The sequence below is a fragment of the Diceros bicornis genome, chromosome 4 (assembly GCF_020826845.1).
Source record: "Diceros bicornis minor isolate mBicDic1 chromosome 4, mDicBic1.mat.cur, whole genome shotgun sequence".
NCBI lineage: Eukaryota > Metazoa > Chordata > Mammalia > Perissodactyla > Rhinocerotidae > Diceros > Diceros bicornis.
Window position 1 is genome coordinate 45,807,953 of NC_080743.1, and position 144,179 is coordinate 45,952,131.

At 41.3% G+C, this 144,179-nt stretch overlaps 1 protein-coding gene across 10 annotated transcripts; it reads left to right on the top strand.

Moving 5' to 3' along the window:
• Positions 1-19,421: 19,421 nt before the first annotated feature.
• On the top strand, positions 19,422-80,382 carry LRIG2 (leucine rich repeats and immunoglobulin like domains 2). Of its 10 annotated transcripts, none has more exons than XM_058538817.1 (19): positions 19,792-19,843; positions 23,312-23,480; positions 27,565-27,720; positions 53,832-53,906; positions 54,068-54,202; positions 54,752-54,895; positions 55,020-55,163; positions 55,675-55,818; positions 56,024-56,167; positions 62,566-62,646; positions 63,340-63,411; positions 63,567-63,635; positions 64,652-64,815; positions 67,025-67,345; positions 68,609-68,890; positions 70,081-70,530; positions 71,168-71,317; positions 72,957-73,247; positions 75,277-80,382. In XM_058538817.1, the coding sequence occupies exons 4-19, from the start codon at positions 53,836-53,838 to the stop codon at positions 75,501-75,503; spliced, it is 2,889 nt and encodes a 962-aa protein (XP_058394800.1). In that variant the 5' UTR covers positions 19,792-19,843; positions 23,312-23,480; positions 27,565-27,720; positions 53,832-53,835; the 3' UTR covers positions 75,504-80,382. The 10 variants fall into 10 exon arrangements, with proteins under 10 accessions (XP_058394796.1, XP_058394803.1, XP_058394798.1 ...); XM_058538816.1 differs by lacking the exon at positions 27,565-27,720 and adding an exon at positions 51,987-52,052 and having other exon boundaries at positions 23,312-23,430; XM_058538813.1 differs by lacking the exons at positions 23,312-23,480; positions 27,565-27,720 and adding an exon at positions 51,987-52,052 and having other exon boundaries at positions 19,422-19,843.
• Positions 80,383-144,179: the final 63,797 nt, after the last annotated feature.

A 144,179-nucleotide genomic window follows, 5' to 3' on the forward strand; every position in this document is an offset into this window, starting at 1 on the left:
CCTATCTACCACATTTTATATACATTGTATTATACACGCAGAGATTACACTTAGTATATATCTGTAGGTATAAAATGGGGTGTGATCTAAATATGTGTTCACAAATTATACATTGTGCACTTAGCGTTTATATCTATATACACACACCCATATTTTACACACATATAAAATTTACGGATGTAGTATAAGGGAGAGAATATGAGAATACGAATTTAGAGTCCTACTTTTGACTAGCACTGTGACCTTCGGCGAATCACCTGAATTTGTTAGTCTCCTTTTTATCACCTCTAAAGTGGGGAGGTAATGCTTGTTTTTTCTAACTGCATGATTATCTGAGGATCAAATGAGATCCCAAACCTAGTAAAGAGTCTTGAACATACATTTTTTGCCAGCTAATGAGCTGTTCACATGAACTCTAGTAAATATATATGATTTGTTGGCATCACCTTTTACAGAGTAATGTTGCATCTCTGTGTATCCCAGTCGATGAGCCATAAACTCCTCCTCCCCCTGTTTTCTCATCTACTGACAAACCTTTGGAATTCTGTGTAATGTGCATGGGTCAGAGGTTGTGAATTTAGCAGAAGCAGGGGAAAGGACAGAAGGAAAGGGAAGGAGTGGGAGACACATTTTTACAATTTACATACCAGCATGTTTTTTTTACTACAAAACAAGTCCCTGTTGACGAGGATGGAAGGAAATGGACCCTTTTATACATTGCTGGTGGGAGTATAAATTGATATAAAATTATGGAGAGCTAGTTATCAAATTGAAGATCAACATATCAATCTCATTTTGTATTAGATAATAAAAAATAAAAAATGTAAGCTCAAATTTATACCAAGATTTAACAGAAAAAGGCATGAAAAGATAGACAACAAATAGTTAGCAGTGGCTATCGCTGGTGGGTGGGAATGTCTGAGAGGGGAAGCTTCACTTTTTACTTTATATTCTTCTGGATGGTTTGAACTTGCTACAAGCATTTATTATTTTTTTGCAGAAAACAAAAGAAGACCAGAGCAGAGGATAGCTCAATATGCACACATCCATTGTGCTCCTGTGTCCTTTGGCTTCACCCTGCAAGGCAGGCGCAGAGTCCCAGAAGGGTGCTGACCCCTGCCTGCCTGGCCCTCCTCGTGCTGTTTTGCAGTCCATTACCAGCTGCTTAAGCAGCAGGTTCCCGGTGGCTGGTCAGCTGGAACTGCTTTAGGAGGACAAACAGGAAGGACACAGCTGCCAGTGCAGATTACCCCACTGGCCTCATTGACAGGAAAAAGATTTAAATCTTAAAATGTTGAGCAAAATTTCATGCTACCAAAAACTCCCTCAAGCCTCTGCCTGGGGAGTGGGGTGAGCTGGATCTAGGTTGCCCTAAAGGAATCCTTGCAGTTGCCTGCATTACAAGCTTCCAGCCCCAGGTCCTGATGACTTGTCCTCCACACTTGGTTAGGGCTTGTGTTCCACAGGCGAAATCTCCTGACAATCCTGATCCCCTGTCAAATGGGAGCTTCCCCTATAGAAAAAGAAAACGTTTCACCATTCCTGCAGCTAGCCTTCCCTTAATCAAGATGTCTGCAGGGGCTCAGGGCAAAGAGAGATTAAGGGAGGTAATGAAATAAGGTAAGAACTCAGGTAGATGGATAGCAGATCCCTGCTCTGACTCTTCCTAGGTGTGTAGCATTAGGCAAATTACTTCGCCTCTCTGAGCCTAAATTTCCTCATCTGTAAAATAGGAAAAATAAACCTACTTGCCTTATAGGGTTGGAGGTGCTGCGACTTATAAAGGGCTTAGCACTCTGCCTGAAATAGAGGAACGCTCAGTAAGTGTGACATTTATTTATGCTTGGAACCTCGTTTCCTATCACACCCCACAATGGCAGTGGTTAAGAGTTTGGGCTCTGTAATTTATTGCAAGTGTGACTTTGGGCAAACCTCTTTGGGTCTCAGTTTTCTCATTGGCAAAATGAATATAAGGATTCCCATCTCATGTGGGTCTTGTGAAGATCAACTGAGATAATGCACATAAAGCAGTAAAGTGCTTGGGACATAAACATCAGGAAATGGGCCTGTTACAATTTGCTGATGAAAAATTAGCATGCTTCCTATAAAAAATAGGAGTTTTGTAAAACGATCTTCCTCATCTCTGGCTGCCCACTCCCCAAACACTCAGAAAGTGAGCCGCTGGTTCCAATCAGAAATCTACTGCTGAACTCCTGTTCTGTAGGATGTTCCTGCATTCATCCTCTTCCTTCTCACTCTTTCAGCTTCTCTTTCTCTCCTTGCCTAGGCCTCTCATTAGTCTAATTAATAAACTGTTGCTGTCATTTCAGTTCAGCCCCAGGAGCGGGGTCCCTTGGGGATGTGTGTTATGCTGGGGAAGTGAGGCGGTGGGAGAGCTGCAGGGACATCCTCATTTCCACAGGGGAGTGGAACAAGGAGGCAGGGTTGGCAGCAGATGGACCTCCGTGGGCCTGGTCTCTTGGGACATCATCAGGATAATTAGTGAGAATTTCATTATACAGAGTGAAAGTCTGGCTATTTGGCAGAGCACCATGGTCTCATTCAGGTTCTGGCCTGGAGATAATGACCAGCCGGAGGCCTCTGGCTCTCTTCTGTGCACTGGCCTTCAGCTCTCCCTTGGGCATGCACACACACACACACGCACACACACGCATGCAGGCACGCATGCAAGTTCCCTGGGCTTTTAGTCAACTAAAGACTAAAGTGGATACATTCCAGGCCTGGAAGGCTAGTAAACAGGGTGAAGCTGGAGGGCCCAGAAACGCACGACTGCTCCTGCTGATTGCTGAGAATATCCAAACCCTGAGGTTCCCAAGAGCCCGTTAAACTATCATAAGTGCCTCATCCAGAGTGAGAGCAGGTTCCCTCCCAATCTTGAAAGGATAAAGGAGCAGCCCTGGGGAACAGTCCAGCTAGCTGAAAATAAGAAAATGGGACTAACAAGTTAGCTCAGAAGCTCAAGCGGCCCGGGGACAAGTTGGTTTGTTGGGTACACAGTGGAGTCAGCATTTTCAACCCCCTCCCCCACACACCATCAGTATGTGCAACTGGAATTTATGCTGAGAATGGGGGAGGTGGTACGGGGTGGGGGCCCCCTGTGGCGAGGGAGCATGGTTTTATGGGAAGTCAACCCAGTTATTTCTTCAACCAGTTACATCATGTATACCTGTTCAGGCATATATTTAGGGAAAAAGGGGTTCATATCAAACGCATTCCACTGACACCTGGCTCCTGCCTGCTGCACTGTCAGCACTCCTATTCGCCACCTAGAATTATGAGCTTCTGTACTGGCCTCAGCCCAAGGTGAACGTGGAGAATGCCACATTTTCTTTCACCGTTTTGTCTCCTAATTCCCCACAACCACCAAAACATATGTGCTGTGTATAATAGGCTTTACAGTAGGTCTCTAAGTGTGGTCCATGGACCTGCTGCTTCAGCATCACCAGGGAAGGTGTTAGAAATGCAAATTCTCAAGTATCACCCTAGACCTACTGAATCAGAAACTGAGGCCCAGCCGAGCAATTTGTTAACAAGCGCTTCAAGTGATTGCAATACTTTCTGAAATTGGAGAACCATTGCTGTATGTCTAGGGATAACAAAAAAACCTACAATGTAGGGAAGGAGATTAAATTAAAACAGAATTGTAAATAGGACTGTTTACAAGTTACAGGAATATAAAAAGGGTCTTTCATGGAGTTTTGCTTCCCTCTCTGGAGGGCCATATGCAGTGGTTGATTTCTTCCCATATAAAGACAATCCAAGCATGTGCTCTCGCACACACACACCCACCCACCCACCCAAACCCATTCCCCACCTTTTATCCACAGAGGCCACAACATTCTTGAATTGGTGTTTATCATTCACATGAATATTTTACTACATAGTATTTTTTGCATATGTTTAACCTTGTGTATTTTAGACATACTATACATATCTATTGGCAGTTTGCTTTTTTCCCATGTGTCATTAAGTTTTGAGATTTATCTTCGGTGCTATTACACCTATTTTCTGGTTGATGGATGTTTAAGTTGCTTCCAATTTTCAGCTATTATAAACAATGCTGCAGTTAACACTCATGCACACATGTGCCCTTTTCACCAATGTATAGGAGTTTCTCTAGAATATATACCTAGGAATGGAATTACTGGATCGTAGTAACGAGCATCTTTAACTTTACTAGATCTTTGCAAGTTATTCTCCAAAGTGGTTATATTGATTTAAGCTGATACAAAAACAGGGTACAAGAGTTCCTGTTGCTCATTGCCAACATTTGGTACTGTTAGACTTTAATGTTTTTGTTAAATTTGCAAAGTTTTGGATGTGAATGGTATTTTTTTTGTAGTTTTATCTTGCATTTATCTGATTACTGTTAAAGTTGAACATTTTTTCTACGCTTATTTGGCCATTTGGTTTCTTCTGATTTCATGTTTATTTCCTTTGTTTTTCTATTGGGTTGTTTATCTTTTCTCTACTGATCTGAGGAATTTTTTACATACTCTGCATAGGTATTATGAATATCTTCTTTCAATCATGGTGGTATATTCACATTATTTATGGTGTTTTGTGGTGTAGATATTTTTCATTTTAATGTAGTTAAATTTATCAACATTTTCCCATCTAGTTGGTGCTCTTTGAGTCATGGTGACAAAATATTTCTGTGTTAGTGAAGACTGAGATGCTGTAACAAAGAAACTCCAAAATACAGTGGTTTAAAAAACAGAGACATTTATTTCTGTCACACAAAACAGAACTGAGATGAGCAGTCCCGATTGCTGAGGTGGCTTTGCTGTACATAGGCATTCCAGGACCCAGGTTAATGCCATCTTGTGGGTTTGGCCTCTTCTTGGGCATATCACCATCTTGTATAGTCAAAGCTGGGTCACTGCCATATTCAAATTCCAACCAAGGAAAGAGAAGGAGAGCCTGGAGGAGGCATACCTAATGTCAAGTCCCAGAGCTCAAGTGGCTCCCATCATTTCTGCTCACATCTGGTTGTGAGAATTTAATTTCATTACAAGACCCATCTGCAGGGGAGGCTGGGAAATGTGTCCAGCTACATCATGATTATTAAGGAAGAGTGGGAGAATGGATTTCATAGGCAAGGAGTAGTCTCTGTCACACCTTTTCTACCCTGAGGTCTTTATTTTATTAGGGTTTTTTTTCATTGTAGTGTGAGTTAGGGGTCTAATTTTATTTTTTCTTATGTTCTGGCATATTTATTGATTAATCCATCCATTTCTTATTGCTTTGCAATATGACCTGTGTCTTACATCAAGTTTCCTTGTGTGCATGACTCGATTTCTGGACTCTATTCTTTTCTGTTCTGTTTGACTATTTGTTTACCCCTATACCCCTTCTCCAGTTTCTTAATAACTAGAGTGTTATTATCAGTCTTATTATCTGGAAGAGTAAGTCCCTTGACTTAGTTTTTTTTTTATATATAAAATTAGTCTTGGCTCTTCTTGACCCTTTGCTCTTGTCTACAATTTTAGAATCAACGTGTCAAGTTTCATAAAATACTTTATTAGAATTGCACTGCACTTATGGATTCATTTTGGTGGACTTGTCATTCTTAACTTTTCTATTATAAAACATAACATACAGAAAGCTGTAAAAAAAAAATCTATATTTTGGTCGTAAGGCAAAACCCATGTAACCATCACCCAGGTCAAGAAACGGAACACTACTGGAGCTCCAGAAGTCCTCTGTATATTCCTTACCAAACACAATCGTTCTCCTCCCCTGCAGAGGTAACCACTCTCAACTTTTACAGGAATAATTTTCTTGCTTTTCTTTATAGCTTTACTGTCTGTGTATGCATCTCTAAATAAAATAGTTGTCCTTGTTGTTAAGCCTTGTATGAAAAGAATAATATAGTATGCACTCTTCTATAATTTAGATTTTGGCTCCACGTTATATTTGGGTTGCTTCCAGTGTCAGGCAATTATAATAATGCTACTATCAACATTTTGGTACATGTACCCAGGTGTATAAGCATGCCTATTGCTAAGGTATATATATAGAAGTAGAATTGCTGAGTCATGACATGTACATCTTCAGCTTTATTAGATAACATCGTGCTGTTTTCCAAAGTGGTTATGCTAATTCTCATTCCCACCAGCCTTTGATGAGACGCTTCATTGCTCTACTTTCTTACGAACACTTGGGATTTTATAATTTTTGTCAATTTGGTCAGGTTTTATAATTTTTGTCAATCTGATGTGTGTAGTGGTATTTCACTGTGGTTTTAATATTCCAGTTCCCTGACAAACAATGAGATTGAGGAATGTTTCAAGTGCTTTTTGGCTATTTATATATATATATATATTTATATATATATATATATAAATTGGCTATTTTTATATATATATATATAAATATATATATATATATATATTTTTTTTTTGAAGTGCGTGTTAAAATCTGTTGCCCATTTATCTTTTGGGTTGTTTGCCTTTATCTTATTGATTTGTAGAAATTCTTTGCAAAATGTGGATACTTTATTGGTTGTGTGTTGCAAATATCTTTTTTGGTGTCTTTGGTGAATAAAAATTTATTTTAGTGTATTCAAATTTATTGTTCTTTTCTTTTATGATTAATTATTTTTTTCCATTTTAAGATATTCTTTTCCACTCCAAAGTGAAAAAGGTAGTCTCTACTATTCTCTTCTAAAAGCATCATGGTTTTGCCTTTCATTTTTAGAAATTGAATAGTAGAGACTACTATTTCGTTTTTTCCCATATGATTATCTGATGATCTCAGCCCCATTTATTGAAGAGTCTATCCTTTCTCCACTGGGCTAAAGTTCCACCTGTGTCATAAATCAAATGTCCAATCAAGTCTCTGATATGTACCAAAAGTCGCTTTAACTTTTCCTGTGGCAGTACTACATTTTTAATTACTATAGCTTTAAAAGCTATCTTGATATCCGATAAAGCATGTTCTTTTAGATTTTTTTCTCCCAAGAGTGTGTTTGCTATTATTTTCCCCTTGCAACACCATGTACATTTAGGATTTTTATTGGGATTGCATGAAGCCTACAAATCAACCTGGGAGAATTGACATCTTTATAATAATGATTCTTTATAATAATAATTCTTTTAGTCTAAAAGCATAGTATAACTCTCCATCTACTTAGGTCTTTTTTTTGTGCTTTTCAATAATAAGTTTTATAATGTTCTCTGTATACTTTTTCTCTTGCACTTCTTTATTTAATCTAGGTAACTCTTAGTTTTATGCTAGGTATCTTTTATCCTAGGTATCTTTCAGTTTTTTTGCTATTGCCTATGCTATTTTTTAAAAAATTATATTTTATAATTGCTGATTTATTAGAATAATATTGATTTAGTATGTTGATCTTGTAGTCGCAATCTTGTTGAACCTTTTTACTAGTTCCAATAGTTTACTTGAAGATTCTTTTGGATTTTTTCTTCAGACAATCATATCCTGTGTGAGTAAAGGTAGTTTTGTTCTTCCTTTAAAATTGTTGTACCATTTAATATCTTTGCTTTCACTGGTTAGGACCTCTTGCTTTGCTAGTACAGTGTTGAACAGAAGCTGTAATAGGCATCCTTGTCTTGATTCTAATGTAAAATGAATTTTTTTTTTTTTGGCTATTTTTTTGTATGTGTGTGTGAGGAAGATTAGCCCTGAGCTAACATCCGTTGCCAACCCTCTTTTTGCTGAGGAAGATTGGTCCTGGGCTAACATCTGTGCCCATCTTCCTCCACTTTACATGGGACGCCGCCACAGCATGGCTTGATAAGTGGTGCGTAGGTCTGCACCTGAGACCTGAACCCGTGAACCCTAGGCCACTGAAGCGGAATAGGCGAACTTAACTGCTACGCCACTGGGCCTGTCCCTAAAATGAATATTTTTAATGTTTCACTATTAAGTTTGAAATTTGCTACAGGTTTTGGTAAATACCCTTTATCAGCTTAAAGAAGTTCATTGTATTCCAGGTTGGCAAAGAGTTTTTATAATGAGTATGTCTGAAATATTATGTTTTATACATATATATAATATATCTCATATGGTAGATATTTACATATATCTTATCTGGTATATTTTACCTATATTAGATATCATATATTACATATATATATTAAAGAAGAAAAACTATACTATTTCAGTATATGAAAAAATATACATGATATGTATTTTATATGATATATGTAATAAATATACATATACTATATGATAATGTAGTGAGTTGCTGGCAGTCTCTGATTTATCTATTAAAGAGATCATTCATACTGTTTGCTGTGTGGGTGGTTTTGAGGGGAACAAGATTGGAAAAAGTAGTTCAGTTAGGACGCTACTGCAGTGCTATAGGTGAGAAATGATTGTGGCTTGGGCTGGTGTGGTGGTAATGGAGATGGAAAGAAGCAGTCAATTTTAAGATATATTTTGGATTTGCTGATGGATTGGATGTGGAGTAGCAGTAGGGAGCAGATGGAGAATAAGGGGAAAGGAAAGACTCAAAGATGAGTTCCAGATTTCTGGTTTTAGAATTTTTTAAAAATTGTGGTAAAATATACATAACATAAAATTTACCATTTCAACCATTTTTATTTATTTATTTATTTGGTGAGGAAGATTGGCCCTGAGCTAACATCTGTTGCCATCTTCTTCTTTTTGCTTGAGGAAGGCTGTCCCTGAGCTAACATCTGTGTCAATTTTCATTTATCTTGTATGTGGGACACTGCCACAGCATGGCTCAATGAGCAGTGTGTAGGTCTGCGCCTAGGATCCAAACCTGGAAACCATCGGCCACCAAAGCGGAGTGCATGAACTTAACCACTCGCCATCGGGCTGGCGATGGGGTTCAACCATTTTCAACCAGTTCAGTGGTGTTAAGTACATTTACATTGTCGCACACCCATCACCACTACCCATCTCCAGAAATTTTTCATCATCCAAAACTGAGACTTGGTGTCTATTAAACAATAACTCTCCATTCCCTCCTACCTCTAGGCCTTGGCAACTACCATTCTATTTTCTGTCTCTATGAATTTGACTACTCTAGGTACCTCATGTAAGTGGAATTAACAATATTTGTCCTTTTGTGACTGGTTTATTTCACTTAGTATAATGTCTTCAAATTTCACCTATGTTGTAGCATGTGTCAGAATTCTCTTCCTTTTAAAGAGTGAATAATATTCCATTGTGTGTACCACATTTTCTTTATCCATTCATCTGTCGATGGACACTTGAGTTGATTTCACCTTTTGGTTATTGTGGATAATGTTGCTTTGAACATGGATGTGCAAAATTCCTCTTCAAGTCCTTGCTTTCAATTCTTTTGGGTATATAACCAGACGTGGAATTGCTGGATCATATGATAATTCTATGTTTAATTTTTTGAGGAAATGCCATACTATTTTCCACAGCAACTGCACCATTTTACATTCCCACCAGCAATGCACAAGAGTTCCAATTTCATGGGGCCGGGCTGGTGGCGTAGTGGTTAAGTGCTCGCACTCCACTGCAGCAGCCGGGGTTCGGATCCCAGGCACACACTGACACACTGCTTGTCAAGCCATGCTGTGGCGGTGTCCCATATAAAGTGGAGGAAGATGGGCATGGATGTTAGCCCTCCTCTTCCTCAGCAAAAAAAGAGGAGGACTGGTGACAGATGTTAGCTCAGGGCTAATCTTCCTCACAAAAAGAAAAAAAGAGTTCTAATTTCTCCACATCCTCACCAACTCTTGTTATTATTATTATTTTTTATAATAGCCATCCTGAAGGTGGTAAAGTGGTATCTCATTGTGGTTTTGATTTACATTTCTTTAATGATTAGGGATGTTGAGCATCTTTTCATGAGCTTATTGGCCATTGTATATCTTCCTTGGAGAAGTGTCTATACAAGTCCTTTCCCCATTTTTCAATTTGTTTGTTTTTTTATTATTGAGTTGTAGGAGTTCTTTATATATTCTGGATATTAATCCCTTATCAGATGTATGATTTGTAAATATTTTCTCCCATTCCATGGGTTGCTTTTTCACTTTGTTGATAGTGTCCTTTGGTACACAAAAGTTGTTCATTTTGATGAAGTCCAATTTATCTATTTTTTTGGCTTTAGATTTTGCTTCGATGAATAGTAATCATTATTATTGTTCCTTCTTTGCTCTTGTGGGAAAAGAAGATGGAGGAAGGAAGAGATGGAAGGAGACAAAAGGTATTCTAAATAGAATTAGGCTTATTCAATACAGAAGTAGTGAAGTTAACAAATAATTTCTTCAATAACAAATATTCATTTAGTATCTCTTATATTCCAGACACTGCACTTAGCACCAAGGATATAAATTGAGAATGGAGATTTTTTACTTAGTCTGGGCAGACAATCAGAAAATAGTATTTTCAACACAATGGGATGGCATGGAAGTGATATATATATGAATGCCATAAACTGTGGTTGTAGAGTTGAAGTGGAAGCCACTAAATGCCTGGAAGAGTCAGAGAAATCATTATAAAGGAAGAACCTAGAAGGAGAGTAGGAAACGCCTAGCCATAGAAGGTGGAGAAGGGCAACCAGTAGAAGGAAGAGCATGTACAAATAAGTATAGACATGCATGGCCCAATTTATGAAAAACAAATAATTTCCTGTGGCTGGAATATGGAGAAAATGAAGAGATGTGGGAAATGTGGGAGGTACTTAGGTGGGGGCCTGATTGTGGAGTCTTAAATGGTGAGACAAAGAATTTGGAATTTGATATTATAGGCAATGGGGAGTCATTAGCTAAAAAAATTTTTTTTCTATTTTCCAAAATAATCCACGTTCATTATAAAACATTGGGGAGGGCCGGCCCCCTGGCTTAGTGCTTAAATGCGCGTGCTCTGCTGCTGGCAGCCCGGGTTCGGATCCCGGGCGCGCACCGACGCACCGCTTCTCTGGCCATGCTGAGGCCGCGTCCCACATACAGCAACTAGAAGGATGTGCAGCTATGACATACAACTATCTACTGGGGCTTTGGGGGAAAAAATAATAAATAAATAAAAATAGAACATTGGGGAAAACACAAATAATAAAATAAAAACCACTGGAACATCAAATATTTTTATGTAGAGAGAAGATAACAACATACCACTATCAGGATGCTTTGGAAAAATAGTTCTAGTGACACTGGAGGAGGGGAGAGACTGGAGGACAGGAGATGAGTTCAGAGGTTATTGCATTAATACCCGTGAGAGATGAAGGTCTGAACAAAGACAGTAGCAGTGGGGACGGAGAAGTGGGAAAAGATCTGATACATTCTTGAGTGGAAATCAACAGAGCTTAGCGATTGATTAGATGTAGGCAGAAAGAAATATGAGAAAGCATGGGTGACCCTGAGATTTCTAGTTTAGGAGAATGGAGTTGACAAGATTAGTTAGCTATGATGTAGCAAAGAGTAAAGTCCTGAGATAATGGGATATGGGGTAGCTAAATTTTAAGGGGATGCTGTTATACAAAGGTCTGGAACAAGGGATCCAAAGTAAGCAGTTTTCTTGAGGAGTCTGGAGCTGGAATAGTCTCTGTTTATGGGTTACACTGAACTCTAAAAACTCTGCCAAGGTACTTTGGCACCCAAGGATTAATTAGACAATTCTAGGGCAATGAATATAAAAACTGTCTGTTCCATTGTTGATGAGAAATGGATCACTAAACTCTTGATTAAAAACATGTATTTGCTATATCTAGTTAGATATATGGGGGCTTATTCTATAATTCTCTTTATTGCTATGTATATTGACATTTTTCATGATAAAAAAGTCTTAAAAGAAAAAATTTTAGATACCTTTATCAAGTAGAATGTAAGATAATCTCATTATCTATTCATTTATCAAATATTTATTGAGTGTCTGTTATGTGCCAGGTGCTGTGCTAGCCCCTGTGAGGAATACAAAGATGTATAAGTGCATATAAGTGCTATCAGAATGGTAAAAAAATAATGTGCAGAAGGAATTAAGAGCTGGAATGACCTGCTCCACTTATTGGAGAGGACACAGGGTAGAGAGCATGAATTTCTGATGGGCCCATTGGAAACTCTAAAACTATAATGCAGAGAGATACATACTAAATGTCCCCCCCCCATTTTTGTGGGGCTCCTACTATGCCCAGTTTCTAAGCATGCTCAATAGCCAGGGAAGGGAAGCTAAGAGTAAGTTTTACTCTGCTGTCTTGGCTTTAAAAGTTTGGTTTAGATTGGAGAATTGTATATGGCCTTGATCCCAAGAAATGTTTCATTATAAAAAAAATGGTAGAAGAATTCTAAAAGCATAATTGTGACTCCAAACCTGTCATGGAAAGATTGATTTCAGTTACTTTCTAGGACAACTCTTTGACCTAAGCATTATCAGTTTTAACCTGCTCAGGTGTTTAATTTATAAAAGTTAGAAAACCCAGATGACATGATTTTATATATAGAAAACCCTAAAGAATCCACCAGGAAACTTTTAGAAGTAATAAATGAATATGGTAAAGTTGCAGGATACAAAATCAACATACAAAAATGAGTTGCATTTCTATCCACTAACAATGAAAGAGAAAGCAGAAAGAGAAATTAAGAATACAATCCCATTTACAATTGCAACAAAAAGAATAAAATACCTAGGAATAAACTTAACTAGAGGTGAAAGATCTGTACACCGAAAACTATAAAACATTGCTGAAAGAAACTGAAGAAGACACAAAGAAATGGAAAGATATTCTGTGCTCTTGGATTGGAAGAATTAACATAGTTAACATGTCCATACTTCCTAAAGCAATCTATAGATTCATGCAATCCCTATCAAATTTACAACATTTTTCACAGAAATAGAACAAAGAATTCTAAAATTTATATGGAACAACAAAAGACCCCAAATAGCTAAAGGAATCCTGAGAAAAAAGAACAAAGCTGGAGGTATCACACTCCCTGATTTCAAAATATACTACAAAGCTATAGTAACCAAAACAGCATGGTACTGGCACAAAAACAGACACACAGATCAATGGAATAGAATCGAAAACCCAGAAATAAGCCCATACATCTATGGACAGCTAATCTTTGACAAAGGAGTCAAGAACATACAATGGAGAAAAGAAAGTCACTTCAACAAATGGTGTTGGGAAAACTGGATAGCCACATGCAAAAAAGTGAAAGTAGACCCTTACCTTACACCATACACAAAAATTAACTCCAAATGGATTAAAGACTTGAATGTAAGACCTGAAACTATGAAACTTCTAGAAGAAAACATAGGCAGTACACTCTTCGACATCCGTCTTAGCAACGTATTTTCAAGCACCATGTCTGACCAGTCAAGAGAAACAATAGAAAAAATAAACAAATGGGACTACATCAAACTAAAAAGCTTCTGCACAGCAAAGGAAACCATCAACAAAACAAAAAGACAACCTAACAATTTGGAGAAGATATTTGCAAACCATACATCTGATAAGGGGTTAATCTCCAAAATATATAAAGAACTCATGCATCTCAACAACAAAAAAACTAACAACCCAATTAAAAAATGGGCAAAAGACCTGAACAGACATTTCTCCAAAGAAGATATACAGATGGCCAATAGACACATGAAAAGATGTTCAAAATCATTAACTATCAGGGAAATGCAAATCAAAACTACAATAAGATACCACCTCACGCCCATCAGAATGGCTATAATTAATGAGACAGGAAACAACAAGTGTTGGAGAGGATGTGGAGAGAAGGAAACTCTCATACACTGCTGGTGGGAGTGCAAACTGGTGCAGTCACTATGGAAAACAGTACGGAGATTCCTCAAAAAATCAAGGATAGAACTACCATACGATCCAGCTATTCCACTGCTGGGTATTTATTCAAAGAACTTGAAAACATCAATGTGTAAAGAGACATGCACCCCTGTGTTCATTGCAGCGTTATTCACAATAGCGAAGACTTGGAAGCAACCTAAGCGCCCATCAAGGGACAAATGGATAAAGCTGTGGTATATATACACAATGGAATACTACTCAGCCATAAGAAACGATGAAATCCAGCCATTTGTGACAAATGGATGGACATTGAGGGTATTATGCAAAGTGAAATAAGTCAGAGGGAGAAGGTCAAATACCGTATGATTTCCTTCATTAAGTAGTAGATAATAACAACAATAAACAAACACATAGAGACAGAGATTGGATTGGTGGTTACCAGAGGGGAAGGGGGTAGGGAGAAGGGTGAAAGGGATAATTCGGTACATGTGTGTGGTGATGGGTTGTAATTAGTATTTGGGTGGCGAACATGATGTAATCTATGCAGAAATAGAAGTATAATGATGTACACCTGAAATTTATACACTGTTATAAACCAATGTTTCTGCAATAAACAAAAAATTAAAAAAAAAAAATAGAAAACGCACAATAATGCCAGCCTTCCTCTGCCTCTGGATAACTTAGTTTAACTTCTCTAAGCTTGTTTCCTCATCAGCAATAACTATCTTGCCAATTTCACAGTCATTGAGGGACCAAACAAGGTAACAGATGCAAATGCTCTTTGAAAAGTATTAAAGAACCACATGTAAGTGACTCATCACTATTATTCTTGGAAAAATTGACTATAGTGGAGTCATTTTAAAATGGAGTCAGAGCTGCCTTTACAGAGAAACTACCTTGGTGTCTTGAAACTTGGACTGGGCCAAACCTTTGGACTGGGCTAAAGAAGCAATTTTTTTATAAGCAATTGTTTGAGAAGTCAGCAGGAGAATGAACATCTTGATCACAAAGACAGAGGATATGGACTTTCTGAAGATAGAATCAATAGTCAATCAATGTTTAGCCAAGACTAGCTCTCTGCCTCCAAATCCAATTAAAATTCTTTGTAATATAACCTCCATTCTTTGCCTTTAAAAACCCCAGACTTTTATTCTCTAGTGGGACACTATTTGGGTTGCTACCCAAATCTGTGTGCCCCGAATTGCAATTCTTTGATCCTATTTTGGCTCTTTATTTTTAGGTTAACACACATGATGTCAGAGGTGGGATCCGAAGCAATCTCACCTTTGTGGACTGGCGCCCCCTAGAACCAGATGCAGTACCTACATAAGCCATCTTGGGCTCACAGTTTCCATGGATCTCCGAACTTTCCAATTGTGAGCCCTCTCAGGTTCTGACCTCCTTCCACTTGGTTGAGGTCAATGCCTTTTTTTTGGGATCCAGGGTGACTGCCCAGGAGTTGATTGTCTCAGTGCCAGCATGGTGGCCATTGCTGCAGAAGGTAACTCTCTCAGCAGTTTTCCTTGGTTGGTGAGTGCTCTAACCAAATTAAGGGATTTCCTTGTTGTTATTCTTGTTTGTGTGCTTTTCTTTACAATGGGACTTTCATTTTCTAAAGTTTCCCGAGAGAAATTCCTCCCTCTGGAACTCCAGCTGTTTTTATGTTTAAAAATTATGGCCTTTCCTCTTGTACATTTCTATCTCAGTGGATCAATAACACCAAAGATGATTTAAAATTACAGTGGCCACTTTGGGACGCTTTTGAGCTTCCAAAACTTGTCTTTTTGTGCACTAGATTTGAGAGCCGTGGACCAGACAAATGGAATGCAATCTTTAACTTCTAAAGAATCAAGTGCACCACCTTCCAGCACACCTGGCTAAAAACTATGATCCCAAAAGCTATAAGTATTTATAAAGAACAGCAAAACCTTACTAAGCTTGTTTCATGTCCTGAGAGCTTGGCTTGGTAACTGTCAGGTTCTGGGCCCAAAATATAGTAGGACAGAAATGTGGGTTGCACCCCATTTGTGGCCAGATATTGCTGGCAGAAATGGAGGTTAGACTCCCTTTGTGGCTAGGGTCCTACCAAACTGCTGCCAGCCCTCAGGGAAACAGCAAAGGCTCTTAGAAGGAACATTCCAATTAGATAAGATCATTTAAGAAGTGCACTTAAAAGCAGAGGCTTCAAAATTCCAAAATAGCCTTATTGAAAGTTTCGTTGCAAAAAGCTAATGAAAAATTAAGATATAAGAGGTATCTAAAAGAAAAGACCATACAAAAGTCTCAGTTAATGGCTTTACAGATACCCCATATCTACCTTTCAAGGAGGGCTGTATGAGCCCCTTCCAGAGTTAATAAGACTCTGAGAGATTTTCTGGTAAACTGCTATTATATTCCTTCAAACAGCCAAGGGGAAACTAAAATTAAAAATTAATGGAGTTGTTTAATACTGCCAGAAATATTTACTGTTCGGCCTGAGTAAAACCTGAGAAGATATTTGAAAGGATTTAGTAACTTATGATCAGAAATTTGGCCAAATTGGAAGCTGATATTCAGAGCCTGATGTGAGTTTTTTTTCTAGGCTTTCTTCCCTAAGCTAAAATAAAACTATGTACCCAGAGGGAAAGAAATAAATTAAGGATAATGTAATTGGATGGGTATGTCAGTCCTTTGATAAGCAGCTAACCTCCTCTATTTATCTCAAGAAGCTTGTATCCTCTCTGAGAACTGTTATCCAGACCATCCCTGATTCCTAAGACTGAAGGGAAAAAAAGAGGGAAAGAAGCTTTTGGAGATGTAGACTGCTATGGAAGCACTCTTGCCCAAAAATCTAAGGAAAATTTTAAAACAGAGGCTATAAGATCTGTGCATCTGTCTGTGTGTTTATGTGTGGGTCTACATATCTATGTTATAAATATGTGATATTTCTCTACGTCTGGATGGTATTATCAAGACTAGTTTATAAGTGAGCTTGATTTAATTGGCTTGAAAACAAACAAGCGCGATATAAATTGAGTATACTCTCAAAAGAAATATAACAGAAACTAACCCAAATGTTTTTCAAGTTAACGTGATATAGAATAACCTTTGGTATATAAAAACTTATTTGGGGCCAGCCCCATGGCGTAGTGGTTAAGTGCACGTGCTCTGCTGCTGGTGGCCCAGGTTTGGATCCTGGGTGTGCACCGAGGCACCGCTTGTCAGGCCATGCTATGGTGGCGTCCCTTATAAAGTGGAGGAAGATAGGCACACATGTTAGCCCAGGGCTAGTTTTCCTCAGCAAAAAGAGGAAGATTGGCATGGATGTTAGCTCAGGACTGATCTTCCTCATAAAAAAAAAAAAGCTTATTGTTGTTGGTTTGATTGAAATAGGCATGTCCTCAGAGGTATCAGCATTGGATATGATGCAGACATGCAGCCTTTATTCTACCTGGGTTTATTAGTCAAATAATCTCCTGTTATCTCTGTTACAAAATTTGTCAGCCATAAAAATAATAACTTAGAATGATAGCTGATTTTGTCTAACGTCTCAAGAAGTTTTTGTAGGTAATATAAACATAATTATTGGGAACAAATGAACTAAATAGATGTAAGATAAAAGGTTTTCAGGTGAATTTTTTTATGTCTTACGGTGTATGTACTTAAAAATAACTTCAAAACCTTTTGGTAACTTGAAACCTTGGAGTTTTGCTAAATTAAGTAAAATTATAAAAATGTAGAGTATCTAGGTCATTTCCAAATAAGATAAAATATTAGACATTCCAAATGGAACACCTCTGGTGAAGTAAAAACTGAACTAGACAAAAGCTGAGCCCAGGCTGAATGGTTAAATGCTGTGCCCACTGGCACCCCATGGTTCTTTGATCTCTTTAGCTAGCTACCCTTAGGAATGCCCTCCTGTTTCAGATCTATTCTTTAATTTGGATTTAGCATTTTGTTTATTATTATAGTAATTTTCACTGTTGTAAAACTGTCCCTTCTGCATAGCTTGATGTTATAAAAACACCGGTCGGATAATGGTTGCTCAGTGCTTTGAAATGATTGCTAAGGCTTACGAGCCCTTACCTGAGAAACTTCAAGGAACTACAGACAGTGATTGCCCTTAAAGGAACTTGATGGTAAGCCTTTGCTCTGGCACTGTTGTTGCTCAAATGTGGCCTAAGGCTCCTAATGAAACCACTTTTCCTCCTATGGGACATGACATACCAGGAACGAGCCTGTCTGGTGATGAAGGATCAACAATGCTTTGATGGCTGATCAGCAGTGCTTTCCAATAGCTGATTAGCAATGCTTTCAAATGGTTGATCAGTGATTCTTTCAAAGAAAGATCTTGACCAAAAGGGGAAAATGTCAAAACTGACTACAGTGGGTCATTTTAAAATGGATTTGGAGCTGCCTTTCCAGAGAAACTACCTTGGTGCTTGAAGCTTGGACTGGCCCAAACCTTTGGACTGGCCCAAATGGCAACTGTTTCACAAGCAATTGTTTGAGAAGTCAGCAGGAGAACCGACATCCTGATCACAAAGACTTTCACAAAGAAATATGGACTTTCTGAAGGTAGAATCAATAATCAATGGTTAGCCAAGACTAGCTTTCTGCCTCTAACTCCAATTAAAATTCTTTGTAATACAACCTCCCTTCTTTGCTTTAAAAAACCCCTGACTTGCACTCCCTAGTGGGACACTATTTGGGTTGCTACCCAAATCAGTGTACCCTGAATTGCAATTCTGTGATCCCAATATAAATGCCTTGCTGCCTCTCATTTTGGCTCTTTATTTTTAGGTTAACATTCTCAAAGTCTTATAATAATCTTGGATATAATACATGGCTGAGTGAGCATAAGCTGGCCAGACTTCACCTTTCCTAGTAGGTTTTCCATAGCCTCTGCTTCAGGATAAATAAAAAATTTCTTCACATCCTGCCTTCACTTTGTTGACTGTTCAACACTCTCTTTATCTACACGTCCCGCTTGCCTTTCTGAGAGTATGTATCTGGAACAGCATTCTGCAAAACAGAGGAAAGAGTATTTTTCTTAGAGACATCCCTTGCAGGTGCAGTCCCATTAACATTTATTGAACTCCAAGCTAGAAGAGAAGCTAGAGGTACACAAATGAATAAACAGGGCCTTGGTCTTCGTGAGCTTAGGGGCCCATCAATTGATAGTAATGGACATTTCCTGTCAGGAGAGTGAGATCTGCTGCCCATCTGTAGGACAGCACAGCTGCACACAAGCAGGAGGGGGCAGAGGAAGGCACAGCTCGGCTCTGGAGACCAACTGGTCCAGATGGAATCTCCTGCGCCCCATTCGCATCTGCTACTCGGAAGGCAGCCCTTGCCATTCCCTTTTCTTGGAGCCCAGGGAAGACAAAAGACCCTTTCCTACCACTATAGTAGATATACCCCAAGTCAGGACATCGGACTCTGCAGCGCTACGACCCCTACTCCCTCTTAAGGAGCCACGGCGCCCTCCAGCGGAGGAACAACGGAGAAACCCCAGAAAGACGCCCCGAAAGCGCAGTACACCTTCAAGTCTTTCTCCTTAAGAGGAGCTCGCTCTCTCCGGCCCCGCCCCCTCACGGAGTCCCGCCCCCGACGCGATCTTTCCTCTGTCACCGATTGGTTGGTTCCTGTGCGTGGAGACGTTGCGTTGCGGGGCGGGGCGGAGGAGCGTTTTCCGTGGGGCCTCAGCCTTGTGTCCCCGGCCGCCGCCCCCGCTGCCGCGGGGTACCCGCCCCTCGCCTGCCTTTAGAGGGTATAGGCGACAGCCCGGGCTTCAGGTGGTCGTACAGACGGGAAACGTTTCTCCGGAGCCGCGTTTTCCAGCTGGCGGCTCTTCTCTGCCGGGTCCAGGTCGGGGAGGAAAATGGCGCCGGCGCCCCGAGGCGTCCGGGAGGAGCCGCTGCTGGAGTGTCGGTCGGGACCGCTTTCCCGGCTCCTGTTTCTCGCCCAGGCGGTCCTTTTCCTGCTGCCGGCCGCCCGGGCAGGACTCTGCCCCGCGCTCTGCTCCTGCCGCATCCCTCTGCTGGACTGCAGTCGTAGGAAACTGCCTGCGCCGAGCTGGAGGGCGCTGTCGAGCCCGCTGCCCCCCGACGCCGCCAGCCTGTGAGTAGAGTTGCCGGGCGGGGGGACCGAAGGAAAGGGGAGCTCCTCCTCCAAGGGGAACCAGAGGGAGACAGGCCTGGTCGGAGGGCGCAGTCTAGAGCCTGAGTTCTGAAGGAAAATGACATTACGATGTTGTGAACTTTTGGGGTGGGGGTGGGGATGGTGGAAGCTTGAAAAGACTGGTGTTAAGCTTTTGGAGATTTGTGTGAAGACCAGGGTTAAGATTTTTGGGAGTCTGTGATTCGTGGGCTGAGGAGGAGTTGGGTTGGGGATATTGTTAAGGACTTACTGATACTGGGCAGCGGCATTGACTCTGGATGGTTGGGGCTCCTTGCCCACTTTGCGCTGTATCATGCAGTGTGTACCTCAGCTTGCATGGTCCCGGGCACGTGATTTTATAAGCAGGCTCGTCAAAGACATACGAACTGCCTTTTGTCCCCAGTTCGCATTTTGGCTCTTTTTGTGCTGCAGTTTGGTAGTTAACAAGGGTAAAACGTGTTAGGAGCTGCGGTGTTAGGAGATCTAGTACTATCGCGAACAAATGTCTTTATAAGTAGCATTCTTGATCTCATTTAAGATTCACTGTAAAGAAGAGAAGGAATATTCTTTCCAAAGTCACGTGATGCTTTAATAGTTTTCGCTGCATTTCTTTGTGGCAAAGAACCTAAAAATCAGTCCTCTTTGTTTATGTATGAGAAGCAAGTACAGTGATTGGATGAGTAATTCTGGAGACTCCACTGCTGAGTGCTCATCTTGACAGGCCTGTGTTAGACAGTGGCACCTGGAGAGCTCATTAGTCTGAGTCAGCGTGGTGGCATTAGGAGCAACAGTAGGTATTATGTGCTGCAGTTGTGGGGCTTCTTAACCACCGTCATACAGTTATTTCTCTGCTGCTAACTGAGCAATGCATTTATTAATTGATAGATTTCTAATACAGTTGTCACAAAAAAGAATAGCTTGAGGTGCAATTAAAGTATGAGGGGCTATTTGAATTTTCATTGGAAATAGAAGGTCTCTCTGCTGCAGAGGTCTAAGTATTTATACATTTGCAAATAGGTTAGTATAGGAAAGAAAGCTATCTCATAAATTCATTGAGAAAGTTAAGGTAACTTAACCAAATGTTGTAGTAGCTTAGGTCTGTAATCCAATAAGATGCTTCCTGTTGTTTTATGATAGTGACACCTGTAGCTCATTCTGGTTCTGTTGACATAAATAAAATTTAAAAATTCATATCAATGTGCAGCATAGTCTAAATTAGACCTACTACAGCATCTTTCTTATTATGCAACAAGTGCCTTTTTCTGAGAAATTTTCTTGGAACAGCTACCTGATTAAGACAGAGTATATCTGGTGCAGGTTTAAAAACAACACAGCTTCTCATTTAGCTGTAATTGAAGTAAATGTGGCCTACTTTTTAAGGTCCCCTGTTGGTAGGTAAACAGTAATTAGAAATAGTTTTATGTAAGATATATTTATTTTGTGTCTAGGTTTGATTTTTGTTTAATCAAGACAAATTGCCAAAAGCCAAATGACATTCAAAAATTTTAAATGTCCTATAATAAAATTGACATTTTCAGTTGAGGTAAAATGCCTTGGAGACCAATTCTGTTGTAGAAATTTAATTGGATAGAAGTCTTACATTAGCAGAATAACTCTTAGACTTTTAAAAGGTGGGATTGTGCTGTTTTGAATTGAGAAATCTAACATTCGTCAGCAGTAGCCTTCAGCTGTAAAACCACTAGATACACATGGGTTTCTTTATGCAGTTTTGAATTTTTAAAACACATGCAATGTTTTAAATATATTAGCAATTCAAACTCGGGTGCTTAAACTTGTGGCCATTATCAAAAAGATTGTAGACAAAATTTATTAATCCTGGGTTTGAAATGTGTATATCTGCCCGTGGTTCCTGGCACAGAGCTCCTGGAACTCTTCTAATTTCCTAAGTGATAAGAGCACTAGGAACATCTTTTGTTCTAATATTTGGTCTTTACTCTGATTTCTGACACAGAGCTTCTAAATCTCTTGGAATTTCCTGGGTGATGAGAGTCTTTTGATCTAAAGAGGTGACTCTTGGTGGTCTCCTGGATATCTTCAGGATGGGGGCTGGTCACCAGCAAGAACAAGCCATGATTAGAAGTTGGATCTTTCAGCCCCACCCCCCCCATCCTCTTAGAAGGAGAGAGGGGCTGGAGATTGAGTTAACAATTGATTGTGCCTGTGTGAAGAAGCCTCCATAAAAATCCCAAAAGTTTGAGTTTGGAGAGCTTCTGGGTTGGTGAACACATCTATGCACTGGGAGGGTGGGGCACCCCAACTCTGCGGGGGTGGAAGCTCCTGCACTGGACCCTTCCGGGTCTCGCCCTATATATCTCTTCATCTGGCTGTTCATCTGTGTCCTTTATCATATCTTCTATTATGTAATAAACCAGTAAACGTAAGTAAGTGTTTCCCTGAGTTCTGTGAGCTATAGCAAGTGATTAAATCTGAGGGGATTGTGGGAACCTCTGATCTGTAGCCAAGTCGGACAGAAGTTGTGGGTAACAGGGAGACCTACTACTTAGGATTGGTGTCTGAAGTGGGTGGCAGTCTTGAGGGACTGAGCCCTCAACTTGTGGGGTCTGCACTAACTCCAGGTAGTGTCAGAATTGAATTGAATTATAGGACACCCAGCTGGTGTTGGAGAATTGGTTGGTGTGGGGAAAAAAACACACACACACATCTGGTGTCAGAAATACGTGTTTGAGTAAAGGAAGAAACAAGTGACAAAAATTCTTTGCTTTACTAAACTTTAGCCAGGCTCCTGAACCTTCTCCTAGGCACATTTGTGCACATCCTTGTAAAGTGCACTTGTAGCAAGAAGCCTGCTAAGTCAGTTTAGCAAGAAGTCCCCACCTTTGATATCTGATCAGATTCTTCCTCTTCCACCATCCCCCAGGTGATGTCTGATCACCCTGGCCTATCTTCAGCAAGAATCCTGTTAGATCTGTTTAGTCAGAACCCCCTTAACCCCTGATGTTTCCTCTTTAATGCATTTTTTTTTTTAAGATTTTATTTATTTGTTTTTCCCCCAGTGCCCCAGTAGATAGTTGTATGTCATAGCTGCACATCCTTCTAGTTGCCGTATGTGGGACGCGGCCTCGGCATGGCCGGAGAAGCGGTGCGTTGGTGCGCGCCCGGGATCTGAACCCGGGCCGCCACCAGCGGAGCGCGCGCACTTAACTGCTAAGCCACGGGGCCGGCCCTGATGTTTCCTCTTAATAATTTTCCATCCACTGACCTCATCCTGCTCCTTAGCTATAAATTCCCACTTAGCCATGAAGTATGCAGAGTTGAGCCCTATCTTTTTCTCCCAGTGCAAAATTTCATCTCAGTGGTCCCTATACCTATTGAGATAGGCCTCCCCGCTCAAAGTCTTCCTTACCATGCTTTCACAAGTATCATTGAATATTTTTTTCCTTTTAACAGTTATGGTGCCACAACTTGGATAGGATCAGATTCATCATTGGACCCCCGGACCTCTCACCCAGGACCCTACCTTTGAAGCCTTTATCTTCACTCCTGACTGATTGATCGGGGATCCATTGGTGAGTCCGACTCCTGAACCATTGCTCCGGACAAACGTCCGTGGAAGCTGGTAAGGACAGATTTTGCTTCTTAAGAGTCTGAGTGTACTCCAGAAGATGGGATAGAGTCCCAGATAAACACAGGCTGGGTTAGAGTCCCAAGTTTCTCTGTTTGTAAGAAGCTCAATTAGAGTCCCAGGCAAGCAGCAGTTTGTAAAAAGCTAGGATAGAGTCCTAGGCTTCTTTGTTTGAAAGGTACCTACTGGGCTGGAAGTCTCTTCTTCCTGCCTCTTTTTTTTTGCTTATTCCTTGACTCCTTGCACCGGAAGTCTTTTTTCCCGGCTCTCTGTGACATTTCTCAGTTTTCTCTATTAGATCCTGCTTCTCCCATGGGAATTTATTTGACTCAAAACCCCCTTCTTTTTTTTTTTTTATAATTTTATTTATTTATTTATTTTTCCCCCAAAGCCCCAGTAGGTAGTTATATGTCATAGCTGCACATCCTTCTAGTTGCTGTATGTGGGACGCGACCTCGGCATGGCCGGAGAAGCAGTGCATTGGTGCACGCCCGGGGTCCGAACCCGGGTCGCCAGCAACAGAGCACGAGCACCCAGCCACTAAGCCACGGGGCCGGCCCTCAAAACCCCCTTCTTGAACCCCTGCTGACTATATTCTCCACCAACTGTGTCTACCTCCATTCTTGTTGGCATGATTTTGCTGAGAATAATGTGGAATTTCTTTGGCCTCTTTGGCAAACTTGAGGTTTCCCCAGACTGGCTCCTCTCAGACTTCTCCCTTCTCATTGCTTCTGATTCTCCTTCCTCCTCTTACCACCTTCAGTCTTCCCTCCAGTTCCCTCGAATCATTTGATATGTCCCCCTCCAAACCTCTTCCTCCTCCATCCATCTGTCCACCCCTGCCACACCTTTTTCCACCCCAGTCTCTATAGTCACTTGAACTTTGGGCTCCCTGCCCTCCATTGGGGGCTGTCAAGGGACTTAGGGATCCCTAAAATGAATGACTTGAGGCTAAAAAGGGAAAAGCCTAATTGGAAATGGGCTGGATATTTTGGCCAGTTGGATGGGCTTTGGAGACGTCAGATATGTATTAGATGTCACCTTGCTCACTCACCTAAAATTTGGTCCACAGCCTCCATAAGATTACATATCATGGCAAGGGAAGGTCTTGAAGGTGGTCTTTACAAAATTCGTAAATAGGTAACCCTAACTTGTCCCATTTGCCAGAAACAATTTGCATAAAAATATAAAGTGGAGAGAAGACAAGAGCTAATTATTTTATATAAACCACTGAGTTTATATTACTATGTTTTATTAACTCATGGCTAAAATTTTAGAATGAAAACCGTAAGATCTGTATTTGTGTCTATCTGTACGTTTATGTATGTCAATATATGTGTATGTTATAGATGTGCGATATTTTTCTACCACTGGATGTTATTACCAAGTCAATTTATAAAATTCCTTAAAGGAGTCCTGTTCAAATTGGCTTAGAGACAAATGAGCACTTATGTAAATTAAGTATTCCTGAAACTCTCAGAAATAGAGAAATTAACCCAATGTTTTAAGTCCACATGATCTGGGATAATTTTTTGTAAATCTAATTTGAAAATTGTTGGTAAAATAAAAACAGGCCTGTCTTTCGAGTTGTCAGCATTAAATATGTAGTGCAGGCATATACAGGCATACCTCAGAGATATTGCAGGTTCGGTTCCAGATCACCGCAATAAAGCAAGTCACATGAATTTTTTGGTTTCCCGTTGCATATAAAAGTTATGTTAATGTTATATTGTAGTTTCTTAAGTGTGCATTAGAATTATGTCTAAAAAATGTATATACCTTAATTAAAAAATGCTTTATTGCTAAAGAATGCTAACCATTATCTGAGCTTTCAGCGAGTCATAATCTTTTTGCTGGTGGAGGATCTTGCCTCGATGTTGATGGCTGCTGACTGATCAGCGTGGTGATTGCTGAAGGCTGGGGTGGCTGTGGCAATTTCTGAAAATAAGACAGCAATGAAGTTTGCCACATTTTACCCGCAGTAGAACTTCTTTCAGAATTGGAGTCAGTCCTCTCAAACCCTGCTGCTGCTTTATCAACTAAGTTTATGTAATATTCTAAATCCTTTGTTGTTGTTTAAACAATTTTAACAGCATTTTCCCCACCAGGAGTAGACTCCATCTCAAGAAACCACTTTCTTTGCTCATCCATAAGAAGCAACTCCTCATCTGTTCAAGTTTTATCATGAGATTGCAGCAATTCAGTCACATCTTCAGGCCCCACTTCTAATTCTAGTTCTCTTGCTGTTTCCACCACATCTGCAGTTACTTCCTCCATGGGAGTTTTGAACCCCTCAAAGTCATCCATGAAGGTTGGAACCAACTTCTTCCAAACTCCTGTTATGTTGATGTTTTGACCCTTCACGTGAATCACAAATGTTCTTAATGGTATCTAGAATGGTTAATCATTTCAAGAAGGTTTTAAATTTACTTTACCCAGATCCCTTAGAGGAATCACTTTCCATGGTAGCTGTAGCCTTATGAAATGTATTTCTTTTTTTTTTTTCTGAGGAAGATCAGCCCTGAGCTAACATCCATGCCAATCCTCCTCTTTTTTTGCTGAGGAAGACTAGCCCTGGGCTAACATCCGTGCCCATCTTCCTCCACTTTATATGGAATGCCACCACAGCATGGCATGACAAGCAGTGCATCGGTGCGTGCCTGGGATCCGAACCTGGGCCGCCAGCAGCAGAGCGCGTGCACTTAACCGCTACACCAGGGAGCTGGCCCCCAAAATGTATTTCTTTAATAATAAGACTTGAGAGTGGAAATTACTCCTTGATCCATGGGCTGCAGAATGGATGTCATGTTAGTGGGCATGAAAATAGCATTAATCTCGTGCATCTCCTTCGAGCTCATGGGTGACCAGGTGCGTTGTCAGTGAGCAGTAATATTTTGAAAGGAATCTTTTTTTCTGAGCAGTAGGTCTCAACAGTGGGATTAAAATATTCAGTAAACCATGTTGGAAACAGATGTGCTGTCATCCAGGCTTTGTTATTCCGTTTATAGAGCACAGGCAGAGTAGAGTTAGCATAATTCTTAAGGGCCCTAGGATTTCTGGAATGAGAAATGAGCATTGGCTCCAACGTAAAGTCACCAGCTGCGTTAGCCCCTAATAAGAGAGTCAGCCTGTCCTTTGAAGCTTGGAAGCCAAGCATTGACTTCTCCTCTGTAGCTGTGAAAGTCCTAGATGGCGTCTTCTTCCATTATAAGGTCGTTTCATCTATGTTGACAATATGTTGTTTAGTGTAGCCACCTTCATTAATTATCTTAGCTAGATCTTCTGGGTAACTTGCTGTGGCTTCTGCATCAGCACTTTCTGCTTCACCTTGTACTTACATTATGTTATGGAGATGGCTTCTTTCTTTAAACCTCATGAACCAACCTCTGTTAGTTTCAGACTTTTCTTCTGCAGCTTCCTTACCTCTCTCAGCCTTCATAGAATCGGAGAGAGTTAGGGCCTTGCTCTGGATTAGGCTTAGGCTTAAGGGAATGTTGTGGCTGGTTTGGTCTTCTATCCAGACCACTAAAACTTTCTCCATATCACCAATAAGGTAATATTATTGGTGTGTTCACTGGAGTAATACTTTTAATTTCCTTCAAGAACTTTTCCTTTGCATTCACAGCTTGGCTAACTGTTTGGCACAAGAGGCCTAGCTTTCGGCCTGTCTTGGCTTTCCACATACCTTCCTCACTAAACTTAATCATTTCTAGCTTTTGATTTAAAGTGAGAGATGTGTGACTCTTCCTTTTACTTGAACACTTAGAGGCCATTGTAGGGTTATTAATTGGCCTAATTTCAATATTGTGTCTCAGGGAATAGGGAGGCCCAAAGAAAGGTAGAGAGACGGGGGAATGCGGGTCAGTGGAGCAATCAGAACACACACAACATTTATGGATTAAGTTTGCTGTCTTGTATGGGGGTAGTTCATGGTGCCCCAAAACAATTATAATAGTAACATCAAAGATCACTGATCACAGATTACCATAACAATCTGCGATAATAATGAAAATAATAATAATGTTCTTGAAATGATAATTATGAAATAATAATAATGAAATAGTTTGAAATATTGTAGGAATTACCAAAATGTGACACAGAGACAAGAAGTGAGCAAATGCTGTAGGAAAAATGGTGTCGATAGACTTGCTCAATGAGGGTTTGCCACAAACCATCAATTTGTAAAAAATGTGATATCTGCGAAGCACAATGAAGTGAAGCACAATAAAAGGAGGTATGCCTGTAATTTTTTTCTACCCAGATTTACTAGTCAAACAACCTTATTTTATCTCTCTTTTAGATGTTTAAGATTATAAAACTATGAATACAAACTAAGATATATATATAATTATATATGTATAATAAAAATGAATTGCTTGATGTATGTCAAGTGTGGCAGTAAACAAAGCGGGGATGGGGAACATGTATTTAACCTTTTTAGGTTTTTGCTTTTGTGATGCTTGCCTAACGTGTGGTTTTTTTTGTTTGTTTGTTTTCTTTTTTTGTGAGGAAGATCAGCCCTGAGCTAACATCCATGCCAATCCTCCTCTTTTTGCTGAGGAAGACTGGCCCTGGGCTAACATCTGTGCCATCTTCCTACACTTTATATAGGATGCTGCCACAGCATGGCCTGACAAGCGGTGCATCTGTGCGCACCTGGGATCCGAACCCAGGCCACCAGCAGCGGAGCTCATGCACTTAACAGCTACGCCAGGGAGCTGGCCCCCTATAACGTGTGTTTTCTAAAAATAATAGGGAAATAACTTGAAGTAATGGCTAGCTTTGCTTGGTCTAATGTCTGCCTAAAATAAGAATCTAGGTCATTTCTTTTTTTTTTTTTTTTTTCTATTTTTTTTTTCCCCCTCAAAGCCCCAGTAGATAGTTGTACAGCCTTCTAGTTGCTGTATGTGGGACGCGGCCTCATCGTGGCCGGAGAAGCGGTGCGTCGGTGCCCGCCGGGATCCGAACCCGGGCCGCCAGCAGCGGAGCGCGCGCACTTAACCGCTAAGCCACGGGGCCGGCCCTAGGTCATTTCTAAGTAAAATAAAATACTGAAACATTCGTTACTGAACCTAAGTTTAAGTTGATATGTTTTTAGCATCTTGTTTTTGTATGGTATAGAGAAGCTAAAGATTCTTGGATCTGTTAGTAAACATGTCCTTTGCCACATTGAGAAATTGTACTATGAGGAATCACGTGCATCCAGCAATTGTGAAATTGTACAGACAGTCCCCGACCTACAGTGGTTTGACTTATGATTTTTTGACTTTATGTTGGTGTAAAAGTGATACAAATTCAGTAGAAACCACACTTTAAATTTTGAATTTTGATCTTTTCCTGGGCTAGCGACATGTAGTACTATGCTCTTGTGATGCTGGGCAGTGGCAGCCACAGCGGTAGTGAGCCACAGCTCCCAGTCAGCCATGAGATCAAGAAGGCAAACAACCAATACACTTACAACCATTCTGTACCCACACAACCATTCTGTTTTTCACTTTCAGTACAGTATACAATAAATTACATGAGATATTCAACACTTTATTATAAAATAGGCTTTGTGTTAGATGATTTTTGCCCAACTGCAGGCTAATGTAAGTGTTCTGAGCACATTCAAGGTAGGCTAGGCTAAGCTATGATGTTCAGTAGGTAGCACTTTTGACATACTGTATTTTCTTTTTTTTAATTTTATTTATTTATTTTTCCCCCAAAGCCCCATTAGATAGTTGTATGTCATAGCTGCACATCCTTCTAGTTGCTATATGTGGGGCGCGGCCTCAGCATGGTCAGACAAGCGGTGCGACGGTGCGCGCCTGGAATCCGAACCCGGGCCACCAGCAGCAGAGCGTGAGCACCTAACCGCTAAGCCACGGGGCCGGCCCTGACATACTGTATTTTCAACTGATGTTGGGTTTATTGAGATGTAACCAGATCGTAAGTTGAGGAAGATCTGTGTTCATAAATTTACTAATCTACTACAGAATACTGATATATGACAGACCACAATTGTTTACTTCCTAGTTTTCTCTGTAAAAGAAAGGTTATTAGTGGTTAAATTATAATCAGCATACGTAAATGAAACTATTAAAAACTGTAAGAATGAACAGCTTTGAATGCTAAGTATGCAAGGTATGAAGGATGTGTTTTTGTTCAGAGAAAAAAAGGAATCTTATTCTAAGGTAGACTTACTGGTTGTTCCAGAATGAGAAAGAGGAAAAATATAGGACAAAAAACTGAATAGATATAGAAAAACAGTTGTAGAAGGTTTGCAGAAAAGGAATTTTATGTGTGATCAAGTTGCTAAGATTGAATGGATTTATTTGTAAGTTGAAAAAACTGAACTTTAGTATTAAAAGTGTACTAATACAAAACATGAATGCCAAAGTTTTCTTGGATTATTTGTCTGCTCTTATTAAGAAATTATAAAAAGGTTTTTCTTTACCTATTAAGTAATCTGCCTGGGAAAACAAAGATTATGTGTCTTATCAAAATAATTTCCTGTGTTTCATGTTGTCTTTATCAGGTCTTTGATTATTTCAGAAAAGCTGAGTCTTCTCAATATTAGAAGTGCTAAGATTTGTTTTACAACTATGTAACTTTCTATATTTGCCTTTGAAATCTTTTAATTGTCAGTTTGTGTAAATGGATAGCTAAATGTTGTTTCACGGTGACCTGTGATCTTATTTAGTCAAGTGTTTAAATCTTCTGACATTTTTTTTTTTTTAAAGATTTTATTTATTTATTTTTTTCCCCCCAAAGCCCCAGTAGATAGTTGTATGTCATAGCTACACATCCTTCTAGTTGCTGTATGTGGGACGCGGCCTCAGCATGGCCGGAGAAGCCGTGCGTCGGTGCATGCCTGGAATCGGAACCTGGGCCGCCAACAGTGGAGCGCATGCACTTAACTGCTAAGCCACGGGGCCGGCCCTCTTTTGACATTTTGACAACTTCTCCAAATCAGATTCTAAATGGAATCTTTTTGACTACAAACTGACTTTGAGATATTCCAGAGGGTCCCTGGAAAATCTCAAAGGATTTGTCTCTCACCTTGTAAAAGAGAGATGTTAAACTAGTTAGGTTTATTTGGTATGTTAAATTACATGGGCAGCATTGTCAAATAAGAAATGATGACAAACCTTCTAAGGCTATATGTGTATGGATATATGTTACTAATATAGGTATTCCAGAAATGTATGAAGTTCATAGGAATTTGTCACTACTGTTGTTGTCCGGTTATTATGTTAAAATATTGTATGCCACAGAAATAACTAATTTTCTTTATCAAATAGACTCTCATCAGAACTTTACCCATGGCCGTTGTTAAGTCTTTGTCATTGACAGACAAGTTGTTTTACTCTCATTCTTCTCTGAAAGCATTTACAATCAGCTACAGGCAAGAATGTTCCATGATGGCATCAGTCACATAACTTTAACTATACCGGTGGACTGAGGAAAAATTTCCAGACTTAATGAAGAAGCTGATGGATTCATAAAACTGTTAACCCGAGATCAATCAAAACAACTAATTTTTATTTTGCTGGGAAAGATTTGCCCTCAGCTGACATCTGTTGCCAGTCTTGCTCTCTCTTTTTTTCTTCCCCTAAGCCCCAGTATATAGTTGTATATTCTAGTTGTAGATCCTTCTAGTTTTTCTATGTGAGTTGCTGCCACAGCATGGCTACTGACAGACGAGTGGTGTGGTTCTGCACCTGGGAATCGAACCTGGGTCGCTGAAGTGGAGTGCGCCAAACTTTTTAACCACAAGGCCATCTGGGCTGGCTCCGAACAAGAACTAATTACATGGGACTGAATGAATTGATGAGGATGATTATAATTTTTTTATGATTCTTTGAAACATTGCTGGTTCTTGAATGTTTTGTTTTCCAGATTTGAAGAACCCTTTTTGCTTTTCTCTTAAGCTCTCTATAGCTTAGAATAGTCTGGTAGATTATACCTTTGTGAACAAAGATGAAACAATTACTTTTTCTCCCTACCTGATCTTTCCAGAATTTGGAAACTCTTAGTACTTTTATTTTCATGACAATATAGTTATTTGCATAAGTTCAATAAGAACCTGTTTTTGTAACAGGATACAATTGGAAACATTGGTTATATTACCAAGGCTTTGTCTGGAATGTTATATTTGAGAATGATGTGCATAGAATCTGGTTTAAAGGACTAAGGTTGACTTCATGGAGCCGATGCTCTTGGAAAAGCTGGCCTGGTACCTGGCTTACAGGGTTTCTCAGCCTTATAGGTAAGTAAGGAAGGTCATTTCCTGGCAGGCCCGAGAACCTCAGGATATCTTGAGGACCTCAAGAAGAGAGGAATTCACTTGAATCTATGGGTATAGGAGGTGAAGTCTGGTGGCTAGTTCCTGGATTGGTTTCCTAGCTTCAAGAGGCTTTTAAAAGTCTAGTCTGAGATTACTTGTGAAAAGTTCTAGCAAAGCAAACTCAAAAAGAGCCTATATGGTCAGTCACGATTCTTGCTGCACTTATGTAAATAATCAGGACAAATATAATGAGACCAGAATTATTTTGTAAATAAGAATCAGAAAGTTGACCATAGAGAGAAATTTTTTTGTTTCAACGCAAAACTGTAGTGCACCCTTTTGGCTTTTGTCTTGCACATTTTGCTAGTCTTTATCACATTCTCAATTTTAGTTTCCTCTAATATCTGGCTATAACTCTCCAAACTAATGTTTCCAATTTTTTCCCCACACTTCTGACTTGGCACTGAGAACTAAAACTGCCTTTTTCCTGAAACCCTGCAAGCTGAAGTTAGATGACTTGATATAAACTTAAAAAAAAAATTACTACAGCAAATCATGTATGGCAACCTTTGTGCCTTCTGCTTTATGAACCACTCATAGAGTTCACCAGAACATCCAGTGCCATCATCAGAGACATTCAAACTGCAAACCAGGAAAATTCTTCAGATGCCACTGCCATCCTCACTCTGCCATCTAAAGATGCTTCAAGCTCAAGTCTAAAAATCTCAACTGGCTGCCCTCTGGACTGAGAAACTGGGTTTCTAACTATTAATTTTTGTTTTTCTTCTATTTTCATAGAAAATCCCTCATTAAATGCCTGACTACTGACACTATCGAGCAAATATCCTCTAACACCAAGCCCCAACAGAAGGTTCACTTAGTCCTTAATGAATAAGAAGAATGTCTCTTCTTTCCTTGAACAACACTGGGGACTGACAAAGATTCTTTGCTCCACCAAATTTTAGTCAGACTCCTGAACCTTCTTCCTAGGCCCATCTGTATACTTCCTTGAAAATGCAGGTTTATTAACAATCCTGCTAAGTCTTTTTTTTTTTAGCAAGAAGCCCCCACCCTCAATATCTGATCACCCTTGATATCTGATCGATTCCTCATCCTCCACCATTCCCTAGGTGATGTCTGATCACCCTGGCCTTTCTTCAGCAAGAATCCAGTTAGGTTTGTTTAGCCAGACTGTGACAAAAGTCACTGTTAAGTCTGTTTACCTGAGAACCCCCCTTACCCCTGTTGTTTCCTCTTAGTAGTTTTCCATTCACTCACCTTGGCTGACCACCCTGCTCCTTAACTATAAATTACCACTTACCCATGTAGCATTCGGAGTTGAGCCCGATGTCTTTCCCCCACTGCAAAATTTCGTCGCACTGGCCCCATCCCTGTGGAGATAACCTGCACCACCTTGAATAAAGTCTTGACTGTGTTTAAACAAGTGTCATTGAATTTTTTTTTTTTTTTTTTTTAACACAGGGAGTTTTTCTTAGATATTTGGTGTCATAGAGGTGAGATTTGCTAGAATGGCCCTGGCTCAGGGAAACATGTGGTGTGGGAAGAGAAAAGATAAAAGGGCAGAACCTTTGATTCCTGGGTGGCCACATGGTCACCTGTTACCACAGGAGCAGCAGTTGTGCTGCTCTCAGTTACCAAAGGTAAAAGTTACCAATGGAATTTAGAGATGGTTTGGTTTGGTTCAGTGCTTTGGTTCACTGGATGCATAAGGAAATGGAAACTAATAAGAAAGATGTGAAATGTTCAGTCCTTTGGTTATTGTTATCTGTAATAGCTAAAATGAAATTAAAAGAGAGTGCTGAGTTGGACCTTGATGCTAGCAGGCTCAGATTTCAGTGAGTCAGCTTAGGCCGCTAGCCTCAAACCTGCCCCCCAAGGGAAAAATTATGCAAGGACGACAGAAAGTACCTCTAAGACCTGGTCACCAAGAACGTAGTTGGTGTAGGGCAGGGCAAAACCAAGAAGCTGTGGAAACCAAGGAGTATAGTGAAGGAGTTGTTTCATTTTTTGGATCAGTAACATCGGCTTCCTGAAGAACTGTTACTAAAATGGGCTGTGAGAGTAACTAATTTAGGAGCAGTATCTGGTTTTAAATGCTGCAGTGGGGAAGAGCATGTTTGGGTTGATGCAAGATCCACAGCTCACCATGGAACAATCACAGATGGCTATATGTGATCCAGACACAAAGAAGGTTATTCCTGAGGGAACAGTCAGCCTGGTGGACTAGGTAAAAGTCACTGTAAAGTCTGTTTACCTGAGAAAGGGGACTGTGCACCTCTCCCTATGAATGCCAGGTGGAACACTCCTGATGAAGCAATGATGTGTTTCCTATGTAAGCCCTGGTTAATGGTGGATATTCACCTACTGAATATTGCTGTTACCCAGTTCATGGTAAATGCTGTGGTTAAGGGGGACTTTTACATGAACACTCCGTATGACCTTACTGCTGCAAAACCAAGGAGACAATTGGGAAAGCCTTCTATATTTGCTATCCCAATTTCCCCTCCTGAATTTTACAAACGCTAATAAAAACATGAGGTTAATTAACGAGAGAGTGAGGAAAGGCAAAGGAGAGGGTCAAGGGACTGGTCTTAACAAGGTGGAAATTTTTAAATGGTTATTAAGAAATAAGGTATGAATAAAACATATTACGAGGAGCAAAGAAAAGGAAGAATCACAGGACTTGACCCAGCATAATGGAAACCTTTAGATGGTTATTAAGAAATGGGATGGGGGCCGGCCCGGTGGTGCAAGTGGTGAGATGTGCGCTCCCCGCTGCGGCGGCCTGGGGTTCGCTGGTTCAGATCCTGGTTGCGCACTGACGCACTGCTTGTTGAGCCATGCTGTGGCGGCGTCCCGTGTAAAGTGGAGGAAGATGGGCATGGATGTTGGCCCAGGGCCAGTCTTCCTCAGCAAAAAAAGAGGAGGATTGGCAGAGGTTAGCTCAGGGCAGATCTTCCTCTCTCACACACAAAAAAAGTGGGATGAATAAAACAGACATTGATGGGATTAAAACAAAGGTGGTAATTCAGCACTACCCAAGGTTGGGCTGGCCAAAGGGACCTCCTTCTGGTCCCCCAACATTAAAGGGCCCCAAACAAGTCCCTTCTATTTACCCCAGTATGGAGAAATTTAAAAATCTGAAGGCAGAGAGCCAGCCTTCATGGCTTAGTGGTTAAAGTTTGGTGCGGCCCAGGTTTGGTTCCTGGGCAGGGAACCGCACCGCTTATCTGTCAGTAGCCGTGCTGTGGCGGCAGCTCATGTAGAAGAACTAGAAGGACCTACAACTAGAATATATGGCTGTGTACTGGGACTTTGGGGAGGGGGTAAGAAAAAAAAAAAGAGGAAGACTGGCAACAGATGTTAGCTCAAGGTGAATCTTTCCCAGCAAAAAAAAAAAAAACATCTGAAGGCACAGATTACAGTGAGAAATCCCTTGGGGCATTGGTTAAGCAGATTAAATGAGATAAAGACTGACAAAAGGGCCAGGGTCCCTTGGCTCAACCCCTAGGGAGGACCCAAAGCCTTTTGCACAAGAGCCGGTAAAATGGTCAGGAGGTGAACAGAAGTTCCCAGGACTCCTTGATGTGGGAGCCCTTTGCACTGTGGTACCAAAACCCATTGGTGAAGCCCTGATGCAATTGAGAGAACATAAAAATATAACGTTTGATAGGATCATGAAAGTTGGAATATTTCAACAGGCTTTATGTAAAGAGGTGTGTCTCCTTTACCTGCATGTTTTATGGGAATGGATGTTGTATCTGGCTGAGGAGCAATTCCCCTACCTAGTATTGTAAAACTAAAACCTGTTAATAAAGTATTAGTGGAGGCTATAGTTAGGAATGTAAGGTAAAAGTTTGTAGGAGAATTGGTACGTTTGAACAGGCTTTTACCTAACTGTATTATGGAGATGCACGTTTTATCTGACTGGGGAATGTTTCCTCTACCTAGTATAAAACAGAAGGCATGTGAATCCACCCTTCAAGCAATATTAATTGGATTTGCTAAAAGGGAACCAGTAAAATTGCCCAAGCCCACACAGTGTAGAATAGAAGTTGGAGTGCTGGTATGGACAAATTCTCTGTGATAGCCCTATGTGTACCGTGGTCTGGGCCTTAAGGCAAAAGCCAGCAACTACTACCAGGACTTTGGACTAGAGAATTTCCATTTGAAGGGCAGTTATTGTCTTGCTGTTGGACCTTAATTGAAACTGCCCCTATGACTAAGTCATAAAATAATCTTGAAACCTGAAATACTCGTGATGTCTTGTGTAATGTCAGATAAACACTCAAATGGGGAGGGCAGTGCCCAGAAGAGTTCCATAATAAAATGGAAATGGTTTGTACAGCATCATGCTGCCTGGAGGAGTGCAAGGAGGAGAAACTGGAGCAGGGAGCCTCTTTTCCTCTAGGACTGACTCTAGAGCTCTGTGAGGAGCTGCTGGTTTCTCTTGTCACTTGGGCAGGGTCCTGTGTACAGCTCTTAACAGACCAACAAAGAGCTGCTTGGTTTGTGGGTGGCACTTCCAAGGTGAACGGACAGCATCCTGTTTGGAAGGCCTGTACTCTGACTGATGAATATAAAGACAAATTAGCTTGGTGGGCTGAGTTGCATGCTGTTTTCTTAGCAATGATGGAAGAATTGAACAGTGGTATAAGTCCCTACGTTTGGGCTTTTACTGACTCATAAGCACTGGCCAATGGCCTGGCCATATGGTCAGGCAAAAGAGCAGTGGAAACCTCACCTATTAAAGGGATGCCCGGGGCCGGCCCCGTGGCTTAGTGGTTAAGTGCGCACGCTCTGCTGCTGGCGACCTGGGTTCGGATCCCGGGCGCACACCAATGCGCCACTTCTCCCGCCATGCTGAGGCCGAGTCCCACATACAGCAACTAGAAGGATGTGCAACTATGACATACAACTATTTACTGGTGCTTTGGGGGAAAAAATAAATAAATAAAATTTAAAAAAATTTAAAGGGATGCCCGTATGGGGCACCGTACTATGGAAATCACTGTGGGAATTTGAGGGGTGCATTAAAGTAGGACAGGTCAATGCCCATCAGAAGAACCCCCTTCCAAGTTTGGAAGGTGATTGGAATCAACAAACAAATATCCTGATGTGCTCTTTTGTGGTGGCCACCTGGGTCCGTGAAATGAGTGGATACAGGGGCACTGCAGCAATGCAGAGATGGGCTAAATCTGGACCTATTCCTTTTGCAACCTCTGAGGCACAAAGTGCCAGTAAGACTGTTCTGTCTGCAAGCAAAAGAGATAGAGACTGCAGATGACTTTCTGGCACATTCCCTGGTGGGAAGGCCCTGAGCAAAAGAGACAGAGACTGCAGATGGCTTTGTGGCACATTCGCTGGTGGGAAGGCCCTGAGCATAGCTGGCAAGTGAGACTGATGCTTGTAGCCCTGGGGGGCTGCAAATGGGTCCTGACAGGGATAAACACTGACTCTGGACCGAGCTTTGCTTATTTGATGGTAGATGCAAATGCTTGGAGTGCTATAGAAGAACTGGAACAGAAGATAATTGTATCAGTTTGGATGGCTGACGATCATTTCTTCAGACCAAGGAATACACTTGACAACCCATAATGTCCAAAATGGGCATAGAGATATCTTCCTCAGAGTACTAGTTTGATAGAGAACTGGAATGGGCAAGTAAAACATTGGTTGTCTAAAATGGGGGGAGTGATAAAGACGTGAAGGACTGGCTTACATACTTTAATGAGAGTGTGCTCACACTCAGCATGAGTTGGGGCTAAAGGAATGGCCCTACTAGACAGAGGCCTCTTTTTCTGGTGGATCTGGGGAAGAGGGGATGGGGAAGGATGCTGGAATGACTGTGCAGTTCTTATCAGGGGGAGGTGTATGCTGGTATAATGACTATACTTTTTTACTCATATCACCTCAGCTTTTTTTCCCTACTTGATACAGTGGTCATATGACCAGGGCTGCAAATACAAGTGTCAGAAACAAGCATGATTCCTAAGCAAGAAACTGTAATATATTTTTAAACTTTGGGCCAGAATTCCTAAGGGCATGAAGGGGTGGATTGTGCCTTCACCCCATCTGGCAAAATTGAAGTTAACAATGAATGCCGCTATATTGCCTGGTGGTAAAAATAACCTAGTAGTTCTGCACCTATGTAATCTTACCGTAACTGAACAGAGTGTCAGACTGAAGGTGAGGTACTTGCTATATTAGTATTGCTGTTTGCAGTCTAGACCAGCACAGTGGCCAAACCTGATGTCCCTTCCAAAGGTAGAAGAGTTTGGGTATAAATGGAGAGAAGGAGCAATAGTAGCTGAGGATAAAGGAATGAATAAGTGGGTTGTATAATGAGGGAAATCCAATATTAACACCCCAAAAGAGGCTCAGAGTAAGAGATGATACCATCTCTTAACTCAGTTATACCAGATGACTGAAAAGGTGAAACTGTGTGTTTGCTTAGACCAGTCCAGCTTTTGGAACCTGACAGGATTGAATGGAAGCCTGCAAACCTGAGTGGCCTTGTCCTGGAAGGCATTTTTCATATCAGATGATGATGTACTGGACTTATTACTAATGACCGAATGGAGATTCTAATAATGTGCCAGTATCTTTTGAGTTGTGTATCATTTTGCTGTAAGGGGTCTGTGGCCAGAGACCAAGGAGGTGGGCTGTGAAATAATAGAAAATATATATATTGGACTCTGCCCCTGGTTCCTGGCACAGAGCTCCTGGAACCCTACTTATTTCCTAAGTGATAAGAGCACTAGGACTGGGCCGGCCCCGTGGCCGTTAAGTGTGCGCGCTCCGCTGCTGGCAGCCCGGGTTTGGATCCCGGGTGCGCACTGACGCACCACTTCACCGGCTATGCTGAGGCCGCGTCCCACATACAGCAACTAGAAGGATGTGCAACTGTGACATACAACTGTCTACTGGGGCTTTGGGGGCGGGGAGAAGAAGACTAGGAGCTCTTTTGTTCTAATATTTGGTCTTTACTCTGATTTCTGACACAGAGCTTCTAAATCGCTTTGAATTTTCTGGGTGATAGGAGTGTCTTTTGATCTAAAGAGGCGACTGACTCTTGGTGGTCGCCTGGATAGCTTCAGGATGGGGGCTGGTGACCAGAAAGCACAAGCCGTTATTAGAAGTTGGATCTTTCAGCCCCCCCCCATCCTCCTGGAAGGGGAGAGGGGCTGGAGATTGAGTTAACAATTGATTGTGCCTGTGTGAAGAAGCCTCTATAAAAATCCCGAAAGTTTGAGTTTGGAGAGCTTCTGGGTTGGTGAACACATCTATGCACTGGGGGGTGGGGCACCCCAACTCTGCGGGGGTGGAAGCTCCTGCACTGGACCCTTCCAGGTCTCACCCTATATATCTCTTCATCTGGCTGTTCATCTGTGTCCTTTATCATATCTTTTATTATATAATAAACCAGTAAATGTAAGTAAGTATTTCCCTGAGTTCTGTGAGCTATGGCAAGTGATTAAATCCGAGGAGGGGGTAGTGGGAACCTCTGATCTGTAGCCAAGTCGGACAGAAGTTGTGGGTAACAGGGAGATCTACTACTTAGGATTGGTGTCTGAAGTGGGGGGGCAGTCTTGAGGGACTGAACCCTCAACTTGTGGGGTCTGCACTAACTCCAGGTAGTGTCAGAATTGAATTGAATTGTAGGACACTCAGCTGGTGTTGGAGAACTGGTTGGTGTGGGGAAAAAACGCACACATCTAGTGTCAGGAGTATTGTGTGTGTGAGTCAAGATAGAAACAGAATTTTCCATGGACAGCAACCTATTTAGATAGTGTCTTGGTGCTTTTTTATATCTGAAACTCTTTCAAATTTTATTTGATTGTTCAAAACTTGACTGGATCCTCCATGGGTGCAGAGCTCTGTATATCCCATTGTTCTGATTTTACACTAACACACACACAGACACACAGATGCAGAAGAATTGGAGGACCAGATATATTAGTCAACTTCTTGTTTTGCTAAGTAAGGGCATTAGAACCTCTCTCCTCCAATTATTTGTTGGCATGGTCATTTCATGATATCACCAAAAGATTAGGAATACATAATTTTAGAGTTAAGGACAATACTGTAGATTAATAAATTTAGCTTTATGGAAAACTTGTAACCTTGTCCTTATGATTTTCATTTTGTGCTGGTGAAAACTTCATCATGGATCAATATTTGGGAACCACTGCTGGACTAGATTAATTGGATTTCATGTATAGTTACTTTAGTTTCTTAGTTCCTGCTGTTCTCATTATATAGTAAATGTTTAAGATTTGTTTGCATTTGTTCCTTTAGAATAGTTGTGAACAGATTAGTTCTTTGACATACAAAGAGGACATTAACTTCTACTGAATAACTCTAAATTTCCAAATTTACACCTGATTTGAGCCTCAGCCTCTTTTAGCTGTTGTTCTGTATAAGCAATGTTTTCACTGTTGGTTAATAGGTAGAGTCAGCCTTGACCCCTTCATAGGTCCTGAGCTCACTACCAGTAAATTGTGTGATGTCAAGCAAAAACTGAATAGCTTTGCCTATACTTCAAATTTTCTTCCTAAAGGGGCAGTTTGTAGTATCCTTGCTTTCTATATTTGTAGTGATACTGATCAGGATTGAGATACTCTTTGGAAAACATTCTTAGGTTTTAGAAGGGTGATATGGTAGGGGTGTTGATTTCAGGGCCTTTTAAATTCATTCCAGATGTTTGTTTTTCTGAAAATGAACTCTCTCAACCTGCTATTGCATGTAGAGGATAAAGACTGTGAAGAAAATTGTGAGAGGGAGAAGCATAATTTTGACATAACTTGTTGCTTTTCAGTCAGATAATCCAGCTGGAATATGAAATGAATCTACTTTAATTGCTTTAAACCACAAGGTGGTGAACTGAAAATGAGTCCTTTTAAAAAAGGTACAGGTTAGATTTCCTTTCTGCTAAGGTCCCTCATATTTACCTCAGTTATTGCTATCTGCTTTATTTTCCACTTCTCCTTCCATCTTATGTCCATGATATATTCATGATACTTCTTACAGAGAAGTGAGATTGGCTATGGGCTGAGCATACAGTGGGTTTAGAAACCCGGTTTACTCTGTGATCAAACCCAGGTAGGATTTCCCTCTCTTGGCCTCTAGGCCTCCATAGGCAGGAATCTAGAGGAAACTCTGCTTGCTCTGGATATCACCCTCTTCCAAGTCTCCACTCCAGCATGGTAAAGAACTGTGCTTGTTCCTGGAAAGATTCCCCACCCCTTTCTTCCCCCGAACCCTCATCCTCACCACCAACCAGTATCTGCCATGAGACCATCAGCAGGAGTCTCATTATGCCCTTTATTCTTGTTTATACAGCCTCTTCAAGAAGCTCAGGACTTTCATGTTGTCTCTCCTCTCCCAGAGACAACTCCGACCCCCTTCTTGGCTTTATTTTTGTCATTAGCAGGCATCATCTTCTGACATATTTTACTTTGTCTTCTTTTCAGTAGAATGTAAATACCATGAGGGCATGGATTTTTGTGTTTTTTTTTCTTTTTTAACAACTTTTTTTTTTTAATTTTTATTTATTTATTTTTCCCCCAAAGCCCCAGTAGATAGTTGTATGTCATAGCTGCACATCCTTCTAGTTGCTGCATGTGGGACGCGGCCTCAGCACGGCCGGAGAAGCAGTGCGTCCGTGCGCGCCCGGGATCCGGACCCGGGCCGCCAGCAGCGGAGCGCGTGCACTTAACTGCTAAGCCACAGGGCCGGCCCTGTCTGTTTGTTGCTGTAGATGAACAGTGACCAGCAGTAGGCACTCAGAAATATTTGTTGAATGAGTGCGTTAAATAATTGAATTAAAGAAAGTGTGTGGCTATGCCTTTTGAGGGAGATCGGGAGAAACTCGCAAAGAAATTAAAGCAATACTTTCTCATTTGCTTCTCTAGTCTTTTAAGTATCTTTTTAGATGATTTCTTTTCAACGTATCTCATTCTCCATAGCAAACATTGTGAATGAATTGGGGCATTATCTTAACTAATTATTTGCATTTAAGATCATCTTTAAAAAAAAAAGAAAAGAAAAATTCTAAATATAGGCACCGTAAGTTACTACTAACTCTAGCTCCCATCTCACTCTGTCTGTGATGTTTTGTCTAATTGCACCAAAATTCAGAAAAACTTTTGCATGTACAAATAATCTTTCATTTATTCTGATTATCTTTGTTTTTATAGGGCTTTGCCGCATCTATTAGATATTTACTGAATAATAATGAATAATCAGTTGCACGTGGAATGTCATGGCTTGCAGCTATCGTTTGAGGAGTTTTTAATAGTATACAACTTCATTGTAACCTGTACACCAGCCACTCATTTCTAAAGTTGAGATATTTCAAAGGCAGGGTTGCATAGCCTATCTTTCAAGGCTCTAGCAGAAACACCAGTTTTATTCTTTAAAAGAAACAGACCTCTGGTAAATCCCTAAAGCACATTTGGGAGGAAGGGGACTATGCTGCTATCGTGTTCCCAGAATCCGATATACGTTGGTGTTGGCTTGCATACTCCTGTTATAATGAGCTGTTTCACTTTCAACAATCATTTCAAAGCATATACAATATGCTTTTTTTTTCATTGCATTAAGGATTTTAGCGTATTTCATCTTCTTTATCCTGAGCTATCTGGGGAAGTGGTAAACCGAAGATGTGAACCCATGAAACCTTTTGTAGTAATCTTCAAGACATTTTTGTTAGTTCAGAAGATACCTAAACAAGGAAGCCTATAATGAGAGAGCCTTGAGAAATCGGATCTAATACATATCTGATACAGATCACTTAGGGCTGGTTGTTAACACAAGTCTACCCTGAATTATCTTGATATTTTAAATTGAGTCTGGCATAATTTACCAATTTAAACTCCTTTTGGCACTGTAAGAGTGCCTGTCTTATCACACTTTCTCTAGTATTGATTATCATGATTTAGATTCTTTTTTGCTAATTTGGTAGGGGAAAAAATCGTATCATTGTTTTAATTGCTTTTCTTTGCACAGTGTTTGATTCTCTTAATATTAACATTGTCTCCACTGCTTCACTTTCCCTGAATGGCATTTAATTTTAGATGTCAGAACCACTTGGAAAGGAGAGATAGTGTGCTCAGTAGATCCCTACGGATTTCTACCTTCAATTTGTGCCCGTGCCCGTTTTGATAAGACCTTGCTGGGCATGGGAACAGTGGTTAAGGGATTAGGAAAGACAAACAAGGCTACTACTGGAAAGAGGTCAAGAAACCTGGGGTCATTAACCTTGCCACCCAAACCCAAATCCTGACTGTCCTCCCCAGTGAAATACCTAGCCAAGAATCTACTAGTATGTTTTGTTGCATTTATCTACGAATTCATTTTTAAAGTCTTATTTTAGGAAACATACATAAAGAAATTATAAAAGGGCCCATTAATGAGCATATATGCTCTTCAAAAAAATCAAGCAAAACAGAAATGTATTAAATAGAAATAAAAGCATCCCTTCCTCTACCCTTTCTATCCCACCCTCCTGTGTTGCAAATAGTTAGCTTATTTTATAGGAATTTTGTCTTGGTAGTAAATATGATTTAGTGGCATTTTGGTGTCAATAAGGCTTTAGTTTAAAGTGGTCCTATAAACTCCAAGAGGCATCATAGAGACAAAAACATCTGTTTTGTTCACTACTGCTTAGTGCAGTGCCTGGCATGTAGTGGGTGTCAAATCTTTGTTGACAGGCAGGTTTATTGTAAGGCGAGAAAAGGAAGAGAATTGAAAGAATTTTGACAGAGCATCCTCTGGCCATCAGGGTTTGTGGTATTAGATTTCTAGACTAGTCCAACGGTTCTCAGTACTGGCTACACATTAGTACTTGGAGAGCTTTTACTAAATACCAATGCTTGTGCCTCACCCCCCTGTGATTCTGATTTGATTGGTCTGGGGTGAGACCTTAGCATCAGTATTTCAAAAACTTCCCTGGTGATGCTGATGTGCAGCAGTGGTACGGAACCACTGAACCAGACACAGTTGTTGCTTATTGAATGTTAATTGAGGGAGATCTGTGCTTTGCTTAATTCTTGAAAGTCCTTTATGCTTTGGTGGACACTTTTATTTTTATAGAGATTATTGTCCTAATTATGTTTCATTATGTTAAAAATTTTTTCATTTCCTTATATACAACATAATAGTTAGCACATGCGTAATCAAAGAGTTACTTGTATATTAAGATAATCATTTGGCTTCCTGATGCTAGAAGATACATTTCCCTCATCTTAGGTCCATGACATTTTATAAGGTACACTTTATTTTTTAAAGGTCATTCAGTTGTAATGGAACACTGGCATTTAAGTAATAGAGAAAGCATATCATACTAAGAGCTTAATAAAGATGTTTTAAAACAATATATGAGTGCATTCTTATGCCATATTTTCTACATCAAAGTAAATGACTCAACTTGTTTATTCTGTATTATTCCAGTCATCAAAAATGTTAAGATGTTCAACTGATGCAAATAAAAAGTAGAAGCAATTTAAGTAATTATATCCCATCCAAATTATAAATTTCATGTTTGGGACAAAAACTAGAGGAACAGAATAGTTAATGCAAGCTTTACTTTGCTGTTAACCTATTTTTTTGTGTGTGTTCTTTACCTTTCCTTCCCTTGTCCTTCCTCAACACCGCACCCCCCCCCCAAAAAAAGAGACTGTTTATGTTACTTGTAACAAACTTAACTGCCAGAATAACTATCATAATAACTAGTGGTGATTAGCAGTTTTAAAGGTAAACCACAAACAGTGCAACATTAGTGAAGTGTGGTGTAAATAAATTTTAACTAAATGCTTTTTAATTTTGAGTTTCTCTTACACGTTTTTATTTTTTATATATATATTTCAAAATCACTATAACATCTTGCTGATGTATTCAGAATCTTGGCAGGTTGCAGCAGCAAAAGCATAGCCAGTCCTGAGTATAAGTATGCTTATTTGAGGAGATATTAGACTTGGTGCCAGGTTAAACTACGTGGGTATTAGGGAATACCCACGATTGCATTAATAATGGGAAACCCAACTAATGCTTGGCTTTGATTGGACCTTCCTTCTCTGCCAATAATGTAAGTGATAAGACAACTTGTTTTAATATCCATTCACCCCTAAAAATCTTTAGAATAACTTAATAATTATAATAAAATATAAACAGTCTAATACAAAGATGTGAACCCAGTTGATACACAGAAAATGCTCACTAATGATTATGAAAAATGTCATATTTTTCTGTGTATTTTCGTGTATAAGCAATAGCCTTTGTTCTCCTGTTGCTGAATTATTATTTTATTCTAAATGGAAAAAAAAGATATATTAAAAACATGAGATTAATATGCCATAGTTTTGTATTGCTTGCTAAAAATTCAACTCTGTTCACTGGCTCGAAATTTGAAGTCCAGACACTAGGTTCTAAAATGGAATTTACTATTTTATAAATCAGTCCAAAAACAGTGTAGGACGTTTGCGTTTGCCACTATTTTTCTGGGGTACATTACTGATTAGGAATATAAGAGAAATCTAGTTATTAGGTTTTTGTTTTTCCCTTGTCTAGGGTTACAATTAACCTGGTTTGGTCAACGGATGGCGTTATTCTGAAAACATTCTGTAGGAAGAATTCTAATCTCTTAGAAAAGTAACAGAATTAAAATTTTATTCCCAGTCACATTCTAGGTTAAAGATAGATTTTATATGTGAGTTTATTTATTTATTTATTTATTTTTGTGAGAAAGATTAGCCCTGAGCTAACATCCGTTGCCAATCCTCCTCTTTTTGCTGAGGAAGACTGGCCGTGGGCTAACATCCATGCCCATCTTCCTCTACTTTATGTGGGACACTGCCACAGCATGGCTTGACAAGTGGTGCGTTGGTCCGTGCCTGAGATCTGAACCTGCGAACCCCGGGCTGCTGAAGCGGAGCACGAGAACTTGACCGCTACGCCACCAGGCCGGCCCCTATGTGAGTTTATTTTTAAAGAACGCTTTCCCATGGTAAACTATTAGAACAGGACAGAAGCATATAAAGTGGAAAAGTAACAAGTTCCTTTGTCCCACTTAGGGAAAACCCACTGTTAACTGTTTCTTGGGCATACTACTTGAAATTTTACACATCTATCTTTTTCCTTTTCTTTAAAACACACACACAAAGCCATACTATGAACTATGTATAAATATTTATGCTATTCTTTTTATTGGCTGCAGAGATTTCCATTGTATGAAACTTTCATAAGTTATTTAACTGATCCCATTTTAATAAACATTTAGATTTCTTTTTATTTTATGATTTTGCTATTACAGTAACTTCCTGGTAGATATCTCTTCATAATAATGAGAATATATATGTAGAATAGATTCTTAGAAGTGTCACTGGGTTATTCTAAAATATCAAATCTTGTGATATAGGTATGTACCTCAATAATTTGACCAAATCTTTGGTGGGCTGCCTTGTTATTGGCATCTTTCTCATGAAATTGGAATTCAGAAACAATATTTAGTTTACTACTTTAGTAAGTTAATGTAAGGGAGTATTTCCAATTAATTCAAGTTTTACCTTGGGAAGTGGATTATGCTTGCATGTACAATCAACTGTCATAAATACTCAAAGACTCAGATTCTGAGATAAATACTCAGAAAAGGTAATAGTGCTGGACCATTATCCTATTTCAAATCCAGGATTATGTAATAACCTACTGTTTACACACTGACTTGTGTGCTGAGCATTTTATTTATATTCTTTTAATCTTCCGAGCAATCCAGTGAGATTGGTACTAGTCTTCTCATTTAACTGTAGAGGAGATTGACATTTTGAGAGGTTAAATGACTTGCCCAAGGTCCTAGAACTTGGCATTTAAAAACTCTATTCTTTTTTTTTTTTGTGAGGAGATCAGCCCTGTGCTAACATCTGCCAATCCTCCTTTTTTTTTGCCGAGGAAGACTGGCCCTGGGCTAACATCCGTGCCCATCTTCCTCCACTTTATATGGGACGCCACCACAACCTGGCTTGCCAGGCAGTGCATCGGTGCGTGCCTGGGACCCGAACCGGCGAACCCCGTGCCACTGGAGCGGAGTGTGCGCACTTAGCCGCTTGCGCCACCAGGCTGGCCCCCTAAAAACTCTATTCTTAAATGGAACTGTAGAATTCATATTTCCTTGTTGTTGTAGTCCTCTAGTGAAGCAATATTTTCAATGATTAAGAACCCAAGGAAAGATAATAGAAGAAAATAAAATATGCCTCTTATTCTTTTTTTTTTTTTTTTAGATTTTATTTATTTATTTTCCCCCCAGGACCCCAGTAGATAGTTGTATGTCATAGCTGCACATCCTTCTAGTTGCTGTATGTGGGACGCTGCCTCAGCATGGCCGGAGAAGCGGTGCGTCGGTGCTCGCCTGGGATCCGAACCGGGACCGCCAGCAGCGGAGCGCACGCACTTAACCGCTAAGCCACGGGGCTGGCCCCATGCCTCTTATTCTTGAGATGGATGCTCCCATCTTCCTACCACCTCCAACTTTTTGGATTCATATAAAAAGTGTTGTACAGTGTATTACGAATAAATAGTGCAAATGAAGGATAGAAAATTTACTTTGGAATAGCATTATGCTTCATGCTGTAATAAAATCTTATTTATCCTAAAGATATTTACCCAATATCTGCAGCCATCTCTAGTTCAACCAAAAAGCAAAAATGCCTCTAGGAAGCATTTATTCATAAAGGAGCCTCTCAGACTCACACTCAGATCTCATTTACTCCTATTTCAGACAGTTCTAACAGACACTGGGGTTTCCTGGCCTATGACAGTTGATTAGAAGCAACAAATTAGAAAAATGGCAGGTGACACTTTTATAGACAGGAAGGCTGACAGTTCCAAGAAGGGATAGCTTTTGGTGTAAAGCTGTTAGTGGTAAAGGAAAAGCAAACCTAAAAGCAGACAGAATTTTAAAAGTTGTTTTGGAATCCTTGTGTTTAGTATACTTCAAGAGTACTCAAGATCATCAGCATGTTAAATCACAGTACTGTAATTGATCATAATGGTAATTCTGAGTATTATTTTTCAAAGTTGGGCTGGTGCCATGGCTTGGCGGTTAAGTGCGCACGCTCTGCTGCTGGTGGCCCGGGTTTGGATCCCGGGCACACACCGACGCACCGCTTCTCCGGCCATGCTGAGGCCGCGTCCCACGTACGGCAGCTAGAAGGATGTGCAGCTATGACGTACAACTGTCTACTGGGGCTTTGGGGGAAAAAATAAATAAATAAAAGTAAATTATGCTAGATATACAGGAATTTCCATTCATAAAAGAAATGGCAATTTATGCTGGATAAATATGGGAAGCGTTGTCATACCCAAACTATTGGATATAGTGTGTTCTTATCTTTTAATTTTTGCAAAGGGCCCCTTTATCAGAGGTTTTGATATTGTTGGAATTCACCGTTTGGCCTATCAGTGCTGCAAATTCTCAAACACAAGATTGACAGTGTCTCAAAAGTGTATTTATGTGACCGGGTAGAAGAAAACCCCTGCATCTCTGTTGCTGCCGGACTTCTTTGCAGTTAGCTTGCAGAACTTGATTCTCCTCCTCAAACTGTTGTGATTGCTCTGTACATCCTATAAATTATTTACACCCTGATGGTACTAAACGACTACATTAATGGCACCTCTAGCTCCACGTGATATCAAGAACTTTAATAATTCATCATTTATTACAGCTACATCCCTGTAGATTAGCATGAGTGGGAGTTAGTTTACAGTACTGAGATAAGGCCTCTCTGAGACCTTTACTCTCTAGTCATCATATCTGTAAATTCTCAGATATTAGTGGTGGTAAAAAATAAAGGAAAGATTATTGACTGTTAGAAAGCTAGGCTCTTTAGGTTATGTTTATCAAGCATTATATTACTTCAAGTTTTTAAGTACATTTTAGGGATATTTCAAGGGGAAAATCTTTGAAAGACAGTTCTCTATTTCAGGACTCTTGCTTTATAAAAAACCAGACAAACTAGCATTAGCTTATGCAAAGTAAATGGAATTAATGATTGGCCACTGGGAAGAATTGTGAGAGACTTTACTTTAAAAAATTATCCAATTCTTAATCTAAGAGTTTTACACCCGATATTTGAAGTTGTCAAATTTCAGTCTTCAGCCTTTTTGAAGTACTTTAAAAAAAGAAATAGGAAAGGCATGCTAATGGAGAGCAAAAGTGTGTCTGTGCACTCCCATATGCACATGTAATATGATTAAATTCCAAAGTGAAATTTAGGTGTAAAAGAAAGTTAATTTACACATTTCCAGTGAAGGGGAATAGTAGAGTTGATGTTGAATTTATGTTTACAGATTTGGAGTGACTCCACCTCTGAGTACTATAAGTGTTGCTTTCAAAAAAGACAAAGATTACTAAAGTTGACAGTGTTTGTAACCCTAGCACTTAACACAGTGCCTGACACATGGTTCAGTAAACGTTTATTGCATGAATACCTGATGATCAAGTCACTCCATATAATTCTAGTTAGACACATGGTATTTTGATAACTTAAACAGCTATTCTGATTTATACTAGTTGCTTTCTATGATAATACTGCTTTGGGAGTGTATTTCAGTTCACTGCTAGTGTTTTTTAATCCCATTCAATGTGAATTTGTGGCAGAAGGGTCCAGAGAGCCTCATTATATAGAGTTCTGGTCTATGAGGCATATGTTCTTAAGGCAGGATTATCCTGTAGAGAGGCTCCAAAGTCTTTCAGGTATTCTTTGGGTTTCATCAGAAAGCCGTAGAAGTTCTTCAGAGATACAGAGAAAATTACTCTTTCCAATAGACATACTGGATAGTTTTCACTGATGCTGAATACAAAGTGGTTTATAACATGTAAATTGAGTTTAATTTGCTTGCTTTAGACTTCTGTAATAGTAGTTTTCCTTAAAACTGATTATCTGGTTATCATTGACATCTATGAGAGAACTATAGGGGATGAGTACAGTCAGGAGTTACACTGCCAGGGAGATTAGGGCGTGGAAAGGTATTACAAGCACTGTTATGATGAACATGAAAGCCCTCAGTCTGAAAGCCCTCAATCTGTAAAGGGAAAAAAAAATTAAATTTCAGCAAGCATGAGATGTAGAATTAAATCATACTATGCTGGGCTGCTACACAGATGATATTAGCTCTCTATTTGCCAGACCAGCCACCTTGGGGCAGAATATGGAATGTCAAACTTAAATTAGAACAGCTGAATTTCTCCTTCAGGTGAAACTCCGCAATAAATAAACAAACATCTTTTTACTTGTAGGAAATTCTGTGTTTGTTGTTGAGTAGCAAGTGTGAATTGGACGAAAGTATCTGAATACAAGACTTCTGTGTGAAGCAAATTCATATTTTTATCTCTTACATTTCCCAACACACCCCTTCATCATGAGTATCCTTGAGTTGATACCTGGTGCCAGATATCTTAGAATAAACGTTTTAGAACTGTTGTGGAAAAGTGATGGATTAATCTAGCTTTAGTTACGTTTTGGTGTAAATTAAGCTCCTAAATGAAGGTCGCTAGGTTTTACAGATGGACAGACCTGAATCTGACTGAGAACAAATTGTTCTTCTGTGATAGAGACATCGTTCAAACCTGCATGTATCTGTCAACTGCCTGTGGTGGCACAATGAGATAAAGTGATCTGTAATGTTGCTCTAGTGTGTCCCTATTGCTAGCCATATTGTAATTTATAATACATCTCTTGGGCAGACAGCTTGTATGGGCTGGATTCCACTTCAGCCTTGTAAAGATGCCAGGAAGCATCAAGGTGAATTGTTTAAGCCTATTTAAATATTTAGACTCATGACTAATTTCAGTGAAATCTCTGCTAAATCTAATAAACTACTTGCTAGAAATGAGATGGAATTTCAAGTTTGTGGCTTCCTCACTTATTAGCTGTGTGACATTGGATTGACAAATTATTAATTTCTCTGTTTCTGTATCAGGAAAGTGAGGATTGTAAAAGTATTCTCCTCATAAGGTTGTTGCGTGGATTTAGGTAGTTAATAGTATAAAGTGCATAGAAGAGTGCCTGGCATTTAATAAATGTTAGCTGCCACCACTGCCATCATCACTATAATTTGGAATGTGATGAATTTCCCTTCCCTGAAGCTAGATTGCTTTTTTTAGGAAGACCACATCCCTATCAAGGATGTGGTCAACTCGAATTCTAATATAGAAGTTCACTATCTTGACTTGTGAAATCTGTCTTCAAGTTTATCTACAGCTAAAGTATAATATAGGATATTACAATATTATATAATATGTATTATGTAAAGTGGATATTACTTTATATTTTATTACTTTAAAAAGTGTATATTTCTTTTAAAAATATATGAAGTATAATACATTATAATAAAATATAATCACTAAAAGGGATGAAGAAACTCTTTATAATACCGCTATGGAATGATCTATAAGATGTATTGTTAAGTGAAAAAAGCAAGGGGCAAAATAATGTGTAAATTTTTCTATCATTTCTGTAAAAATTTGCTAGACATGCATAAAATATCTGGCACACTGCACAAATAATGGTATATTTTTATTTGTTGCCACTGGGGAGAGAAATTGGATGGCTGGAGACAAGGATAGGAGACTTAGTATTGTATGTCCTTTTATACTTTTTGATTATTGAACTGTGTGAATGCATTTTATACTTTTTGATTATTGAACTATGTGAATGCATTCCCTAGTTAGTAAAAAGAACCTATAAAAATGAAAAAGTAAAATAGCTGTTTTGAAATCTAGATAAATTTTTATTCATCCTTTATAAACATTTCTTCTTTTTGTCTATACTACTCAAATTCACATTTGATAGGACTTCTAGTATTCTTATGTTAGTATTTTTTTTTTTTTTTGTGAGGAAGATCAGCCCTGAGCTAACATCTGCCAATCCTCCTCTTTTTGCTGAGGAAGACTGGCCCTGGGGTAACATCTGTGCCCATCTTCCTCCACTTTATGTGGGATGCTGCCACAGCATGGCTTGACAAGCGGTGCGTCGGTGCGCGCCCGGGATCCCAGCCGGCGAACCCCGGGCCACCGCAGCGGAGCGCACACCCTTAACCAGTTGCGCCACCGGACTGGCCCCTTATGTCAGTATTCTTATGTTTAGTATTCTTATGTTTTTTTCTTTACGTCCTCTTTCCAACACTAAGAATGATCTTTTGTCCTCTATTAGGGATTTGAGTCATAATCGGTTGTCTAACTGGAACGTCAGCTTGGAATCTCAAACATTACAAGAAGTGTAAGTTATTTTTATTTATTTAAATTTACACTAAATTCCTTGGGGTGATTTGATGAGTTATGAATTAGAGGATGTTCAGTCTAGAAATGTTGTCAAAAAATTGGAGGGAAAAAATTTTTAATTAAAAGACATTGTTTATAAATGTAGACTGTTGTCTTTGGCTTTGTTACTGTCACAGACTCTTTGAATATTGTGCCATTGGGTTGGTGATTTCAAGTTGCGAACTGTGTAGAAATACTATTCTACTTCCTTGGGACCAAAAGTAAAGATTTTTCCCCTCTTCAGAGTAAATATGTTTTGTTTGTTTTTTGCCAAACTTTCAGCCAGTGAAACTCTGCTGTGTAAACTTCTTTTATGTCTTGACTTGAGATGGAAGCATCATGTAGATTTATATGAAATACACTATTTTTGGTATCATCTGGAATGTGGTGGTTAATATAATTCAATTTTTCACCTCACTAAAGTTCTTCCTTTAATGCTGAGATGCATTATTATGTATTTTTTGGAGAGAATTTTCTAAAATATTATTATCAGTTATTGCATTGTGATGTTCCCGGAATCATAGCTGTCGAGGTATATAGGCCTGTTTGCCTCTACGGTAAACACCCCCAGAACCCTCAGATTTATTTTTCTTTTTAATTTCTTGCTGACAGAAGTAACTTCTTTGTGCTCTCTTTGTCTCTACATTCTCTCCTTTCCTGTCCCAAATTGGCTGCTTCTGATCTGCTGTGGACTGAATAAACAATTGACAAGCTTATTAGCTGAAAGAGTAGGCACTGAGGAAAGGCCCGAAAATGCTTCAGTGGGAAGTGCATGAGCTTTGTTCCATGGACTTTGTAACTTTGATTGGTTTCTTGGAGGCCTTTTACTTCTAGTTTCTTTTTCTGTATTCTAGATTGTTGAGATTGTTCAGTGATTGAAAACTAGGTTAATGAAATGTGATTGTATTAGATTTGCTACTAAACATTTGAGACAATCTGTTTAAAAAGCTGCTAGAATCAGATGGTGACATGTCATGTCATCTGTAAAATTAATCTTAGGTTTCATCTCTGGGTGGACAAGTTAATTTCATCTGTGGTCTCAAGCAACCCTTCCTGACTTTGAATAGCTTTAAAAAATGTGTGTGCGCGTGCATGCATGCACACGTTTTTAAAATTTATGTAATTAATTATTTATTATAAATAAATATGCATATAATAAGAGATATGGATAGGTTAATTATTCCTTCTTTGTTTAAGAAGGACTCAAATTAGCTGTCATAGATGTAACTCTTCAAAGAACCTTTTGCTGGGATTAAAAATATTTAATGTGCAAAATATTTCCCAACCTTTCTAATTTTGATAACAATTGTAGATTTACACCATGGAAAAACATTTCTTATTAAAATCTCTGATTTCTGGGCTGGCCCTGTGGCTTAGCGGTTAAGTGCACGTGCTCCGCTGCTGGCGACCCGGGTTCAGATCCCGGGCGCGCACCAACGCACTGCTTCTCCGGCCATGCTGAGGCTGCATCCCACATACAGCAACTAGAAGGATGTGCAGCTATGACATACAACTATCTACTGGGGCTTAGGGGGAAAATAAATAAATAAATAAAATTATAAAAAAAAAAAAAATCTCTGATTTCTCAGTATAATGCATTTAGTCTAACTCATTCTGAATCATAGGCTTTTTTCAAATTTGACACCTATCCTAAAGAATATGTGCTAGCCAGAAACCAGAACTCAAGAGGTAACATTTCCCTCACTAAACTTTTACATCTGTTTTTCTCCCTGCCTAGGAAAATGAATTATAATGAGCTGACAGAAATCCCATATTTTGGAGAATCAACCTCTAATATTACTGTACTCTCATTGTAAGTAAATGAGATTTCAGATCTGTTACTTAAATTATAAATAGTACACTGTTTTTTTGTTTTTGTTGTAGGTACACTTATTGTTGATATTAATTATTTAACATCCTTGTGGGCTGGGGTAGATCACTGGCAATAGCTTCAATATAATTTTTGTTTTGTAGAGTCCATAATATAATCCCAGAAATAAATGCAGAGGCATTCCAGTTTTACTCTGCTCTCGAGAGTTTAGATCTCAGTTCAAATATAATATCAGAAATCAAGACATCTTCATTTCCTCGAATGCAGCTTAAATACCTGTAAGTAAAATAGAGTTTAAACTAGATTTACTTTAAAGTGCATGTTTATTATTCATTGACACTTCTCAGAAATGTCTGTTATTTATTGTGATTTTGATATGCTTATGTGAAACAAGCCTAGGGTCAGTTTTTTGGGTTGTTGTTGTTTTTCTCCCCTTAAAGAAAGAGTGCACTATTATCAGAAAATATTGTTAAGTATCCAGGGTAACTTCTGAAATTTAATTCTCGATTGTTTTTTTACTAACGGTTTTGTAAAAGGTAAATAGGATTGATTTGTTAAACAGCAGCTTACCCTTTATGATGATGATAACTAGCACCTGCTAGTGTTTTTACAGTTTACAAAGCATATTTGCACATAGCGTTTCAACCAAATGAAGTAGACATTATCCTTATTTTGTAGTTGAAGAAACAGAGCAGTTAAATGATTGTAAAGTTGTATACAGTTGCTCAGTGGTAGAGCTGGGGCCTATTAGTAGACTTTGGTCAGCTTTCTGGTGGTAGAATTTTCTGTTTTGCTCAAATTTTTTTTTATTACCTTGTTCATTTTAGGAATTTGAGTAATAATAGGATAACCATCTTGGAGGCTGGTTGCTTCGATAATTTATCGAGTTCCTTATTAGTAGTAAAGTTAAACCGGAACAGAATTAGCATGATTCCACCCAAGATCTTCAAGCTACCTCACCTCCAGTTCTTGTGAGTAACTAAATAGACAGATTATAAGAAGATCGTTTTTTCTTATAGTATCTTTTTCTATTTAATTATTGTTAGAGCAAATCAGCAAACCAATTTTCTGAGTGTAAAACTATTTTTGTTAAAGGGAACTTAAAAGAAACAGGATTAAAGTTGTGGAAGGTCTAACATTCCAAGGGCTTGACTCCTTAAGATCTTTGAAAATGCAGCGGAATGGAATTAGCAAACTTAAGGACGGAGCTTTTTTTGGCTTGGATAATATGGAAGAATTGTAAGTACTATGAACTAGAATTGGGGATTGTTGGGAAAGGAATCTGACTGGATCTTTTCAGTGCCAAACTGCTAGGATAGTTGCTTAATTATACCAAGGTACATTAGGTCTTTCTCCCTTCTCTGATGTGGAATAAGTGTACACAAAGCTCTTTTAGCTTTGTTATCTAACTGGTATTTTTATCATCATTCTTACAAACATTTTATTTAGAAAGTTAATATTCCCTTGATGTTTTGGCTGATGAAAATTATCAGAATTTGTCTAGAACAGGCATACTATACCTGTTGGTGTGTTGATTTTATAGATCTGATATTTTAGAAAGTCTTACCTCCTTCTAGCAATAAATCGTAAGTAAGATATAAATATTTATTGAATAGAATTTGTTGGCTGATTTGGGTTGAACAAAGGTATATGCCTCTCTGAGCTAGACTTAATAAAGATTTTTGGAATCTTCTTATTGCAGTGCCATGTTCTGAAACATATTTTCTCTTTTCTTGCTCTAATTCTGCAGAGATCTCGAGCATAATAACCTTACAGAAGTGAACAAGGGGTGGTTGTATGGCTTGCGAATGTTAGAACAGCTCTATGTGAGCCAGAATGCTGTTGAAAGAATCAGCCCTGATGCATGGGAGTTCTGCCAAAGACTATCTGAACTGTAAGTGTTGGATGGCATTTCAGTGGAGGCTGTGAGACTAAAGCAGATTGGGATAAATCATTCCCATGGCCAGTAATGAGATCTTATATCCCTCTTTACTAGAAGTTTATCGAAAGCTCTAAATTTATCATGTAAGTAGAATAAGAGTATGACATCTGAACTAAAATACAATGAATTCCTTACCTTCCATGTTTTCTATTTTCAGTGATTTGTCTTATAACCAGTTGACCCGCCTGGATGAATCTGCTTTTGTGGGTCTGAGCTTACTGGAGAGATTGAATTTAGGGGACAACAGAGTCACTCACATTGCTGATGGTGTATTTAGGTTTCTTTCCAATCTTCAGACACTGTAAGTACATTTGTCCTTTATTTTTTTGCTAATTTTTTTAGAGTAGTAAAACAAATAATAAAACAACTAATCAATCTGCAAATTTATGTATGTTAATATTTTGCAGTTCTTTTATTCTGTGCCTCAGGACAAGACAGCTTTGTCTGTCTCTATCCCCAAACATATATCTTATTTATCTCTAGCTAGTTCAGTTTGTACTTAAATTCTGAGTTAATCAACCAAACAATAAAGCATCTCTTATTGTGCCAGTTCCTGTTGAATAAAACACAGTTGCTAGTGTTAAGAATGCACATTTTCTTGTTCCTCTGACCTTGAACTACCAGTATGGTAGCAGCACTACTTTTCATTCAAAAGGATGCAGGATGTATAGAGGCAGCAGCTCTAGCAGGAGACCTGTTCACTGTTATTAATTTGCTGCATGACTTTGGACAGAAACACTAACATTTATTAATGATCTGATATGTGCCAGCTGTTTTCAGAATACTGGGATATTACTGCCTTTTTCCATATCAGGAGGCTGAGGTTCAGAGAAATTAAAATGATTTGTTTAAAGTTACATAGCTTGGGGCCGGCCCCGTGGCTTAGCGGTTAAGTGCGCGCGCTCTGCTGCTGGCGGCCTGGGTTCAGATCCCGGGCGCGCACCAACACACCGCTTCTCTGGCCATGCTGAGGCCGCGTCCCACATACCGCAACTAGAAGGATGTGCAGCTATGACTTACAACTATCTACTGGGGCTTTGGAGGAAGAAAAATAAATAAAATTAAAAAAAAAAAAAGTTACATAGCTTGACTATTAACAAACTTAAAAAGGAGATATTAACAACAACACAATAATAGTAGGGGATCTTAATATCCCACTTACACCAATGGATAGATCATCCAGATAAAAAGTCAGTAAAGAAACAGTGGACTTAAATGAAAAACTGGACGAGATAGACCTAGTAGACATATACAGAGCACTCCATCCAAAAACAGCTGATTACACATTCTTCTCAAGTCGCATGGAACATTCTCAAGAATAGGCCATATGTTGGGAAACAAAGCAAGCCTCAATAAGTTTAAGAAGATTGAAATCATAACAAGCATCTTTTCAGACCATAATGCTATGAAACTGGAAATCAACTATGAGAAAAAAACTAGGAGAGTGACAGAGATTTGGACATTAAACAACATGCTACTGAACAACCAATGGATCATTGATGAAATTAAAGGAGAAATAAAAAAATATCTGGAAACAAACGAAAATGAAAATATGCCATACCAGATCATATGGGATGCAGCAAAAGCGGTCCTGAGAGGGAAACTCATAGTGATACAAGCCCACCTTAACAAACAAGAAAAAGCCCAAATAAGCAACCTTAAATAACACCTAACAGAACTAGAAAAAGAAGAACAAACAAAGCCCAAAGTCAGCAGAAGGAGAGAAATAATAAAAATCAGAGCAGAAATAAATGAAATTGAGACCAAAAAAAACAGTAGAAAGGATTAAGGAAACAAAGAGTTGGTTCTTTGAGAAGATAAACAAAATTGACAAACCCTTAGCCAGACTTACTAAGAAAAAAGAGAAAAGGCTCAAATGAATAAAATTAGAAATGAAAGTGGAGAAATTACAGTGGCTACCATGGAAATACAAAAGATTGTAAGAGAATACTATGAGAAATTATATGCCAACAAATTGGACAATCTAGAAGAAATGGATAAATTCTTAGACTCATACAACCTCCCAAAACTGAACCAAGAAGAACTGGAGAATCTGAATAGACCAATTACAAGTAAAGAGATTGAAATAGTAATCAAAAATCTCCCAAAAAAATAAAAGTCCAGGACCAGATGGCTTCTGCGGTGAATTTTACCAAACATTCAAAGAAGATTTAATACCCGTCCTTCTCAAACTATTCCAAAAAATAGAGGAGGATGGAACACTTCCTAACTCATTCTACAAGGCCAACATTGCCCTGATACCAAAGCCAGACAAAGACAATACAAAGAAGGAGAATTACAGGCTGATATTGCTGATGAACATAGATGCAAAAATCCTCAGCAAAATATTGGCAAACTGAATACAGCAATACATTAAAAAGATCATACACCATGACCAAGTGGGATTTATACCAGGGATGCAGGGATGGTTCAACATCCGCAAATCAATCAACGTGATACGCCACATCAACAAAACAAAGAATAAAAACCGCATGGTCATCTCAATAGATGCAGAGGAGGCATTTGACAAGATACAACACCAATTTATGATAAAAACTCTCAACAAAATGGGTATAGAAGGCAAGTACCTCAACATAATAAAGGCTGTTTATGGCAAACCCACAGCCAATGTCATACGCAACAGGGAAAGGCTGAAAGCCATTTCTCTGAGAACAGGAACGAGACAAGGCTGCCCACTCTCACCACTCTTATTCAACATAGTACTGGAGGTTTTGGCCAGAGCAATTAGGCAAGAAAAAGTAATAAAAGGAATCCAAATAGGCAATGAAGAAGCTAATTTGGGATCCAAATTGGAAAGGAAGAAGTGAAACTCCCACTATTTGCAGATGACATGATTTAACATATAGAAAACCCTAAAGAATCCATTGGAAAACTATTAGAAATAATCGACAACTATAGCAAAGTTGCAGGGTACAAAATCAATCTACAAAAGTCAGTTGCATTTCTCTATGCTAATAACGAGCTAACAGAAAGAGAGCTCAAAAAGATAATACCATTTACAATTGCATCAAAAAGAATAAAATATCTAGGAATAAATCTTACCAAGGAGGTGCAAGACCTATACAATGAAAACTACAAGACATTATTGAAAGAAATCGATGATGACATAAAGAAATGGAAAGACATCCCATGCACATGGATTGGAAGAATAAACATGGTTAAAATGTCTGTATTACCCAAAGCAATCTCTAGATTCAACGCAATCCCAATCAGAATCCCAATGACATTCTTCACAGAAACAGGAAAAAGAATACTAAAATTCATATGGGGCAACAAAAGACCCCAAATAGCTAAAGCAATCCTAAGAAAAAAGAACAGAGCTGGAGGCATCACAATCCCTGACTTCAAAACATACTGCAAAGCAACAGTAATCAAAACAGCATGGTACTGGTACAAAAACAGACACACAGATCAATGGAACAGAATTGAAAGCCCAGAAATAAAACTACACATACACGGACAGCTAATTTTTGACAAAGGAGCTAAGAACATACAATGGAGAAAGGAAAGTCTCTTCAGTAAATGGTGTTGGGAAGACTAGGCAGCCACATGCAAAAGAATGAAGGTGGACCATCTGCTATCGCCATTCACAAAAATTAACTCAAAATAGATCAGAGACCTGAAACTATAAAACTTACGGAAGAAAATATAGGCAACACACTATTTGTATTTGTCATAAAGGAATCTTCGGATGCCATGCCTACCCACACTAGGGAAACTAAAGAAAAGATAAGCAAGTGGGACTTTATCAGATTAAAGAGCTTCTACAAGACAAATGAAACAAGAATCAAAATGAACAGACAGCCCACCAGCTGGGAGAAAATATGTGCAAAACATATATCTGACAACGGGTTAATCTCCATAATATATAAAGAACTCATACAACTGAACAACAAGAAAACAACCCGGTCAAAAAATGGGCAGAGGAAATGAACAGGCACTTCTCCAAAGAAGATATACGGATGGCCAATAGGCACATGAAAAGATCTTCAACGTCACTAATCATCAGGGAAATGCAAATCAAAACAACACTAAGATATCACCTCATGCCCGTTAGAATGGCTATAATCACCAAGACAAATAACAACAAATGTTGGGGAGGATGTGGAGAAACAGGAACCCTCATACACAGCTGGTGGGAATGCAAACTGGTGCAGCCTCTATGGAAAACAGTATGGAGATTCCTCAAAGAATTAAAAATAGAAATACCCTATGATCCAGCTATCCCACTACTGGGAATCTATCCAACGAACCTGAAATCAACAATCCAAAGAGGCTTATGCACCCCTATGTTCATTGCAGCGTTATTCACTATATTCAAGAAGTGGAAGCAACCCAAGTGTCCCTCGACTGATGATTGGATCAAGAAGATGTGGTATATATATATACAATGGAATACTACTCAGCCATAAACAAGACAAAATCGTCCCATTTGCAACAACATGGATGGACCTGGAGGGTATTATGTTAAGTGAAGTAAGCCAGAAAGAGAAAGACAAACACCGTATGATCTCACTCATATGTGGAATGTAAACCAGCACATGGATAGAGAAAACTGTAGTGTGGTTACCAGGGGCAGTGGGAGTAATGGGTGGGCACAAGGGGTGAAGGGAGACATGTATATGGTGATGGACTAACAAAAATGTACAACCCAAAATTTCACAATGTTATAAACTATTAAAACATCAATTAAAAAAAAGGTAAAAAATAAAAAAATAAAGTTACATAGCTTGTAAATGTCTGGGCCAGGATTAGAACCGAGGTCTGTTTGATACTAAGGCTCATGTGCTTTTTACCATACTGACAGATGAACAAAATCACTTAGCCTTTCCTGGGTGTCGTTTTCTTTGTCTCTTTGTCCAGTGAAGGGTAGATGTAGGATTAGATGGTTGCCAAAGGCAATTTCAACCTTAAAATTCTGTGGTTCTGTAAGTTGAGTGTTTTACCATTTATGATCATGAAATATAATTGAATGAAGAGGTATTTTAATGAAATATAATAATCTCAAACATAGAGCAGAATAAGAGAAAAAGAGTGGTTAGTAGAATTTGTAGATGGTTAAGGTTCCTGAATAGGGGAATTTCTGGTCATCAGGTTCAGAGTTGGTAAATGATCTCAGAAAAGAGGTGGGCTCCCAACTTTGGGACCTAACCATCGGTGAGAAAGAAAGCGCGATAGTTTTTTGAAGGTGTGTTCACAAATGTGTATTTGATTTTTTTTTTTTTTTAACTTAATGAAGTAGTCTTCCTTCAGATTTGGCCTTAAAAATTGAAAGTGATTTCCTTTTTCTTTTTTCTCTTATCAGAGGTGAAATTAGATCAGTGCAAACTCAGGAACTTACATCAGATGCAGCTGCAGCCTTTTGGCAAGTCAAGGGATGGCAAACAGGTTCTTTCAGTTTACCACTGATTATCACGTTTAATATTGAAGTTTAGGAAAGTATTGCAGTAGTAAGTGATCGTCTACCGCCACAAAGATAGTTAAGCAAGAATTAGGATCAGATCTGAGAAATTCTGGCTTTAGCCCAATGCTCTTGCCAGAGTAGATACACTTCTTACTCACTTTGGTGGGCGAGTTCTGTTTATGTTGTGCTGTGGGAGAGGGGGAAGTCCTGAAGAGTTGAGCCATCAGTTGTTTCCATGTTTATTCCTTAGTAAAATAAAATGAGTTTTATTAGCTTTTTACTTCAAGTAAAGGTATAGCTGAATGGGAAGAGTGATCTCCTATCTCCTTACTGTTATTTCTTTTTTTTTAATGATAGGCTATATTTAAAATAATTACATACTAAAAGATGTCTACAAAATGATGGGAACTTGGCTATAAAATTTTAACACAAGCAATATTAGGGCATAATAATACCTTATCTAAATGAATATGTTTAAAATTTTTTTTTATTGAGGCAACATTGGTTTATAACATTATATAAATTTCACTTGTACATCATTATGTTTCGACTTCTGTGTAGACTACATTGTGTTCACCACTGAAAGTCTAGTTGCTGTTCATCACGGTACAATTGTGCCCTTTTACCCCTTTCACCCTCCCCGACCCCTAATTGGTGTTTCTTATGTCAGGACATGGTGTGGTGCAGTTGCATTTCCTGTGAGAATGGAACGGTGGATTTTAAAAGATCCATACTTTTCCTTTTAAAGAAAACAGAATGATCGCTCTAGCACATAGATATATTATTTTTGCTTCCCAGGGGGCATGTTTAATTGCTGTCGAGCTGTGAAGCTCTGTATTGACATTACTCTTTGTCAGCCATTTTAGATTTAAGAGCCTAGGGGAAGGCTTGGGTCACCCAGAAATCCCATTAGGCTGAAATCAGATTTGTAAGCCATATCCCCTGCATCTTGAAATCCTCTTGTTTTTTTTTTAGGACGCTGACTATAATTTTTAATATGCTAACACAATTAGGGGCTATTAGCTAGGAAGATTAATACTCTTAACAGGTTTCTTAATTTATCAGGGCCAGCTTAATTCTTAGCTCATGAGAATCCATTCTTACGTGCTTATTGCAGATATTCTTTAAAAAGGAGAGTTGTTTTCACATAAATAACTGTTAAAATAAGGATCAAAATTAGCATGTGCACCTTCACATTGTCATGCCAAGATGATGCCCAGGATGTAATGGTCATGTTGACTATCATAACCTGTCTTTCTCTGACGTTTTTGTAGAAACTTAAGAAACAATGAAATTTCATGGGCCATAGAAGATGCTAGTGAAGTCTTTGCTGGACTCACAAGACTCACTAAATTGTATGTATTTATAGTATTTATGTATGTCTACATAGTTATATTTTCAAGAACCGATTATAAATGTGATTGAATTATGTCCATTTGCTATGGCTAGCAAGTCTGAGCCTTCTGACTCATCCACTAAAGGAAGAAGCTTTGTTGTTTATTAAGTTGTTTGTTTTTTGCAGTTTTTTAAGTTTCTTTTTTGTGGTGGGACACTTTCTGTTGAAAGAACATTCCTATTGGCACTTACAGAGAAATTATTTATGGAACTAGAATTTCTACTCAAGTAAAAGAAGTACACTGAGAAACCAGAGTTGAACCAGTAATCTGTCTAATCCTATGAGATTTATGAGTAATTTATTTAGCAAGAGAGGATTGTCTCTAGTAAGATTTTAGATCTTCTCCCATGAGAATTTCTACAAATCTTCACACTTATCTGAGTTTCTTTGACCTGATGACTTTTTGCTGAGAAGGGAGAAACTGTGAATATAATCCAATTTCTCACGTGAAAACTGCCAGTGTATCACTGAGCTCCAACATCTTAATAGAAGCCTTCATTCTCTACTGTGCATTGGTTAATAATAAATGTTTGCAACTTTCTTAAAAATGCATGTTAAGCTTATTTTCACCTTTTGTAGGTAAATGTTTAATTTCATGAATTTAATTTTATTTAGTGGAGAGCTTTGTTAGAAAGGTCTGTTTGTATTTCAGAATCTTACAAGGAAATCAGATTAAGTCAATTACAAAGAAAGCATTCATTGGTCTTGAATCCCTTGAGCATCTGTAAGTATTTTGCATCCATTTTGCTCAGTATATAAATAATCTTTGCTATTAGCAAAGGTTTTCATGACCATTTAAAGTGTTTATATAACTTAATTGTAGACATGGTGACTGGTAATGTTTCATTTCTCTTCATGTTTCATTTCTCTTCATTTCAGAGATTTGAACAGCAATGCTATAATGTCTATCCAAGAAAATGCTTTTTCTCAGACTCGCTTGAAAGAACTGTACGTAACTTTGTCTTTCTTGTCACCAATTAGATTATTATTCATGCTTGTTGTACTGTGATGAATATGACCCAAATGTTTCCAAAAGCATACAGTTCATTTAAGGGGTCACTAAAAGAAAACACTGATTTTTCAGATATGTTTTATAAGCCTATTATAGAGCACAAATAATTTTTCAGTGGTTCTAAGTTTAAGTTGCAGTACACATTACCACATGGCTGAAGTGTTTTCATTCTTGATGAAATAATTTGGAAATAATTATATCCTCTTCACAACAAAGATGTGTCTGCTCCATTATATGTAGTAAGCTTTTCTGGGAAAAGTTTAAACCTCAAAAATTTAAAGGAAAGTACAGTGAACATCCATGTACCCTTTACCTAGATTCCCTAATTGTTAACTTTTTGCAAAATTTGTTATCTGTTTTTCTCCCTCCCTCCGTCCGTCCTTTCTTTCCTCCCTCTCTCTCTGTCTCTGCCTCTCTCCACACACACATATACAAACACACACACATTATTATTTTGCTTAGCCATTTGAACGTAAATTGCAGACATCATGACACTTCTCCCCTAAATATCTCAACGTGTATTTCCTAAGAACAAGGACATTTTCCTGCGTAACCACAACACTATTATCATACCCAATGAAATTAACATTGATCAAATAATATTATCTAATATGTAGCCCATACTCAAAGTTCCCCAGTGTCAAAAAATGTCGTTGGCAGATTTTTTTTTCCAATCAAGAATCACACTTGCATTTGGTTGTAATGGCTCTCTTTAGTCTCCTTTAAAATAGGGCCCTGGTGCTTGTTACCCTCATCCGTTTTTTTAGTGTCTTGCATGACACTGACATATTTGAGGAATTGACACTGACAGTCTGAATTTGTTTTCTCGTGGTTAGATTCAGGTTAAACATTTTTTGGCAAGAAAAATGCATAGGTGTGTAGCAAGCTTTTAATGCTGAAGAAACTTAGAATGAAAAGTGAAGGGTCCTTCTTTTCCTTTTTGTTGCTGCAGGATTCTGAACACAAGCAGTTTGCTCTGTGACTGCCATTTGAAGTGGTTGCTTCAATGGCTGGTTGATAATAACTTTCAACATTCTGTGAATGTAAGCTGTGCACACCCTGAATGGCTAGCAGGGCAAAGCATCCTGAATGTGCATCTGAAAGATTTTGTCTGTGGTTTGTATTTTTGTTTTAAAATTTTGTATATTACACAGTTACTATCTTAACAAGAAAATTCAAAAAAAAAAAAAAAAATTAAACCAGAATGCTTTCCCACTAGCATATCTATTTCTGCTTCTCTCTGTTTTTCTCCAGCATTTTTATATTGTTGTAATTGTAGGTTAAATTTTGTATTCTTTGACTTAATATATCATAAGCAATTTTTTTTCTCTGTGTGTTCTTAAATGATTATTTTTAATGTCAGTATAATAACATCTTTATGAATGTAGGCCTTTCTCTTTTAGGGGGTATTGTTCACCTTAGAATAAATATCCAGTAGTAAGATTCCTGAATCAAAAAGTATGAATTTTTTTTTACATGAATTCATTCAGAAGTATGAATTTTTTTTTTAGTAGGTCTTGAAAAGTGCTACCAGATATTTTCTAAAAAGATAGCACTAGTTTATGTTGTCACCAGCAGTGTATGAATGTACCAATTTCATGTGGTTTCTATTTTTGATGCAGTTTCTTAAAGTGGCAGGGGTTTGGAGTTTTTTGGAGGGAGAAGGGGACAAACATAGACAAGTTGTCTTGATTCTAGCATTTACTTATAATTTCAAGTATACGTCTATATAGTTCTTTCTCAACTTGGAAATTTTTCCTTTATACTTAAAATTCCTTTAAAGTAGGATAACTGATTCTTAGCTTTACACAGTGGAACTTTTAGATCAGTGGGTCTGTGTTGTGTATCACTGGTATCTCTGGTTATTTAGATAGCCATATATTGCCAGATCTGTTTCCACAGTCTACTTAAAGTTGCTTAGGACACTTGGAAGTTCAGGCTCACAAAATACTTGTACTGTTTTTACACATTTTAGAGAAGAAAACAAAGAATCTAACAACACTTAAATTCTGCTTACATTGCCACCGATTCCATTCTGACTTTACTTAGTTTTAAATGTAAACATACTATATATTTTATCCTCTTTTTTCACTTATCACTTGTATGGCACAGGGAAATATTATCCAGTGAAGATACTGGTTAAGAATTCATATACTTGGGGCCGGCCCGGTGGGGAAGTAGTTAAGTTCACATGCTCTGCTTCGGTGGCCTGGGGTTTGCGGGTTCGGATCCCCAGCGTGGACCTACATACCACTCATCAAGCCATGCTGTGGCAGTGTCGCACATACAAAATAGAGGAAGAAGGGCACAGATGTTAATTCAGGGCCAATCTTCCTCAGCAAAAAGAGGAAAATTGAGGGGCTGGCCCAGTGGCGCAGTGGTTAAGTGCGCGCGCTCCGCTTCGGCGGCCCAGGGTTTACAGGTTCGGATCCCGGATGCACTGCTTGTCGAGCCATGCTGTGGCGGCGTCCCATATAAAGTCGAGGAAGAATCTTCCTCAGGAAAAAGGAGGAGGATTGGCAACAGATGTTAGCTCTGGGCTGATCTTCCTCACAAAAAAAAAAAAATCTAGAAAAAAGAGGAGGATTGGCAACAAATGTTAGCTCAGGGCCAGTCTTCCTGAAAAAAAAAAAAAAAGAATTAATATACCTACTTCTCTGAATCAGTCCAATAATATATTATTTATAAATCTGTAATTTATGAGCCAATCCTAAGCCAATCTTTAGTTAGACGTTTGACATGTTTGGAATTTTTCACTATTTTAGGTGAAAGTTATGTGCATACAAAGTACTTTCAAATAATATGTTTTATTAATAGGTAGTCCCTATAAAATATAGTAAGTTCATAATCCCCATTTTCTATATTGGCACAGAAAGGATGATGGGTATTATATACACGTTTCTATATGTAACACACACACACACACACACGGACACACGGACACACACGGGTAGAACTTGTCTTGATTCTGATATAGGTTTCTCTTTCTTCCCAGTAGCTGGTAATGCTTCAGAAGTGCGTTCTAAGAGCCAGTGACAGTAAAGGATAGTGGAAAGAGTGTTAAACCATGAAGGGTGAAAACTTGGGTTCCAGTCCAGGTTCAGCAGCTGACTTAGATGTCTTTGAGCAAGTCATTTGACCTTCTGGGCCTCATTTTCCTCAACTTTAAACAAGGGAGTTAGATTCTAGCTCTGTAGACTCTATCAATCATAATATGCCGTTTTGTAAACAGAAAACACAATTTTACATGATTTTTTTAAAAATTGAATCTATAGAAGCAAAAATAAGTAACTGACTTTGCTCTTGCCCCATTTTTTCCCCTTAGATGATTTTCTCAAGCCACAGATAAGAAGACATCCTGAAACCACAGTTGCTCTAAGAGGCATGAATGTGACTCTGACGTGCACTGCAGTGAGCAGCAGTGATTCACCCATGTCTACTGTATGGCGCAAAGACAGTGAAATCTTGTATGATGCTGATATTGAGAATTTTGTTCGATATCAGCAGCAAGCTGGAGAAGCTCTGGAATATACTAGTGTCTTACATCTTTTCAATGTGAATTTCACAGATGAAGGAAAATATCAGTGCATTGTTAGTAATCACTTTGGTTCTAATTATTCTCATAAAGCCAAACTGATTGTGAATGGTAAGGAATTATGCTTCCTGACAGTTTTGTAGTTATAAGGATTTTTCACATTCAATTTTTGAACCACTTGACCAAGAAAATTAGGCTAAACCTGATGTTTGAGGGAGGATCTTACTATTTTGTCTTTAAGAAGGTGATAATATATTGATTGGATTGCCAGTTAGCCCGCTTACTGTCTCTATAATTGGTCTTTGGTCGAGGGGTAAAAGTGAATTCCATGGCTCCAGGAGATAAGCTACTTGCACTGTTGTTTATGCTTTTTGAAATAATTCTTTTGAAATTCTTCATTTTCTTTCCAGAACCATAATTCTGTTTTGAAAACTATGAAATTTATTCCTGACACTGTTCATAGGGCCTTCCAGTAACTGGGAGTTCTTAGGACATTTCTGGGTCCAGTGATCATTGTTATCTTGTTTTTTTTTTTTTTTAATTTAATTAATTTATTTATTTTCCCCCAAGGCCCCAATAGATAGTTGTATGTCATAGCTGCACATCCTTCTAGTTGCTGTATGTGGGACGCGGCCTCAGCTTGGCTGGACAAGCGGTGCGTCAGTGCGTGCCCGGGATCCGAACCCGGGCTGCCAGCAGCGGAGCGCGCTCACTTAACCGCTAAGCCACGGGCCCGGCCCATGTTATCTTCTAAATGTAGTCACACAGAATCATTTTTGAAATTAATGCTCTTCTTCACTGTCGCTGTAAAAAAAAAAAACTTCTTCAAAACAGCTTGATTTATCACGTGTCAGATTGAATAACTACACCATTTTAGGCTTTGTGCAGCTGAGAGATGTACTTGTATCTTATTTCTGTGTTGTTTTATGAGGTTTTTGAAGGCATAAATTTTTTTTATCATGCAGTTGCCGTGACAGCTTTGTAGATGTTAGTTTGGGAAGCACCGTTTAGTCTCTTAAGTGAGGGAGTCATAGTAAATAACAGGTTCTAAAATATGGAGTTCAGAAAGGTTTGTGGGTTTCTGCTTTCTCTGTCCCCATCAGGGAGATCAGGTAGGTGTGTTATGCCATCCTAGAAGACTTAGTCATCACTGTACTCCAAATACTTTGAGGTTCTGGGAGAAAAGATGGCCTCTGAAGTTGTATTGACTATCAATCCAGAGAGCATATCTTCTCAAAGAAATAGAGCATTACAACAGTTGGTATTTTGCCTAACAGATTCTCCTATGTATGTATGTGTGTGTGTGTGTGTGTATATATATGTATATATTTTTTTCCCCCACCCACTTTTTCTTGGTTATCTTTCTTGGAACAGAGATGCCATCTTTTCTGAAAACTCCAATGGATCTAACTATTCGCACTGGTGCCATGGCCAGATTAGAATGTGCTGCAGAGGGGCACCCTGCACCTCAGATTTCCTGGCAGAAGGATGGTGGTACTGACTTCCCTGCAGCTCGAGAAAGACGCATGCATGTCATGCCCGAGGATGATGTATTCTTCATTGCAAATGTGAAAATAGAAGACATGGGAATCTATAGCTGCATGGCACAAAATATAGCAGGAGGCCTCTCAGCAAATGCCTCCCTAACAGTGTTAGGTACGTTTACTGCTCTATGGGAGCCTTTTTATTAGGGATCTACTCTTGGTCTTACTGGCAAGAAAAGTCTAAGTTTGAGATTTCAGTTGTGATCCTTATATCTTTGTCACCTTATTTTGCCAATTTATATGGGCTTATATCAGCCTTGGATATTAGTGGATAAGATAACTGAAATCTGGGGAAATACTGGGGGCAGAATTAGAGATCTTTATTGCATGAATTGAAAATTCAAATCCCTTTATCACTTTATTCTGACATGTCTCCCTCTGTAAGGTTTCTGCTTCATATATTTGCTTTTTCTGCTATTCACTAGTGAGTTTGCAGCTGTTTTATACTGCTTCACATACTGTTTCACAGAGAACTTGAAACAATTTAACTATTTTTCCCCATAGTTCATTTAAAAAAAAAAAAATTCAGTACAAAAAATGACCTGTCTTCTGGTTAGATTTCCTGTTTCTCTTCTAGCGTGCTCATCTTAATCCTCTGCTCTGGTAAAATGTCTTTTCTCTAAGGATTTCTCCTGACAAGGCTGTATTTTTCTTATGAGAATACTTTTCTTCATGGAACTCAAATCCAAGGCAAATTCTGCTTTCTAGTTCTCTGTTCTAGATGTTATGGTTTTTTAAAAGTTTGTTGATTTGTGTTATTTACTTGTGTAATCAGAAAAATAAGTTTAATGTTTTAAGAATTTAAGATGTACAGAAAATTAGAAAAAAAGGAGGGAAAGTCACTCAAACACTATGAAAGATTTTGGCATATTCTGGACGTTTTTTACACTCATTTTTATGTAGTTATATATACCTACTTTTTTCTACTTAATGCTGTATCAGAAGGGTTATCCTGTCATTGTCTTCATAAAATGTCATGTAACTGTACTATAATTTACTTAATCATTTTCCTGCTAGATTTTTAGATTATTTTTCCTTTATTTTATGAAATTACAACTAATTTCATAATAACCATCTTCGTGTATAAATCTTTGAACTGCTTGCTTAGGATAGCTTGTCCAAGGTGGAATTACTGAGATAAGATTTAGATTTTTTGAGGCTTTTGCTTTTCTAAAACATTAACTTCTAATCCTCCCATGAGTATATGAAAGAGCTTATTCCATCATAACCTCATTAGTCTAATTAGGTAGGATTTAAGGAATAAAATTGCTTAATATGATTTTTTATACATCTTTCTGTTAGAGACACCCTCATTCATTAGACCCCTGGAGGACAAGACAGTAAGCCGAGGTGAAACTGCAGTGTTACAATGCATAGCTGGAGGGAGTCCTGCCCCTCGCCTCAATTGGACCAAAGATGATGGACCACTGCTGGTGACAGAACGACATTTCTTTGCTGCAGCCAACCAGCTTCTCATTATTGTAGATGCTGGGCTAGAAGATGCTGGGAAATATACCTGCATTATGTCTAACACCCTTGGAACAGAACGTGGTCACATTTACCTAAATGTCATTTCATCTCCCAATTGTGACTCTTCCCAGAGTAGCATTGGGCATGAAGATGATGGCTGGACAACAGTTGGCATTGTCATCATTGTTGTGGTCTGTTGTGTTGTGGGCACCTCTTTGATCTGGGTCATTGTTATTTACCACATGAGAAGGAAAAATGAAGATTATAGTATCACAAACACAGGTGAGTGGTACCCAGTTAACACCTGTGGCTTGTACTTGAGTCAGGACTGTAGTATAGGATTTATTGTAAGATATAAAAAACTAAGGAACTTTGATATGTGTGAACATTATGTGTGGTAGAAGGAAGAGTTTTTCTGTTAAAATGTCCTACTCCCTTGATAAAATGGAACCTCTCTGATGAATAATTTTAAGAGTTTGTAGACCCTCCCCCAAAACTTTGCTCTTATAAACACATTACAGGTGCACCTTTTTTCATTAATGCCTAAGGCTCATTTCCATCATAATTTCCCTATAGGCAAGAGTGGAGCCATAATGAGTGAGATCAGTCTTTCACGCCCCTCACCCTGAAATCCTGCGAGAGAAGAGGTCCAGCCAGATAGATTGTGAAAGTGTGCCTATGGATAAGATTTCAGACTTCAGGTTTTGCTTCTTTGGGTAATATTTTTTAAATGAAGCTTTGAGAAGAATTCTGGTGAGAAATAATTTTAGGGGAAAATTCTGAGAGCCGTTGAGTTCCTAGGTACATAACATTTTCCTGGCCAATAGTATGCAAGTGGAACACGTTTGCAAAATAGTCTTCTGAATGTTGGCTTAAATTACCTAATTTTATTTGAGAGTTATAGATGTCTCTTTTACAGAGGAGCTTAATCTGCCTGCAGACATTCCCAGCTACTTGTCATCCCAAGGAACACTGTCTGAGCCACAGGAAGGCTACAGCAACTCGGAGGCAGGCAGTCATCAGCAACTTATGCCTCCTGCCAACGGATATTTACACAAAGGCGTTGATGGTAATGACTCTTGTATATGCTCACAATTTCAGCCTACCCTATTGAGTTTATTTTTCAGTGTATAGTTTTCCCCATTAACCTGAAGCAGTATTTTAAGATACTCAGTGAAAAATTTGGCCCCCTGCAAAATAGGATGAAAATTGGCCAAAGTCTTAATAGAAATGAAAATCGTCTGTCAGAAAGGAGAAACACATCCTTAAACAAGGGATTGGAGTACATAGCAGAGGCTCCCAAACAAAAATATTCTTATACGAAGGAGATGCCCAGAAACTTTTTTCAGGTGTTTTTTATCCTTTTCAGGCATGAATACCCTTCAGACCATATCCAGGGGAGGTTTGTTTCTCCTGCTGACAGGTAGATATTCACTAAAGTTTAAAGGGCAATGATGATTCTCAGCATATATTGGAGAACATCAGAGAGATATAAAATGTTCCCTAATTAAAGGAACCCTACTTCTCAACACTACTTCTCTTCCCTACTCCATCCTTCCCACAGGGAGTGACAGAACACAGGGAGGTAAATTAAGGCATAGAAGAATTGGATTTGATTCCTAGTTCCTCTTCCAGCTGTGTGACCATGAACAAGTTACTTAAGATCTGAGCTTTAATTTCCTCATTTTTAAAACAAAGAAACAGTACTTTATAAAGCACTCCTCTCATGATTCTCATAGATCCTTTCAAAAAAATCTTTGTAGTACATCAAGTACCATACAAAGGAATCTCTACAGAGATTTTTTTAGGCTGAGTGTCAAGAGAACTTCTCTATTTAGTTGATAAATTGGATTTTATTTTGCCTTTCCATGGAAAAGAGGGTATTTGTGACTTTTTAAAGAATACTCAAAAGCCTCTATTCTTAGAAATTTGTGGGAAATAACGGTGCTTTCTGGGTTAAACTAAGTTACTTCTAGGTCTTTTCCAGTTCTAACATTATTTTGCTTGATCATAAATAACTCGCTCACTCTATTTCTCACGCTTTTTCCTCTCTTTCAGTTTTCAAAGTACATAACAGTCCAGGGAGCTCATTATTAAACCTTTCCTTCTGCCAAACACACATTTGTCAGACAGGACTCTTGACCACCAGAGGCTTTCTCTAGGGGTACTTTTAGTAACTGATGTTGCTTAACCTCTTGACGCTGGAAAGTAATATGGGCTTTTGTGAAGTGAAGTCATCATAACTCCTTGTTCTCTGCTTGTTTACTTAAGCCAAACATGTGTCTTATAGCATAGTGCCAGCCTTATCTTGGCTCCCTTGATTTGAGCATGACCTTATCCAGGTTGGACAGAGATGGTTTAATGTAGTGTTCAAGAGCGTGGGCTCTGGAGCCATTGTCTGGGCGTGAGATCAAATTTCAGCTCTCCACTCTGGCAGTATATCATTGGACAAGTTATCTAACTCCTCTGTGTTGTAGTTAGTTACCCTGTCTGTAAAATGGGGATAATAATAGTACCTACTGCATAGGGATATTGTGAGGATTAAATTAGTTCATTCGCAGAAAGACTTTGAAACTTCACCTGATTTATAAAGTGTTGAGTAAATGCCAGCTATGATGATAATGATGACAGCTGTTGAAGAAAACATGATTGGCAAAGCTGATTCCTTAGCTGAAGGATGTTCGGGTTCTTTCCCATGTTGTCATTAGGTAGCACTGGTACCCGGGTTATCTGCTCAGATTGTTATGACAACGCCAACATCTACTCCAGGACCCGAGAATACTGTCCGTACACGTATATTGCTGAGGAGGATGTTCTAGATCAGACACTGTCCAGCCTCATGGTTCAGATGCCAAAAGAGACATATTTGACATATTCTCCCCAAGATGCCACTACCCTGGAAAGCCTGGTATCGTCAGCAGATGGAGAGATGTCTGCCTTTCCCACCAACCATGAGAGGCTAAATGAGAAGAAACTTTCCTCCACACAGATGAGCAATGGTAAAGGGCACAGCGTTTCTTGTTTGTTTTGTTTTCACTTTTACGTATTTGGTTTTTCCTTCTGTCATATAGATAACACTCTCATTTGGTGGGAGGCAAACCAAAAGGTATGATGGAGTAATTATCTACCGTAAACTGGTATAAACTAGAGCCAGAGATTTTTAGAGATTAGAGTTACAAAGAAGTCTGTATCTGTAGAATGAAAACGGCTATTGTGGGAGTAACAAGATCACACTTCTAAAAATTCAAAAGCCATATAGAAGAAGCTTTTAAAAAGTTTCATATAGGTGTTAACAATTTTTCCTCCCATCTTTATTTAAATAATGGAGATTCGAAATGCTAAGAATGTAATTTGGGCATAATTTGGTAAAGGCTTTTACTAAGAAGGTTTAAATACTGAGTGTCAGTATCACTTGGCAGGTGTTTGCTCTCGTCTATGAGGTGTTAAAATCAGGGCCTTAAGTGGGAAAGCATTTTTGGTATAGTGTCCTCTGTCCCACATGACCCAGGAAAAGAAATACATGTTTATATTGTGCAGATGAGGCATTTGACAGCAACTAGGTCAGTAAAACAAAACAAAGCAAAACTTTCTGGACCATGAAGGGCACTGCTGAGCATGTTTTCCTGTCCATCCAGGCTTTTCATCAGCTGTCACCCTCCTGTCAGCCTGAAATGGAAGAGGGCTGGAAATAGGGTGGGAATGAAATAGGGTGGGGATGAGAACCGCAGGTTTACGGAGGAAGATAGTGTATAGCGGTCTTCCAGGGGTGGCTCTGGCAGGAGTAAATGATCTGACGTGGGACTTTTAAGATGTGCTCTGTTGTTCTTAATTAAGAGACCAACTTTAAAGATTTCTAAGGAGGGTACAGGTCACGGAAAAGTATACTGCTGTTGTCTCTTGTCTTTACATTCAGTGTCCATGAAAGAAATGCATCAACACTAAATCCATTTTCCCATGTCCTAGGAGGGTTACACATACAAAAAGACTTTAAGTAGAACCAAAAATGCAGTGCATCTTTTTCCTAACCTTGAAGATATCTTAATTGTTAATCTGGTCTGTAAGTAAGGAAATCAGTAAATGAGAGCTTTTTGGTGCATTGCTCATCCTTACCTAGAGTGCTCTAGCTGCTTGCTACTCAAAGTGTGGTTGATCAGCATCAGTATTACCTAGGAGCTTGTTAGAAATGCAGGTCATGGGTCCCACTCCAAACCTAGTCAACCAGAGTCTATATTTTAGCAAGATCCCCAGGTTGTTTGTATGCGTATTAAAGCTTGAGAAACCCTGCTCTAGCTTACTTTTCACGTGGGTTTTATTTTTATTTCTGAGTGTTTGTTTCCAGAATGGTTGGTTAGCTTTTTCTAAAATACATCCTCATGAAGTTAATATAACTTTCAGTAAAGGATCTTTGGGGAAAGAGCTCACCACTGCAGTAAATAAGGGAATGAGAAATGCATATTTGTGAAACCAAAGTAGAGATAATCTGATTTAAAAATAGTCACTACTTTTGCTTATTATTTTGTTCTTAGAATTATTGGCATGCTGGAAGCTGGAGAAGAATGATTATTTTTAAAACAATTTTTTAAACATAAGCATTTAATTGTTTAAAAATGTATTGGCTGCACTGAATTAATGATTTTTATCTATGTATCATGCAACTTTCATTACAATATGGATACTACTAAGTCTCTTTTAGACTTTTTCCCTGTGTCTAAACAGTTATTTTTAAATTTTTTTAGCAGCAGAACCACTAATAGGTGAAAATATATGATATATAACATGGTTTCAGTAAATAATTGGTTAAGTTTGTTGAGTAGAAGGGTTTGAAAGACCATGGTTCTAGTTTTTATTTTGTTTTCTTTTTTTGCTTGTTGCTAAGAGGATGGCAAGTATACATTTGATCTCAGCATCCTTATTCAGGAATATTGAACATCTTTATTTCTTTGAGGATTTGGGTAAAAGAAAATTGAGTTTTAGAAAATTAATTGTGAACTTCCATTTGTCACTGATAATCTTGTCTTTCATTCTCAGAAACATTGCAGCGGTCTCTGTGGAACATAAGCAAAGAATTAGGCCTGCCTCATGCTCCCTTTTCCCAGCAGCCAGTCCTTGAGTCACCACAACTCCATCGAAATGAAGGCCTGTCAGAGAGTGATCCAGACTGTTCTGCTTCCCCCATGCCCTGTCATCAGTTACATGACCATGCTTTTGATTTTAGTAGGACTCGGAACATTCAAGATGGTAGTGAGGGCACATGAAACTCACTCTAGGATAAAATCTGGGCAAGAACTCTAATTAATTAATTTTATATTTACTACCTCAGAGTTCAGAAGAAATCCCCAAGTCAGCATGTGCTTTAGTCTTTGTCTGCAATTACATCTGACCACACCAGGGTGGGCCCGACATTTGTTTGGGCTTATACCTGATGAAGAAGGGGTAACGGCTGACAGAAATGAGTACATCTAATAAAAAATGTGCCGCACGGGCTGAGGAAGATACAGGACAGACGCGCTTCCTGATGGTTCCACGGGATGTGCCCAGGTGTGCGTTGCTTAATAGTAGGAGTCTGATTGTCTCAACCCGCAGAATGATCCTGAGAAAACATCACTGTTCTGTTTCCTCCAAGGAACAAAAATAACTTGGGAGCCCTCTGGGAAGTATGCCTGGGATTCTTCACTGGTTTTAAGCGTATAGTTGAGACTGGGGCTTTGATATTCAAGGTCTTCAGCAGGAATCCGTGGCTTGACCAACTGTTACCAGGTCAAGGGGTTTTGTATTCTTGCGAATCTTTTTTTTTTTTTTTGGTTCCTGTCGGCCAGGCATCTCATTGTAAATGTATGTGGATTTATAAGTAATTTTTGTATTCATTGACCATATGTGTTGGCTGCAATGTAAATATTTTTGATATGCCAAAATTATATATATTATCCGGTTATAATACTGACAGCAGCTTCTCAAACCACAGACAGCTTTTGTATAACTTGGTTTAGTGAGATCTAAAGACTTTGTTTAAAGTTTTAAAAACATATTTGTTAAGTATATGTATAGAGAGGCAGGGTACCTACTGATTGCATACACACAAACACAATCTTGGTGTAATTAACCACTTTCTTCATACCTGAAGGTTCATACATCTAATCATTTGCCATCTGTTTACAAGTGCCAGCTGATACTACCTTTCTAGCATTAAAAGGCTCTTTCAAAAGAGTAGCAGTCTAGTCATAGCCATATGCAAATAGATAGAGGAAAACTTATTTTGGAAATGTCTTTCAGCAAAGTACTTACTTAACGAGGAAACCAAAGACTGTGTCTTTTCTGTGTTTGTTTTTTTAATATCTCTTCTACCAATGCACAGTGTATCTTAAGAAGGGAAGAATGCTTTTGTGAGTGGAAGAACATGCAGAGATTCTTTTACTATAAAGCTTTGGAGTGGTCCTTGTCTTGTACAAGTGATTATTTAAGCCAAAAAGTTTTCTCGAATTTCTGATAGCAAAAAGCTTTGGGTAAACAAAGGACTTAACACTCTAATGGAATGTAGTGGACTAAAGTTCATTCTTTGTGCTTTTGGATTTCCTTACACAGGCTTTCACATTCTATCCTCTAAATCTAGTAATTACTAGTTAGTTACTAGATAACTTCCATCACTTAAATGAAAATATCTATTTCTAAGTCATTGTGCATTTCATGGGTTCTAAACCCACATAATTTCTCAGCTTTTTGCCAGGAAGTTTAGCTGAATTTCACACTAGTTTTCAATCCTAAATTTTCTCCCATAGGCAGCAGCACTTCTTTGGCTGTTTTGTACCACCATGCGTTTTCTCTTTTTCCTTTTTAAACTGTTAGCCTCTCTTCATTTTCACTTTGAAATTCTTAAATATCACTATTTTCCTATCCCTTCAATTTGTGATTTCTCTTCTTACTTACTAGACTGTAGTATGATTTGTACTGGACTGACTTAGAATCAAGGGACCTGATTTAGTTCCTAGCTCTGCTGCTTACTAGTTGTGTAATCAAGGGCAAATCCTTTTACGTCTCAGCCAGATTTTCTCATTTATGGAATGAGGGCGTTTTACTGGATGCTTTAAAGCCGTTTCCAGCTATAACATTCTATGAATCTGTGATCCCTCCAGGAACCAAAGAGGATTATGCTATTCTAATAAAAAGCTGCTTTCATGAAATGTTTGTTAGAATAGAACAAGAATGATGCTGCTTGCTCTGATTTGAGCCAGATTTATTTCCTCTAGCAGGAGTAGTGGTATAAGAAATATGAGAAGAAATATTCTGCTGAACAGTTATCAGTAAATGTAAAGAATCTTGACTTGATTGAAAATCACCCGTTGTTCTCTAGAACAGCAGGTCTGAGTGGTAGTGTTACAGCACATCAGAGTGTCAGAATCAGTTGAGAGGTTTGCCACAGCTAATTTGTAACGTTTGTGACTCACCTTTCTAATGTGACTCACCTTTCTAATGTAGTCAAGGTTATCCCTATAATTACAGTACTCTCATTCAAATTCTGATAAACTTTCTTGAATGAAAAGGGGAGAGTTAGAGCTAGGCTGTAAGTGAGAGTCTGCTGTAGTGTGTGAGAGACAAAAAACAAAAAAAATGTGAACCAGTGCCCTGGAAAACTTACAGTGTATGAGGGCTGCCTCTGTGCTGCAGCAGTGGTCCTTCTACTGCCAGTGGTGTCCAAGTCTGGTCTCCTGAATGGCTAGGTTCTCCATTACGTCAGCTCAGATGGTTGAGACACCCTCCCAGATATTGCTAGCTTGTCTGAATAACAAAAAAACTAGCCTAAAAAACTAGTCAGGAATTTAAATGTGAATAGCTTACCCCTGGTCTTAAAAATGTAATAATAAATTTAACAAATTCTAATCTTAGGAGAAGGAATTCCTGAAACTTTTCATTATTGCCTATGTTTTTGACCAAGCAGTGATTTAACCCTCTCCTGTAAGCAGGATTGGTAGCTCATCAGTATTTCTTCCCAACAGTATAATGTCTGCCTACTGCCAGTTTAATCAGGGATGTTGCAAAGCAAGGCAAACTAAAATGCTGAGAGAAATACTCTCTGCCCCCCCTCCCCACCCAGTTATCATTTCATATCATTAGGTATACATAAACCCTCTTAGTTTTGTTGTGCCCCTCTTAGACTGCTTCTTCCAGTCTACCTGGAAGAATAAATAGCATTTTCCTTAAACTCCAAGCCTTACCCGCACAGGTCTACCCTTGAGCCATTGGCTTTCTGTCACTCTACAGCTTCTAAAGTGCTTTCCCTAGTATGCAGGTTACTCTGTAGAAGAGGAAAGATCAGAAACCCAGCCCAATGTGCAGTTCCCTCTAATGTGCCATCTCAGAATGCTATCAATGTGTATTTTTCTGTGAGGTAACTTTCATGTTTAAAAATAATTGCCTTTACGTTGCGCATTGGGAGGATGTAAAAGGAACATTAAGATGTCGAGCAACTTAGAATCTGTTATCCATTTTCCTAAAAAAAGGGAGATATGATAAAACTCTTTAATTACTTAAAGAGTTACATATGAAATAAGGATTAAATTCACTCTGTTTATTCTAGAGGTCAGGGATCATATCAGTAGGGCAGAAGTTACAGGGAGATACAGTGTGTACTTGCTAATAATTCTATATAAGCTAACTCTAACAGATTTGTCTGACAATTGGAATAATCAGCTTTCCATGGGAAAAATAAATGCAGAAACTAATCATGTGTCAATAGCATTGAAGAAATTTCTGCATTGAGGTGGAATATGGGCAAGATGACTTTAAGGTCTCTTTCAGTTTTATCATTGGAAATCTCCAGAAGCAGTCTGACAGAAAACTTTGTCCTTCAGAATCCTTTACATATAGTAAGTGTAGAGCACTTCAGAACTTTTTTTTTAGTTAAAGAATTTTGATCTTTGGTTGACAGAAGGGGCCTGATCTGTGTTAATGTCCGAAAACATGAGACTCTGGGCTTATTCTTCTGAGGAAATCTGTAACTAGTTACTGACACAAACGGCATTAACATAATAAAAATTTTAAAAGCCTATAGTGTATTATAACCCTCCCTTTTACTCTTTGATTAATTTTTATTCCTGTTTCTTCTTGTCAGTGGGACTCTATTTGGAATGGGGATGGGTTTGTGATGTTCAGTTTTATATCCAATATTTTACCCAAATGTTTTATGGCCTTTTCTAATCATTTTAATATCCACAGAAATGCCAGAAGGGTAATGGAGCAACAGAGAGGTAAATTTGCTGTCATTTTATGCTACATCTTGCTTTTTTAATTTTGCTTCTTGATGCAGATGACTGAGGTAATTGTGAAATAGTTGGACCTTAGGAGGCTGAGCTAACGTTTTTTGGCAACCTGTAAGTAAGCTTTTATTTTTCTGCTACACGGTGTCTTTCCCAGGTCAGTTTCGCAGATGTTTTTACCTCCTGCTTCTTCTAACTTAGAACTTTTTTGTTTGGAGTAGTACAGTCTAAACCAACATCAGTTAGCTTTAATTTTCTTTCTTTATATTTTGAACAACTGCCTGGTTTGTTGACAAAATAACAGATTCTGAATTAAGAGATATATCACAAGCTGCTCTTAACGAAACGCCTGAAAGCCCACGAATCATTGTGAGTAGTAAGGTGTGTGTGTGTGTGTGTGTGTGTGTGTAAGAGTGATATTTGGACTTGCTCCCTCAAGGCTGTGTGTCGAGTGTTTCTTAGCAGTCCTAAGAACCACCACCGATGGGTGGGGTGAAGGTGAAGAAATAGCTCAGTGTGAGCCTGGTTTTCAGTTTTTATCAGCTGTAACGGTCTTGAAAAAGAAATTGATCATCAGGTGTCAAGTGCCCTTGGAATATCTCTTGGCTGCTTAAAGTGGCCCTTGATTCCTAGAGAGACTCTGTCTACCCTCTTATTTCCCCTCTGTTCTCCCTTTTTTCCCCTATCAGAGGATGTCTGCCTGAGCAGCCCTGGTACTAGATGTACCTAAAGAGAGTTATCAGCCAAGTTGTTGTTCAGTGTGGCCCTTTCCTAGTATCTATTTATATTTTCTCACACATGAGAATGTATATTTTATAAAGCATGTGTTTGTCCTACTTGTTTGTCTGCTGTAATATGTCTTCAATAAAGATAAAATACATTATGATTTTCTGGTCTTGCCTGAAGTATAGGAGTGAAATGGTGCATTTTTTAAGATTGTGGTCCTTTTGAGAGGGTCTCCAAATAGCTGTACAAGTTAAAATGGGGAAGAGTTGCCCTTCTCTAGTTCTTACCGTGTTGAAGAGTCACATTCTGCTTTGAGCCTGCCACTGGCCACTTCCTGCAGCTGCGAGCTGCTCAAGGGCCAGCACTGTGTGCTCTCCTGCTTCCTCCCTCATGATGTCCTGGCTGGATGGAAACAAATATACTTAATAGTTCATTAGAGAATGAGTGCTTTCTGCACAGGGAAGAATTTGAAGGCAGCATTTTCTAATTGGTAAATCTTTGATTAACAGAATATTTGAAGAATCAGTATTCTGGTCAGCTTCCTCACTGCACCATGTTGGGGGCTATTTCCTCTCTGAGGGTCAGCTCTTTGAAGGCTGGGCTCACAATACTGACCCCGATGTGTGCTTCTGCTGCACTTTATTCTTTATGAGGCACTTGATTCTTTAGGAGATGATGTTCCACAGACGTCATCTCATTTGAATCTCACAATGCTCTTCAGATGTAGATTGGGCAGGTAATTTTAATCTCCACTTTTTGTAGTTGAGGAAACTGGCTGGGTGAGATTATCACTAATACAATGTCAAAAAGCTTTAGGCAATAAAGGCAGGATTTGAATCCAGATTTTCTGACTGATTCAGGATTTTCCCCACTGTGTTACCTTCCATTCTGAATAGCGTATTCTGTCTCTAGTCTTGGTAAATGTTGCAATGAAAAGTCCTCCAGACATTGATTACTTCTAATATGGCGAAAGTTTGGACTGGAATGTACACTGGAAGCTGATTTTTACTATGTTCCTGATAGGAAAACAGACTGTCATTTTCTTCTCATAAGGTAAAATGCAGAAAAAGGCCATGGTTTTATTGTATTTTTTTGTTTTGGCATGGGGCGTGCTGGGGCCCAAGTAGTAGTACCCTGATGAGTTATGAGAAATATTTGTTCACACTTAGAGAGAGATTTAGAAGCTTATAACCTAGTGCTTAAGCTATCTGTGCTGCAGGACTAGTTGCTTGGGACCAATATTTTTGTAAGATACAATAAGAATGAGTTTCTGGAAAAATGAAAAGACATGAAACATAAGCATACGATTTTTATTATAGATTTAGCAGATATAAAATTACTCTGTCAGACTGCTGTTAAAGTTTCTAAATACTTATTCTTGATTTCTGTATTTGTCATGGACCAGAAGCAAATTTTGCAGATTGGCGCAGATCTGCAGACCAACTTTCAGAGTAGCACTGCTGTAACCATGTAATAATGGTTGTATGTCATGATGGGGATTGGTCTTACTCGTTTCTGGAGGTTCCTTTTAATCTTGCTGGTTTGGAGTGGTGGAAGCTGAGAAGTGGGCTTCTGTCTAGAGACCTCCCTGACTAGAAGCAACAGTTTTCAGCTTAGCCACCTCCTCCTTCACTAAAGCTCCTCACTTGCTGGGTCGAGTCCTTTGTAGCATGCTGCTTGTTTTGCAGTCCTGCTGTCTTTCTGGCCAGTGTTCTTGAGATGGGCTGCCTTTGACTTGTTTTAAGGGGCATTCTGTCATGCGATAGGCTAAAGGAAGAGGAAGTACATGGATCATTATACTGGGAGGGAGATGGGGCCTGATGTGGACTTGTGGGTAATTGTTATAGTAAGGTTCCTTGGGGGATGTTTCATCCACCACCTTTGCTGCTGTCTTTGTTCAGCCAATCAAGAAATGTTTCTTGAAATCACTAGGACAGAAATTTGTCACTTTGTCTATTTAGTTCACAGACCATTGCTAAGGCTAGTTGCCAAAGCCCTTGGACAAAAAGGCAAATAGGAAGCATTAATCACAATTACTACTAGGAAGAAATAATGCAGTAATAGCCAGTACATTCTGCTTACCCCTTCCAGATACTGTTAAGCACTTCACATACTTAGAATTTTATCCTTAAAATAATCCCTTTGAGGGAGATATTCTTATTCCCATTTTATATATAATGAAACCAAGAGGTTAAGCACCTCACTCTGTTGCATAATTAGCAAGCAATAGATCCAGGAGGTGAAATTATGCTTTATGATTCCAAAGCACAAGTTCTTTCCCTATGCCAAAGAAAGGAAAAATGTGAGCCTTGATCAAGCCCGTACTTCGTCATTTAGTCTTTGTTATAGGCTGAATTGTGTCCCCTCAAAATAGGCTGAATTTTGTTCATATGTTGACACTCTAACCTACAGTACCTCAGAATGTGACTGCATTTGGAGATAAGGTCTTTAAAGAGGTTGATTAAGTTAAAATGAGATCATTTGGGTGGGCCCTAATCCAGTCTGACTGGTGTTCTTATAAGAGGAAATTTAGACACCAGATGTGTGGCACAGAGGAAAGACCATGTGAGGACACAGTGACAAGGTGGCCATCTGCAAGCCAAGGAGAGAGGCGTCAGGAGAAACCAAAGCTGCTGACACCTTGATCTTGGACTTCTATCCTCCAGAACTGTGGAAAAATAAACTTATGCTGTTTAAGCCACCCAGTGTGTGGTATTTTGTTATGGCAGCCTCGAGCAAACTATTACAGTTTTCCAATAATCCAGCCAGGTTGGTAGAATTCTCTTATAACTCAGGCTATGTGATTTGCCTAAGGTCACATGCTTCAAAGCCTGTGCTCTTTCCAGCGAGCTATACTATCCTCTGACCCCAGTCAATGCATTATATAAAGCCCTGTAGAGAAACTGGAAATGAAAGTGATGAACATACTGGCTGGCATGCTTGCAGTTCTGACACTCTGCACATCCCCAGCCTCACAGAAGTTCAAACAGAAGGCCACTGCAGCCCTGAATGATGCTTGCCAGAATGCAAGAAACCGACATGTGTTTATGGCATAAATGATTGTAAGTTGAGTGCATCTGGAAACAAAGAAGTGAGGTAGTTGAAGCATTCAAGAGTCAGTGCTTTTAAGCTCTTATTTTATTCTTTTCTCCCAAGGAGGAACCAGGTTTTTAAATCAATAAGTAGAATCCCATATGTGGAATGACTGGCTGCTCTTGAGTTATATGCTAGATCAAGTAGTTTAATTTTGTGTTCTTTTTAAATGCTTCATCAAAGCCAATGTGAATTCTTCTGTTTCAGAAACAGTAGGCATGTGGTTAAGGTCAGCAGTGATAGAGGTTACCTTGAATTATTTATTCTTCTGGGCAGGCTCCAGAGATAAGTGCATGAATATATGTTCCATGCCAGAAACAGCTAATGCAGAGAAGGAATAGAGTTGTCATCAAACTGAAGTACTGCTGCTTCCTAGGCCCTGTTCTTTATACATACAACCTGGGGGTGTGTCAGGGACCACACAGATATGCTCTTACTGAAAAGGAACTTAAGATTAAAGTGTGTAATGTTGAGAACTTTTGACTTTTGGAGAAGCACAAAAGCACAATAAATTGCAGATTTTGGGAAAAAGCAATGCATCATGCTGGCAGAAGTTTTGCCTCCTGGGCCCCACTCCTCCACGAGCTCCAGCTTTCTCTCACACTTTTTCTAGACCTTAGTCACCTGTTCCACCTACCAAATGTGTACCGTTTCCTGAAGGTCCCTTGAGCATGAAAGATGAATATCCTGGGAGGTAAGAAGTTTGAAAACTACCCGCATGTCTTCCCCTGTTGAAAATCTTGGTGTCTTTTCCTTTGGGCAGCCCTAATTTGAAGAAGGTGTGTTCATTACCTTTCTCACTCCAGGAGAGGGATTTTGTAAAGAGAAATTTCAATTTACAGAGATGATTGGTTCATTTTGCCCAGAAGTCCTTTCTTGTGTCTAGTTTAAGTTCTAGCTGATGCAAGACTTGTTAGTGAAATGGTCGCTGAGGGTGGTGGAAGAATTGAAGAAGGGCGGAGAATTTCTTCTGTAGCTCTTGAAGGCAGGGTGTGGCTTTTAGAATACCTTTGGTTTAAAAAACAAACCTGTTCTCGATTTTATTTCTGTCTCCACTAAACCTTCCAGTCCTGAATGTTTCCTTCTTATTGTTCTTCCTACTCTCCCCCCACCCCCTAAAGAGTTTGGACAGAAGAAGCAAGAAACTAAACTCCCAAGTCCCTGTTCTGCCAACTATGGTGGAAGTCCCCTCTTTCAGCTAGGCAGGGGCTGTAGTTTTCTGCAGAGACACCTGGCTGGTGTATGAGGATTCCCTGTGGTCAGCCAAAATTTAATTTGAGTTTCCCTGGGTTTAACCATTTACCGTATGGTTTTTAAACGTCAGTGGTTTGGAGCACTGCCTTGGATGTACAACAGAGCTGGACTCCAATCCTCCCTCTACCTCTTATGGGTTGTGGGAGCTTAAGCCAGTCCTTAGGTGCTTTGTGCCTCATTCTCCTTGTCTGTAAAATGGAAATAATCATGTCTACCTTCTGTGGTTGTTGAGAAGATTCGACTAGCTAATGCATATAAAGTATGTACTAAGCACGTGTCTAGCACAGAACTCAATACATTTTGGCTGCTATTAGCTATTGTTATGGGCACTCAGAATGGAGAATTTCTCTTTCCCTTCTTTTCCCTTCCCTATCTGGAACAGCTCAAGATGGGGAATGTCAGCAGTTTCCCCAGAGTCATTTCACGGGTAGCCCTGGAGATTTGGGTTCCTAGCTGGATTTTATTTAGAAACAAGATAAAATCTGAAACTGTGATTCAATGAAAAGTGTCTTCAGCTTGGAGTCAGTTGGACTGGGATTCTGACCAGCTCTGCCACTCACTGACCGTGTTATTTTGGGAAGTCACTTGACTGCTGGGTCTTGATGTCAACTGCCAAGAGAGCATTTGGACTGTCATCAGATGCTCTCAGAGGCCCCTTCCAGCTCTAATACTGTGGTTTTTCCAGGCACAGAGAGCCATCCTCACCACAGTCCCCGTTGCGTTTGTTTCTTCCCATTGTTTAATTCTTAACTTGCCCAGGAGGGAACTCACTTTATCAGAAGAATAATAATTACAAACACTTGTGTGGGATTTTACAGGAGACAAAGAGCCTGTCTGGCTTAAATGAAAGGAATGAAGTGGGGAAACAAAGTCAGGAGAAATCTATTTGTTTAATTGAGAAGCTTTGAGCCTCCCAGAAAGTGGATTGTGTGAACTGACCTCCAGTGAGCATTATTCCTGAATGAGGGACATCCTTGGTCCACAAATTCCACCTTACAGTATAGTCCTAATGATTGTGTAAGAGTTCTTGCAACAATCTGTGGCATACTGAATTGCTTCTCAGAATATTCTCTTCAGTACTTAGTATGTCGGCTTCATGTCAAGAGAGATGGTGGCATTAGGAAAACTGGAACCAGAATACTTGAGTTCAAATCTTGGCTACTTCGCTTACAGGAAAATTACTCAATTTCTTTTAGCCTCTGTTTCATTTTCTGCAAGACAGCAATGATGATAATACTCATCTCAAGATCTCACGTCAAGATTGTTGTGAGCACCAAGTGGAATTGTTTCTACTGGGGAGCAGCAAACACTTCAGTTATAGTAAATCTAACTTATTTGGGAGTATGGGTAAAGGAAATGGCAACTTCACTTCCTCTGGGCCCTTTGGCTAATCAGTGGGCAGCATTTTATCCCTGAGGAACAGCTGTAGCTTTTTAATAGAGTCAAATGTTCCAGTTTTCCCAAGGCTCCTCAGGGTTTACCCTAAAGGGAGCCTCTTGTTTGAATTGTTCTTAGTCTGAAGAGGGAGCAGCAGCAGCTGGCAGGCAAAGACGTGTTGTCTCTGTGGGCATTCCCTGGATACTGCACACAGCTGTGCCCCCAAGCAGCCGGAACTGGGACGCTTTGATGGACAGTGGGAGCTTGCATATTTTATGTATCTTGTTTTCCAATTATACTCAATAAGCCTAGTAGTAGGAACCTAAATTGCTGGCCTGGCAAAGGAATGAACACAAAAACCTAAAATAAGAGGATTTTTTAAAAAAACTTCTTGCTCAGTTTGGGAGCTTGGCTTACTTTTCTTGATACTCTGCTACCATCTGGCTTGGATTTTCTTCAGGCAAAAATAACTCCATGCTGATTTTGAACTATTGGCTTATCTTTGATGCCTTTGTAGACTCATCCAGCTACTTCTGAATAAATGGCCTATGATATATATGTGTTCATGCTCAGTGTAGGGCAGCTGATTCCAGAAATGTAAGCAGAATCAGCAAACTCGCCAAAAGGAGGCCTTATCCACTGAGAAACCGTTTTCCCCAGTTAACCAATCTGAACTTTGGAGTAGAAGAGAAGCAGATGGGTCAGGGTCTGGGCTGCAGGGCAAACTGGAGGATTTTCTTGGCGTGTTTGCTTTTCAGACCTAGATTTTTAGATTATGTGAGAAACAGTGACATTCTCACACTGGTCCCCAGCCCTGGAGGAAATCCTGTTCCAGTGAGAAGCTGAGATATTTCAGTCCTTGAATATCTCATCAGCAAATGACCGGGGGACTAGTCAAGAGACTGATGGGGTCCTCTTAAGGGTCCTCTGCCATTTTCTTGCCTTTTAGTCCTTTGAACGTGTCTTACTCTCATTTCCCTCTGCCAAGGCAAATTGTAAAACAAGCCTACATGTTTGTTTGAGCTGCAACTTGCCTCTAGGTGGCGCTTCAGTACAGAGAATGGCCATGGCTGGTGTCATCTCCGGCCACCATTTCTCAAGGATATCATTATATAAGGGGATTCATGGAAATTGGGCTTCTCAGACTGCACAGTAGAGGGAAGACCTGGCCTTTGTCACTGTTCAAGCTGGGACCTGAAGAGGTCGGGTGGCACGGGGCTGCAAAAGCACCCAGGCCCAAGCAACATAGAAGGTTTAGTTTCCTGACAGGACAGAGCCCAGAACAGCTTGGTCAGGGCAGCCAGATTTGGACTTGGCCTGCTGGGAGAGTGAGCCCAGGGCTTCAGGCTTTGTCGCCTCGTATCCGGGAGGCCTTGCCCGGCCCCACAGCCCCAGATCCAGCACTCAGCTTGGCCAGCTGCCTGCCCAAGGTCTCCAGACATGGCCGACAGCTCCTAGGTTTAAATCCTCCTCCTCCTCCTTCCCACACACCTCAGTCTCACCTTCTGCTATTTACAAAGCACTTTCCTCTGTGTGATCTCATTTGCTGCTTGCAAACTCCCAGGGAGGAGGAACGGGGTGGGGCCCTCCCTTCCTCTCTGGAACACTAGGAGGACACAGTGCATCATAAAGATCTCATTCCTGGTCTGTGTCTGCCAGCAAATAGGGAGTTCGTTGGGGGCAACTATTGAATTCAACTTACTGGTTTTAGGGCTTAGCACAGTGCTTGGCATTAAAGAGGTGCTCAAAATTATATACTGAATGAGTAAGTATGTACAGATGAAAAAAATCAAGGCACAGTAGCTGGTAGAGTCCAGTCTAGAAGTTAGGGCTTCAGGCTCCTAGGACCAGCGACATTGCTGCACTAGGTACTAATTACCTAGTGTCGTTTTCCAGTCAAAAATACAACTTGCTCAGACATAAAGGGACCCAGGCAGATCTGTCTGCACATCTGGCACTCAAGAACATGAAAACTGTACACTGGGGCTGTTTGCTGTCTGTTTTCTGTCAGGGGGACACTAGGAGATGTGGCTGGTTCTGGGGGAGTGGCTGGACTTTATGAAGCCTGCTTCAAGAGTGTGGGGGGATGGCACTGTCAAACCCCTTCTATCTTTAACTGACAGAATACCTTGGGGCAAAAAGCTCCGTCCAGTTATTATCCAACCCACCCCACTCCAATCCATGAGTTAGCACTTTCTTTGTTGTTTAAATGTACATATTTCGGGTAGCTTACAACTCTGCAATGAGACTGCATAGGTTCAAATCCCAGTTCCACCACTTCCTAGCTGCTGGCCATGGGCAAGTCATTTAACCTCTTTGTGCCTCTACTTCTCGTCTTTTGAATGATGATAATAAAAGTATTTAATTCATAGCATTATTGTGAGGATTTAGGGAGTTAACATACACAGAACAATTAGAACAGTCTCCAGCAATAAGTAAAGGCCAGGAAGTGTCTGTTGATCTATCTTTATAGTATTCTGGATTTGAGGACTGGTTTGTGTTCACCCTATGGGGGCTTTTCATGATTTTGTAGCATTCCATGGAATTCCAGTATTCTAGCTGCCAGGCTTTCAATTTTTTTCCACTCTTTTGAGGTCTAAAGAAGAGAGGAAGCAACTTGAAATGCATTTTTCTGCTGATCGGAGCAGTGGCATTATCTTTGTTTAATATACAGCCTCCCCTGGTGGCTCCTGTCAGAGTTTAAGGGCTTTCTTTTCTACAGCAGTGCTCTTGGCATAACACATGGTTGGTGTTTAATAAATGCTTTATGGCAGGAAGGGAGGAAGGAAGATACTGTACAGAGGATAATATTAGTACAGGATAGTTTATACAGACAGGGTCCCTATGGAATTCACACTTGCCCCTAAGACCCACTGACTAAGCATGAAAATCACCAAGGAAATGTGATCAGCTTGGAGGAGAAGGAGGGGAAGGAGGAGAGAGAAGAAACTGGAGCAGCCTGTTATCTGACTGAAAATATCAGTCTTTCCATTGCATATTGTTCCATCAGCTCAGGCCAAGTTGAAAACCTTGCCGCTACTTGGGGACATTGAAGGCATCTCCAATTGCTGTCTGCCCCAGAGAGTCATCTTTCTAAGGGTAGTTTGTCATTTGTTTTGTAGCCTTTCGGGTGCTCTTCTTTATGCCTAGAGACCAGTCAGCTCACTAGACACTTCTGCGCATTTTGGCAGGAGAAAAAGATGGGAGGTGGACAATCCTCCAGGACAGTTGTTAGTAGAAGCTTTTCTGACCTTGGCAGTCTTATTCCAATTCTTCTGCCAAATTAGACTTTTAATAGATCCTCATGCATAACCCAGATTCTCCAGCCTGAAAGACTTGGAGTAGATAGAATGCAACTAGAGCCTACTCTTGTTTAAGGTTCCATAAGGGAATTGAAATTGAAACTCAACAGAGCTTTTCTAGTAAACACATTAGCTATTTAATCAACTAGGTCATTGATGGTGAGGAGGACTGTCTTAACTGGCATGCCAACTCTGCTTGATGGATAATACCTGCCTGGAGAATTGTGTTAAGAAGGATTCTGAATCTGCATCATCACATCTGGGGTTTAGGAGCAAGTGCTGTGATCAACCAACAATGTCACAGATGCAGAGGAACGGGGAGTAACCCCAGAAGACGTAGATATTTACCTGCTTGAGTTGCTAATGAGAAGAGGAGGCTATTTATTTGGAAGTTGGGAAAACAAAGATGGTTGAATGGTCAACTATACTCATTTAGGTAAATCAAGACGGACCTTGGGGAAAATGTGGTACCAGCCCAGGAAGGAAAGCAAAGAGGGATAAGGGTGGGGGCAGAGTAATGTTCTGGTTCCATGTCTCTGTAGAACCTTGACAGTATTCAAAAACAGTCAGATGGAGAGAGAGCAGGCGTGACAACCTTAGATGGTTGTTCTGAGTTGGAGTTAAGACCTGGGCAGATCCCAGAATAGAGAGTCAAGCCATTGGCAAGTAGATGGAAAAGCATAGTGTTTCCCAAACTAAGTTCCATGAATCACTTAGTATCCATGAGATGATATAGGTATTTTGCCATTAAAAATAGGCAGTTGTGGGAAGGGAGATTGCCATGGTATTCAAGTTTGGGAAACTGTCAAAATAGTCAAGAAAGTTAACTGTAGCCTAAGGTGGCTCTTGGCCAAAGGGGTTATGGAAGAGAAATGTAATAAGCTATGAAAGCAAAAATGTAGGTTGATTCAAGCTCTGAAAGGCCTTGAATGACAGGCTGAGTTAGGTTTTGATTGGCAGCCATGGAGGATTGTGGGCTGGAGATGTAGTGCAATTAGAGCTGGGGTTAGGAACATAACTGTTGATACCATGAAGAAAAGATTGAAGAGAGGAGAGACTGGAGGGCAGAAGATTAGTCAGGAAGCTGTTATACAGTCCAAATAAGAGGTATTAACAGCCTAAACAAGGGCATTAGCAATGGGAATGGAAAGAAAGAGTCCAAGTCAAGAGCCATCTTGCTGGTAGTGTTGTCGGGACCAGGCACTCAAGTTCATGAAGGGTTGTGTTGATGGGCATTGACCAGCCCTTCTCCACAACCCTAAGAACAAAGCCTGCAGAAGGGGAGGTAGATTGCTGAGATGGAGTGTTTGATTAGACAGAAAGTATAACTTCCTTCCTCCCGGGACGATTAAACCCTGCCAGAGCACTGGGGGCACTAGCATTGCTTTTCTGGAGCTCTCTCACAGGCAGTGGCGCCTGCCCTTGGACTGCTAAGGCGCAGGACAACTCCAAGCCCCGGTCTGCTCCATGAGTCTGTAATTAATCTTAGCATGTGAATATTGGAGGGGGCCGTAGAGCTCATCTAGTCAGTAGCTTTCAAACCTGACTGAACTTCAGGATCGTCCAAGGAGCTCAGTAAAATGCAGGTTCTCAGTCTCTGTTTCCAGAAACTTAGATTCCATTGGCAGAGCCTGGGAACCTGCATTTTATGATGTCCTGAAGTGATTCTGATGTATAATCAAGTAGGAATGATTTAGTCAAATTTAGGACTGTTTTAGTCCCATCACTTCATTTAATAGGTGAGTAAACTGAGGCCCAGACTGGAGCAAGAGCTTGCCCAAGGTCACGCTGACAAGCGTACAATTAGTGGCAGGACTGGGACTAGTACCCCATACTTAGGGGTCCTGCGATATACCATGAACTAATACTTGGTCCCATTGCGTGGCACCAGGTTGAGAGTTATACAGTGATTAAAAGGCTCAGAAGCCTTTTCCTATCACCGCCCCTCCCCCACCCCCCACACACACTGTGATCCCCTCCAGGAGATGTGTTGCTTGAGTCTAGGATGTGCACAGAAGAATGCTGAGGGCAAAAATCATAACAATAATAGCAACTAACATTGACTGTGTGCCAGGCATTGCTCTAAGCAGTTTACATGTAGAACTCTTTTAATGCTCACAATAACCCCATGAGGTCACTATATCCCCATTTTACAGAAGAGGAAACTGAGGCACAGTGAGGTTAAGAGGGCAAGAAGCTGCTTTCACCCATGTCATGTTCAGGGGACCGTTTGCCTTTGGCTTGGGGCCCTCTGAGCCTCCACTTCCTTTATTCCACACACTTGGAGCTGGCTCCTTTCCCTCCCTACTCCCCCTGAGGAAGCCATTCAGAACTGAGCACTGACGGAGTTTGGCTCCAGCGTTGCCCCCAGTGCCAAGCTCCGCTATGGGCCTCCCTTTTCTGAGAGGCTGCAGCCAGAAAGCCGAGCCGTCAGGACTGTTTAGACACCTGGCAGCCTGTGCTGGCGACCAGCCCTGCAGTCAGCCTGGAGGGGCCTGTAGGTCAGCCAGGCAAGCAGGGGAGAGAAGCTGCTTCTGCCAGCTCCAAATTGCTGCTAGAGGGGTGGGCATTTTCAGGGAATTCATTCTTTGGTGATGGGCGGGGGGGCCACATTCTTGGCCAGAGCAGAGGCTTAAAGTTGTGTGTGGTGCTTTAAATAAGCTTTCATTGCAGCTAAGACACCTGTTACATCACCTCAGAACTGCTGTTGCAACTTTGTCTAATTCTGTTACTCAAGGCCCTTGTGTTAGGACTCACTTGACAAAAGTTCCTCTTGGGTTTAGTGAACAAAGTTGATCTCTCTCTCGGTGGTCTTGGCAGTGAGTTCTCTTCGCTGTGTTTTTATTTTTGCAGTGGCTACTAGGAAGCTCAGGATTCTGTTGGTTGCTTAAGTGAACACTTCATTTGACTTTGAGTTCTCGATAAAATTAACTTACCCCTCTCTAGTTTTTCCTCCAGTTTTAGTGGTTATTAATCTCTGAATCAATTTTAATTTGCCATGTTTCTAACTGCAATATATGAGAGTGTCAGTTTCATTGCCCTCTTATCTGCTAATTTGACATTTTTAATAACTTATTTTTGGTTGCTATTTAAATTTTTATATCTTTGTTGAGCATTTTTTTAAAATAATTTTATTTATTTATTTTTTTCCCCCAAAGCCCCAGTAGAGAGTTGTATGTCATAGCTGCACATCCTTCTAGTTGCTGTATGTGGGACATGGCCTCAGCATGGCCTGAGAAGCAGTGTGTTGGTGCGCGCCCGGGATCCGAACCCAGGCCTCCAGCAGCAGAGCACGCACACTTAACCGCTAAGCCAAGGGACCGGCCCCTCTTTGTTGAGCATTTTTACACGTTATTTTCTCCTATAAACTTTTGTTCTCATGTTCTATCCTCATTAATCTAGGTGGTATTAGCGCTTTACTTAATGATCTGTATGAGTTCTTTAAATATTAAAATTGTTTATCCTTGCGTTGTAAAACAATTTTTTTAATTGCCCATTAATGTGTGTGCTTTTATGTTAAGCTGCCTCAAATAGTTTACCAGAAATAAGCAGGGCAGAAAATGAATGAATAAATTAAATTTCTTGTTTCTATACTACAATGAGTATTTATGAGGCAGTTTTTTTGACCATCCACTTTATCTGCATTTGGTTTCTGTGATAAGAGCAATAGTTAGCATTTATTGAGTGATTATTAAGTGCTAGGCACTGTTCTTTACACATGTTAACTTATTTTGTAACAATCTTATGAGGTAGTTATTATTATCCCCATTTTACAGATAGGAAAACTGAGGCACAGATGAAATAATCTGCTGTGTTCACACAGCTAGCAAATGGTAGAGCCAGCAAATGTACACCAGTGATTCTTAACAATGGATGATTTTACCTCCCAGGGGACATAGGAAATGTCTGGAGACATTTTTGGTTGTTACAGCTGGGGAGCTGCTCACTATTATGTAGTGAGTAGAGGCCAGGGATGCTGCTAAACATCCCACATTGCACAGGGCAACCCCCACAACAAAGAATGGTCTGGCCCAAATGTCAACAGTGCCAAGGTTGAGAAACCCTGTGTAGACCAACCATTATATCATCTCCTTAGGCGTCCCAAGAGTTCTTTTGCCTGGTTCTCGGTCCTTGATCTGCCTGTACAACTGAAAATGCCTCGGAATGGGGTGGGCAACTGTGCACACTCCACATGAGGGAGCACAGGCACTCCAGAGGACACACCCTGGTGCTCCGGTAGCCTGAACAGTAGACACCTCAGGGGGAAAGATTGCTGAAGGCAGGAGGCCAAAAGCAGGAAGCTTTCATGTCCATTGTTATTGCAGGTCCAAAGAGGGGCAGGGGCTGCGGAAGGAGCTTGTGGGCTTCTTACATCAGAGAAGAGTGTTCCAGCCCATGGCAAGAACCAGCCAGAAAGCCCCAGGTTACTGAAGCCCCAGACAGAGCACTTCATGTGCCCCCGCACACCTGCTCCTCCCTCCTGCTCATGGCTCCCCATCCCCCCCTTCCCAGGCACTAACCTCACATCCTGCCTGGTCCAGGTCTATGAGAGCAGGTCTCTCTTATTCCCGTCATCTCATTTATTTTCTTTTTTTATTTTAATTTTTCCCCCTTTTTTCTGTCCAAAGCCCCAGTAGATAGTTGTATGTCATAGTTGCACATCCTTCTAGTTGCTGTATGTGGGCCGCCGCCTCAGCATGGCCCGACAAGCGGTGCGTCCGTGCACGCCCGGATCCGAACCTGGGCTGCCAGCAGCAGAGCGCGCGCACTTAACTGCTAAGCCACGGGGCCAGCCCCCCTCCATCTCATTTAGATACTGACCCAGCTGCCATTGGATGCTCTCTGGGGTGGGATGAGTCCTGTTTCCATTGAATCCTAGCACCTAGTACACTGCAGACCCCTCACACGGAAACCTCAGTTGCAGTCTCCTAGAGCACGCCGCTGGAAGAATGCTCCTAATCTTGGCAGCTAGGGCATCGCTTTTGGAAGGTAGTGCTGCTGTGGAGAGAATGCTGCACAAGGAATTGGCAGGCCTAGGCTGGTGGATTTGTGTTCTCAGGAGCCCTGCATGGGGCTCAGTGCAGGCCTGAGTTACATTTGTCTCCTCCAAGGTGCCTGGCACCGGGCTTTGTATGGAGCTGGCTGTCGATGGTTATTTGTTGAGTGGAATAAATGCATCACTGCTGTGCTCTGCTTTCCTATCTGGACGGATCGAAACCACCTCTACTGATGGACCCAAGTGGCAGCCACAGCAGCCTGCTCCACGGCAAAGGATGCAGGATACATGTCAATCCATGTAGGGTACGTGGCTGAGAAGCTTACCAGCCTCTTCCTGCCTGCTGTGCAGGCGCCTGGACACAGTGGTGAATCTTGCCCCCTGCCTGCGGGCTTGTCTCAGCCCACACCGTTCCACTTCCCAACCACACACCCTGGGCTAGAGGCTCTTCTCGGTGAGGGGCTGTTAGCGAATTAAACTGAGACTTATTAGGGGCCTACTCTGTGCCAAATACTGGGCCAAGTGTTGGAGACATAGCAAGAATAAGAAAGACATGGTCCCTGACTAGTGGGGAATAGAGATTTTGAATTAGTAATATAAGTGGGATGTGTGTAATGAAAGAAGCAGCACAAGGGAGTCTGTTACTGTTTATTATTGGTATATAGAAATGCTAGACATTCAGTGGATATAATTTTCATCTTAGAAGCCTTATTTGTCTCCCATTCCTCAGTGCTGATCCTGCCCATAGGCGAAGGTGGCAGTTATGTGCATGGCCTAATTTGATGGCAACTGCGAATGCATCCACCCTAAAATGTCTGGCTCCACGGCCTATTATGATATAGTTAAAAGAGTAGGGGAATTTTGAAAAGTCTGGTTTTGAATCCTGTCTCTGCCTCTTCTGGTATGTTAGTTAATGTGTCTGAGACGATCTCCCCCTCTGTAAGATTAGAATAACAATAAGCGTCCCCAGCGTCCCAGGAAGTGCCCCTTGAGTTACTAAATGAGTCAGCCTTGGGACAGCCCTCCTCTTCTGTCAGACCAGAAATCCCCACAACCAGAGCGAGGTTAGGCCACAGGTCACTGCCATGTCTCAAGAAACAATGATTAATAGTCCACATTAGTTGAGGGAGGAGCAAAGGCAGGGCGTTGTCCCCCATCCGATGGGCTAGTTTGAGACGAGCCTTGGAGACCCCTAGGCCAGGGTTCCCAAATGGTAGAAATAGGATTGGTGACATGAGGAGTGGATGAGCATTTCTAATTTTACTATCTATCATTGATTTTAATAAGTTTTGGGAAAATAAAACCAGCACAGCAAACCCATGATTTTATGAATATTTTTGTTTAGAATGATGCTAAATTTTTTTTTAAATTTTTTGTTTATTGCAGTAACATTGGTTTACAACATTGTAAAAATTTCAGGTGTACATCACTACAGCTCCACTTCTGCACAGATTACATCATGTTCACCACCAAAACACCAACTACAACCCATCACCACACACATGTACCGAACCATCCCCTTCACCCCCCCCCGCCTCCCCCCAGGAAACCACCAATCCAATCTCTGTCTCTATGTGTTTGTCTATTGTTGTTATTATCTACTACTTAATGAAGGAAATCATACGGTATTTGACCTTCTCCTTCTGACTTATTTCACTTTGCATTATACCCTCAATGTCCATCCATGTTGTCACAAATGGCTGGATTTCATCGTTTCTTATGGCTGAGTAGTATTCCATTGTGTATATATACCACAGCTTCTTTATCCATTCGTCCCTTGATGGGCACTTAGGTTGCTTCCAAGTCTTGGCTATTGTGAATAACGCTGCAATGAACACAGGGGTGCATGTACCTTTACAAATTGGTGTTTTCAAGTTCTTTGGATAAATACCCAACAGTGGAATAGCTGGATCATATGGTAGTTCTAACCTTGATTTTTTGAGGAATCTCCATACAGTTTTCCATAGTGGCTGCACCAGTTTGCACTCCCACCAGCAGTGTATGAGAGTTCCCTTCTCTCCACATCCTCTCCAACACATGTTGTTTCCTGTCTTGTTAATTATAGCCATTCTGACGGGCGTCAGGTGATATCTCATTGTAGTTTTGATTTGCATTTCCCTGATATGTGATTTTGAACATCTTTTCATGTGTCTGTTGGCCATCTGTATATCTTCTTTGGAGAAATGTCTGTTCAGGTCTTTTGCCCATTTTTTAATTGGGTTGGTAGTTTTTTTGTTGTTGAGATGCATGAGTTCTTTATATATTTTGGAGATTAAGCCCTTATCAGATGTATGGTTTGCAAATATCTTCTCCCAATTGTTAGGTTGTCTTTTCGTTTTGTTGATGGTTTCCTTTGCTGTGCAGAAGCTTTTTAGTTTGATGTAGTCCCGTTTGTTTATTTTTTCTGTTGTTTCTCTTGCCCGGTCAGACATGGTGTTTGAAAAGATGTTGCTAAGACCGATGTCGAAGAGTGTACTGCCTATGTTTTCTTCTAGAAGTTTCACAGTTTCAGGTCTTACATTCAAGTCTTTAATCCATTTGGAGTTAATTTTTGTGTATGGTGTGAGGTAAGGGTCTACTTTCATTTTTTTGCATGTGGCTATCCAGTTTTCCCAACACCATTTGTTGAAGAGACTTTCTTTTCCCCATTGTATATTCTTGGATCCTTTGTCAAAGATTAGCTGTCCATAGATGTGTGGGTTTATTTCTGGGCTTTCGATTCTATTCCATTGATCTGTGTGTCTGTTTTTGTGCCAGTACCATGCTGTTTTGGTTACTATAGCTTTGTAGTATATTTTGAAATCAGGGAGTGTGATACCTCCAGCTTTGTTCTTTTTTCTCAGGATTCCTTTAGCTATTCGGGGTCTTTTATTGTTCCATATAAATTTTAGGATTCTTTGTTCTATTTCTGTGAAAAATGTTGTTGGAACTTTGATAGGGATTGCATTGAATCTATAGATGGCCTTAGGAAGTATGGACATCTTAACTATGTTAATTCTTCCAATCCAAGAGCACGGAATATCTTTCCATTTCTTTGTGTCTTCTTCAATTTCTTTCAGAAATGTTTTATAGTTTTCGGTGTACAGATCTTTCACCTCTTTGGTTAAGTTTATTCCTAGGTATTTTATTCTTTTTGTTGCAATTGCAAATGGGATGGTATTCTTAATTTCTCTTTCTGCTACTTCATTGTTAGTGTACAGAAATGCAACTGATTTTTGTATGTTGATTTTGTATCCTGCAACTTTACCATATTCGTTTATTACTTCTAAAAGTTTTCTGGTGGATTCTTTAGGGTTTTCTATATATAAAATCATGTCATCTGCAAATAGTGACAGTTTCACTTCTTCCTTTCCAATTTGGATCCCTTTTATTTCTTTCTCTTGCCTGATTGCTCTGTCTAGGACTTCCAGTACTATGTTAACTAGGAGTGGTGACAGTGGGCATCCTTGTCTGGTTCCTGTTCTTAGAGGGATAGCTTTCAGTTTTTCACCATTGAGGATGATATTAGCTGTGGGTTTCTCATATATGGTCTTTATTATGTTGAGGTACTTTCCTTCTATACCCATTTTATTCAGAGTTTTTATCATAAATGGATGCTGTATCTTGTCAAATGCTTTCTCTGCATCTATTGAGATGATCATGTGATTTTTATTCTTCATTTTATTAATGTGGTGTATTACGTTGATTGATTTGTGAATGTTAAACCATCCCTGCATACCTGGAATAAATCCCACTTGATCATGGTGTATAATCTTTTTAATGTATTGTTGTATGCGATTTGCTAGTATTTTGTTGAGGATTTTTGCATCAATGTTCATCAGTGATATTGGCCTGTAATTTTCTTTTTTTGTGTTGTCCTTGTCTGGTTTTGGTATCAGGGTAATGTCAGCTTCGTAGAATGAGTTAGGGAGCTTCCCCCCCTCCTCAATTTTTTGGAAGAGTTTGAGAAGGATAGGTATTAAGTCTTCTTTGAATGTTTGGTAGACTTCACCAGGGAAGCTGTCTGGTCCTGGACTTTTATTTTTGGGGAGGTTTGTGATTACTGTTTCGATCTCCTTACTGGTGATTGGTCTATTCAAATTCTCTACTACTTCTTGATCCAGTTTTGGAAGGTTGTATGATTCTAAGAATTTATCCATTTCTTCCAGATTGTCGAATTGGTTGGCATAGAGCTTTTCATAGTATTCTCTTATAATCTTTTGTATTTCTGAGGTATCTGTTGTAACCTCTCCTCTTTCATTTCTGATTTTACTTATTTGTGCCTTCTCTCTTTTTTCCTTGGTGAGTCTAGCTAAAGGTTTGTCAATTTTGTTGACCTTTTCAAAGAACCAGCTCTTGGTTTTATTAATTTTTTCTATTGTTTTTTTAGTCTCTATTTCATTTATTTCTGCTCTGATTTTTATTATTTCCCTTCTTCTACTGATTTTGGGCTTTGTTTGTTGTTCTTTTTCTAGTTCCTTTAGGTGCATTGTTAGATTGTTTATTTGAGATTTTTCTTGTTTGTTGAGATAGGCCTGTATTGCTAGAAACTTCCCTCTTAGAACCGCTTTTGCTGTATCCCATAAATTCTGGCATGTAGTATTTTCATTTTCATTTGTCTCCAGGTATTTTTTGATTTCTTCTTTAATTTCTTCGTTAACTCAGTCGTTGTTCAGTAGCATTTTGTTTAATCTCCAAGTATTTGTGGTTTTTCTGATTTTCTTCCTATAGTTGATTTCTAGTTTCATACCGTTGTGGTCAGAAAAGATGGTTGGTATTATTTCAATCTTCTTAAATTTATGGAGACTTGTTTTGTGGCCTAATATGTGATCAATCCTGGAGAATGTTCCATGTGCATTTGAAAAGAATGTGTATTCTTCGGTTTTTGGATGGAATGCTCTGTATATATCTACTAGGTCCATCTGTTCTAGTGTGTTGTTTAAGGCCAATGTTTCCTTATTGATCTTCTGTTTGGATGATCTATCCGTTGGTGTAAGTGGAGTGTTAAAGTCCCCTACTATTATTGTGTTACTGTCTATTTCTGTTTTTATGTCTGTTAGTAATTGCTTTATATATTTAGGTGCACCTACATTGGGTGCGTAGATATTTACAAGTGTTATATCCTCTTGTTGGATTGTTCCCTTGATCATTATGTAATGCCCTTCTTTGTCTCTTTTTACAGTTTTTGTTTTAAAGTCTGTTTTGTCTGGTAGGAGTACTGCTACCCCAGCTTTCTTTTCATTGCCATTTGCATGGAGTATCTTTTTCCATCCCTTCACTTTCAGTTTGTGAGTGTCTTGAGTTCTGAAGTGTGTCTCTTGTATGCAGCATATATATGGGTCTTGTTTTTTTATCCAGTCAGCCACCCTATGCCTTTTAATTGGAGCATTTATTCCATTGACGTTTAAAGTAGCTATTGATAAGTATGTACTTACTGCCATTTTTTAACTTTTTTTTTTTTCCTCAGTGTTTTAGTAGTCCTTCTCTGTTCCTTACTTCTTCTATACAGAATTGATGGTCACTTTAGTTTGACCTCTGTCTGAAAGCTGTACTCTTTAACTCCCCTCCTCCCTCCTTTTATGTTTTTGATATCCTATCTAACCTCTTTTTTGTGCATTTGTATCCATTACCCTCTTATCATGGAAATAGATAATGTTTCCTATTTGTGGTCTTCTCTTTTCCCCTTAAATCAGTCCCTTTAACATTTCTTGTAGCACTGGTTTCTTGGTGACAAACTCCTTTAATTTTTGCTTATCTGGGAAATTTTTGATCTCTCCTTCCATTTTGAATGATAACCTTGCTGGGTAGAGTATTCTTGGCTGTAAGTTTTTTCCTTTTAGCACTTTAAATGTATCGTGCCATTCTCTTCTAGCCTGTAAGGTTTCTGCTGAGAAGTCAGCTGATAGCCTTATGGGGTTTCCTTTGTATGTAACTTGACATTCTCTTTCGGCTTTTAGGATTCTCTCTTTATCTTTAATTCTGGACATTTAGATTATGATGTGTCTTGGTGTGGGCCTCTTTAGGTTTATCTTGTTTGGGGCTCTCTGTGCTTCCTGTACCTGGATGTCTGTTTCCTTCCTTAGGTTAGGGAAGTTTTCAGCTATTATTTCTTGAAATAGATTCTCTGCCCCCTTGTCTCGCTCTACTCCTTCTGGAACACCTATAACACGGATGTTAGTGTGCTTGATGTTGTCCCAGAGGTCCCTTAGACTGTCCTCACTCTTTTTAATTCTTTTCTCTTTTACCTGTTCACCTTGGGTAATTTCTTCTAGTCTTTCGTCCAGCTCACAGATCTGTTCTTCTGTATCCTCTACTCTGCTTTTGAGTCCCTCTAATGCATGTTTCATTTCCAGTATTGTATTCTTCATTTCTGATTGGTTCTTTTTTATATCTTCCATTTCTTTGTTGACATTCTCACTGAGTTCATCTATTCTTCTCCCCAGATCAGTGAGCATCCTTAACCCTCTTAGTTTGAACTCTCTGTCAGGTAGGTTGCTCATTTCTGTTTCACTTAGTTCCTTTTCTGGGGTTTTGTCCTGTTCCCTTACTTGGAATGTATTCTTTTGCCTCCTCATTTTGCCTCTTTCCCTGTGCTTGTGTCTATGTATTAGGTAGGTCAGCTACGTCTCCTGTTCTTGGATAGGTGACCTTATGTAAGTGATGCCTTAGGAGGCTTCCAGTGTGCTTCCCTCAGTTCTCAATGTTCCAGGGGTGACCCCTATGTGGGCTACGTGTGTCCTTCTGTTGTGGTGTGTTTGCTCTCCCTGTAGGCACCCAGGGAGGCTGAGTTATGCTCCTGGCCAGCTGTTGTAATGCTCAGCTGCTTGTAGTTGTTGTGGGCCCTTCAGTCTCTTTATGAGGTGTGGGGAGCCCCAGCACAGTTGGCTGCAAGTTCTAATAGCACATTTGTGTTGCAGTATTTCTTTTAAGTGAGTAGGCCCCCAGCGTGGCAGGTTGTTAGGCTCAGGGCCTTACAATTGCTGTAAGCCTCTAGCCTATTAGGTCTCTTGTCAGCTCTCTGAGGATTGCAGCTGGGTGGGGCTGGCCTCAGGCACAGGAGCACCCAATTGTTTCAGGCTTTGGAAGGTGGGGCAAACCCCCTATGTGGGTCTTTGAGAAGCACAAGTCTTCTGCAGCTGATAAGCCCTGCCGCCCACAGGTCCACACACACAGTCAACACAGTCCTACCCCGTGTGCGCACCCCGACCTCCCCAAACGGACCCAATCTCTCCACGGTGGGAGCCCCACACACTCCGCCACCGCCCCACACTCTCCACCCGCTCCTTGTGGACACCCTGCCCCGCTAAAGTCAGCTCAGTTGCCAGGCTGCAGAGAATCCAGTCACCAATCTATGCAGGCCCACAAGTTGCCTGAGGGCTTGTTGTTGGGTGGGGCCAGTCTCTAGGGTGGGCTGCCTGCCCTGGCTGAGCTGGATTAAATCCGTCCTCTAGCGGGTGGGGCAGACCTGGGCTAGCAGGCCTCAGGAGAACTCCAATGGCGTCTGTGTCAGCACGCCCACACCAGGCCACAACAATGGCCGCTGCCAATGTCCCAGTCCCTGGAGAGGTCTCACCCCTCACCGAGATGCACTCAGGGCCTATTAGGTGAGTCTCTTTTTACCACATCACTGTGCACCTTTCTTTCTGGTGATTTTAGTTTGCTTTCTGAAATGGGTGAGTTTGTGCATGGGCCCTTTAAGAGCCGGTTTTAGTTTCTTTGTGAACCGAGTTTTCTGGGGGTACTCCCCAATGTTTTAGTAGCAGGCAAAGTCAGATATTATGCCCCTCGTCTCGATTGTGCTGGGTCCACAAAATGCCCACAGCGGGGGCGCTCCCGGCTCAGGGCCCCGCGCCTCCAGGGAGGCTGCGTACCTGTGAGCTGCTCCCCGCGGCCGTGAAGCTGGCGGCTTGTGAAGGCGGCGTTTTTCCTCTCCGGAAGGGAGTTTCTGCCTCTTCTACCTCAGTTAGGATTGTCCGTTGTTGCAGGAGTTCCTCTTATCCAGTTTTCAGTTCTGTCTCAGGGCTAATTTTTCCACGAGTAGTTGTAAATTGGCTGTGTCCACGGGAGGAGGTGAGTTCAGAGTCTGCTTACGCCGCCATCTTGACTTCTCCCCCCATGCTAAATTTTTTTTAAAAGGTGATTTAATTTAAAGAAATAGCTAAATAATCGTTCACTTGGCACAATGACACAACAAAAATGATGAAAGTGGTTCACAATTGACTGGGGTTTGGGAAACGTTGATCTAATAAGCCTCTTCATGTTGATGATGAAGAAATGGAGGACCAAAAGGGTGAAGTTAAGGTTGGCAAGAAACAGACCTGGGATTAGAACTAAATCCTTCAGATCTCCGGCTGGTATTCTTCTCAGCAGCCCCTGCCGTCTCCCTCCATTGAGCTCCCTACCCCAGAAGGCATTTTGATTAGGGTTCTTTTGTTTTTAAATAACAGCTTTATTGAGATATAACTCACATACCATAAAATTTAACCTTTTAAAGTGTATAATTCAGTGGGATTTAGTAATTCACAGAGTTGTGCAATGAACAGCACAATCAATTTTAGAACTTTTCATCACCCCCTCCAAAAAAACACCATATCCATTAGTAGTCACTTTCTCTCCTGCCCCCCAAGTCCCTGGCAACAACTAATCTACTTTCTGTCTCTATGGATTTGTCTATTCTAGACATTTCGTCTAAATGGAATTATATAGTATGTGGTCTTTTGTGTCTGGCTTCTTTCAGTTAGCATAATGTTTTCAAGTTTCATCCATGTTGCAGTATGTATCAGTACTTCATTCCTTTTTATGGCTGAATAATATTCCATTTATGGATATACCATATTTGATTTACTCATTTATCAATTCATGGACATTTAGGTTGTTTCCACTTTTTGGCTATTATGAAGAATACTGCTATGAACATTGGTGTACAAGTTTTTGTATGGACATATGTTATTTCTCTTGGGTATATACCTAGAAGTGGAATTGCTGGGTCATACGGTATGATTGGGGTTCTTGATTGCAAACAACAGGAACTGCCCCTGGCCGTCTTGAACAAAGAGGAAATTATTGGTGGCATAGTGGAGCCTTCCAGAATTCACAAGGGAAAGGCTGAGGGCAGGGCCTGGAAAATGAGACGGGAGCTACAGGTAGGTCAGTGGCTAGGCAATGAAGCCAGAGGCAGGGCCACCCATGGAAATGCTTGGGCCTGAGTACCATTGCAGCCTGTCCTTCTGGCTCTCACCCAAGAGTCAAAGTCCAGGAGAGAGCCTCCAATTGATCAAAGCTTATACAACCACTCCCCCTCTCTGCACCAGCTCTGGGCCAAGGAAAGGAGTGATCTAATCACTTCAGCCTCTATAGCATAAGGGAAGCATTATACAATGGGCAATTCTCCAAAAGGGAAGTTCAGGCAACAATATAAAGTTGAAGTTGAAGGCAATGATGGACACCCAAAAAAAGACAAACTTCTACTGCAGCAGGGCCAGATTCTGAGGAGGAAAGGCCAGGCCTGCTATAGTAGCAGAACCTAGCAAACCTGGGACAGGAAGGGCAGATGGAGTGAAATGCAGAGGTAGGAGAAAGTAGGGAGAGCAGGTGAGAGAGGCTTCACTGTAGGATGGCCTCTTGTTGGGCCCCTGACTGGTCTGGAAGAGGGGTAGGGGCTTTCTGCCTCTCTGTTTCCTCCCATCTCTACCTTTCCTCTTTTCTTTCTTTCTTTCTTTCTTCTCTCTCAGGTTCTTTTGGCAAGATTTTAAAGACATTGAAAGTGATATATAGCTGCACTGGATGAATTCACTAGGATGTAAGCTCCATGAGAACAAGGGACCAAATCTGTCTTTCTGCTGACAGCAGCCTCAGTGCCTAGAACAGTACAGGGCACATAGTAATGCTCAATAAATACTTGTTGAAATCATGAGTGAATCTGGGCAAAAAGTAGTTCAGAAAAAAGAATCCCACATCATATATAGATTGGATTATTGTTCCCAATTCTTTACTCTCTCCCTGTTACAGGACTATACTCCATATCCTTTGCCATTTGACTTTGCAGTACGTCTTACCAGCGTAGGGGAAGCATATTTCCCTGCTCCATTGATGGTGGGCATGGCCACGTGATTTGCTTTGGCCAGTGGAATTTTAGTGGACATGAGGCCAGCAAAGGCTTGGGTGATTTTCTTGGCCCCATGCACTCCACCATCCGTCTTGAGAATCTGGGTAGCCCCGAGTAGCCGCTGGTCCAAAAGCAAGGAGGAGGTTTATGGAGCCAACCTGAACCCAACCTGCAGCTGGAGCCAAACCCAGTGGGTCCCAGGAGAGCCCACCGCTGACCCACAGACCTGTGAGTGAGAAAACAAATGTATAAATGAATTTGGAGTCAAATAGACCTTGTTGAATTCCAGTTTATTAATTCTATCATCTTATTAATGTCTCCAGGTCTATTTCCATGTCCGTAAGTGAGGGTAACACCTGCCCTATAGAGTTGTGAGGCTGAACATGTTTAGCTGCAGAGTCTCTCACACAGCAGGACTTGGTAGACGCCGTTGGCTGCCACGAAGCATCCATTCTCCCTTTTTCATGCAATCTCAATTTTTATTTAGGTTTTGTACATGTCCCCCTGTGCTTCCTGGGAAGCTCTTCTCACCCTGAGCTTCGAGCTTGTGTTGATTGGTGATGCAAGAAGAAAACTACAGAGCATGCTTCTCCTTCCTCCCCTCCCCGCCCTTTCCCTCCCCTCCCGTCCCCTCCCTCTCACACACAGTGGAGGCATTAGTGGTTGCATTAAAGTCAAGCTTAAGGGCAATTCCAACTCTCTTGCCATCATTATTGGCTCAGGAACTCAAGCGTATGCCGGTCAGCAGAGGGCATGCATCCAGCCCCAGCCATGTGCTCAGGAATAGGTGTGTGCATCAATCACATTCTTAGCTGCAATAACAGAAGCTGACTCTGAGTGATTCAGCACTTCAAGCACTCTGGGTGGCTCACAAGATCATAGGGAGAGCTAGAGAACCAGGCTCCAGGCCAAGTTGGCCCAAACTGCTCCACAGGTCAGAGCTGACAAGAAAACTGCCACCACCACCAAGCTCTGGAGGCAGGAGCTACAGACTGTACCCTAGCTGCTTCTGTACTTTAACCACTAATGCCTGCACTGTGTGTGAGGGGCAGGGCAGAAGAGGGAAGGGCAGAGGAGGCAAAGGGAGGGGAGGGGACGGAGGAGAGGCATGCTCTGTAGTTTTCTTCTTGCATCACCAAATCTTGAGTAAAAGTCCACGTCAGTGTCAGGAGAGCAAAATCTGGCTTCTACCTTGGGAGGTGGGATTTATAATTTCAAACTTGTTCTAACAAAGGGAGAGCAAAATCTGGCTTTTACCTTGGTGAAGTGGAACTTATAATTTCAAACTTGTCCTAACAAAGGATGAATGTTCAAAAGAGCCAGAGTGACCACAAGTATGACAGATGCCTACCACAAGATTTGTTCCAGTTTGAGACAATGAGGCACAAGGGGGTTGTTTGTTGGTGCTTCTTGTAAAGAGTCGTCCTTATTCATAAAAGAGACACAAGAAGAGACTCTCTTTTCCTCTGGACATTGTGATGTGTTGATATGGAGTTTGGAGTGTAATAAATCATTTTCGCAGGATGGAAGCCAGCCTGAAAATGAAGCTAATACAAAGAGGAAGGAAAAGGCAAGAGAAGCAGAGAAAGGGTGCAGAGCCACTGTCTTATACTGATGCTGAAGTCATCCAACCTCTGAATTTCCAGTTCCATGAGCTAGTGTGCCTTGGATTTTCTGTTGCTTGCAGCCAAATGCATCCTAATTGATGCAGTAGCGATTACACATAAAAGACTACTAGGGACAGCGAAAGGCAAGGAAATCAGTGAGAAGACCTGGGTTCTAGCCCCATTTCTGCCATGTGCATTTTAACCAGAGCATTTAATCTCTGGACTGCAGTTTCGCAGTTTCCCAGTTTCGCAGAGTTATAAAGTGAAGCGGAGAATGTAAAAGCCTGTATAGACTGGTCTAAAGCACAGAGGGTGATTCTTCTTCCCCACAGGCTCCTGTCATCAAAGAGACAGGGGCAAAAACATGATAATAAATGAACAAACAGCTGTTTTCTCAAAGGCTTTCATATTCCAGGGTCCCATTTGGCCTAAGTTTTCATGTATTCTCTATACTTGGCATCTGGGTGGGAGGTGGTGGGAGGTAGGAAAGAGAAGGAAATGCTTCGCAGTAGAATTAGGTTAAAGCCGATCATTAAACAGCATGTGGATTGGGGGAGTTTCCTTTTCCTTTCCTCCAAATTCTTAAAGAGGCACTGGGGATCTGCAAGCTCTGGTGCAGGAGAGGAAGGAGGGAGGATGCCAGATGTGCCCGATGTTTTACCTTTATTCTACGTATCACCCCCACAGCAGCCCTTGGAGGCGGGGATGTTTGTCTCCAGTTGTCAGATGCAGAAACGGTTCAGAGAGGTGAAGTAACCCGCTCTCGGTATGAACTTGAACTTAGACCCATCAGATTCCAGACTCCACGCTCTTTTCAGTGCACCTCACCAGCTCCCAGGAAAACAGAAAAACATCCTCCATTTGGTGTCTTAGCTCCAAAGGTTTAAAGCGAAGCTTAGAGAGTGCTGAGAAAGGAATCATTTCCTCGGGTTAGCTTCAAATGTTTTTCTTCTCTGAGGGAGGCGACTGTGGTGTCAAAGGAACGTGGTCACACTTGTAAACACCAGGAACATCTTTGAAAGACACTCAAGAACTGGTCCTAGTGGGTGATTGAGGGTGGCTAGGAAGGGAACTAGGTTGCTGGGGGTAGGAAGAGACAGATGCTTTTCACGGTTGGCCTTTTCCTTGGTAAACATTGTACTATGTGCATGTATTACCTATTCAAAAAGTAAATAAACTAAATGATTTTTGGTGTTCAGGTCTTGGGTCTACTGCCTCCCAACAGTGTCCTGGGCTAGTCACTCTGTAATGTTTCCTCATTTGTAAAATGGGGATAAAAATGTCCACCTCTCAGGCCTGCTCAGAAGATTAGATCATGTAACACACAGGAAAGGGCTTGGCACTTAGTCAGTACTTAATAAACAGAAGCCATTTCTCCAGACTGCAAAGCTATAGCCATATGAAAACTACAATTAATAAGTCGTTATAGCTTTCCCTCCAGGGCATTTATACAAATAATTTTCTAAATATTTTAATTTTCAACCTGTACTACCTCCTGGGCCTGAAATAAGTTTGGTAAGTCCACCATGAGATAAGCCATACGTTAGAGGAGAGAACATAGATGTGGAGTCAGATAGATCTGATTTCAGAACCTAAGGCTGTGTAACTCTGAGCAAGGCACTCAACCTCTCTGAACTTCAGCTCCCTTGCAGCCCTGGGATGATTGGGTCCTCATGGGCGATCTTTGTTCCTTGTCAGAAGCCCACCTCCCAAACCAGATCCAACTCCATAATATATTAACTAAAAATCTTCTTTGGCATTTAGGGAAGAAAATAGAGAACACACACTACACAGGAGAAACTAAATCAAATTCTCCATCACACACCTTTCTTCTCCACCTCTCCTCCCAAATTCCTCTTCCCTGCCAATCATTTTCTTGCTCTCTCCTTCTTTTCCCCTCTACAACTTCTTAAAATTCCCTCTGTTGTCCAGAGAGGTTCATCTCTGCCCGCAGCTGGTGTGCCCCACTCAGCAAAAGAGACCAAGCAGAAGCCACCTTTCTGGTTCCTGAGTGTGTCTCTTTGGAGGTGGGACAGGGCAGCCCCAGTCCATCCTGCCATATGTAATTGGGGGATAATAATATTTACCTTGCAAGGCTGTTGTGAGGGTGAGCAGAGCTGGAATTCAGGTCCAAGTTTTCTAACCAAGTTTTCTTTCTCACAGCTATCTGAAGGTGACAGAATATTATAGACTCTTGATTACTAGAAAATCACCTAGCTTGAACCCTCAGTGTAATTGTATTTTGTTGTTGTTACGTTCAACGTTTAGAAGAGACAAAGAGTTAATCAGGAATGTGAAAAATTCAATTTCCAGAATATGTGCTGGGATCAGTACAAACTCATGCCAAATTCTTATTCTCTCTGTATCTGTGATGCCAGCTAGGGAGTCTTGAATTTGGTGTGATGACACCTGAGGCAGAGTGACATCCTCTATTGTCAAAGAGCCATCGTATTATGTTCACTGACCTCCGCTTAGGCAAGAACATGGACTGAGATGTTTCAAAAATCATCTGCAAGACCTGAGATGTGATGAGGTTTTCTTCTTAGCTTGACTTCCCACTTCCTAAGCCTTCTAGCAGGTTTGGATTTCATTGTATCTGACCTCCCAGGAAGGGCAGGGAGGGGAACCAGGGTGACCATGCCTGTCAGCAGGGTTGGCAGAGAGGCAAGCTGGCTGAGGCAGTCAGCAGTAGGGCCGGGAGTAGAGTGTGTGTTAGTTTCTTAGGGCTGCCATAGCATAGTACCACAAACTTGGTGCCTTGAAACAACAGAAATTCTTCTCTCCATTCTAGAGGCTGGAAGTAAAAAGTCAGTGTTGGCAGGCCCGTGCTGTCTCTGAAGGCTCTAGGGAAGGATCCTTCCTTCCTCTTCCAGCTTCTCGTGTTGCCAGCAATCCTTGGCACTCCTTGGCTGGTAGACAAATCACTCCAATCTCTGCCTCTATCATCATGTGGTAGTCTCCCCATGTATCTCTGTCATCCCTTCTTATGAGGACACCAGTCATTGGATTAGGCCCATCCAATCCATTATGACCTCTTCTTAACTAATCACTTCTGCAAAGACCTATTTCCAAATAAGGTCACATTCACAGGTCCCAGGAGTTAGGACTTCAGCTTATCTTTTTGGGGGACACAATTCAACGCACAACAGAGTGCTCTTCCTATCTTGTGAGTTTGTCAGCAAAGGTATCTGCTGAAATGGTTCAATAGCTAGGACACAACTAACAGTGATTGAAGTGGTAAGGTGAACGTGTGGGCAACCACTTCCACATTTCCAAAAATGGGACAAGGGAGGCCTTGTGTGCCAGCTCAGTCCTTACTCTCCTCTCCCATCCCTGGAGGAGGCAGATTTTCAAAACTAACATCTGAAGTGCAGGATACTTTGCTAGTCTTAACCTGGCCCGTGATTTCAAAATAAATGCTGGCAAATTGTCCTGTTCATCATTTATAAAGAACCACCATTTCACATGGTGGTTAATATCCTCTTCCAAGGTAGATGTGCGTGAAATTCATTCCAGTTTTTAAGAGAGATCTTCCAGAATTCTACTCAGAATTATTGTCAAATAACAGTTCCGAAAAATTGCATCTGATGCTGACTCAGGCCTGGCAGGGAGAGTTGCCATAGGCACTGAGCTCTGGCATCGAATTGTGACTTCCCAGTGGGAGAACCCCAGGAGTGGAAGCCCACAGGCCTGATTGCCCTCCTAGATTAATATTTAATAGGATGACCGCCACCATCCAGCCTGCCAGCTGGGATCAGTGCCACAAGCCAACAGGGCTGCGAGGAAGACTGGCAAAGTTTTAATTAACTGAAGATAAACCTACATAGGGAGCATGAGTCTATTAGCTGGCACCACCACCCAGAGAGAAAAGGCCTCGAAAATCACATGCTACAGCAGGTGAAGTGACCTGCAGACCAGCAGTGTCCTTTTGCTTTCAAATTAAAAAACATATTTTCAAAATAAATATGCGTGGGGTCTCTGTTTGTCGTGTTGTTTCTCCTGAAAAGCAGGAAAGCTGGGATGTTAATGAGCAACTGTTTTCAATAGTTCAGCCCAGGAAAGCTGGAAACACAAGTGCAGCAAAACAAGGCTGGGATTGCCCCTGGAGGAGAGAGGGAGGTTGTTCAGGGAGCCAAGCAAAAGCCATCAGAAACTGAGGACCTGTCCCCAAGGAAAAATACAAGTAATACAGTCAGCCTGGGCTGGATCAACTCAATCCAGAAATGGGTGGAAAATCAGCGGTGGGAGACGTGTGCTATTTGCTCTGAGTCAAGGAGTCAGCATGGTTAGATCTTAGAATAAGTCCGCAATGCACCAACTTTGATTTGGATTGCAAGATGGCCAAGTGATAGGACTGGAGCTTACGTTTACAATACTCTCAAAGGAAGATTTTGTACAATTTTAGAACCTGGTCAGAAAGTGAGTACTTCGTTCATTCATTACGATATATATTCATCACTAACTATGTAACAAGTGCTATCCAGGCCTGGAGACACAGAGTGAAGGAGATTTAACAGTCTCTGTTTACATGCAGCTCACATTCTAACTGGGGGAGGTGGACGACAAATAAGCAAGAAAAGATCAGGTAGCAACTAAGTGCAGAGACCTGAATGGCAAGAAAGAGCTGGCCGTGCAAATACCAAAGAGCGTTCCAGAGAACAGCAAGTGCAAAGCCCCTGACAGAGGTAGGAACTTAGTCTGTTGGAGGAACGGAGAAAAGACCTGTGTGGCTGAAGCTCAGTGAGAAAGGAGATGAGTAGTAGAAGAAAAGAACAGGCAGGGGCAAGGTTAAGGAGATAGGATCTTATTCCAAGTGCAATTATTTATTTGAAATCTGTCATTCCCACTATTTTACAAGCTGCAAGGGGGCAGAGCCTATATCTTTCTTGCTCACTCAATACCTAGTTTGCTTTCCAGGGCAGGCACTGTCTACCTTTTCTTTATTATTATCATTATTATTATTAATCCTCTTAGTATTGCAGGTATTTAACATTTCTCTCCCCAAATAAGTAGTAAACTACTTAATGGTTCAACATGGTCATTTTCTTCTGACCCTTCCATAGTGTAGTGGGCCAGCCTCCAAGATGGCCTCCAATGATCCTTGCCTCCTTGTGTAGTCCTCTTTCACGTTAAATCAGGGCTGGCCCTGTGTGCCCAGTAAAATCGGGTAGAAGGGATAGCGTATGACATTGAAGGGTAGGCCATAGAGTCATTGCAGCATCCAGCTTGGTCTCTTGGGTTTCTTGCTCTGGGGGAGGCCAGCTGCCATGCCGTGAGGACACTCAAGTAGCAACATGGAGAGGCCTACATGGAGAGGAATAGAGTTCCCCCAAAAAAGCCTGCAACAATTTCCCAGTTATGTGAGTGAGCCAGCTTGGAGGCTGATCCTCCTGCCCCAGGCAAACCTTCAGATGATTGTCACCCCAGCTGACACATGACTGCAATCACACGAGAGACCCTGGGCCAGGACTGCCCAGCTGAGTCCTTTCCAAATTCCTAACCAAGAGAAACTGTGAGAGATAATAATGGATTGTTTTTTTAAGTCATCAAGTTTTGGGTGATTTGTTAGGCTGTATTAGATAACCAGAATGCATAGTATGAGGTCATGCACGCAGTAGTGGGATGAAAACACAGTGATGAGGAAGTCTTCATATGAGGGCTATGAGGAGCCCTTTTCATGCGGGATGGAGGGTCAGGGAACACCTGAGACAAGGGGAGGGCTAATGTTATGCCCTGAGGGCATCGGAGAGTCAGGTCTGAAAGAAGAGACTATTGATGACACCATTTAAGAATAAATGCGGGGCCACCCCGTGGCGGAGCGGTTAAGTGCGCGCGCTCTGCTGCTGGCAGCCCGGCTCGGATCCCTGGTGCGCACCCGCCGCACCGCTTGTCAGGCCATGCTGTGGCGGTGTCCCATATAAAGCAGAGGAAGATAGGCACAAATGTTAGCCCAGGGCCAGTCTTCCTCAGCAAAAAGAGGAGGATTGGCATGGATGTTAGCTCAAGGCTGAAATTCCTCACACATACACACAAAAGAATAAATGTGGAGGGCAGAATTTATAATCCTGTGAAGGAGACAAAAGCCAGGGGATTCAACCAAATATAACTGCAAGAATCTAGAACCAGTGTAACTTACCCGACTTTATGGTTTTTGTTATCCTGGTCTAGTTTTATAGAATGAAAAGCTCTGAATATTTGTTTAGGGTAATGACTAACAAAGAGCAGTGAAGAAGGGTGGGAAGAGACACTGTCCCACTCCTACTGGGAGGGAGCTACCAGGAGGGGAGGCAAGCAGGTAAGACCCTGGGACCTGCTGAGGGAATCAAGTCAGAATGGAGAGCCAGACTGGGCCTGAGTCAGGGCCCTGGGGCTTAATAGTTGATCGCACATGCGTGTCACACGAAGTGAGAACGTTTCAGGATAGGCACAGCCGTCCTCCAAGTCCGCCCTCTTCCTGAGACTCTTCCCCTTAGTCAGAGCTGGCACCTCCCAGGTGAAAATGTGGCGTCATCTCAATTAGCTGTATGAGGCGTATGCCCAGCAAATTATTTATCCTCAAACAACTCCCTCCTGACACATTTGTCTGACTACTTATTTCTTTAATTAATTGATGATGTTCAATTGAGGTTGTTGAATTCTTGTTTCAAAATAAATTTGATCTGGAACTCCCATGTATTAAACCAATAAAAACAGTGCAGCTGCAGTTAAGGGGGAAATGGGAACGGGTGCTGAGCCCTGCCTCCCCTCCGCTTCCCCTGGCCCCCTAGCGTCCCGGAGGCCCTTCCCAGGAACCCTAATGTTCTGAAGATCATAGCTTGAAAAGCACAGATTGAGGATATTCTAGAGTCTGCCATATCATTTTATAATAATCTTCCATTTGTGACTATTTTTGCTGGTGTTTTCTTCCATGACTGCAAATAAATAGATTAACCTTCCTCAGATACCATCTCATCACACACTTCCCATGCTTAACACCTCTGGTGGGATCCTGCTTCTCAGAAGTTCAAGTTCAAACTTTTTTCTCAGTGTTGTCTCTGCTCTGGACACCAACCCCCCCTCTAGGCACACTCCCTCCTTACTGTCCCCATGTGTCCCCTCTCCAGGCCCTATGTTAGCATTTCCTTTACCTGGAACACTGACTGTCTCCTCTCCCCACCCGGTAGGCACTGCTCAGACCTCACTTCCTGTGAGACAACTTCTCCCCGAGCCTGAGGGACTTTTCTTCATCAGTATTCCATTAGCATACACTATCTGGACCAGCCATTGACCCTTAAAATTACTGTGGATCAAAAGTCACAGAAACATGACGGTTGCAAAGGACCTGAGGGATGGTCTAGTTCAAGCTCTTATTTCATAGATGAAGAGAGTGAAGCCTGAGAGTTGAAGTAACTTGCCCAAGGTCACACAGCTAATTAGTGCCAAAGTCACATGGAGAGTCCAGTTCTCCAGGCTGAGTTAAATACTCCGGGAGCTTCTTGAAGGCAGAGACTGGTTTATATTTCTTTGATTTCCCTACACACAGTAGGTGTTCAGTTAATATTTGCGAGTCGTTGATTGGTGATAGAGGACTCCCCTTCACTTTGTGGTTAATCAGAAGCCAGCGCTGAGAATAAAGGCTGAGAGGCAGCAGCTGTGGAAGAAAGCGTTTGTTGCTCAAAATACAAGTGCCAGGGACCTGCCCCTGCCAGATCCTGCCTCTGGAGGGCACGCGTAAAAGGGGGGCAAAGAAGTGTTCCTCCATCCTGAAGTTTCATTTCTCTGAATGTAAAATCAGGATAACACCAGGATCAGGAAAATGTATATAAAGCACTTGGTACACTGAGGCACTCAGTAAATGGTTGCTTTTTTATCACATCCCTCTTATTTCTTCCATTTTATTGTGAAAATTTTCAAACACACAGTAGAGTAGAAAGAATTTTACAGTGAACAGCTGTCTACTAACCACCTGGATTCTACCATTAACATCTTACCAAAATGCTTTTTCACATATCTATTCATCTCTCTATCCCTCTATCCCTCCACGAATCTATTTTATTTTAGTGATGCATTTTCAAAGTAAATTGCAGACATCAGAATATTTTCCCCTAAATACTTCAGCATGCATGTCATTAACTAGAATTTAATATTTGTTTAGTTTTTCATTTGTTGTAAAATTTAGATACAATGAAATGTACAAATCTTAAGGGTACATTTGCTGAGTTTTAACAAATGCAAACACCTCTGTAATACAAACCCCCATCAAGATATATAGAATATTTCCATCACCACAGAAAGTTCCCTCACACCCCTTCCCAGTTCATCTCTCCCCCCACCCACAGAGGCAACCATTGTTTGGATTTTTTTCCCACTCTAGATTACTGATTACAGAACATCATAGAAATGGAATAATATAGTATGTCCTCTTTTATGGAAGGCTCCTTTCATTCATATATATTTTTGAAACTCATCCATATGTTGTGTGGCTAATGGTCCATCTCTTTTATTGCTGAATAGTATTCCATTGTATGACTATACCACTGTTTGTTTAGCAATTATACTGCTATCAGTTTTTAATAAATGCTAGTTCTCTCCCTTCTTTCCTTATGGTAGCTCGTTATCAGTGACATCAACCACCACAAAACTCAACTTGAAGGGAATCGGCATCTCTGAGATAAGAAAGGCCCTGGGCCAGTGGGAGAAGATGCTCCTCACAATGGCTCTTCAGCCAGTTCTTTCCTGGCTTAAGTCAGCACATAGAGCATCATTTTGATAGAAGATTCCATTTTAATTTCCTCCCGGGAGATCTCTCACCCTGTCTTATTCTTATTCAGTGCATTTTTCCTATCTTCCTCCACCATGAAATGAGTTGGAACCAATTAAGAGCCTTCTGCTTCCTCATCAATGATATTTATGACTATGGAAATATTTATGATGCATGGAGAGGACTTAGGTCAGAGAGGAGACCGAGCTTTTGCTGTCCTTGTAAATGGGATTTGTCTCCTGCTTGTTTTTGCCAGGGTTGTAAAAAGGAAGAGTGAGCATCACATAGTTTAGGGTTGCAGTTTTCTTTTCATCTAAGCTTTGCATTCAGGCTGTGGATTAATCGGTGATAAATGCTTTTTTATTACTGACCTCATGCTTGGAATGAAGGAGGCATTTTGGTTTTCCGGACACTTTGGGAGTGTTACCTCCTTTTTCTGAGCCTGCCCTCGAATGCCCTGTCCAGGCTGGAGCTATAATGTACTAGGGAGGCATTTTAAACCCCATGACGGAAATTCTGCATTCTGTAAGAGGCTCTGGAGCTGCTGGAATCCCCCTAAATGCCTCTACATAAATAAGAAAGGGTCAGAGTTATTTCATGTTTTTGGTAAAATCTACAGGGAACAACCCCTTCACCTCAAAATGTCCATTTTTTTTACCCTCCCTGTGTGCTGTCATTCCTGTCCCCCAGGAATGTCGCTTTCCTTACCAAGTCTAAGGCTTCCACCTGGATCCTGTGCTCTCCTACCCAGACCTGGCCCGTCTCCATCCTCAAACACTCCATTGCAAATGATTCTTCCACCTCTGCCCACAAACACTGTTTCTTTCTCTCCTATAATATTCAGACATATTTATAAAAATGAATATATGTATTGATTACACGTTTATATAAATGGATATATTTATGGAATGCCTGCTATGTGCCAAGCCGTCCTTTCATGTGACTGCCCTCTCTTCCCTTCCCTCTGAAATTCTTGCAAAGTGCACACTCTGCCTTAGTTTCCTCACTCCCTGGCCCCTTGCAGAATGGACCACCATCACCGCTGTACTGTGAGGGCCCAGAAGGCCACCATCGACTTAGCTAACACATGGAGCAGCCTCCCCTCAGTCCTGCCTTCCTTCTGGTCCTGGTGATCACTTCTCTCCCCATCTGTTTCTGGGACTCAGCAAAATTCCCATCACCTCCCACAACCTTATCATTCTGCCTTTTCCTTGGTTAGGCTTTATGTTTCCTCCCACATCCTAAAGGTGGTCATTCCTCAAAGTGGTGTCTTTGGACCAGTGGCATACCTTCTCCCACCACCATGTCAGCTATCCCTGTGGGCAGCTGCATCCCGAATCTGTGTCCAGCTCTAACCTCCCCTTTCATCCTCAGACCTGCATTCCAAGTTGATTGCTAGGTGCCTCTTCCTGAGTCACCTTACACCTAAAACCCACCTTGTCTTCTCCCTCAAGGAAAGAGGTTCCACCCTCTGGGAGCTTGTAATTTAGTCAGAGACAAGCATGCAGATTTTGAAACGTTCTGTAACAAACTCTGAGAGTTAGTTAACATTAAAAGTGATGATATAACGGAGAGTCAGACCACATGACAAAATGTTACATGAACGGGACTACCAATGCCGTTGCTTGCTCAGAGTGGGGAGACGCTGTGGGCCATACTGCCTGGGGAAGGTGTTGTAGAAGGTGGGTTGACAAGTGCAGTAGGGAGGGACAGAAAGGACGTAAAGACATAAAGAACAGGGGAAGGTAGGGGCCGGCCCTGTGGCTTAGTGGTTGTGTGCGCGCTCCGCTACTGGCGGCCCGGGTTCGGATCCCAGGCGAGCACCGATGCACCGCTTCTCCGGCCATGCTGAGGCCGTGTCCCACATACAGCAACTAGAAGGATGTGCAGCTATGACATACAACTATCTACTGGGGCTTTGGGGGAAAAATAAATAAATAAAAAATTATAAAAAAAAAAGTTTAAAAAAAAAAAAAGAACAGGGGAAGGTAGGACCATTCAAAGAATATTGTTTCAACTTGCATTCACCCACACAGGTCATGATGCTTCTTACCCTGAGGTAGTACTGCTCTCTAGGGAGATTTTGGAGGCTTTTTTTTTTAATTGTCACAATGACTGAGGGGTGCTATTAGCACTTAGGGCCTGGAAATCACAAATGATATATGGTTTGCAATGAGTAGGTTAGTGTCATGCAAAGAATTGTCCTGACAGTAGCACCAAGGTTGAAAAACACTTGTAGCGGCAATGCGGAATCGACTGCCCTTGCCACCTCCATCCTCCCAAGAAATTGGGAAAGAAAAACAGGGTTATCCTCCCCTGCTCCCACCTTGGCTTGATTTTGCCAAGTCAAACTAGTAAAATCCACACATAGTGAATGGAATTACCCCTGTATCATGGTAACTCGTGCCCAATAGACAGACTAAACACGTGCCTGGGGCACCAGCAAACTGAGGGACAGAAAGAAGGGTAAGTTCAGCTGTGATGAGCTTATTCATGATTTTGCAGGCAGAAAATCTAGAAAGTTGCTTTTTTAAATTTTAGTATAAATTAATGTTTATTGTTAGATCAAAAAGTAAAATCTATTTTGAATTTCATGTGAAGTCAGTCTTTGTAAACTTATTGGCACTTAGGGCCAATAAAGACATTCACTGGGTCCAGGGAGTGTCCCAAAAGAATACTATCAATGTATGACCGAGGAGTTGCTGGAAATGTTCAGGTTGCTGAAGAGGCTTGTCTCAGGCAGACGGGACTGGAAGGATTGTAATTAGGAAACCTGAAGCCTGATCAATGGTGCTCTATCTTGTCTGGGGAAAGACTGGAAACAGATGACAGGAGGTCTGTTGGTCAACAAATAGCTATCCAGTAACTACTCTGTCCCAGGACTGGGCTGGGCACTGGGACGCAACACGAACAAGGCAGTGTCCCTGCCCTTGGGATGGGAAGAGGGAAACAGACAAAAATACAACAGACATTGACACACATAAATGTGTACGCAGACCGACATAAAGAAGATGATTACAGGGGCCAGCCCTGTAGCTTAGCCGTTAAGTGCGCGCGCTCCGCTACTGGCGGCCCGGGTTCAGATCCCGGTGCACACCGAGGCACCGCTTCTCCGGCCATGCTGAGGCGTCCCACATACAGCAACTAGAAGGATGTGCAACTATGACATACAACTATCTACTGGGGCTTTGGGGAAATAAAAGGAGGAGGATTGGCAATAGATGTTAGCTCAGAGCCGGTCTTCCTCAGCAAAAAGAGGAGGATTAGCATGGATGTTAGCTCAGGGCTGATCTTCCTCACAAAAAAATAAATAAAATAAAAAATAAAAAGAAAAAGAAGATGATTACAAGACAGCAGGGGGCCTAGAGGCCGGTGAGTCTGAGAACATTTGGCAGGTTTTGCCAGCCCTCTCAGGAGAGGCAGGCGCGGATCTCAGTCACTGATCACTTGATGACTGGCTCCCAGGTCTCACCAGGGCTGGGGGAAAGCCTTGAAGGGCTGGACGGGGCGGGCTGAGCGCTAGGGAAATCCCGGAAGTCAGAGCCAGGGAATCCGAGCCAAACTCCAGTCTGGGGGCAGAGGCGGGACTTGACCCTGAGGAGGCGCAGGAAGATCCTGGTTGGTCACCAGAAAAAGGGCTGAAGTGCGCTGTCTTGTCCTTATTGGCTGTTGGGCTTTCGGGGGCATGGTCTGATTTAAAGGAACAAGTTATGTTTCCATGAACCACAGCATGTTGTCAGGAGGGGGTGTGTGTGACTCAGGGTCCCAACAGGAAACAGATGACAAACTCATGAGAATAACCCAAGAAGGTGAACTTACAAAGGTGTGGGGGAACCCCAGGGATGTTGGGGTGATTCCACAGCAGGTCGGTGGAGCTGTAATCACCCTAGGCTCTAAGTGAAGGGGAGGGAAGAGGATACTGAAACTAGGAAGGAGAAGAATCTCTAGAGATGGATAGAGATAAGAAGATTGCTTTGAGGGAGACTAGGAGGTGCAGCCAGCCTGGGGCCTCCTCAGAGGGAGGGCATGGAGAATAAATACTGACTGTGACCTTACTCTCCTGCTCTCCAGTCTTCTGTTGGTCCCCTGCGGCCAACCCAGTGAGAAGTCCAAGGACAGAGAGCAGGGTGGAAAGATGAACAGAAGATATGCAGCAAAGAGTGCCCAGTAGCCAAGGATGTAGGCATCCTGTTACTGGAAAGAAACCCTCCATTGTAAATAAGGACCCAGTCTCCCATGAGATAGGCTAGCTTCATGAAGGAGGAGAACTACGACCAGCCTGGCAGCTGCCTCTGATGTGATTCTTTTATCTTGCGTGTCTAACTGCATCAGGTTCCACAATGTTCCTCTCTGGATCTGTCTGCCTCTCCCCATCCCCATGCCACTTCCTCTGGCCACCACGTTCTCTTGTTTGCCTTTCTCTAACAGCTTCCTGACTGGTCTTCCTGCCTTGCCCCCTCATCCAGTCCTTTCTACACCCTGCAACTAGATCTTTCCAACATGCTAATCTGAGCATGTCATTTCCTTCCCTAAAACCACATTACCATAGCATTCAAATAAAATCCAAACATCTTACCATGCTTTTCATGGTCTGGCCCTGGTTTACATGTCCAGCCTCATTTCTTGTCAGTTCTACCCCAATTCTCCTACCTTTCTACTTTCAACCTCCCCTTAGCCAAACCTTCCTCTCCAAATCCAGCATACAGAACTGCTCTCTGATCTCTGATCCCAGGACCTTTGCCATGCTGTTTCTCCTCCTGCAAGTCAGGAAGTCAATTCTAACCTGACTAATTTTTTCTTATTCCTCATTCTTTCATTCCTGGCTGCCCTTGGCAAGAGTTCAGTGCCTCTCCTATATGCTCCCATAGCACCCTGGCCCTGCCCAAATCATAATATTTATTTTTTAAATGAATTCAATAGATATTTACTGAATACCTCTAATGCACCAAGCCCTTCCCACCTCAGGGCCTTCACATGCTGTTCTTTCTGCTTGGCATATTCTTCTTTTATTCTTACTGGTCTAACTCTTATCCTTTGTGTCTCAGCTGAAATATTTCCTACAGGAAGTGCCCCCCTCTTATTCTCTCCTACAGCATCCTGTATGACTTGGTGTCCCCCTCTCCACATGGGAAGGTGCCAGAGCTGCTTCATCCAACACTGTGTGCCCATCCCTAGCTCCAAGCCTGGCATGCAGTGGGTAGTGATCACATACATGGGGTGGGAAGGGAGGCAAGAGGGTTCTCCTGTTAGACCAGGACAAGGAATAATGGACTGAACCTGGGTTTTGTGGGACCTGAAATTTAAGACAATTTGAAGGGACTTCTTGAAGAAAAAATACAAAATTACAAAAACAAAATTAGGGATGAAAGTGTATCTTTATTCAGATTGAGAAAAGAAATGATAACAAATTGTAAAACTTTTAAAGCTGAAAAATTCCACAAACATCACAAGATACAGAAAAACAATACAATGTTTTTCTTAATTAACTGCCTAGCACACTGCTCTAATATTTTCTTCCTCTGCATTTTTTTGGCTAAATTCTCTTTTATCACCTCTTCACATAACAATTTTGTCATATTTTCTATATAGAGAAAGGAGATAGAATTGTTTTTCCTTCTACATAATAAAAAATTATATTTATTATTGATGGTTGGGATGCATAAAGCATGTGACCTCACAACCAGACATACTTACTGCTTGTAGGACTGCTACAGTTTGTACCCTACAAATGTAAGAATTCTGATAATCCTGTTTGGCATAATTCCCATCAAAAAAGAAAAAAAAAGTATAGCATAGAACTGTATCACTGTATTATTGAATATTCCCAGTGTGTGTGACTAGGTATCTGTGAGAACTGAATCCCGCTCTCAGAATTTTACACATCTGATGATTGGAAGAATTTTCCATAGACTAGGTTTTGGCTCTATACAATTCAAACCTTGTTTCTCCTCCACTACCCACATACTTCCGGTGCCAGGTCCCACAGGACACACTCAAATCCGATATGATCTTTGGCCACAAGGCCAGATGGGTAGGCACCACAGACAACTGGCGGATTCCTGGGAGCCATGTCCACACTGAGATGGCTGCAAAAGTTATTACTTACATCAGTGACTGCAAACCATCTAAAGATATCCCACAAAACACAAACCAAATTGTATCCACAACTTAACTTCCCCTTAGCCAGATCCTGTAAATGCCCGTGGCCACTTCTGTACCACCTGACAGTGGGGGAAGTGTGACAAAGTCTGAGTGGAAAGAGATGGCATTCTTAACTAACTGTGGTTAGAATAGCTTACTTTTGCAATGTTTACCAATACACGTGTGTGCGTGGACACATCGCTAGGGCCCTTTTTGGAACTTGTGCCCACGGGAGGCCCTAAAGCTTAGGCTTCATGAACTTCATGGTAGATTTGCCTCTGTCTGTATCTTATTCATTATTACGTGCTGCCCCTGGTGCCACACCTGGCACATAGTAGTTGCTTAATAAATAGATGCTGAGTAGAGGGATGTGTTGCTTGGCCGCATTATCCAGGAGATATCCTTTCCCGCCCAGTAGATCTCGTTGCCTTGATGTAAAGCTGGTGCTCAGGGCATAGTGGAGTAGAGTTATGGGAGGCAGTGGTGGTAGGGGGTGGTGTGGGGCGGGGACTGCTTGGCGGGATAAGCTTTCTCATCCCCTCATCGCTGGGCAAATAAACTAACGCCAACACGTCAGCCGCCCTCGTTAGCAGTGAGGCTGCCCTGGCTGCCCTCTCTGGGTAATTCTAATTGGCTCCAATTAGGGAGAGCCGGGTCTGGGCTTTATTAAAAGTGACAGCAGCTCCACCGTTAGAATTGCAGGTAGAAAGGTCACATTGGAAACACCATTTCCCAGCGCAGAGTAATTAAGGACAGCTCTTGTCTTGGCTGTCACTGCTATGCTGAGGAATCTTGATCTATCCAGCCCAGCTGCTGGGGGCCTCCGGTTTCCTGCTTCCATTTTCTGCTCTTGATGTGAAGGGGGGTTGGCCTTAGGGGTCCCACGTACATTTTTCTTCATGGCCTTGGGTCCAGCAAGCAGAAACAGTCTGGATTCCCAAGGGGTTATAGGGGTCTCCGGTGCTGAAAAATTAAGAGTCTAAAATTCCAGGGTAAGGAGAGTGGGCTGCATTTCCAGCAAAATGTGGTCGTTGGAGGCCAGTGGTTTGTGTGCTGGTGTCTGAGAACGAAGGGCACTTCACACTTATTTGCAGCCACTTAGCATGTTCAGCTCATCTGCTGCCCTCAGTGGAGAACCTCCCCTGATCCTCAGGCAGTGCGTCACTCCTCTCTCTGTGCTCCCACAGCATTTGGCTCGTGTCTTTATTACAGGACTCCTGGCACTGTATTTTATTTATTTGCTTAGCCATCTGTCTTCCAAGATGGACTGCCAACTCCTCGAGGGCACTGAGCAAGTCTTATTCATATTTATTTATTTATTTATTTTTTATAATTTTATTTATTTAATTTTCCCCCAAAGCCCCAGTAGATAGTTGTATGTCATAGCTGCACACGCTTCTAGTTGCTGTATGTGGGACGCGACCTCACGGTGGCCGGAGAAGTGGTGCGTCAGTGCGCGTCCGGGATCCGAACCCGGGCCACTAGCAGCGGAGCGCGCACACTTAACCGCTAAGCCACGGGGCCGTCCCCCTTATTCATATTTATAGTCTTGGTTTATTTCCTAGCACAGGGCCTGGCACTTGACAAATATTTATTGAATGGCTCTCCAAATGAAGGAAGTAGAAGACATTAGTAATAATAAGGTGAACCAATGTGGGCATAGAGTTTTTACAGTAAAAATAACGTGTCAAAGTGGTTAAAGTGTGGCCTTTGGAGCCAAACTGGTTTAAATTCCAGCTCCACCACTGTGTTAATTAGGATTAGGTTTGGCTGTCAATGACAGAAAACCCAAAACAATAGTGGCTTAAACAAGTTAGATGTTTATTTCTCTTTCATGTAAAAGTCTAGAGGTGGTCACCTCAAGATTGCTGAGTTGACTCACTTCCTTGGAGCCCTCGGGGACCCAGGCTGCTTCTACCTTGTGGCTCTGCTGTTTGTGGCCTTGGTCATGCCATGGCTCAAGCTGGTACCCCTCCAGCTCCAGCTATCATGTCAGCATTCCACCAGCAGCAAGGAGGAAAGGAGAGAAGGCTGACAGTTCCAGGAAATTGCACATACCACTTGTGCTTACATTGTATTACCCACTATTTGGTCACACGGACACACCTAGCTTCAACTGAGTCTGGAGAATGTAGTCTTAATTCTAGAAGTCACATGCTCAGCTAATAATAGGAGTCCATTATTCTACAGGAGGAGAAATTGGATTTTAGAGGAAAATATTCTCTGCCATATTCACTTACTAACTGTGTGACTTTGGGGAAGTGAATTAACCTCTCTGATTCTCAGTTTCCTCATTCAAGAGTTAAAGGAATGCAAGCAAATGCCTCAGCAAAGTGCTTGGCATTTACTAAGGGTTCAACTATCATTATTATTACTGTGGTGTGGCTAGACTGGCAGAAGGAGGTGTCCCTAGCAGTGAGCTTGAGAGTGCACTCGAGTTAGCCTGCCTGAATCAGAGCCTTAACTTGTACCACTTACCTGCTCTGTGACTTGGGGTTAGTTACTTGACTTTTCTGAGCCTTAGTTTTCTCATCTATAGAATGAGGTCAAAATAATCCTTTCTTCATAGGGTCGCTGTGAGGATTATTTGAAATATTGTACGTAAAGCATTTAGCATAGTACCTAGCAACAAATAGTCTGTCAGTATTGGCTTCTTCTGTTATTACTAGTCAAGGCAAGCCCTGAGTGACCTTGAGATTGACCCTGAAGAGGATGCTGGAGAAGATTCCACAGGATTCTGCCTGGCCAGCAGACTCCAAAATTCAACTCATTCTAAGAGGGCGGGTCCGATACTGTAACCAGGAGGCAGTAAATTAGCTTGGCCCACAGTGACTGCATTAGTATGCTTGCATTTTGAATTGTCTCCAAATGAAGCTAACTTTAAATGCAATGAGAACATCCTCTGCCGCCCTGCTTGTTTTCATTTCCCAAAGCAGTCAGCAATTCTCGTCTACAGGGTGCTTTTCTTAAAGGGGTCAGGCAAGGAGCTCCGGGATGAGGAGTCCCAAGAGCCAGAAGAAATTTCTGGCCCCATCAGGACCTGGGAGGCTGTGCCCAGGGTACGTTTAGGCTGGGACTTCTGTCCCCTCAGGCAGAAGTTGCAGGGGAGTAAAAATATCCCAGGATCAGGTCAGACTGCAGCTTGATGAAATGAGCAAAACGCACCATTTCTCTTCTGCTTGGGCTCTTGTGATAAGCGGTTAGGTCCCCCGAGTATCCTGGAGGTTTATTCTCAGGAGACCCAACACTCAGAGGAGTGGGGAAGAGTTGGAGGCACAGAGCCTCTCCAGGTACTTGTTGTTGGTTCTGCTTCCTGCAGGAGCTGAATTGGGACCCTCTGTCATTTACCCTCTGTGTTCACGGGCTTCTTCCCACCTCAGTGCCAGCAGAGTAGCTGCCAGGGGTCCCTGGGAGGCAGGAAAGACTGGGTGGGAAAATGGATGATCATGGCCCGGCTCTAGCTCGCTGGCTCCCAGGTGCCCTCTCCCGCCAGCCCTTCCTCCATGTTGACTGCTCTATCAGTCACCATGGCTGTGGGGTGACCCCTGGGTACCCACCTGTAACGGAGCTGCTGTTTGATACCAGAAAACTCCCAGCGAAGTCAAGAATCTGCTGCTTTTCTGTAGTCTGCAAGGGAATGTACCACTTGAAGCGAAAAATTAGAAACAACCTAAATGACTAAGAAAAGAATGGTTGTGCAGATGATAGTCCCATCACTTCAAGTGATATGATGCAGCCATTAAAAAATATAATCATGAAGATTATGTGGTGACTTGGAAAAATGCTTATGTTATGATGTTAAATGAAAATATAAAATCTCATCTTTGCCATGAGTATAACTGTCAAAATTATATGCACATCTGAACAAGGGTGGAAGGAAAAGCCAAAAGAGAAAAAAATGGGAAGATAGGATTGTGGGTACAACTTTCCCTTTCTTTTATGTGTTCTGATATAGATTCCTGCTGTTTGTGCGCTAAATAAGAAAATCATTTAAAAATCCTGCTCACTGCCCTATCATGCACTTCCACCCCATCCCCAAAAAGGAGAAAGAATCCGAACCACTAGAATTTGCTAGTCTGGCTTCTTTGCTTATTTTGATATCAACTTTTCAATCAATATTCTCAGGAAAAGACATGACTATTTTAAGTTGAAAGCAAACCCCAGATGAACCCGGTTCCCTGTTCAATTCTCCTCCCAGTAGGTGGTGACCGATGAAAGCAGCTCCTTAAGGGCCAAATCCATCTACCCCTGCACTGAGGCCTGTAAACAATGTAGGCTCCTTCAGGTGCTCAGCATCTGAATTTGGGGATCGCCTACAGCAGGCTCACCTGAGGCAGGCATTGGAGGTGGGGCCGGTTACTGCTCTGCACCAGGAACAAAGCTGCCAGCCTGAAAGCTCTTAACTCTTTGGATTTGTCTGAGTGAACAGGAGAAATAAGAAATCATCACTTAACAATGACCCAGAATTTCAGGAGCCACTTTAATACCATTCCTTGCCACCAAACCATTGTGTAAACTGGAGTGAATCACTCAGCCACTCTCCAGATTAAGGGGATGATTGTAACCTGCCTCTAAATGGCTGATGGGTAGAAAAAGGAATGACAACAATGTCACTGAGCACTTTGCAAATAAGAAGCAAGTCTATTGGAATGAACATGGGATCTGGAGTCAGAGGTCTGGATTTAAGCCAGGGCTCTGCCACTCATGAGCAGTGTGACTTTAGGCTAATAGCTTCTGATCTTAGGTTCCTCATCAATAAAATGAGGACAATACTCTCTACTCAACCCGATTGTTGTGAATATTACGTGAGCTCAGGTATGAAAAAAAACTTTGTAAGAAACTTTGTTAGTTCACTAGGGCTGCCATAACAAGATACCATAGACTGAGTGGATTAAACAACAGGAATTTTTCTCATAATTCTAGAGGATAGAAGTCTAGGATTAAAGTGTCAGATTAAGCACTGATTTCTTCTGAGACCTCTCTCCTTGCCTTATAGATGGTCACCTCTCTGTGTCTTCACATCCTCTTCCCTTGGTGTTGTCTAGTCCTAATCTCCTCTTCTTATAAGGACACCGGTCATATTGGATTAGGGCCTACCCTAATGACCTCAATTTAACTTAATTACCTCTTTAAAGACCTTGTCTCCAAATAGTTATATTCTGAAGTACTGGGTTTAGGACTTCAACATATGAATTTTGGGCAGACTTAGTCCATAACAGCACAATATGAATATTTTTCTGGACCCACCCAGGACTGCCCATGGTGGGCATTTAGAACGCAGTAGGAAACAGCCTTGCTGACCATTTTCCATTATTACATCAGGGCAAGAGGCAGTAGGAGATACCTGCCCAAACTTGGAGCTTATTCCCTGCTGCTGCGGGGCTGGAATCTTCCGAGGCTGTGCTGCCTCCAGTCTTGTTCAGCAAATAAATGAGTGGTCTTCCCTTTGGGTTCAGAATGTGTTTTTAGGAAAGGAGTTGTCAATACCTAACAGCTTCTAACTCAGGGGGAAACAGGTGTGTATGGGCTGTGGGTGTTTGTTTACATGTGTGAGTGTCTTCTGGAACCCCATCCAGGTCCTATAAGGAGCTCTTATCAGCTGAAGGATAAACTGCCAATAAGAAAGCCAGGCCACTTTTCCTCCAAATTCTTCCCAAAGTATTTACTTTCACCTGCTGGGAAAGGGCCTCAACAAACATTTATCAAGGACCTTCTTGGGGCCTGCAGCTGTGCTGGGGAGTGGAAAGAATGTAAGGCCTGTTTAGTAAACACAGACATTGCCTGACCCACAAGGAGGAGAGAGAGGCTGCAGCAGTGTCCAGAGCTGGGAACGCACTTCTGTGGGCCCTGCGAGCAAAGTGGAGGGGGATCCTTGTCAGGAAGGCAGGCTGCCTGGGCCTGCTATGTTATTTTGGTCCTTTAGGGATGTAAGGAAGAGATGTGCCCAGGTTACCTGTGAGCTGTCCCTGAGTGGCACAGAAGCCCATCCCCTTAACATTGCAGTCACTCTGGGTGCCAGTGCTTCCAAGGTGGTGGGGGTGGGGAAAGGTTCCAGCACTCATGGAAACCTGGATTCCAATTAAAGCCAATAGATTCGCCTTCTTTCTGAATATCTAGAATTTATTCTAGAAGAGAGAGGATCTAGTATACCAATTTGCTTCCCTGCCCCCTCAAAATGGACCTCTCTTATTGACCAGCAGTAGAGGACTTTTGTTGTTTTTGCCTGCCCAGCTTACCTCCTTCTCCTGGAAATAAAACCCCACTTTCCTTTGAGGAACCCATTCTATGTGGTTCAGGTGGGGCTGACCTCATCTCTCCCAACACAGGGAGGGTACCTGTCCTCAGTCTGGCCAATGAGAGTAACCGTCTAACCCTTGACACAGTGATTGGCACAGAGTTGGGTGCATGACTCAAGCACAGCCAATCAGAATCTGCTTCAGGTATTGATGTGGAAGCCAGAAGAGAGCAGCTCTGCCCTTCTCTTGGATAATAAGCCCTACAGATAATTTTGGAGCTGCATGTAGCCATGTTCTCCAGTGCACAGAGGCACAAAGGAAATCTCGTCATCTGGAGAAAATGAAGCCAACGTGTAAACAGAAACAGAGCTGAGAGGTGGAAAGCTAAAGGGACCCTTCAAGACAATATTTGAGCCCCTGAATTCATCTCTTCCAAGGAGCCAGTACATCTTCTGTTTTGCTTACACCCCTTTAAATAGGGTTTCTGTCACTTGTGATGGGAAGAATCCTGGTTGTTGCAGCAGAGTTTGTACGAAGCCTCCTCAGAGTCAGTCAGCCTTTCTCACACTCAGCCTATCATGTTTCCCCCCAGCTGGAGCCCTGGTCCTTATAAAACTAATTATGGGCAGAGTATGGGGACCAAATTCACTCAGGAATTATCTCACCAGCGACAATAACGATTACACTTGGGCTTGGTTTGGGCCTGGGGCTCAAGATCCGCTGAGGGGAATGGCTTCTTTTTCAATATTCACTTATATTTAAGTTTGCTGAATGAGACCCCGTTCTGACTCCACGGCCTTAATGAAGCTTTTCTAACTCAATTTTCAGAGGTAATAAACAGAGTCACCCCCTGAACATTTGATCTGCAGGATCCCATGTTTCCTTCTGCACAAGGTACTGGGATTATTTCTCCTACGCTATGTAAGCCCGACAGCTTGGGTTTCTCTCCCTGCTATGTGACACAGCATGAAGCTTTGGACAGGAGCCCGACTATTATTCTTTCCTTAATGTTTTTGTTTGTGTTCCTGTCAAAATGTACCTTCTTAAAGGTTGCCTCCTGTCCTTTATTAGAAGCAGATAAAAAAAAAAAAGTGGCTGTGTGTCTTATGCCCTATCTGTAAAAAAAGCCTTTTATTATTGATGAAGATATACTATTCCAGGAGACTCACCTGCTTATCCAGGTCAAGAGCTGGGCACCTTTCTCCAGGCTGTGTTCAGCCTCTAGTCCCACAGCGATGTGAATACAAAGCAGTCTTCATTGCAAGCGTTCAGCACGCAGACCTTAACCCCAGTGTTGCGTATGGCATGCTGCAAGCAAAGGTCCACTTTCTGCTTTAGCCTCTGGGATTCTAGCTAACCCAGAGAAGGCACATCAAGGGAAGAACCTGGACTAGAACCCCTGCATTTTACCCTTTTATTTCTCCTAAGATTGCTAATGATTATAATTTATTGAGGACCTGTTAATGTGCCAGGTACTTTAAGTAAGTGCTTGGCATATGTTATCTCAAAAAAAACCTCAAAAGAATTGTATGGAGTAGGGAGCATTATTCTAATTTTATAAATTAACAAAGAAATTAAAAGGCTCTTGTGAAGCCAGAGGTGGCCCTAGGCTTTTGAGAGCTGGCAGGTGGCCAGCACACAGGTGGGAGCTGCTGGGTGGCCGGCAGACCCCCAGAAGTTATGAGATAGAGATCCTAGACAGGAAGGTAGCCTGTGTGAGAACTTCCCGAAGCCCCAGTTCTCCAGGGGGAGATAGCTCACCCACAAAGCCAGACACATTCCCCAGTGGGGTGCAGGTGAGGGGCTGTATCACCTTCCTGAAACACCTGCTGAGTTAATGTTAGGTTTTGTCGTTTTTGTTGATTACATTTGCTAATATAATCTTGTACCCGTGGGTCTTACAAGATGCGGGCCCGAGGTAAAACTATCATTTGGTTTATTTTTGTAACAGTTATTCCCAGGCATTACACATACTAAACAAACGTACTAAAATTCTTAATCTGAGTCCCTCTGCCTAAGCAGAGGTTACAATCCCTTCCTACTCCCATGGGTGAGTTAAATTCTTGAATACCTCTGAGTTATCAGCATGTCGATAAAATGTCGGTCAGCCAGGGTGAGATGCGTGTTGCAATATTGACTCTTAGATCCCAAAGCAAAAGCCGTTTTTAATTGTCTTGCCAAGTACAGGCTAGCCAGTAAGCACGGCTCAGGCGTGGGAGGGTTAGGGACTGCCACTGATCTTTATTTTTCAGCTTTGAGAGTCTCGTAGCCTTATGGAAACCATTTCTCGTTCTCTCCACCCACAGAATTCATATCAGAGTCAGAAACAGGAATGTGCAAAGGGAGGTATCCAAGAAAACAGCATAGTTCCAGGCTTACCTGGGAAGTGTGCTTGGCACAAGCGTTTGCCAGCATAAATATAGTCACGTGAACTAGTGATGATGACTTTTCAATGTGGGAGGAGGAGAGGCGGCGGCGTCACCTTCATAAGCATTTGCTTTCCCTGATTTTACTCTCCAGTTATAGTGCGGCTAGAAATGAGGCCAGTGGTGGCTGAGGGCAAAACAATGTGCCGTGTGTCCTTGAAAATCATTCTTATCTTTCCCCATAGAGTGACAATGGTTACCTTGTCTCTTTGTTTTAGCCCATGGATGTCTCTTGGAAGTCACTTATGGCTCTTTTTCTGGGGGACACACTTGGGCAAAGATTTGAACACATGTCTGCCCTTGGGCAGCTTTTACATCTTAATGACCTGGCTACCCTTTGTCCTCAGTCTTGTTTCTCTATTTCTTCTTTCATTTTACTTTTAATTCTCACCCTGGCCCATAGAAGACTTTGTGCAAACTAGAAAAAGAAGTCCCCCCACCCCCCGGCAGATGTAGCCTGTGTTAGGCTGCATCGTTTAGTGAGCAGATAATGGGCTAGATTTCAGCCCCCAATTTCCCACTTGGTGGGTGCTCTTGTGCAGTGAACATCCTGCAGAACTGAATGTGGTGGCCCTGTTAATGCTGGCCATTTTCTTGTATCTTTTAAGCTGCGGAAACCCTTTCCAGAGCAAGGTGAGGTGTAAAATGAATGAATGAATGAATGAATGAATGAATGGGACATATCTGAGAAGGCTGTTCCCCCACTGCTCCATTGAGAGGAGCAGGTGGTCCTGGTATGAGGGTGTCCTGTACACCTGGTGGAGGGAGGGGTGTGCAAGCATGGAGGAGGCTGCTTGAGAAATGCAGATACTCTGAGCAGGGTGTGCTGAATGGAAACTGCAGGCCAGGCCCCCAGAGTGACCCCCGGAGTGAGAGTGAGCCCAGGTCTAGGCAGAAATTCAGCATGGATTTTTTGTGTGTGTGTGTGAGGAAGATCAGCCCTGTGCTAACATCTGCCAATCTTCCTCTTTTTTTTTTTTGCTGAGGAAGACTGGCCCTGGGCTAACATCCATGCCCATCTTCCTCCACTTTATATGGGACGCCGCCGCAGCATGGCTTGCCAAGCGGTGCCTTGGTGCGTGCCCGGGATCTGAACCGGCGAACCCCAGGCCACTGCAGTGGAGTGCGCGCACTTAACTGCTTGCGCCACCGGGCCGGCCCCCTCAGCATGGATTTTGAGAGGCCTGGATGTGATGCTTTTGGAGCAGAGACAGTGATGTGATTTGATGCTGCCAAATGGAAGCTGAAATAGACAGCAAAAGCTGTCATTAACTGACCAGAGCCAGTACGTTAGGAAAGGCAGGAGGGAGAAGAGAAGAGGGGAGAGGAGAGGAGGAGATAATAATGGTGTATTTCCCAGGGTCTGGGGGAACCAATTTTATCCATGCTGACTTGATTACCATTTCTTGCCTCCTCTATTGGGTAAATGTTTAGTGAGTTTCTCCTACGTGCCAGGTGCTGTGATACAGAGATCTCAATGGAGAACACAAACATGTAGAGCAACAATTACTGTTTGTCTGATAGGCGGTGTTACGGCCTATCGTAACACAGAGAGGGCTGAGAAGTTAACAATGAGGAAAAGTGAGGGATGGCACCGTATTTCTAAGTAACTACGTGTGTAAGAGTGCTCTCCTAAGACATGGAGCACAGGAGCCGCAAACAGATGAAAAATGCAAAAGAAGCAAGTTTGCTGGCTGTGCGAACGTGAGTTCAACATTGAACACGTTGCATTTGAGGTGGGACACCAAGAGGCGGCCAGTGGATGGACACGCCACGAAAAGGCGAGCTCCAGAGGGACGGGCTTTCTGCCCACTTTGTCTGACTCTGCATCCCCAGTGCCTACAAGAGCACCTATGAGGTGCTCAATAGATGTTTGTGGAATGGGTGTGTAAGTCAGAGGTGGGGTATGCCCAGGGAATCTCGACCATTGCCCCACACCCGTCCTGATGCTGTACTTAGTACTTTATTGCACACTCTGCCACCCTCACCCCCCTAGACAGAGCCAGCTCCACAGTGCATCAATATCAATGAACTGTGCCCGTCAGTAGGAGGCACTCAATAAATATCAATAGTAAAGAGATATTATATTAATGTATTACTAGTAATATATTCATTAATATAATAGATGTTACATTCACAATAAATAGATATTATACATAGATTAACAGATAATATGCCAAAGATTTCAAGGAGAGTTAGGGTATAAAAATGACATTGCCATCAGGTAGTAAAGAAACATAAATATTTCTTCACTCTTGCCTCCTCTTTTCCTTTCCCCCCGAGACCTTTAAACTCTCCCATTAGCTGAGCTGCTCATCTTTGGCTCCCAGCCTGCACACCCCAGTGAGCATAGCAAAAGCCTAGTGGTTCACCCGTTGGCGGGCTTCAAGCCTTCTCTCTGTGGCGTTAGTTCATCCCAACACAAGATGAGCTGAAACTCAGGCAGCATCTGGGCCAGAAGTACAGATCTGGGAGCCATGGGAGTGAATGAGGGGGCAGAGTGAGAGAAAGAGCGGGGGTGGAGACCCTGGGAAACACCGAGGATTGAGGAGGGGGAAGAGGAGTCTCTGAAGACAGAGCTGATGTCCAGCTTCCAGTCAGCGCGCCTTCCCAGCTCTAGGGGCTGTGAGGTCTGGCCCATCACTGCAGTCTCAGCTAGCAGCATAGTATCAGGAATAAAATAGGCAAGAAATAGTTTTTAAATTTAAAATTTTAAAGACCACCAAAATGGACCTTCTGCTCTAGTCATTCCAAAATAATTTCAGTTCCCAGAAGATGTTCTTTTTGATCTGTTTTCATCCATCCATCCACCTACCATTTATTCACCCAACAGGCCCAGTTCCAAAGCCATTCCCATATTTTAGGTTTTTGTCATGGCAGCACTCCACTTCCAGGTACCAAAAATATGTGGACGTGTTTTAAAGTCACACATGCCCTGCCAGACTGAAAGCTCCTCCAGGGGAGGGACCGAGTGTTGGCCTCTGTCTTGCCCTGAAGGCCCCAGCCTGACTCCACGCTGATCCTGTCTGAGATACCACAGTTACAGGCCTGCACCAGCTCACCAGACATCCCCTTTTATCCTGGTATCATGAGACATTTGTGGACAACTTAGCCAAATCAGCAGCCGAAGAAGAGGCACCACTGCAAAGAGACAAAGATCAGAAACAAAGGGGAAAATGATGGCTCCACGCAAACCCTTTGGGGAATTTAAAAGGATAAGTCAGGGAAGACTGGTCCAGTGGTTACAGAACCAAACCCAGGACTCCCATCTGGATGCTGCCTTTTAAAGGACTAATTTTACTGTTGGCAACTGCCCACCAAATGTAATTTCAGGGGCTTCACCGGGAGACGTTCCTCCCCTCCCCAATTCCCGTACCATCTCTCGGACTACCTAACCCATCTCCTCCAAAGACTGCACAGTTAGAAATTCATTCCTTACCTTTGAGGCTTTTTGGCTCCTCGAAAATACAAATAGCCCTGGGAGAGGTATACTCTAGGCCTTATCGGAGTCAGGGAGAATCCATCTATGAAGTCCTATGCTGGGGCAGGTTTACAGAAGAAAAGAAGAGGAAGCCACCATGAGGATGTTTAGAGGAGAGAGTGAAGAAGATGGTGGCTGGAAGGGACAGCAGTGCCAAGGAGTGGAGACAGCCAGGAATTTGGGGATTTCAGAAAAGCCAGGGTTCTGTCCTTCCTGATTCTGGGGGAGGCTGGCTGAGCGCTGCCACCCGCTGTCGGACTTCTTGGTGTTTACTTTGCCTGTTGCTCACTTTACTATCAGCAAATGTCTACTATCAGTAGTAGACATTTCACCCATTCAGCAAGGACTGTGGCTGGGTCAGGCAGCACCAGGGGCCATGGAGATTCAGACAGACCCAGATGAAAGGACCAAGCATCTGTCATTCCAGAGATCCAGGTCAAGCTTGAAGCTCCCCACACCCTAGGCTGCCTGACAAATTTGGGAAGTGCACAGGCTTAGAAACAAAGCTGAGTCAAACCTGGCCCTTCTCCTCATTAGCTGTGTGGCCTTGGACAAGTTTATTACCCTCTCTGAACCATAGTTTTCCCACTTGAAAAGTGAGGAACAACATACTTAACCCAGAGGGTTGCTATGAGAATAAATGAGAAAAGGTCTGTAACATGCCTATACAGGGTCCGGGATGCAGTAGATGCTCCAAGACAGCTGTCCCCCTCCCCTTTCCCTTTTAGCTCTGTCTTCTTGCATTTCTTAGTCAGATTGCTGTGGTTTTCCTAGAACATCCCTGCCTATGAACCATTCACTGAAAATCCTCAAGGAGGGGTAAGATGTGTAATGAGGAATTTCTAGGGACATAAAAGTTGTATCATTCTTGGGTGCTCATGTAACTATCAATCAGTTTTAGTGAAAAGCAGGCTTGCATAGCTGAGCAGACACTACCAGCTTTCTGCTGCTTCTCTAGATTTAATTTTATTTTTATTAAGAGAAGAAAAATGAGTCTGATTTTCCGCCTTGGATACTAAAGAAGAAAAATTAGCCAAAAGGAAATTCTGCTGAAACTGTGTGTAGTGCTTGAGATCCTGAGCCCGAAGATGGAGCCTCCTGTGTGACCTTGAGAAGCTGTGTACACACTTGTGGCCGGATCCCACCCTGATGAGGCCATAGCTGGGTCAGCAGTGTGGGAGCCCCAAGGCCAGTCTGGGGCTTGGTCAGCGGAGCGGCTGAGCAGCATGTGTAAAATCAGAGTGACCCTGGGCCTTGATACCAGTCATGCCACCTTCCGGAGCAGCACATGCTGCTCAGGGCCTCACTGCCACAGCTGGTTGTGAGGACTGTCACCGACACTGGCTCAGTTCAAATCAACACAAGGCACCGAGAGCCTGCGTGTGCTGGGCAGTGTTAGACGTAGAGGGCATGGTCTCTATCCTCTAGAATCATTAAACACTCTCTAGATCGGGGATTTTTAACATTTTTCATGCCTTTGGAAATCATGGGAAGTATGGACCTCTTCTTGGAATGTTTTCAAATGTGTAAAATGAAAGAAGATAACAAAGGAAACCAATCAGATCAAACATATGTGGTCTCATGCACACATGGAGGAACATATTATTGCTAATACAGAGGGGTGAGCAGATCATACTGGTGGTGGTCTGGAAACTTTGTGGAGGAGGTGTTAAGGACTTCCAAGGACATTGAGGGCCAGAAGGCCTTCCAAGCAGAGGGAACAGCATGAGCAATGCTTGGGAACAGAGGAATGAAGGTATGTTAAGGAAACAAAATAATCCACTGAGGCTGGGGCTTGGTGGCAAAGGCTGAGCACTTGTAACTGGATCCTCTCTCTGTCTCTTGGAGTCCTAGCCAGTACCAGATGTGGACTGGGCTTGCAGTGAATTACCTGTCCACCTCTCAATCAGGCCACTAGTAATGGAAAAGTGAGCCCTTAGCGTCTATCACTTAGCAGTGATCCGCTAAGGAAGTTCAGAAAAGGAGGTGAGGGTGAGGGTGAGGAAGGCAAGAAAGACCTGGGAAGAGGGTGCCTCGCAGCAGCTCCTTTTAGCCCCAAGAGGACAGCCATGCTGGGAGTTCGACATGCACACGTAGAAGCAGCCCACCATTGGCAGCTGGCAGCTCCCCTGGATCATGCTCATTCACCAGCTAGCCACTGTGACTCTGTTGGAACAAGTTTCTGGCAGAACTGTCAGAATGGAAAGATTTAATTCAACATGGATTACATGAGCATATCAGCCTTGCGTTACTTTAGGTTCTAGTGGAGACTGGAGTATCCCCAGATTAAGTTTGTGCCTAAATTGGGGCCATCCTAGAATCCAGGCGAGCCCAGAATGACCACAGGCCTGGTGAGAGAGTGGGCCTGCCAGGGCTTATGGAGCTGCCTGGGGAAAAATATGTCCCAAAGGTAGGAGTCAAGCACACAGGTTTGGTTCAGACATGATGGCCTAGTCAGCAGGAAAGGGTGATTTTGAGGTCTGCCATGAGGTCTGAGCGCCTCAGAGACCAGGCTGAGGAGCTGCAACCGAAAGCATGAGAGCAACACTCACATTTAGGAAGCCCCGAGGTAGCACCAGACAGTCTGCTCAGCACTTTTCATGCTTTCCATCATTAAAACCACAACACTGTCAGGTGTGTACAAGTAATATCTCCCCTTTTCAGGTAAGGAAACAGGCTTAGAGAGGTTGCATCGCTTGCTCAGGGGCAAATAGCTAACTGCAGAGCCAGGCCAGTGCCCAGGCCCCTCTGCCAGACTTCCCCTGGGCATCAGACACAAGTACTGGCAAATAAAACATAAAGAACCAAACACAAAACATGAGTGCCACTGAAGCCAGCAGCTGCTAGTGGTCAGGTTCTGAACGAGGGAAGCCAGGACTCCTGTGGCCTTGGCCGAGGCAAAAGATGCCCACCTTGGGCACTGAGCATGGGCAGCAGTAACTGGACGCTCCCCACAGTGAGCCTGAGCAGGGGAAGGGGATGTGGATACCTCAGAGCAGCCAAGAGGAAGAGTCTGTAGTTCTGCAGACCACTCGAGACACCACCAAAGTACCTGCAGGACCATACGGGGACTTACGCTGTATGAGTTCTCTTACATAATAGAAGACACATACGTTGGAGAAAGTTCATGGGTTCAGGGAAAAGGTGCATGGGTGCTTGAATCAGGGCGGTGTGAATTCCAGCAAATCGTTTCATGTCTCAGAGTCTGTTCTCTCATCTGTAAAATGAGAATGAGAATGCTGACTTCACCTCTTGGCTCTAAGGATTAAACGAGATGATGTAAATACAGCAGTAAGGGCTCGACAACCTGTAGGTGCTCAATAAATATACATCCTTCTCCCTTCTCCTTCAGAAGAATTTTTAGAGGCTATGTAAATTTTTACAGCTTTATGTAAATTTATGTGAAGTGACATTCAGTGAAATCGCTCATCTGTATGATCCCTTTAATTCTATCTGCAGCTTCAGTAAAATTGAAATTTAAATCATACCTTTTATTTAATGGTACAACTTAGATGTCAGGGGGGAAAAAAGGAGAGAGGAAAAAAACACTCTGTATCAGGAAGAAAAGACCTGAGCACTAAAAATAACTATTCGAGGGGTGAAAGAGCTTTCGTTCAATGGACTCTTATTCTTACAAAGAAAAAAAAAAAAAAAAGACCAAATTTTAAGCCAAGGATTTAGATTCAAATCAGGTTTTGAAAGAACAAATGGCCTCAATGTAGGGTCTGCCTACATTTAAATTTCATATTAAAATTCTTTTGTCTTATGGCTTTTTCCCACTATTTCTCTTGTATCTTATTTTTTTCAGTTGGTCTTATCTTACTACATGAGTTTATTGAAGGCTAAGTGTAATGATTAATATTAAAAAGAACCATTGGATAATTCTGGAAAAATTATTTTGGGCTTTACATTTAGTATTAAAAAAATGCCCATCTACAGTTTTTTTTTTAAATTTTTTTTTCAGACTGATAATGCATTTGCTGTATTAAAAATACTATTAAAAATCAAAAGTATATAAAACTAAAGAAAAAAGTAAAAATTGTCCCAAATCCTATTACCCTATGATAATCAAATTTTATTGATTTATAAAGGCTTTTTGTATATTGAGGATATTAATCTTATGTGGGTATGTTTGTCCTCTATCATTCAACCTTTTAAGTGTACATTTCTTTTTGGTGAGAAGATTTAATTTTTATATTGCAAAATCTACCAATACTTTCTTTTCTGAATTTTCTTATGTTATAAAGGTCTCTTCATCCCAAAATGATAAAATTTCTCACTTATTTTTCTACTATGTGTATGGTTTCATTTTTTACATGAACTTTTAATGATATTTCTGGATTTTATTTTGATATAAATGATGAAGTTTGGATCCAGGCTTACTTTTTCCAAATGGCTAGCCAGTGTTTTTCACCACCATTTATTGAATAAGCCATCTTTTCTCTATTGATTTGAAAAATGTTACTTTTATAATGTACTTAATTTCCACGTATACTTGGGACTATATATGAGTTTTACAGTCTTTTCCATGATCTGTTCATCTAATTTCATTGCTTTAATGACTGGGACTTTTCAAGACATTTTAATATCTGGTTAAGTCAGTTTTGCATACTATTTTTGAAAAAAGGAATCAGTGTCTTCTATGAACAAAGCACTTTATAAAACAGTATTTTAAAAAAAATACTGCATATAAGAAGGAAGAAAGGAGGAGCAGGAGGGAGGGAGAGAAAGAAGGAGGGAGGAAGGAAGGGAGGGAAGGAAGAAGGGAGGGAGAAGAAGAGAGAGAAGAAAAAAATGGAAAAGGGAAAAAAGATTTCTTTTTTTATGATTAAAAGAACGAATGTTGAAAGGACTGCCTTTAGCTATTCTGCATCAGAATTACTAACTCAAACCGGCTTAATGCAGAATCAAAACAAAGGAAGAAAGGGGCCGGCCCGGTGGCGCAAGCGGTTAAGTGCGCGCGCTCCGCTGCGGCGGCCCGGGGTTCGCTGGTTCGGATCCCGGGCGCGCACCGACGCACTGCTTGGTAAGCCATGCTGTGGCGGCGTCCCATATAAAGTGGAGGAAGATAGGCACCGATGTTAGCCCAGGGCCGTCTTCCTCAGCAAAAAAGGAGGAGGATTGGCGGATGTTAGCTCAGGGCTGATCTCCTCACAAAAAAAAAAAAAAAAAAAAAAAAAAAAAAAAAAAAAACAAAGGAAGAAAGACAAATGTCCTCTAAGTTGCAATACAGTGTTGAAGAATTGGCACAGTTCCTCCCTGAAGAAAATTGTTCCCTCTGAAAATAAAGGAGCTAAGTTCTCTATGAGTGGCAAAAAAAAAAAGATTACACCACAAAAGAGAGTCATCTGGGAGGTCGGTCTCTTCCCAGGAGTCACATGCCTGAGACTCTGGACCAGATGCAGTTCCATTACTCCTCGGCCAGCCTTGAGTGTTTGGACAGAAATGTCATTCTACAGTCAACTGGCCGCCTGCGGCCTCACTGCGCTGCAGGGCACACATCTAGATCCTCGCCTCCAGTGAACACCGTGAAGACCCAAGCTTGCCCAAACTCCTAGAAGCTAATTGTGTGCAGCCATGAGCCCAGGGGTGTGGGAGAGAGCCAAGAGTTAAGAGAGGCCCACAGTTCTGTTAGCAGGGCCAAACAGACCTGAACTCCATGTTTGAAGAATTTACTCAGGAAGCATCTCACAAGTCACTCCCTGAACACTGTTTTACCTTTTGAAATAATGAAGGATAATCTTTCCTCTTTAACTTATTTACCTCTAGCTCAAAAATCTCAAAACTGAATGTGTTTCCCCTCCATGTGAAATGGAGACTTCATGGGGTAGATTGGACACATTTAAGCCTCTGGTTGGAGGCATGGTCATGATTTTCTGGCAGTTATTAAGGGAAGATGTATTTTGATGGAAAGAGCTCTTGATTTGGAATCAAAAAACCTGGGTTTGAGACTCAGCTCCACTATTTAATAGCTGTGACTGTGGACAAGTCGTGAATCATTTCTGAGTCTGTTTCCTTATCAGAGAAAAGGCATTATAGAACCTGTCCGGCCTGCTTCACATGGCTAGAGTGAGAACCATTCATTCAGCAGGTTTATGTTGAGTGCCAGTAGTGTGCCAGGCATGGTGGTAGACACTGAAGGTACAAAAGCTAAGTAAGACAGACAGGGTCTAGATCCTCATGGAGATTACAGTCTGACAGGAAAGACATGTTAAATGCATAACAAGAGGGGAAATGGGAGAGCGAGTACTGTGGGAAGTACCGAGTGCTATAAAGTATAGAGTTTTACATAAATGAAAAGTGTGCAGGGCCCGCCCCGTGGCTTAGCGGTTAAGTGCGCATGCTCCGCTACTGGTTGCCCGGGTTCGGATCCTGGGCGCGCACCGACACACCGCTTCTCCGGCCACGCTGAGGCCGCGTCCCATATACAGCAACTAGAAGGATGTGCAGCTATGACATACAACTATCTACTGGGGCTTTGGCGGGGAGGAAATAAATAAATAAATAAATATTAAAAAAAAAGTGTGCAAATGGTGAAACAGTCTGGAAGAATATACATCAAACTGTTAACAATTGTTTATGAGGTGTGATAACAAAGGTCTTTAACTTTCTAAGTTATATATTCACATGTTATTTAAATGTTTTGCAACTAGCCTATATTACTTTTGTACTTATGAAAAATAAAGATATTAAGAATTAAATTGGAAAAAATAATATTTAAGTGTTCTGAAGAATATGAAAATATTTGATTTTAGACCTGGGCTTTCATGCTGCAATTTATTTTTTGCTGTGGTGACTCGAGGCGGGTAAAGAATGAAGAATTTCAGCAGCAACCGGGAGTGGGCAGCCCCCTGGCTTAAGATCTGCTGGTCTACAACAGCACACGTGTGCTTCCCTTGGGATTGAATGAAGTCCCTCTGAAGACCTCACAGCGTCTTTCCATGATAGTCCTGAGCCAAGGTGGCGAGGTCTGACCCACCAGGATAACAATGAGTTAAATATAACCAGTAGAGGAGATGGCAATGATGAAATGGGCTGGAGACCACAAATCCAACGGCCATTTTCCATGGAGAACTGGCACGGACTCAGAGGGCTGGACTTGGAACCTTCTTTCCTGTTCATTGAGCGTCTTTTCTTTATTGGCAGCAAAGTTCTGCAAGGTCATCAAGCACAATGCAGAACTCCTCACGCCCTGCGTTCCCTGTCAGTGCACACTGCCCCGTGGTCAGCCTTTGTCAAAGGCACAGAGTTCACAAGCCACAGCTCTTTGTTTTAAAATGAGTAAGCCAGGGCTTTCCCCCTCCTTCATTTTCTTTTTCTGGCTCTGAATAGGTCTGTGCGTACACAGCAGATGGCTTTCTGACGAGGCTCAAATTCATCCCGTCTTTGGGGAAAAAAAACTACAGCAAGGACTGTTATTCCAATCTGATAAGATTTTCTATTTTCAGCTAGAAAAATGAGTGTCTGTAAGCAGAAAAGGAAAAAAAAATAATAGGAAAGTGTAAGGAACAAAATCAGTCAATACTTTACTTGAGAGATGGATTTGGGGAGTTTTCAATTGTGTGGATCCTCTCTACCTCCACGCACTGTTCTCTCCGGTGGCTCAGAAGCCACCAGGAAAACAGTTCCGAACAGTAAAATAGAACAGCTTCAGCATGGTCGTTACCCCTGAGGAGGGCAGGAAGGGATCAGAACTGGGGAGGGTTCAAGAAGGTGCTTCAACTGTTTCTGTAACGCTTTTCCTTAAAAATTTTTTTCTTTAAAAAATAAATGTAGATAGTGGGTACTTGAGTATTGTTAGTTGTTAAGAACAAGGAATATGGAACCAGATTGCTGGGGTTAGGATACCAGCTCTTCCACTTACAAGTTATATAACCTTAGCAAGTTATCTAACTGCGCTCTGACTCAGTTTTCTCATCTTTAAAAGGGGGATAATAATTGCAGATATTTTATGGGGTTGTGGTGAAGATTAAATGAGTTCATGTATTCATTCAACAAGTATTTCTTGAGGGGCCACTATGTGCCAGGTACTGTTCTAGGAGCCGGGATTTATAGCAACGACTGAAGCACACAAAAGCCTACGTCCCCAAAGGAACATATGTTCCAGAGAGAGAGAAATGAGAAACTAAATAATGAAAAATATAGTATGTTAACCAGGGATGAAGACTAAGAAGAAAAAATAAAGCAAAAGAGATAGGAAAGTCAAGGAGGCTGACATTTTAGACAGAGTGGCCAGAGAAGGCCTCCCTGAGAAGGGACATTTGAGTCAAGCTCAAAGTTGATGATTACGGTGAAGTTCCAAGAAGAGTGCCTGGCACTCGATAAATGTTAGCTGTTATTTTTATGATCTGTATTTGAAATGTCTTATTTTTATGTTAATAACAAAACTTTTCAAATGACTAAGAAGGATATATGGACATTTAGAAATGACTAGAGTAAATAGCAGCATCTTCTTAGCGTTTTGGAAACATTAGTCAAGGAATGTTTCATTGTATCTAGAAACCTTGCCCAGGTGACACTGACCCACAGAGGGACAACAATTCAGCCAAAAAACAAATGACTCAAAAGTCATTTATATTTTAAAGAGAAAGACATAAAAAGACTTCAGTCACCTTCCTTTAAAATTGGGAATGGAAAACTATTGAAAATATAGATCTGGAAATGGAAAACTGTTCAATACATAGAGCAAAAATATAAATGAGAGAAGAATTCTATTTTATAACTGTTGAAGAGAGAAAGAAGGGTTCAAAACTAATGAGAGAAAAATGAAAAGGAGAATGAAATAGGTATACAGTGTGAACAATAGAAATGGACAAGCTGACACACGTCCAAAAATAGAGAAAGAAAATATGAAATGACAGAAACACTCACAAAAAGATAAAGCAAGAAAATGTCATAGAGAGAATTTCATGGAGTCTAATCCCCATCTTTTGGCTTTTATGATGTTATCATTAAACACTAAAATTAGTGCTGTGTTTCTGTGCCTTCAGGTATCAATGGATGCAGTATTGGGGGTACTTTCTTTACTGGAAGAATAAATGGAATTAAGAACACAGGTCTCCACCCCTGAGGAAGACTCTCAGGTTGTTTAGAGTCAGGCTTTAGAATGTGCTCCAATGTCCTCAGGATTCCACGTGCTGTTTGGAACTGGGAGAGGGCAAGCCCAACGTGGACTGTGCACCAGCTAGCCCTAAAGCATACTCAAGCCAATAAACTCACTCAAATAGGCAGTGAAAAATGTAGCAGCATGAGCATTTTACTCAGCAAGTTTCTGGCAAGGGAGACTGTATCTATACACAGATCTTGTCTAGTTTTCAAGCAAGCTCTTTTTATTGAGAGTAGACCAACAAAATCATGGGCGGATTTAGTCACGCAACTGCCTAAGAGATTCTGAGATACAGACTAATAAGACGAAGGCACAAATATTCATTCCACCACCAAGTAGATGAATAGAGAGAATACCATAGCATAAGCTGCAGAGGTAACAGGGCTGAAAAGCAAAGGACCAGCATCCCGATGAGGCTTCCTATACAGAAGAGCCAAAATGGAAATTCAGGCTAAATGCAAAATGCAAAACATTATTGGAAGGGAGCCCTGCAGAGTGTTTCGGCAGTACATTCTGATCCTGGTTAGGTGAGCTCAGAGCAAGAAGCCGATTCCCTGAGGCCCAGAGGAGCTATGTGTAGGGAGCAGCAGCTAAACAGAAGTAAAATCAAACAGAATTGAGGACCATTCTTCAAGGAGAAGCGATGTAAGAGAAAGTAGAGCATCAAGGGAGATGGCGGGTTCACGGGGAAAGAGAAGGGAGCACTTCTGTAAACCTCTGGTGGAATATAAAATGGATGACCTTTCAATGTGAGGAAGTGCCTGCAAAGAGTCTTTAAATTGCTCATCTTCCTAGGTCTAACAGGTCCACATTTAGTGTTTTATCTTAAGGAAATAAATAATACAGGCAAAAATGTACCTGTAAGATGAGGTTAAATGAATTATGGCATACCTCTATGCAAGAATTATTATTCAGTCATTCAAAATATCATAAGATATTTCAAACAGTATATGGCCACCCCTAGTTAAAGATGGCAAGTTGAACACATGTATTTACCTCTGCTCCCTTGGAAAACCCTACAGAATTACATTAAAAACATCAAAAAGGCAAAAGCCCATAGGGGTAAAGAACAGGAGAGGAAAAACAGCACATTAGAGATGTCAACAAAATTTTAGAAGCTCAAAACCAAACAGATGAGCATTAACTGACTTGACACACCAAAAAGATGCCCGCTAAGTGCCTGTGGGACAGGGGATGGTGGGGGAACTGGAAGCAAGCCAATTTGCTCCTCGGAACCCCGGAGTCTCAGGAAGGTGGAGGCAGGGATGGCGGAAGTTGAAAAAAGTGGATTGGTTGGGAGATTATAAAAATTATCTAGACCCCAAGACACCTTTCCCCAGCCATGGGTCCATCCCTTCTCCTTCCTCCCACCCCGCAGAAGCAGAGTGAAAGGTACTGGGGGGCATCCGCACTGTAGACACGGCTCACCAGGCACAGCCAAGGCAGGAATGGCTTTGAATTTTCTCTTTTCACTTTTCCCTACTTGACAAATTATCTGCAATAAATGTACATACTTGAAATCAGAAAAAATTTTTAAAAATTATAAAAGTAACATATGCTTATAGTAAAACAAAATTTTAATAGTGCCAAAGGGAGCAAAGTTAAAAGTGGAAGTCCCCTCTTGCCTGCCCCACCCTGCCACTTTCACAGAGATAACCCCAATTTATCATTGCTTTGTATATCCTTACAGAAAAAAAAATGTTTTAAAAAATAAAATGAAAGCAAGACAGAAAAAAATGGTAGAGTGAAGACCAGGAGATTTTGGTTTTGTTAAAACTCAGAAAAGGAGTAGAGATTAAGACTTCCCTAGAGATTCCAAGAGTTTCCAGAGCATGAAGGAAGGAGGATGGGGGGAAGGAGAAAGGCAATGAATTTCATTTTGTCTTCAAAGACTTTGGCTAAGGTAAGGAGGCCTAAGGTCTCTTAACTTAGCAACATTGTTCCATCATTAAAGAAACAACCTTTGGCACAAAAGTAAAATTAAAGAAATAATGAATAGCTCATCTCTTCCCTGTGATTCATATATTTGCCCATAATGCTCTGATTTACTGGGATTGTTAATAAAAACTCTGAATGTTTCAGCAGAACCATTTTTTTGTTGTTGTTAACAATTT

Coding starts and splice junctions, on each gene's coding strand:
- LRIG2 (XM_058538813.1), top strand. CDS start 19,605: ATGGCGCCGGCGCCCCGAGGCGTCCGGGAGGAGCCGCTGCTGGAGTGT. Junction 19,844..51,986: donor CCCCCCGACGCCGCCAGCCT/GTGAGTAGAGTT, acceptor GTCCTCTATTAG/GGATTTGAGTCATAATCGGT. Junction 67,346..68,608: donor AGCCAAACTGATTGTGAATG/GTAAGGAATTAT, acceptor TTCTTGGAACAG/AGATGCCATCTTTTCTGAAA.